Here is a 101,917-nt window from a genome sequence, read left to right on the forward strand (position 1 = left end):
CTGGAAAACCATCCTGGATGCCCGTGATCTTCTGGCCTTTAGACGGCACTGCATCACATACAAGAATGCTACTGTAATGGAAATCACAACATGGGCTCAGGAATACTTCCAGAAAACATTGTCGGTGAACACAATCCACCGTGCCATTCGCCGTTGCCATATAAAACTCTATAGGTCAAAAAAGAAGCCATATCTAAACATGATCCAGAAGTGCAGGCATTTTCTCTGGGACAAGGCTCATTTAAAATGGACTGGCAAAGTGGAAAAATTTTCAGTGGTCAGACGAATCAAAATTTTTAAGTTCTTTTTGGAAAACTGGGATGCCATGTCATCCGGACTAAAGAGGACAAGGACAACCCAAGTTATTATCAGTGCTCAGTTCAGAAGCCTGCATCTCTGATGGTATGGGGTTGCATGAGTGCATGTGGCATTGGCAGCTTACACATCTGGAAAGGCACCATCAATGCTGAAAGGTATAGCCAAGTTCTAGAACAACATATGCTCCCATCTAGACGTATCTTTCAGGGAAGACCTTGCATTTTGCAACATGACAATGCCAGACCACATACTGCATCAATTACAACGTCATGGCTGTGTAGAAGAAGGATCCGGGTACTGAGATGGCCAGCCTGCAGTCCAGATCTTTCACCCATAGAAAACTTTTGGCGTGTCATAAAGAGGAAGATGCGACAAAGAAGACCTAAGACAGTTGAGTAACTAGAAGCCTAGTTCCTATTCCTAAACTTGAGCAACTTGTCTCCTCAGTCCCCAGACGTTTGGAGACTGTTATAAAAAGAAAAGGGAATGCCACACAGTGGTAAACATGGCCTTGTCCCAACTTTTTTGAGATGTGTTGATGCCATGAATTTTAAAATCAACTTATTTTTCCCAAGATATAGCTTATCTACCAATAGCAACCTACAAATTATCATTTGTATTCAATTAATCTAAATAGTACAGTTCACTCAAAAGTCATAGATTCAAAACTTTGAAGCTTAACGGATGTATAAAAATGTTTGATAGACTGGAGAGTTTGTACTCACTTGCCTCTTTACAGTGTGTGAAATCTACCCATTTCGAAACTGTACTCCTACTTGTTAAACATAAACCTGGTTAAACTTGTTCTAATATTAACATGTTAAAGGAATATAAAAGACTAAATGTGTATATTTACTTTACTTAAACTTACCAGGAAATAAAGTAATGTATATACCCATGGACTTGTTGTGTTCCTGAATCCTGAATCTGTTTTGAACTAACTGATTTGGCAAATTATTCAATGATTCACTCATAAATACACTAATTTGTCGCCATCTATTTGTGTACTGAATGTTACCTGAAAGAAACACTGAAAGTCCCAACCATTAATGCACAGACTGTCTGGAACAAAACAGACAAGCCAAGCGATAGCATCAAAAGTCCCAGTGCTGTTGTACATCAGCATTCACTGAACAAAAAGGGACTGAAACGAACCATAGTATAACAGCAGTACAGGTGCTGGTCATATAATTAGAATATCATCAAAAAATTTCAATAATTCCATTCAAAAAGTGAAACTTGTATATTATATTCATTCATTACACACAGACTGATATATTTATAATATTTATATTTATATAAATGTTTATTTCTTTTAATTTTGATGATTATAACTGACAACCAAGGAAAATCCCAAATTCAGTATCTCAGAAAATTTGAATATTGTGAAAAGGTTCAATATTGAAGACACCTGGTGCCACACTCTTATCAGCTAATTAACTAAAAACAACTGCAAAGCCTTTAAATGGTCTCTCAGTCTAGTTCTGTAGGCTACACAATCATGGGGAAGACTGCTGACTTGACAGTTGTCCAAAAGACGACCATTGACACCTTGTACAAGAAGGGCTTGACACAAAAGGTCATTGCAAAAGAGTCTGGCTATTCACAGAGCTCTGTGTCCAAGCACATTAATAGAGGCGAAGGGAAGGAAAAGATGTGGTAGAAAAAAGTGTAAAAGCAATAGGGATAACCGCACCCTGGAGAGGATCGTGAAACAAAACTCATTCAAAAATGTGGGAGAGATTCACAAAGAGTGGACTGCAGCTGGAATCAGTGCTTTAAGAACCACTACGCACAGATGTATGCAAAACTTGGGTTTCAGCTGTCGCATTCCTTGTGTCAATCCACTCTTGAACAACAGACAGCATCAGAAGCATCTAAAGACAAAAAGGACTGGACTGGTGCTGAGTTGTCCAAAGTTATGTTCTTTGATAAAAAAAATTGTGCATTTCCTTTGGAAATCAGGGTCCCAGAGTCTGGAAGAAGAGAGAAGAGGCACACAATCCACGTTGCTTGAGGTCCAGTGTAAAATATCCACAGTCACTGATGGTTTGAGGTGCCATGTCATCTGCTGGTGTTGGTCCACTGTGTTTTCTGAGGTCCAAGGTCAACGGAGCCGTATCTCAGGAAGTTTTAGAGCACTTCATGCTTCCTGCTGCTGACCAACTTCATGGAGATGCAGATTTCATTTTCTAACAAGACTTGGCACCTGCACACAGTGTCAAAGTTTCCAGTACCTGGTTTATGGACCATGGTATCCCTGTTCTTAATTGGCCAGCAAACCCGCCTGACCTTAACCCCATAGAAAATCTATGGGGTATTGGGAAGAGGAAGATGCGATATGCCAGACCCAATAATGCAGAAGAGCTGAAGGCCATTATTAGAGCAACCTGGGCTCTCATAACACCTGAGCAGTGCCACAGACTGATCGACTCCATGCCACGCTGCATTGCTGCAGTAACTCAGGCAAAAGGAGCCCCAACTATTGAGTGCTGTACATGCTCATACTTTTCATTTTCATACTTTTTAGTTGGCCAAGATTTCTAAAAATCCTTTATTTGTATTGGTCTTAAGTAATATTCAAATTTTCTGAGATACTGAATTTGGTATTTTCCTTAGTTGTCAGTTATAATCATCATCAAAAAAAAAAAAAATTTATAAATAAACATTTAAAATATATCAGTCTGTGTGTAATTAATGAATATAATACACAAGTTTGACTTTTTGAATGGAATTAGTGAAATAAATCAACTTTTTGATGATATTCTAATTATATGACCAGCACCTGTATATTACCGGAAGGCTCGTGAGTTAATGGAAATAATGTTGTTTGCACAGACTGCCTCTGAATTACTAATCACACACAAATTAAATAACGTATTAATATTATTATGCAGATACGTTTTAAATAAGATGGCCACATATGTATCCATCATTTAATAGGTTTGTAGATAAATTATGTAGCTAAAAACAAACAAACATAAATATAAATAAATGTATGTAAAAAGACAGAAAATTGAAAAGTGGAATATAAACTATTTAAATGTTTGCATGTAGAGCCAACATTATACTGTACATATTATTTTGGAAACGCGTTTAATGCGTTAACGTCACGCGTGAAATACCCCCTCCGTATATACTTCTGATTGGAGCGTTCTGTCTTGTCGCGTCGCGTCGACTGCTCAAACTCAGTCTTTGATTGGTCCAATGGAAGCCGACGTCAAGACTCCGTCCAACCCTGAGAGACGCGTCGCTCATTCAGTGAAGATGGGTTCTGTACCTACTGCGCGTCAGTGAGGCGCTCCAGAAGTTCTGCTACGGAAACAAGGTGAGCTGAAAAGAAATTAATATCGACAAATACCTGGCATTTTGTAGGCCTATGTGAAGATTGTTTTAGCACTGTGGAATATATTCACCAGCATCTAAAGTTTTAAGAAATACTTGAATATATTCTACAAGGTTGTCACTGTTTTCGGTCTCGAGTAAACTTCATGAAAAGTAAAGTGTTGATCGATGGACTGATATAAATCATATATAGCTGTATTTACACTGTATTTATATTACGGGGTAACTAATCTCCGGTTGATTTTGATTATTTATCGAAATGATTCTGATATGAAGATAGTGACAGGTTCTTATGTTCTCTCGAGTTCACCACTGCATAGATGTTGCACTGATGAATGAATGCAATGCATTTATGACGATTAAATATAAATGCAATACGGAGGATTAATGCATTTATTAGAAAACAGCCTAATAGAAAAAGAGCACATGAATCCCGAGACAGCTGTGATTGTATCACTGAAGACAAGAATAGACCACATTATCCTGTTTTTAAAATTCAATTACATGTCTATAAGTTCAACAAATAAACTCCTAAAGCTCCAAGTGCTTCTTGAGGTTAAACTATTTTACATATCCAGAAAAAAAATATGTATGTATATATATATATATATATATATATATATTTTAAGATAAGTGGTTGCAAGCAATTTATTTTGAATAAACAAAATTAGTTGACTAACTTTCATCAAAATTTGTTTATTTAAATATATCTAAAATACATTTATTGTAACCACTCAGCTTACAAAAAATTGTAAGTTCACTGAATCATTTTTTTCAGTGTATCTTGTTTATTAAAAGTGCAATTTATCTTACATTTCATAAAATGCTGTCCAACCTAATGCAATTTGCAATGAAGAGCCTCATTTGATGAGTCAGAAACCCTTTGGACAGAAACAGGATTCAGGATGCGACATTACAGCATCCAATCCTGCAGATCAACCAGCATGTTAAGTCCATTACTCATGTGCTCTTGATGTGATTTTAATAAAAATAAAAAAATACATTCATAATTTCAGACTTGAGTCAGACTCTCATTAGAGAATATGTATTTTTGTTTAACTTCGTTATTAAGCTCCTCACCCATGTAAAGTATTTACATTTTCATGTTAGCTGGTTGTTTGTATAATGTTATGTATTAGGCTGCCTATGTAATTTCTTTGAGGCTTGTGTTGTTCCAGGTAACCCAGAGTAAATAGTGTTTCAGTCAGCTGGTTTCAAATATTTGCACTGTTAACGCGACATGCTGGTGTCTTATGCATTAAATATGGTCATATGATCACGTAAGCAAACATTTTTCTTAACAAATGGATTCAGGTGTGTTTTTATTTTTTGGTGCATAGAAATAAACCAATAATACTAATAGAACATACTGAAGCCATTATCTGACATTTTTAAATGTGATCAACATTATGCAATTCATGTTCAATGGAAAAGGTCATCATTTGGTTTAAATGTGCTCGATCTAAAGGTCTGCCCCTGCTCATAGTCAACTGACAGAGCCGTCACATGTTTTGTCCAATCTCAGAGTTCTCTAAACAGGCTCTCACTCAACTTCATTGTGCATTTATTTAGAATCAAATTTAATTCCAAATTATATCAAATTCATCATACAAATTGGCTTACATCTGTCCTTTCCATTAAATAAATGGCTAAATAATAATCAGATTATATTTTCATAGAAAAGCCACTTTATCAGAAAGAGACTAATGGAGAAACTAAGATGTCTAGGCATTCTCATTTCAGGTGCCGTGATAGAGCATAATGAAATGAAGGTGATTCAGAAAGAACAAGAGATAGCAGTGTGGACTCTGTGAGTCTCAGTACTAGAGTCCCCAACTGTGAGAAGAACAGTGGTCATCATGATAGACCTGAGCCACCTGACCGAGGAGGAACAGGAGATGATTGTGACGGTTTTAAAGAGGGACGCTGAGTTGAAGAAAGCAGAGGAGGAACGAATCAAGTAAGACTGCTTCACCAGCATAAACAAACCTTTATATGTAGGCTAAATGACCTAGCCTGGTAATACCAAACTCTGCTACTTCGCTTTGCTTCGTAGAGAGAAGCGAACTGAAATTGAGCGGAAGTACGAAGTCTGACATAGGCTATAAATGAAAGTTGTAGCTGATATCAAGCAGTTGCAGCAGTGTGATATGCTATTATTAATCAATTTTAAATAGTATTTTTTTCTGTCTTTTATAATGATTATAAATGGCATTTTATGATCTCACATCGACTGAGAGATTACACTAACTGAATATTCATATTTTTTTAAAAACACATCTTAAAAATATTTTGACTGAAAAATTAACTGCAAAAAGCTTAAAGGTGAATAAAATATTAGGAAATCTGAAATATAGTTTCCCTTATACAGTACGTTCACAAATTTGAACTTAAAATATACATTACTCTTCAAAAGTTTGGGGTTAGCAATTAATAATTTTATTCATCAACGTCACATTAAATTGATCAAAAGTAACAGCAAAGACATTTTTTAAATGCAAAAAAAAAAATACTAATTTGAAATTAAAGCAGCACAACTGTTACTTAATCATCAAATCAGAATATTAAAATAATTTCTGAAGAATCATGTGACACTGAAGACTGGAGTAATGATGCTGAAAATTTGGCATCACATGATTAAATTACATTTTAAAATATATTACAGTAGAAAAGTTTGCAATAATATTTCACAGTATTACGGTTTTAGTTTATTTTTGACCAAATAAATGCAGCCTATGTGAGCATAAGAGACTAGAACTTTTGCACATGTGGTAATTTTTACACATATCTAATGAAATACATAAAAATACAATGTGAAAAACAGGACATTAATCCACAGACAAACAGTAAGAGGTTCACCCACATGAACGCAGTTGCACTAGCAAATTATTTGTTCTCAAGTTTAATGCTTTGAATGGAGACTGGAAGTACATGAAAGGAAGAATCCAGAATCTGGTCATGTCTGGGTGATTTCCCTGTGGTTAGCCTCAACTGTACTCAACCTTATATAAAAAGATTAAGTCCACCCTTGTGGAATAATTGTCTTGGCCTTTTCACCTGACCAACATACTTTGCCCTCCTTCAAAAGTGAAGATGTGTTCCAAACACATGATTTTAATCAAACCATTTTGAATTACTGCAAACACTCACAATGTCTTTATTAAGCTTGTTTTGAAATTTTAGCTATTTGTAGCATTTCAAACAAGTCATAGAATAAATATTATTTTCGACCTTTTGAGCTGTTATTCTTAAGGAATCATTTGATAAATCTCTTAATCATTAGTGTCTGAAATACAGCTACTAGGAATATGGATAGTACCTAAGCACCCATTATGAGAGATTTCTTGAGTCAGTTCTTGAAGACAGTCTAGTGTATGAAGAATGTAATTAATTTAGTGAAGTGAAGTGAAGTGACATTCAGCCAAGTATGGTGACCCATACTCAGAATTTGTGCTCTGCATTTAACCCATCCGAAATGCACACACACAGAGCAGTGAACACACACACTGTGAACACACACCCGGAGCAGTGGGCAGCCATTTATGCTGCGGCGCCCGGGGAGCAGTTGGGGGTTCGGTGCCTTGCTCAAGGGCACCTAAGTCGTGGTATTGAAGGTGGAGAGAGAACTGTACATGCACTCCCCCCACCCACAATTCCTGCCAGCCCGAGACTCAAACCCACAACCCTTCGATTGGGAGTTCGACTCTCTAACCACCAGGCCACGACTTCCCCATTTAAGAGGGTGAGCTGTGTAACGTAAAAAAGAAATAAAGTGTAATGAGGTAACAACATTTGGAAAGCTCGGGCTGGAGCTTCCTTTTTTTTAAATGCATTTAAAACAAATAGAAAATTTTGTGAGCAAACAACCGAAGATGTGATAAGTGCAGTGCATTATGTCCTTGATTGCTGATGGAGTAAACTAATTTGCGGCCTATAGAATGCATGCTGACGTAAGACTATATTAGGTTAGATGCATGTTACTGGAAACTGTTGATGACTTTGATTTTTCTCACCCAAAGTTGAACCTCTCATTTGATTACCAGACAGCTCCAGAGAGCCATCCCAGAGGAAGACAAACGCAAATTTATGTCAGGGGAATGGTTCTACAAAATGAAGTCACAGAGACACCAGGACAGAATTCATGGCTCTGAAATCATCATGGCATCGATGAAGCAAAGCAAACCCTCAGTTGTCGGTGAGATCAAAAAGCCATTAGACAACTCTAATAGAAATCTTACTTAAATGCTTTGTTAGCAAGCATATCAAACACCAGTAAATATCTCACTATCCTCATATATGCAGAGTATTTAACCAAGTCGTGGGGTGGCAGATCTAGAAGCATCAGCCGAAAGGACAGTGATGGCATCATGACGTCACCTAAAGTAACACAAACTACTGAGTCTTCAGAGGAGCTAAAGAAGAGGTAATGCTAGATGTTTATGTAAAAAAGCACAGACATCATCATCAATGGTTAGGGTGGCCATTCGTGCCATTTTCGGAGGACACGTCCTGGCCAGGATTTCTATACATCCAGGTTATGGCTTTGGTTTCCTGTTTACATAATGACGGTAATGATCACTTGACCAAAAACCTGCAGACGTTGTACGTAAATCGACCAATCATGGTGCGTGTGAAGGTGGGATCTACAGAGAACGGTCAAAACGATGCAAATACGTGTACATTTTATTGTTGGACTGGAAAGCAGCACTGAGCAGACTGATCTGTGTATGACAAGAAGCCATTGGTCTGTGCAGTGCAAACAAAGCCAAAACGTGGATATTTTTGGCAATATAGAAATCCTGGCCAGGACATGTCCTGCGAAAATGGCACGAATGGCCACCCTATCAATGGTTCAAGTGCGGTGGGCATAATCCTACACTGTATATTTAGACACAGTCATCTCATCGAGTAGCTCTGTATTCATCAACTTATCCAGAACAACAGGAGTAATAACTTTTAACGTTTGCTTTTGGTTTGCACTATGTATGCAACCTCCACCCCTCCCTGGGGCTTTGTGTGCTTTGCAGGTGTGGATATCTTATGATTTCAAGATCTTTATGACTCGACAAGGATCAACAGAGGAGTGTGCACGCTGTCCTTTTAAAGTGCTCTAAGGTTTAATTGATCCTGGTCACTGCAGGATGTCTTGTAGAACTTAAGTCCAAATCAGTGGGATTTGTTTTCTTTTGTTTATTATGAATGCAAGCATAAAAATGCAATTGCTATTTGTTTTTTAAATTAGGGAAAATGGAGAGATGTTAGAGGTCCAGCAAGAAAAACTAAACATAGGCATGAGATCGCCATCCAAGGTATGTAAGTGGTCATACAACTTGCCATATCAGTGTCAACTGCCTTCACCATTGGTGTATATCCTTGGGAAAAACACTTAAAGGGGTCACATCATAAGGAAACAAAATTTCTAAACATCCTCTCCAGTCCAAATTGACCACTTATTAAAAATGTGTGAAAAAGATTCCTACTGAACTCTCATGACTAACTGTTGTAAAATAAATACATTAACATATGGCTGCCCACATTTAAACACTGACAACACCTTAGGGAGGATAGTTCCTAAATATAACACAGGCTTTGCAAAGAGGCTGTTACTGAAGGACGGGGCAGAGCAAACAGTTAAGTACATTGGACTCATCAGCAGACCTGCAGCTTGTGTGTAAACAGATCTGTTTCTCATGTCATATGCTACCAGGATGTTAGGTGTAGAAGGATAACAATTTGGTAATTTCTATGTATCAGAGAGAGGGTGGAAAATGGTCATGAATTTTATGTAAAATTTTATCATTAAACTTCAGTAACACTACAGGATAAGGAAATAAATTAAATTTGCTTTATAAAAATGTATGATATGATCCCTTTTAAGTTCAGGTCACTAGTGCATGAAACTGAAGTGAAAGTCAATATTAGATGACAAATAAATTAATATGGCCTCAATAATCAGTGTATTTGTGCATAGTTGACCTGTTAGCAATCCACTGTGCTGCTCGCAGCAAGTTTTACAGGAATGCTAAGCTGTTATCTTTGTCTCTTTACCTGGTTCCAGCCAAGGCACAACCCATTCAACGGTGATCCAACAGAGCTTGATTTTACATCAGGACATGAACGCAGGAATTCATTAGACGGAGGCTCTGAATCACAAGGTTTATGCAGCAACTTCTTGTATAATGTTCATTTGTGCTAATAACTTGAAGAAATTTGTAGTTTTGTGTTCTCCCATGCTTACAAGTCTCACATTTGCAGTAAAACTTCAGGAAGCAAGTCATGGTGAAGTTAAAAGTGAGGTCTTTAACATCCCACAAAACCAACCTCCTGGTCAAAAGCCTGTGCCAAAGAAAAGGACCAAAATCAACAAACCACAGAGCTCTGTCTCAGACAGCACCAGCTCTGTGTCCATCCAGAGTGTGTCCACCACAGCAGGCTCAGGTATCAGGTCTCCGCCACCAAGAAGTATCCTCAAACAAAGCTCCGATGAGCCCACTCTCAAGAGTCAACTGCGACAACCAGTAGTATCCCTAAGCTATGTTTACCAAAACAGAAGTCAAGAAAAGGATCTAGAAGAAGCTAAACTTTCTCTGGGTGGTACAGAAGAATCAAGTAGCAAAACTGAAAACATAGGGCAATTTAGCTCTCCTTCACCACTGAAGTTGCAAAAGTCACGTTTACCAGTTAGAGCTTCATCGCAACTGATAAACCCTCCACAAGTCTTACAAGAAAAGCCAAAGATAAAACCACGTCTAAGTCTGAACTCTTTCACAAGAGCAGATGATGGCAAAAAAGTGGAAGAACTTCTAAAACGAAGAGGAGACACAAATAGTTGCCTTCCTCAGACAGCAAGTATGGAATTAGAGGGCCAAAACATTTATGATGAAATTGACCTTCCTCATGAGAATGCAAAGTTCTCGTTGACAGACAACTCTAAAAAGCCACTGGATGAGATCACTGCCCCGCAACCTACACTGCACAAATCTGGGAATCTGGACAATTATATGAGTCCATATCAAAAATTGGAAAAGAAAAGAACTGAAGAAAATATGAAGAAAACTGCTGTTGGTATGAACCACATTTTTTAGGAATGTTTAAGATTTGTTAAAGGTAAAATTCACCCAAATTTGAATAATGTTATTTACCCATCCTTGTGTCATTTCAAACCTGTATGACTGGTAGTAGATCATTTAACAAGCATTCGGCATATGTTTTAGGTGAACTGAAAAATAATGGAAGTATACTGGGTCTCACTTTAGTGCGTAAAGCACCCAAGTGTGTCAGCAAAACACACATTTAGCTTGCGGTTCATTTCCCAAATGCACCAATCAGTTTTAGTGAAAAACAACCTGATATTCAAGCAACTATTCACTCATCCAGCTCTTCACACTGCAGTCCAGCAGGTGATGGAAATGTTCACCCTTCTTCTGCTTCAACAAACCATATGACATGGTACTGCCACCTTTATTGAAAATTCACACAATTGGATATTCATTTTCTCCTTTGTGCATCCACTGCTGTGTTCTGCAGAAGAAAGAAAGTCATATGGGTTTGGAATGACATTAAGGTAAGTAAATGATGACATGATTTTCATATTTTGGTTAAATAATCTTAAATTTACATTTTGTATAATTAAATTATTGCTCACAATAGTGTTGTCTAGATTCTGCTCTGGCCATTAAGTGCTACACTGTTTATCTTACAGATCAACAATTTCCCAGATCCCTCAACATAACAGATACGTTCAACAAGACAGATGCCTCTACTGACTTTGAGCCTGACCATATCCTCCATGTCTTCAATGTAAACCAAGAGACTAATCACTCAAAACAAGAAGATGCCAAACTGGAAGTCATGACAGATGAACATATTCCCACACCTACTGACGAACAAGGAGATTCAGTTGCCAAAGTTCTTGAGTGGTTTAGCAGAAGCTCAGACAGCAGTGATTGGCTTGATATAGAGAGTGATGTCCAGGACATGGAGGACGAAACCAAGATTGATGACATAGACTTTGAAGATGATGTTGATCAGAGAGCAAAACCAAGAGATAATGTGTACTTGATCATACCACGCCAAAGTGAAGAGGTTCCATCAGAAGTCAATCCAATATTTGTACAACAGACAGATTGGGGAAAGGAACAGAGTGTTGATGAGCCTCCCCAGAATTCTCCAAAAGAACGGAGAAGATCTGAATCTGCTTCTTATAAAGAACCTCCAAAACCTCCAAGAGATGGCTCCAAAGAGATGGCTCCAAAGATCCCAGAGGTGAACATTTCTGTAGGTGGGAAAGTTAGTCAAAATGAGAACAGAACAGAGGCTTTTATCAAGAGAGAGGGAGAGACCAAAGTCAAACTGGAAAACACTGACATCAAGCAGACTCAATATCAGCCACAAGAAAGAACAGTTGCTGAAGAAAACCAGCAGCCAAAGATTTCAAATTTAAGATCATTCTGGGAGAAAGAAAAGACTTGTCCAAAGATTTTGATTGGCAAATCTAGTGAACCTGCTAAATGGGAAAACTTCATCACTAGTGATATTAACAGAAAGCCAACTAAAAGTGTAGAGGACAAACATAGAAGTGAACGAAACTTGAATGTAACATATCCAGGACATCAGAAAAGAAATAAAGATGGGGAAGATTTAGACCTTGATCATGTTGGAAATGCCAATACCACTTATAAACCTCAAGTACCCATTTTTACAGATGGCTCGAAACCATCATTGATATATGGTAATCAGAAGACTGACCAAATTAGTGCAAGCTCTCCCTTGGAGAAAGATGTTACTCTTCCACATATAAAATTATCTTCGCCATGCCTTGACCGTGGATCCTTGCTAGTGGGTCAAAATGGTGTTAGCAAGGGAGGCACCATTAGCATCAACTGTGCAGATCACACCACTCGAAAGGAATTAGAGGCAAAACCAAAAACCGCACCAAGGACGAATCAAGTCCCTTTTGTTAAGCAGAATTCCCAGCAAGAGAATATGGCAGAGAGGATCAAGCAACTCAAGTCCTTCTGGGAGAAAGAATCTAGAACATCAGCAGCAGCAGCTCAAAACAGATCGACTACTACTGCTCGACTGAACCAAAGATTTACTAAATCTGAGATTGATCTCAGAAAAATAGGTACTGAGTATGGTGATTATCATGAAGATGTTGAGGACAGTACTTCAGCCAGAGGTAGACTGTCTCCCAATTTCTCTGTGCATCCGCTATGGAAGGATAAAGCAGTTGTGACAGATGTGACAGATGGTATGAGAACTTTACAGTTTAAGAACCTGCGTGACTTCTGGGGAGGATCACCTACAAAATCTGGTCAAAGGTCACCGGTTCTTGAAAGTGGAAATCAGAGATCATTAAGTCCACAAAGTCAAAATGAGAGAGCCAATGTCAAAGACTTTGTAAATGAAAGCCAGAATAACAAAACTTCCTCACCAGCCAAAACTAGAGTATTCCACTCTCCCTCGAAGAAGAGGATTATGTCAAGACAAGAATCTGGATCAAAAACCGGGCCGTCACATGTGGTCTCAGGCGAAGCAATCTCCTATGGACTTTCTCATTCTATTCAGCAACAGAAAGGCTCTCAGACCTCTTCAGAAGCCACAATGTTACCTAAACCTCAGGTTGGCCAAGAGTTACAACCAAAACACAGTAGAAGAAACAGCAAAGGCAGTCTAAATGGAAGACCACATGCCATGCGACGTGGCACCAGCATGTTTTCTGTGAACACTGAGGTTGAGGAGCAAAGCCAGGACTTAAATCTTCAGTCCAGGAAGTCCCAGGGCACCAATCTGCAACGGGTTAAAAAGGCACCAGAAGCCATCATCACACAGTCCAGGAAAACACAGGAAGCTTGTTATACCCTGCCAAAAACTTCCCCAGAAATCTCTTGGAGAGAGAGAGACAAAAACACTCAGAGAAGGCCGTCACGTACTCCAGAGGATTCTGACTCTCAACCTTTTGCTAGATCCTTTATTCCACGGGACTACCAGCATTACCTCGGCATCACAGAGGACAGAAGTATGTACACTCCACCTCCAGTTACAGAGCAGGTTGAAGATTTTATCTGCACTTCATTTACATCATCTCCAGAGACCCACCACAGCTGTAAGTGTTCCCCTGTGAAAACCAGTACTCCTGTACACGGCTCCTCCATCCTACAAGCCATGAGAGGGAGCCTGGGACACCACTCAACCACACAAACTGATAGAAATGCCACTAAGGGGAATTTAAACCGTGAGTTCCGAGCTTTTTCTTTTACTATACTCCACAGGTTTCACAAACTTTTTTTAACCAAGGACCCCCTTCATGTATACTTGGAATGCAATATTGGATGAAAGTATCTGTCGGATGCATACATATAAATCTATAAGATATTTTTCAAGCATTTTAGAGGAATGCTGTAGCTTAAACAGTTTTATCAACTGCCACGTGTGAATCGTAAATCTGTTTACTTAGAAAAGTAATAATACACCTCTCCTCATCAGATCACACAGTCTGAGGGACAAACTACATGCCAGAGTTTAATACTTAGGTTTAGTGATTAAGAAAAAGTTTTTAACCATAAGTATAAGCATGAAATGTGTGTGCAGTCATGAGAGAATTATTAACTCGATTTAAAAAGACTAAATGACCCCAATCTTAATCTACTGACAAATAAGGGATATATAATTAAATCAGCATTGTATTACAATTTCTCACGGCTTCCCTTTCAAGTGTCAAAAACTAAGTGCTCACATTACACAATAGCACAAGAAAAGGGAACAAAAGACCAGCAACATTCTTCTCGCTTCTTGAATAAATTTTTTATACTTCTATAGAACCAAACTTACACTGTTAAATCTTACAGGTGAAAATGAGAGTCCCATTCAGAAAGCCTTGAAACGTGCTTCATCTAGACCTGTGAACCATAAAAGCATGGAAGACATCAGCACTCTTCCTAGTAAGCATCAATCCTCTCTTTCATGTCAAACACTTTTAAAACTGTGTCAGACTAACATTTATATATTGTTTATCATTAGTTTTAGTACTACATCCATATTTAGCTCAGAGTATCCTTTCAGAGTTTACTTATCACGCAGTAGCAGCACAATGCTTCTTCCAGAGTACACTTTATTTTTTGGCTCTAAATGGAGAGTATAGGTGACAACAGAACCTGTTCTACCTTTTCCTGTGTTTTGTCATTGTGATCTCTTCCCTAAGGACAAGACCAACAGCAAACACATGACTACATGCAGGGCAACTATGATGGCAAGTTTTAAGCTTATCTTCTTGATATGTTTTATATGCACTCATTTTGTTGACATCATATTTACACATTCATTTGCTTTCTATGACATTGGCAATTGCTCTGAATCTCACTCACTCCTGATGTCTTGTTGAAGACTCCAGCACACTTGTCCAGACTTCCTTTGCCACATCAGACCCAGTGCACCTGAAGCAACTCAGCAAATCAGTGCCCTCATTCCTGCAAAAAGAAGTTGGTTTATTTGTCTTTTTTTTTGTCTAAGATAATAGTCCAAGTAACAAAAAATGTGTGAAGTGTCTGCTACTGTCCTGTCTTTTAAGAGTGATGGAGGCGAGAGTGACTCCGAGAGCAACAGTGTACTACAGTGGAATAACAGACAATTCACTGACCTCAGCTCTGGATCCACCTTCCTGTCATCCGTATGTTCATATTCTATATATATTATATACAAAATTATTTACCAGGTTCATGCATAATATATACGCCATACTCTTATAGAAACAGAACATGTTTTGCTTATGTATGCCAATTAATTGTTCACAATTAGACCCAAAAATTAGCTTAGAATGAAAATGGGTCCAATTTAATTTGTTAAGCACATTGGTGTACTGGGAATTATTCAGTACTGTATTTCCATCATCCTCAGGTTAGCGGCAGTGTTGTGAGCGTGTACAATAGTGTCTACAGCAGTGTTGACATTCAAGGAAGCATCCAGTTTTCACTAAACTATGTGCACAAATTGCGGGAGTTCCACATCTTTGTTGTTCAGTGCCAAAATCTGGCAGCAGTGGACATGAAGAGGAATCGATCTGACCCGTAAGACTGCGATCTCAGTACCACCCACCCTTTCTCCTCTAAATAGAGCCCCCCCCCATGGATAACTTGTTCTTTTTCTAGGTATGTTAAAAGTTGCCTCATACCTGATCCTGCCAATCTGGGAAAAAGAAAAACTGCTGTGAAGAAGAAAACACTGAATCCTACATACAATGAGATTCTTAGGGTAAGAACATCACTGATAGAATAAATCAGGGCTAGTTATTGCATTTTTCATGCATTTAAATGTTATGCATTTTTTAATATGATTTAATATATTTGCACATCATATTTCACTTTGTTGCATGAATTGCTTAATGTTTCATAATTATTTTACTGTTCATACCGAGCTGAAATGTCTATAATAGGCTGTTTAATGGCAGATTCCATTGTGACAACATGCCCCGCTACTGGGTGTGTTCAATTTAGTGTAAAGTAATTTACTTCCAGGCTATAATGGCTGAAATGCAGGCCACAGTGCCCCCTGTATGCATTAAATCAAATGCCTAATAATCTTAAACTGTTCATTTTATTATTTGATGCCTACAGTACAGAGTACGAATGGAGTACCTGATGTCCCAGGTGCTCAACCTTTCAGCATGGCACAATGACACATTTGGTCGTAACAGCTTTCTGGGTGAGATAGAGCTTGACCTCTCCTCTTGGGATTTTAATGACAAAGAGTGGAAGCTTTTACCTCTTAAACCAAGGGTATGAATGTGTTGATCATTTCTCTTATGTGGCACTTGTGATATACAGCATTTTCAAAGTTCAAATACTTCATACACCAACACATGATCTCTTACTCTAATGTTACCTGGACTTTATTATTATTTTTGGTTTACTAGTGCAGACTTTCATATTGTTCCGAACACAGAAACTTTGTCCTAAAATCAAAACAGGTCATCCTGAAGCTTAAAAAAAAACCTGTGCCAGTCATACACTACGTGATTTATTTATTTTTTATTTATTTTTGGTGAAATCTGACAGTACTAACTGAACAAAAATCTGCAGATGGGTTCTTACAGCATCTAGAAATAACTTCAAATTGGGACAAAAATACTGGAGTATGCAGTTTCTGTGCTACTAGTGTCATCTAGTGGAACTAAAAAAGTAAAGCATGTTTTCAAACATCCTTTGCAGACACCCTTTTCACTCCCCAAATTAGGACCAATGAAAATCTTTTCACACCCTGAACAATAATTGAATAATTAAAATGGTCTGAGTACATAAATCTATATAGAGAAAGAGACTTTCAACCAGTATAACAAGAAATGTGTTTGGAAAAAAATTACATTTTTAATTGAATAATGCCATTATTTTTATTTTTGGTTAAATTCCAGAATATTTTCTCTGAGACCACGAACAGCCTCCAGCCATCTGACTTCAGAGGACAGATGACACTGGCCATTCGTTTCCTGCCACAGACTTCCCACTGTAAGGCTTCACCCTTTACAATCATTTACTATTCACAATAATTCACATTAACACACTGTAAAAATTATTTTTCAAAGTTCTAAATAAATATTACTGGAGTAAGTTTTACAAGAAAAAAAAGTTTTCCTTCTTCAATTTCACTTTTAATTCAATGATTTACTTGTTATTTCTATTTTTACTAGCAATTTCTGAGTGAAAAATGTTTCCTAGACTTGGCAGCTGAACTGATATACTGAAAGACAGCACATTATGTCACAGAAAAAGTCAAATGTCAAATATTTGTCATATGGTCGTTGCTAATGTTTCTTTCTTAAAAAAATAAATAAATTAAAAAAACCCTAGCAAAGAACATTCCTGACTCTGGTGAAGTGCATATCTGGGTCAAAGACTGCAAGAATCTCCCTCTCATCAGAAGTCCAACTATTGACCCATATGTAAAATGGTAATAATAATAATAAAAACATTTTATCATATTACAACTGCATTGCATTATAGTTATTTTTCTTGAAAACATCTGAATACTTGTTTAATTGTTTGCACAGCTTTGTACTCCCCGACACCAGCAAAAAGAGCCGTCAGAAGACTCGGGTGCTGAAGAGAACCGCCAACCCTATATTTAACCACACTATGGTGTATGATGGCTTCGGGGCAGAGGACCTGAAAGAGGCTTGTGTGGAGCTTACTGTTTGGGACCGTGACCGACTAGCCAATCACCTTCTCGGAGGCCTGAGACTCTGCATGGGCACAGGTGCGGTCCAGTTTTGGATGTTTACGCGATCTATAAACATGAACACATATAAAAGACATATTAACACAAATAATTATGTGCATTTAAAAGTCAGTTTTGTGTACAGGCAAGAGTTACGGAGTACAGGTGAACTGGATGGACTCTACAGCAGAGGAAGAGGCTTTATGGAGGAGAATGATGGAGTCTCCCAGTGAATGGGTGGAGGCCATGTTACCACTGAGAAGGGTAACAGCAGCCAAAAACACATGGAAATGAGATAACAGGGACATCTTTCAAATAATATATGTCCACATAAAATACCTAGCATTTGTTATGACATATAGTATAATAGATTATAGTTTCTGCCGCCATGTTAACATGAGTTTCGTTACCATAGAGTATATAGATATCTGGTATCTGATATCTATATAGATATCTGGATGTATTTATTTATTATCACTCCTATGCATGTTCAGTAGGACAGAACAGAGATCAGATCGAACCTTCCCACGCAAAATGGAAAATGCCAATAACATTTCATATGAGATAATTTACAAATTTCAAAATGTTTTCAAAATGTGTCTAGAGGTGAATGCTGAGGTGATTTTTTTCCTAATGTAATCTATTTTTTTTAAAAGGTTGCAGATTTATGTAGCTAAGAAACATCCCAAATCGCATATCTTTTGATTAAAAAGACCTTACTGTATTTATTGTTGTACTGTATATGTTCAAGACTTCAAAATAAAGTTTTGTAGAAGGTTGTTAAATCAGTGCTGAATAATTATTTGAGAGTAAAAAGTAAAGGCCAAGGCCTTGGCAAAAGCAAAAAAGTATTAAACAAAAAAAAAGAGAAAGATGCAGAATGTGTGTAATATAACAAAATGTGTGAGAGAAAAGAATTGTTGCCAAAAATGTGCAAAAAGAGTGACTGCTTTGTTTGTCAAATATGCCTGTACTAACATCAAAGCTCGAAGGGATACTGTACTACAAGCAAAAAACACACCTAATTAAATAACTTATAAAAAAACCAAAAGCAAATAAATGATCAGAAAGCTGGTTCACCATGCTGAAAGGTTTTTTTTTTAATCTAGCTATATCAAAGGTATTTGTACAGTGGCAAATTTTACCACACTTTATCACTTTTGCATGCACAGAATACCCAAATTAACATACCCAAGAATGCAGCACAGGACTTCCAGAACAATGCAATTTTAGAACCTGCTACCTTGTTAGTGAAACAATTCTGGATACAACTGTTTTTAAGCCAATCACCTAAAGATGACTGTGATTAACCACACTGAATCAACAGTCATAACAGAGAAAACATTTTTTAGTCAGAATAAATGGTTATTTTATAGTGGCTACCCTGACCCATTGAGATGAGCACCTTTGTCTGGAACTGTATCCTGGTCACTAGCACCACTTAGAGGAAAGAGTGCTGTTTACCTTCTGCTTCTACAGTTCAGAAACACAACATAATCTTCATCCATTTAAATAAAAGGCTAAATTAAGACATTTTGAAACAAATAAACTCATTGAGGCAGTGCTGTATTGGACAATGCATTTAAATACAATGCATCACTATTGAAATCTGGTGAACGGAGGAAGTGAGACCAGGTCATGCTCACAGAACAAAAGCTCTGGTGAGACCGAAGAGAGAAGCAGAGCTGTCTGAACATGTGTACACTGTGCAAGTGGCACATAGGGCCACTCTCTCCTGTCTCAAAGGACTAGATGAACAGCTTCAAGTTCCCCACACTCTTTCAGAAAAAACAAAAAACAAAGAACATGTGCTCCTTTGGGAGAGAAAGATTTTGTACTGAGATTGACAGATTGCATAAATGGATACACAAAAGTGTGACATTAAATGTTTGCCCTCTTGACCCATATTCTGCATCAAGACATAAAGTCAAAATTAATTATTCAAATTTTAAACACAAAGTAATTTGGAAACAGACATTTGAAATATAGAAATGTTAGCTCATAAACAAGTTTGATGTAATATTTGGATGCCTTTGATAAACATCGACTGTCTGAGATCATAACAGAAGTGTGAGTGAGTGAGTGAGTGAGTGAGTGGGGTCAGGGGGCACGTAGTGGGCGGGTCATGCTTGTCATGTGACACTGCAGCCACGATAGCACTGTATAACTGATATAGGCTTATGTTTTATTTATTTATTTTTCCTTTTTATTCAAAACCATTCCAAACGTGCTAACTATATAAGGAAATATCTAGATTCTCAAATATATGTGTAAGTAAACGCGTTTTGCACCTTTATAGATTGTTATGTGTAAGTAAACGCGTTTTGCACTTTTATAGATTGTTATTTGATCAATAACTGTGGTTGGGCAAAGCAGACTAAAAGTGTAATCGATTAACTAGGCTACACATAAAAATACGACTTTTTACTGAAGTACCAGATATGGGTGTCATGCCACAAAATATTTTTGATATGACTGACTTTGTATTTAATGTGAATTATAAAACAATATTGTAAGTTATAATTATAAGACTTTCATTTTACAGAGAGCAAAGAACATGATCAAATGTAGTCAAATGTACATTATCAGTCAGTCTAGTGAGAGAGAGTTCAGGTAAAAACTCTCATTAAAATAACTGAAGCGGTTTACATTGTGAAATGAATATCTTTGTGATTGTCAAATATAAAAATTATTCGGCTATTTTTGACCGTTGCAACCTGCATTTAAAATCAATTTGGCTCAGAAATCTGAAGGTGCACTTTGAATGGCATGACTCTGAGTGGGGTTATTTAGTAGGCTACAGTCTCTTCTTGTTATTTATTTATTTTTGGTCTGGAGGTAGCAATATATAAGCAATATTATATATACTAGGGATGTAACGATGTACCCCGAGCCGGTTGAAAATCGACAAAAATAGCCCATGTGACGATTTAAGTTAGTCATTATGTTAAATACTGCACCTTTGATTGTATCATGGTTAAAATGCAGAAAGAGCACAGGCAAAGCCTTATTTTGTTTATATGAAGAGGTTTCTTTTATTTTGTATTATTTATTATTTTTATTTGAGATTTGTTTTAAATATGTAATTTAGATTTGTTATTTGACATATTTCAATTTCACAAAGAAATGTGCAGCGTTTTGTCTGGGGGGGGGGGGGGGGGGGGGCAGAAAAACAATGCATACATTTTTTGTGCTTCCGTAGACTTAAATGGTGACGTGTTTCGGGAACATTCTATTTTCTCCATTGTAGATTATTGATTTAGTAAATCCAATATATAGTTTATACATACTTTCATTGTGTTATTTAATGAATTTATACATTACAACAATACAAAAAGTGGAAAGGAAACTTATAGAGTAGCTACACTGTCAGTCAAATACATGTTTAAATTGTGATAAATACTAAAATACTTAATACTTTTTTGAGTACTATTGTGCAAAATTTTAAGCTGTTAACCTAAATCCTAACATTCAGTGATGACCTGGTTGAGCGAAAAACCCGGATGACAAAGAAAGGTTCTAATATTTTTATTCAACTTTAAACGTTAAATTGTTACATTCATAGGCCCCAAAGCAGTTTTACATGCATTATAGACTTTTTCAAAAAATATGTAAACTACATAGTGAATAGGTTTCTTTTGTCTTGTTCTCATGGAAAATCATAGAACAAAAAGAAAATAAAAATTACAAGACAACAGTCTATTTACCTCATTAAATTGGAAAATAGAAGTGCTAATAACTGACACACGATAAATGTTCTCACATTTATGTAACAGGTGAGATATGTTCTAAGAAACGTTGTTCAGTCAAGTGATAAGGAATTCCCGAATCCTGATGTAGATCACTGTGCAGGTCCTGATGTAGACAACCAGTTAAATAGAAAGAAGCTCAGCAAGCCAGAGGTTATTCCAACATACGTCAGCTGAGGGATGGATGCTGATGAGGTTACTAGATAAAACAAATCAATATTATATCACATCATAATAGAAGAACATTAATAGAACTATTTAGATAAGGTTTTACATGAGTTCATTAAAATGAGTGAATTCTTACGTCTGCTGCTGACAGGGACACCTGAGGAAGAAGCTGAAGAGAATTTGAAATCAGTACAAATCAATTACTTCAGTTATTTTTATACAACTACTATATGATTCTTCATACCACTGTCAACTTTGGTTTTGATCGGTCCTGAGGAGACAGTGGCAGCCACAGATGTAGAGTTGAACTCTGGAGATTGTACTTCTCTTTTCCTACGGCATTTCTACAAAAACACACACAGAAAAGGTCTGATGAAATCTGAAGATAACCAAAACCACGTGAGTTGAGCTGAACTAAAAAAAATCTAAAATGAAGTGAACATATTGATTATTTAAGTTCTGTCATCAGATAAGCACAATTAGTTACCGGAAGCAAGGAGGAGCAAGTGGAGTTCTCACAGAGTCGGGTAGCACAATGCAGGTAGAAAGTGGAGATGGACAGGTTTTTGTGTTCCACAAAGCGGAAGGCCTCGAAGGAGAACTGAGCTACCTGAGACATCCCATTCCAATCAATCTTTGTCTGGGCGTCACGAATACACCTATAAACAACAATAAGATGGGATTCTCACAAGAGAATTAAAGTGTCTTCTCAACTACTCTCTTTTAATCCGCTTTAATGACTCACCCAACAAAAAGATCGTAAGAGGTGCTGGTGGCTGGATATGGGCTTGTCGTGGCATAACAACGGTCCAGCAACACATTGAACCTTTCAATACACAAAAAGACAGACAATTAGATGTGATGATTTGTGTTATTGTTATATTGAAATAAACATTGCTCGAAATAAACCTGAATTAAAAAATCTAATATAAATATTGGATGAAAACCTTTACGTTTGACTAAATGGCTAACTAAAACTTATATAAAAATAAATCGAGTTCAATTGAAGTACTATAAAACAGAAACGCACACTAGCACAATAACTGAACTTAAATTGCAAACTGAAAAATTGTAAATAATACTAAAATAACACTAGAGAGAATTCTTACTTGTTTGTAAGATTTGTTGCCTTGACCTGCACATATATGCGAGTCTTTAGCTGCAGCCCAGTAACTGGTATCTGGAGTTTGGTAGAATAGTCGGGCGTCTAAAAAACGTTCAAAATAAAGACAGGATTTCATGAAAGTTGTATTCACTGATTTATTGAGCAAGTGTCATTTCATGAAAAGATCCTTACACTGAAAAGACCCATGCTTAGAGTACTGACAAATGTGCCATTGTTGTCTTTTATCGCTAGACTCACTCCTGACCTTTTGGCACAAAGAGACACTTTATCACAAAAGTTAGAGTACAGAAAGCTCAACCGAGAAACTGATTCTTGGGATTTCTACTCACACGCTGAGCTCAGTGTTGTTGACTAAATACTGCAGTGGATACAGACATGAAAACTGGTACATCAGTTGTTGCCTGTACGTGATGGTGCTGGTGCTGGGATCCCAGGAATTGATTAATCCCGACACATTTACGGACTGGATTTGGGAGAAGTCTGAGAAGACTCCTGATCCCACTTGACTTGTAATCTAACCAACAAGCATGCCAAACAAACACATTATTGAGATCTGTAGGATTAAACGTTTCAAAGTTGATTGCTTTAAAGTGAAAAGCTCTTACGTTCATATTATTGCCACAGAGGGTGAGCGCCTCCTGAGAGATTGAGAAGTTAAACAGCAAGACGGGAGGATTGACAGTCCAGTCCGCTACTCCATAGCAGGATGGGACGTTAAACTTAGCATTGAGTGCCATTAGTGATTCGTTGTATCCCCCGTAATACATTGGACAGATGAGAACTTTTAAAGACATGGTATTGGTTCCACACACCACTGTTATATCAGCGTTTTCTGAAAGATATATAAATATTCGGTTACTCAAGGTGCTCCTGATATTTTTGTATTTCTTTTCGGCAAAAACATTTGAATCTTTTTCTAGTAAAATTGTCAAAATATCCTTTAAACAAGATGCATGTATTTGAGAAGCTAAATTTTCAATGATAATTTTGTAAACAATTTTTAAAATGTTTAAGAACAATGAGAATTTGTCCCAATCTAACTTTATTTTTTAATTTACTTCACTAGCTGACTTTTTTTTTATTTCTTCTCTCTCTCTCTCTCTCTCCCCCTCTCTCTCTTTTTGCCATGTAAACATAACTATAAATTACAAATAACAAAATATATGCTCTGAAACACTTGCTTCTCAAGTAAATGTATCATTTTCTCACAATGTTTAGATCAATTTTATTGGTAAATAAGACAAATCTGATTAAGAAAATGATCTTTGCAGTGAATCGTGAATGTAACGTGCGAGCACTAACCTGCCGGTCTGTACGTGGGGTGAGTGAGGCATGTTTGGAGACCCTGACCTTCACACTGTAGAAGAAGGCCAGCAAGACACAATAGCTGGACTATTCTGATCATCCTGAGACAACTAAAGAAGACAAACCAACAAAATAAATTAATATCTTATTAATTTACTTATTAATATGAGTACACTTAAATACTTAAAAAACGGTCAAAAAAGTATTATAAAGAAGCAAACATTTGTAATGCCATCTAAATCATTTTAGAGAACAAAAGAAGCATTACCTTTTGAATCGGCAAACTCTTGATGAGTAACTTCTCCTTCCTTTCTTGCAGATTCAGTATTTATACGGACGAGATGGGTGTGAGAGAAAACATGACAAAAGACAGGGCAACACGAGCCTCTCCAGCGATCTCTCCACTGATATCTATTCAGAGTAATTAAGTTTACAAAACTGTTCTGTCATCAATATTGTTGACTGAACAGATAGGTCATAGAACCACACCTGAAACTGGTACATGGAAATAAAAGTGTGTCAGGACTCTGTCCTGATTAAGGGCTTAAGATTTCAATTCATCCTGTTCAGTCAGGTCAAGTAAATCAACGGTTCAATAATACAAGTTTACAATACCATTGTAGGATTATACATTTAGACAATGATCTCCTTAAACATGTAGAATGTATCGTTTTTACAAATTTATTTGTGTTTTAAGGTTCTAAATTAGAATACTTATTCGTAATAAAATAATTAATTATAATTTAGTTTCATTTTAATAGAAATTTATTTATATATATATATATATATATATCTTTTGTGCTCCCACAGAAAAATAAAGTCATACAGGTTTGGAATGACAATTTTTGGGTGAACGATCCCTTAAAAATTTTTAATAAGGGTATAAGATAGTTTTGGATACAAGAAGAGATTTCGATACAAAAGAAACATAACATATTTGATATAAAAGATTTTCAGATGTATAGTATAACAAATATATATCTATATGAGCTGGGTAAATTACATGAAAATTGTATTCCAATACGGATACTGATTGCAGATTACATGACAGAAATTGTAGTTAGTAACGTAATCCATTACATTACACATTTTAGGTTTTATGATCAACACTACTTTTTTATTACTTTTTGATTAAAAGTAATAAAAAAAAAAAAAAAGTTTTGACCTAAATTGTTTATCACATTGATTTAAATGGAATAATCGTGCACCGTATTGATCTAAAAATACGAAGGAAAAGAAAATATATATTTATTGTTATTATCAACATGAAGTGCATTAAACATTACGTTAGGTCAAGGTTTCCCAAACTGGGGTTCATGAGGGAACTGTAAAAGAAAAAAAAAATTATAATTAAAATATTTAAAAAATAACAACATTAAAAAAAATTATTTAGAGTGAGCATGCAAATGTGTACTTAATAATTAAAATATTTATTTTAAAATATCTGGGGTACTTCAAGTAACATATTAGGTGAAAGAGGTTCGGCTGACACAAAAAAAGATTTTTGGGAATCCCTGTGTTATTTACATTTACATTTACATCATTTAGCAGAGTTTGTGCATTTTAATGTTTCAAAAGACCAAGCTTTCCAAAGACATAGTAATAGATGTTTAAATAACCTACTGAGAGATAACTGAGTGGTCATCAGTAGCTGATGCAATGTTGACATGTTGAGAAAACACTTCTTAAAATTTAAATGATTTTTGTAAACCCAGTGGTCAAATGCTGTGGCCTTTCAATTTTCTGTGTACCTGACTAGTGACTGATCTTTGTGTGAATGTCAAAAAAAATTATTGAAGATTTTCTGAATGTATATAATTAGGCTATATTACAAAGGAAAACTTAAAAGACTGAAAAGAAGAATTAGGGAGAATCAATAAGTTATGAATAATTTATTTCTGTGAATAAAATGCAATTATGTAATCCTTGAAAAAGTAACTGTAGTCAAATTAAGAGTATTTTAAAATGTAATTTAATCTAATTACAAGCACTTATTTTTTTGGAATTTGATTACATAATCAGATCAATACATATAATCAGTTACTTCAAACTCTGACAGCATGTATAGTCAACTTAAATTGTGCTTCCCAATATGTTTTACCAGGGCTTATATGTTTGGTGGGTGTAGTTACTTTGTCATCAGGTAGGGTGTTAAAGAAAGGTTTTGGTCACTTAATAAGGGATTTTAGAGATAGAATTTCTCTTTATGAATATTGGCACTAACTCTACTACTTAATTCATAGTTAAACACTTATTTCAACAAAAAGGTACCCGCTGTTGCCTTGTGAGAACTGCAACCACAGGACATTCCCTCGATGAAACCAAGCACCATTCCAATACAGGTCAAATCAAATACACTGTACATACACAAAAGGTTTGGTGTGCTGGAAGGAGAGGATCCCTCTTGTAAGACAGAGCCGTCATGATTCTCAAAGAGTTTCTACAAAATAGTCACATGTATGCCACTTTTGGTATTCAACAATTAGCATGACATTTCTTAATAAATTCTTATTTTTAGTTAATATTTCTTAATAAACATATAGCCTAAATATTGAGTTTTTCAGCTATAGTGGAAAAGTAATTAATTATTAATTTCCATAAATTGTTTTTCCATAGTTTTGGTTAACCTGTGAGAATTCGGTGAATGTAGTTTATGGTCATTTCAAACTTTACTTTGTTATTATGACAGGTTCATGATTATATGCCTGCCCTTTAGCTTTATCCAGGTCAGGTACAAAAAGCTATTGTGAATGAAACTCTACAATTACATTCATCTGTTTTCTGAATGATCTCCCTTTTGTTGAAAATATCACATAACAGAGGATTTGAAATTATCAACCACTTTGCTTTGTCTGGTGCTCAAGGGTGTGATCAGCTTCTGCTATGCTTTCTGTTAAGGCTCAACTCATCACACCCTCCATACAATACCTGTCAACTTTTACACATTTAGTTTCTATTGTTGCTGTACTGTTGTACTGGGCTGATTGTCTAACTGAAATCTCGTACACTATTGACAATTGTAACAGTTCTCTGATGAACGGGGTTTTTCATGACTATGCCACCTTGTGGCCATTTGTTGATGTGGCAGATTTTTAGTGCAGCAATAATGCAGTGTAATGCAGACAGAGATAGACAGACAGACAGAGATAGATAGATAGATAGATAGATAGATAGATAGATAGATAGATAGATAGATAGACAGACAGACAGACAGACAGACAGACAGACAGACAGAGATAGATAGATAGATAGATAGATAGATAGATAGACAGACAGACAGACAGACAGACAGACAGACAGACAGACAGACAGACAGACAGAGATAGATAGATAGATAGATAGATAGATAGATAGATAGATAGATAGATAGATAGATAGATAGATAGATAGATAGATAGATAGATAGATAGATAGATAGATAGATATGCAGGCAGATGGATGGATGGATGGATGGATGGATGGATGGATGGACGTACGGACGGACGGACGGACAGACAGACAGACAGACAGAGATAGAGATAGAGATAGAGATAGAGATAGAGATAGAGATAGAGATAGAGAGACAGACAGACAGACAGACAGACAGACAGAGAGAGATGGATGAATGGGCGGGCGGACGGACGGACACAGACAGACAGACAGACAGACAGACACACAGATAGATAGATAGATAGATAGATAGATAGATAGATAGATAGATAGATAGATAGATAGATAGATAGATAGATAGATAGATAGATAGATAGATAGATAGATAGATAGATAGAACAGAAATTGAGCTGACTTGAGGAGGTAACCATAACAACAGCGCTATCCGTGTCAGTAACTTAAAGCTTAAAATGTAAAAAGAATTCATTATGTTAAGAAAAGTGTTTAGTTATACTTATAACGAACGATATTATCACAAGTTTATTTTTCTGGAGTTTCTAACTCCAGGGATTTTGTCGCGACCGTCGTCTTGTATGTAAAATTCCAAATGAAGATGACACTTGAGCAAAGTGGCAGCTAGACAGAACTATGTTGATTTTTCCCGGGTTTATCGACCAATCAGTTGAGTTATTTTATAATTTAAATATATATATTGTGTATACAGTATGTATATAGTTATATGTTTCAAGAAGAGGTCCAAGGTTGAGAATACGCTAGAAGTTACTAAAGTTAAATGTAAAATGTTTTACATAAATCTATTTAACAACTACCTAAAATAGTGAAAGACAACTTCCTTTATTGGTCAGTTCGTACCTCTTCACTCAAGTAGATTGCATATGTTTTCTTGCGTGGCTGGATGTAGGTCTCATGAAAAATAATCACGTTGTTTAATTTTTTTAAGTCAAAACGCGGACGGGAGATGCAACAGGTAGATAAAAACTACATCCTACCCGTCAGATTTCCTAGGGTTTACTGCGCATGCGCACATCAATATTGCGTCCTCTTTCTCATGCTGATCAACATTGAATGTATCTGTATTACTGTAAGGTTAGGTTTAAAGTTGGGTAGGTGTAGACTTTAATAAAAAACAATCTAATACGTAGAATTTATTTTTTGTTGTTGTTGGTTTCCAGTAGCTCTATCCCTTCTAGCTACAATCGCGAATCACACATAATTAACTTACTGTATTACTGTAAAGGGTAGTAGGGTTGTGGTTGGTGTGGACGTTAATAAACCATAACTCTAACGTTACAAGTCGCGTTTTTCGTTGTTGAATTGTAGGATAACGTTACTAGGCTTCTACCACTGTGTTACTGGAGGTAGCAAAATCTGACTGGGTAGCCCAAATCGACAGGACACCGGGAAAAAAGATGATGTATGGTCACCCTAACGGTGTAAATTACCAGGGAGTGTTCAAGAACTGTATAGATCTATATTTTTCTCCTTTTAGGAACATTCTGCTGTGTAACAGGCTGAATCCTGCAGGCGCTCTCCATCTGTGGGCGCTTTAGCGGCCGCGCGATGTGATTGGCTGCTGCGCCATTTCTTGTTCTGGACTGTTCTCAGGAAGAGTCTTAAGCACCACCACAGCACGGTTCTGTTGCAGACATCGCGCGAGTCTCGAGCTGCGACACCAAAGGTGACTGACAGACTTACAGTGTTTCTGGTGAGAGTTATGATGACTATTGTTATTATGTATTGAAAGTTCAAGAGTTTAGAGTTTCTTTATAGTTATAAAAAGACTGATTGCACAGTTGGTAATATTGCAATACTGAGACATATACCACGATGCGTTGAGTGTGATGCTGTTCAGGCTTGCTTGATAGTTTAGCAACTTAACGTTACAGTTTACTCAAAATTAACGTTGTTCCAAAATTATGACTTTCGTTATTCCGTAGATCATAAAGAGATGTTAGGCTATGGTGACTGACGCTGTCATACCGCTAACAACCAACGCGAGCGAGGAAATAACAATAACAACATAAATGTCATTTTAATAGCACTGGCTAAATGTTATTTGAATACCTTTTTCTGCATTCGATCTGCATTCTAAACCAGAAATGATATGGAATGTTCTAGAACGTTCACGCCACGTTTCTCGGAGTGTTGTGCGCGCGTTTGATTAAGGTTTATAGAACGTTCTAGCAGCAGATGATTCCAGAATAAGACACTCCTAATCTTTCCAATTCAGGAATTCTTACGGAAATGACAAATGTTGCATAATAGTTTCGAGCAAACGATGGGAAACCGAACCTATAACTTTCCCTCAAGAGGCAGTCAATTATCTTAAAGGTCTAGTTCACCCAAAATTAATATTATGTCGTTGTACTCAAAAGGAAATTAAAGTGACAGTTGAGTCTGTCTATCTTTGTTTTTTCCACAGAAGAAAATTAGTCATATAGGATTGAAATTGCATGAGTAAATGATGACTTTTTTTTAAGAATGGTTTAAGAGTGATTTATAAACCTATAATCACTAATGAAAGTGAAGTAATGATAAAAGCTGCTTTCCTCAGCTCTGTTTGAAGTAGCATCTTTTAACACAGTGGCAGCTAATCCGCTCTGTGGTCCATGTAGACCACAGGATCATCTGATGTCTAGTTTGCCAAAAAAGCTTTTGAGTAAATAAAGAATTGAGCTCTGGATAGGATATACAACAAATATAAAATACCTTATTTGGAAGGCCTGGGTTGAATGTTAAAAATATGTTCCATTATGAATCTTAACCATCTTAAATGATGTATTTTTTCTTCCAGCAGAAACCATGTCAAAGGGTCCAGCAGTTGGCATTGATCTGGGGACCACCTACTCCTGTGTGGGGGTCTTTCAGCATGGCAAAGTTGAAATCATTGCCAATGACCAGGGTAACAGGACCACTCCAAGTTATGTAGCATTCACAGACACCGAGAGGCTGATTGGAGATGCTGCCAAAAATCAAGTAGCAATGAACCCCACTAATACAGTCTTTGGTAAGCAGCTTTATGTATGATTTTAATCTCAAGATTGGTAAAAAAATATAAAACAGTATAAATTTGAGCCATTTACAAACAGTTGTCAGTTTATTTAATGGAAAATAATTATCAGCTTTTTGGTATTATCAAGAATTATATCTGCGTCCCAGTGCTAACATTACTGTTTTTACAAGTATTGTTAAATTTAAGTTGCATGTGTTCTGAATTTGTTGCCATATTTGTTTCTCTAGATGCAAAAAGGCTCATCGGACGGAGGTTTGACGAATCTGTTGTGCAGTCAGACATGAAGCATTGGCCATTCACTGTTATAAATGACAGCTCACGCCCCAAAGTTCAAGTAGAATACAAAGGGGAGACTAAGACATTTTACCCAGAGGAGATTTCTTCCATGGTGCTTACGAAGATGAAGGAAATTGCTGAGGCATACCTTGGAAAAGTAGGTTTCTGTCAAAAACAATGCCTGTATTTGTTTGAATGATGCTGAGAAACCTACCCATTGTTGCTGTAGGTATAAAGATGTTGACACATTCAACCTGTCAACACTGACAGTGACAGATAAGAGCATGAAAAAGGCCTGTTTGAATAACACATCTTAAAGGGGACACAGTTTCTGTGTGTGTTTCAGTAGCTATATTGCATCCTTCATATCTCCGAAGAATCTTTACTTTTATCAGATTTGTAAAAGAACGATACAGCTTTATGATTCTCACCAAAAACAGCAGAGCTCCAGGAGGCATGCCGTGGGTGGAGCTGAAGACTTGTGACCACTTTGTGATGTTTACAATATATACACTTGCGCCGATTGCCAACGAAACACAACAAAAATTTTATGCGGTTCACAAATATCAGTGTTCTATTAGTATACTTGTGAGTGTACTATTTCAATACTCCTTGGGACTAATTTGGCCCACTTTCTACTAAACAGAAGTGTACTTTTAAATATGCTTTTAGTATAATGGTAGTAAGTACACAGCTAATTTACATCTATGTTTTTAGTTTGTACTGTAACAATACTAAAAGTGAACTTATAGGTATACTTATAGTTTACGCATAAAATACAGTATTTTTAGTAAACAGTGAAATATAGTCTATGCAAACTTCTAGTTTAGTAGTTTTATACTGCAAGTATACTAATAAGTTTTCTTTACTAAAGGTATATGTTTCAATTTTTTTCATTTAAAAGTAGAACACTAATAGCACACTTGAATAAACTTCTTTTTCTAAAGGGTGGGACAAATTTGTCTCTCAGTATCAAACAATCTGAATATCCATCGTCGAAAAGGGCCTTGTTTATAAAATGACGGGTGTGCTCTCTCGCTCTATTTGCTGTGTGCACACGCTCTTCCGGCAGAAGTGCCTATACAAGGAGTTCTGCCCTTCAAGGCGTCATGAAGGGCCATACTAGAAAATAAACTTTCCCAAACTTATATGAACCGGAAAGGAGTGAATTTGCCACAGAAATACTCTGTCATAAGTCTGACTCATTTTTTTAAACTTTGGCCATTTTAAGCATGAGAATCCAGCTCTTTAACAGTATAAATAACTCCGGATGCTTGAAATAGCATTGGATCCATGCACCCCCCCCCCCCCCCCCCCCAACCCTAAACATTTGTTTGGAATGTGTCTTCTGATTCAGAGGATGATTTCAGAAAAAAAAATCAACTTCATGTTACACTTCATGAAAGATATGAATCTGTGTTTACAGACCATCACGAATGCAGTTATTACGGTTCCTGCTTACTTCAATGACTCTCAGCGCCAGGCCACAAAGGATGCTGGGACTATCTCTGGCCTCAATGTTCTACGAATTATCAATGAGCCGACTGCTGCTGCCATTGCCTATGGCCTGGACAAGAAAGTAAGATTGTTACTTTTACTATACAACAATATTAGAGCAGTAATAGTTGAACACAACTGATTTATTTGTCTGGTACCAGGTTGGTTCTGAGAGAAACGTCCTGATCTTCGATCTTGGTGGTGGCACTTTTGATGTGTCCATCCTTACCATTGAGGATGGCATTTTTGAGGTCAAGTCTACAGCTGGAGACACTCACCTTGGTGGAGAAGACTTTGACAGTCGCATGGTCAACCATTTCATATCAGAGTTCAAACGCAAGTACAAAAAGGACATCAGTGACAACAAGAGGGCCGTCCGTCGGCTGCGCACAGCGTGCGAGAGGGCGAAACGCACTTTGTCCTCCAGCACCCAGGCCAGCATTGAAATCGACTCTCTTTATGAGGGAATCGATTTCTACACTTCAATCACAAGGGCTCGTTTTGAAGAGCTCAATGCCGATCTATTCCGTGGCACATTGGATCCGGTTGAGAAATCCCTTCGTGATGCTAAACTTGACAAGACTCAGGTTCATGACATTGTCCTTGTTGGAGGATCCACCCGTATCCCAAAGATCCAAAAGCTCCTTCAGGATTTCTTCAATGGGAAGGAACTGAACAAGAGCATCAATCCGGATGAGGCTGTCGCATATGGAGCAGGTAATCAAAATGGACATCATTTTGATTGTCCTTTTCTTCCCTGAATGTCCTATTAGAGACCTATTTCCTTTATATAGCTGTCCAGGCAGCCATTTTGTCTGGAGACAAGTCTGAGAATGTCCAAGACCTGTTGCTTCTGGATGTTACTCCTCTGTCCTTGGGAATTGAGACTGCTGGCGGCGTTATGACCGTCCTGATCAAACGTAACACTACTATCCCAACCAAACAAACACAGACCTTCACCACCTACTCCGACAACCAGCCTGGTGTCCTCATTCAGGTGAGCAGATGATCTGTGTGCCGTTTTTTGGTCTTTGTCCATGGCAAAGTTTCACAGTTATTGCATTCTTCTAGGTGTATGAGGGCGAAAGAGCCATGACTAAGGACAATAACTTGCTGGGAAAGTTTGAGCTGACAGGTATCCCTCCTGCTCCGCGTGGTGTCCCCCAGATTGAAGTAACCTTTGACATCGATGCCAATGGCATCATGAATGTGTCCGCCGTAGACAAGAGCACTGGCAAGGAGAACAAGATCACCATCACCAATGACAAAGGTAACATAACTCTCGAACTCCTGATTGTCTTTTACTATTTAAACCTAAATCCTAATCAATGCTTTCCAAATTTTCCAGGACGTCTAAGCAAGGAGGACATTGAGCGCATGGTCCAGGAAGCTGAGAAGTACAAGGCTGAGGATGATGTCCAAAGAGAAAAGGTTTCTGCCAAGAACGGCCTTGAGTCGTATGCCTTCAACATGAAGTCCACAGTTGAAGATGAGAAACTCAAGGGCAAGATTAGTGATGAGGACAAGCAGAAGATCCTTGACAAGTGCAATGAGGTGATAAGCTGGCTGGACAAAAACCAGGTATGGTTCTCAATTTTTGTGTCTGAGATGTCCAGTCATGTTAATGCATCTGTTGCACTCAGTTCTACTTGTCATTTCTGTACAGACAGCTGAGAAGGATGAGTTTGAGCATCAGCAGAAGGAACTAGAGAAGTTGTGCAACCCTATCATCACCAAACTGTACCAGAGCACTGGTGGGATGCCTGGTGGCTTGCCTGGTGGCTTCCCAGGAGCTGGAGGTGCCCCTGGTGGAGGTGGATCCTCTGGACCAACCATTGAAGAAGTTGATTAAATCATTCTGAGAAAGTTTCTCACTGTTTAAAGCACCTTGCTGTGTTGTTTTGGAGCACCTTAGTACGTATAAGTATGCTTTCTCTTTTGCATGTTTCTCAAAGTTCGATTTCGGACCAATTGTGGGTTGACATGTAACTCATTTGAGCATTAATTACCAGTTCGCTTTGACGCTGTTTTGAGCAGCATGTTTTTGTTTTCATGTTAAACTTCATTCACATATACAGTAAAGCATCACATTCTGCTGTGTTGAACACTGACAATAAAGTATTTGCTGTTCACAAAGTGAATGCTTTGTGTTCTTGGTTCTTCCTTAAAAGTAAAGTTGACCTTGTACTGTTGTTGAGGTGTAAACTGATTAAATACTCGACTGTTCAAAAGTTTGGCTCAGTAAGATCTTGAAATTAAAAACAATTTTATTCAGCAAGATTAAATTGATCAATAGTGACAGTAAAGACAAAATCCTGCATTTAGTTACAAAATATCTATTTCAAAATCTTATCTTTTCAACTTTCTATTTATCAAAGAATCGTGAAAAAATTTCATAGTTATCTATATATTATAATGACATTGAAAATAGCAAGCTTTTCTAAAAGTTTTCTTTTATAAACCTCAATATATATATATATATATATATATATATATATATATATAATATTTTGGTACCAACCTGATCTGCCCATCATGTGTAAATTAGTTTGTATAAGAAATGCCCAAACTATAAATTAGTGTACGGAATTAGTTTAGTCATTTATTAGTTTGTGTTGTGTGATTTTAAAATAAACGATAACTGATAGGTCAGAAATAAAGGGATCAGGGATGACATGATGGTTCACATTCAGACTGAATGGATCAAATAGCAGATCGAAGATGAGAAGCATCAGCGTGACATGGGGCCTCTTGGTTCATACATCCGGTAAGCACACATATAGAAGATCCCTGCAAGAGAAAGGCAAGGGATGTTAACACCTCTACGTTAGCAACAACTTTATTCATTGCTGAAAGATGCTGACCATGTTGACATAATCTAACATTTACATTTGATGTATTAATGCTTAATTTTAAAAGAATATCTCAGGTTAAATGCTCTGGGGTGTTGCGGAGTACCCCAAAAACACCTACCTTAGTTTGTAAAAATGAACACTTACAATGAATGTCTATGGGCAACTGTTATAGGCTACACTTAACCCATAGACTTCCATTTTAAATGCACTTCTATACACATTTTTTTTTCTTAGTAAGCAACTACATTTGCTTTCATTGACCTTATGTTTGCAGAATATTCATGTTAACATCAAATGTACCTGAAAAGAAAGTGAGCACCACAGAAACCCAACCCATTATGTACGACCACGAGAACCGCCAGTTCCCATAACGTTTTCCATAGTAGTTGACTGTCATCCCAGTGTAGACAGCCATAGCCAGCAGCACAAAAAAGCCTGGAAGGTACAACAACAAAATCCACCTCAGGTAAGCAACAGTGACTTCACATACAGTCAGTTTAGATATAATTAAACTTAGTAATGTTATTTGATGTATAGACACCCTTACATGAAATAAAATAGAGAATTCCTGCAGCAAAGGTTTTGTCAAAACCACTAAAGGAGGAGTAATTGATGAAAGCCATGACGCCGATGATGATGCCAAAGAAACAAGCTAAGATGGCCAGGATCATGAAGGCACGGGTGGCATCCCAATATGCTGTTCAAATTGAAACAGAAATTAGTTGTGATTTTTTTTAACTTGGTACAATATTCCAGTGAATATAATTAATGTCCATGATGTGATGTCTCACCAATGCTGTCTGTGTATGTCATGCATTTTCCAGGTACACAGTAGCGCCACAGGCCCTGATGCATGTAACTGCTGGACTGGCGGTACTGCATCCAGTAATCAGTGGCAGTGGAGATCACCAGGAGTATATTTCCCACTCCTGCACAAAACAATCCACCTCCCATAAAGCTGTACATCTTGCACCTACAGACACACTGACAAAATTGAGTCAATACTAAAATTAATTCAAGGTATTTTTCAAACACAGTTAAACAGTTTAAAAACATACTTTAATTTTAGATTTACAAATGGAAGCAAGTATGAATTTATTCACTTTAATATTAATGAATTTAATTATAGTTAATCATTGTTTATTTATTTTGATCTTTTATTTTTAAAATTTAAAATTCAGATTTCATTTTAATTATAGTTTAAGTTTTTTTGTGCTTTGACATTATTATTAGTTTTTAAATTTTCATTTATTATTACTGGTATATATATTTATATAGATATTTTTTGTAGTTCTTTCAGTGTAAGTCAGTTTCTAGTTTTTCTTTTCTCATAACATTTGTATTTTATTTCAGCTTTATTTTAATTAATGTAAAAAACAACTTTTAGTTTCAGTGAACAACAACAGTGCTTCTCAATTTTACCATCAAAAAAGGCAGAGCTTAAGTTAAATTAAAATTAAATAAAATGCAAATTAAATTCAAAATAAATCTGTACAATTGTTTGTTCTTAGCTAAATCATTTCTAATGAATGATTTTAAATGTCTTATTTTCTTCTTGTATAAATAAAGTGAGTTTGTGAACACTATTTACACACAAATGGACAGCATTTAAACCCCATCACATCATGACTAATGTGATTGATGGCCTAAAATAATCTTTTGTAAAGTGTGAAGGGATTTAAAAACAACAACAAAAAAATCAACATACAATATTGATAAAAAACTTACCTCTTTTTCCCCCAAAATTTGATCAGACTGATTAGTGTGAAGATCAATTATGCCAAAGCAGGCAGATTTCCATGAGCTATTGGCTGTTATTTTTTGTGGGTGCACAGGAGCTGGATGTAGAGCGGAGATGAACAATAGAGCTGTCAAACAAGCAGCCAATCAGAGAGGACACATGAGTGCAAGAGAATCTGCTGAAAATACAAAACTATTTAGCAGTAGTTTCACTAATACTGATGACAAAGTACTTTCAGTTGACAATATAGAAACATCATATAGAAAAGTTGCCAGCAAAATGACAAGCTTTTTTTTTTTTTTCCTGGAAAATGTACAAAACATTTCTAATTTTAGTTTTTCATTATATATGTATATATATATATACATACTCTTTTTATTAATTAAAGGACATATTACCACAATTTATATACTTTTTTATTTATTTTACAGCAAGAATATATGAAATATATGATTTAAAAAATACAAAACACAGTTATAATTTATCCATTCACTCTACTACATTTCTACTGCTTGGCCTTTCTTTTAAGAGCTTCTTGTTAGTGGATTATGAAACTGTCTCCCAAAAGGTTAAGGATCCATTAAGTGAGCATTGTGTCCACTTAGACATTAGATGCCACCTAGAGTAATAGAAACTAGAAAGTGATGAACAGATAAGAATAGAGCTCATCTGCTCACAGGAACTAATAAAACATCAATCCTCTGAAGGACATTGAACATAATAGCAGCTGGAACTTAGTAAATGTGCCGTTTACACTTGAATGATTAAGACATTTTCCAGGAGAGAAGGTGAAGGTTTGGTTGTGTTTATCTTTGTGTTTGTAAGAGGATTAGAGAGCCATATGACAAAGTGGTGCTATTACTTCCAAAAGCAGCTTTTGGGGTTAAAAGGTTTCTAGTTTCTATTGGATGTGTACATTTTACAACCAGCAGAGGGTGACATTTTACCGAAAATGGGTTAAATAGGGAGACCGCAGCACTTTTGACTCTTGCTATGTAGGCTACTGTACGTCCACGGCCAAACGGTACAGGGAATAAGAGGATATCCGAGCTGTGTTGATATGTGGGGTTTCTGTCTGCTCTGGAAAGTGATAGTAGTGCTTGTAATTCTCTAAATACTCACCCACCATACCGACATTCTCCTCATAGTGTCTCTGTAAGGGACACTTCTGTATTATCTTCTGTCCTACAATATTTACATATCAGACATGTCTTGGCTCAGTCAGGTATGCAAATGTTATGGGGTAAGTTCCACCGCTGCCCACACCGTATTTATAAAGCATACTGGTTACATTATTAATAGTTCTACAGACGACATATATTTGTTGGTCAAAGCCTGGCAACTTGCCTTTTTGTTGTTTTTTTCCTTGTTATTTTTATTTTTTATTTAAATGCACGCAGTAAGGTCTGTGCCTACACTAGCTCAGTTAAGTATTCTACAACATAAAATACATCAGTAATAAAAAAAATATTTCAAGCTTTACTTGTCTTGAAAAAGGGCATTTTCACAAAACCTATTTTGCCATTCAGTTTTATTATTATAATTTTTTTTAAATATGCGCTTTATGAGAAGATGCACATGAGCACCCCAGAGTTGCTTTTCTGCATTCTGCTCTGTTTCATGAAGAATTACCATGATGTAATTTTGTCCCATGAAAGCAGATATTGCCTTCATTTCCTTTCCTTTCCTGTGCTGCATCTGGTGTTTTTAAATGCGATGCTTTGTATGTCAGCAAGCTATCATTATAATATCTCAACAAATGATTTAAAATAATTAAAGTTTAGTTAATATAATAATTAATTCATACTAATTCTAATAAATTAATAGGGGGAAATGACTTTGGGTATATAAGGTATTTTTTGTACAACTGTATATCTGACTTGAAATGGAATGGATGGTTATTAGGTCTCTTTCAAATCAATCTTAATTTGTATTGTATATGTATAAAAGGGCTTTTTAATGAACGATTTGTGGACACAAAAACCAGATTCATGGGGTACAAGAGCGAAAACTGAGCTTGTATAATTGAAGAGTTTGTGATGCAGTATTAACTCACTCCTTAATTATACAAGCTTCATTTTCTCTGATCCCGGGGTGAAACTGTACAAGACAGATGCCCTCAGCACAGCAAGTAATGCATCGTGACATCATCCTTTGAGTCTCAGGCGTTGATTTTGGAATGACGCAACGATGGCTAAATGATCACAGTCTCTGTAATCCTCCTGTGTCTGTCTGAATGGCTTCTGAGGCTGAAAGCTCATTTTGGGACACGGTTTATTTCAGAGTGCTGAGGGAAGCGTGGCAAACAACGCAGTGTGGCAGATTCATTAAGCTAAACATCACTGTGGATCTGTGCTGCTGGCTAGCTAATTGGCTAATTAAATTTGTGCTCGTCTAAATCCATTTTACAACTGAAACAATGGCTTCAAGCAGTTGAGCTTCCAATCTTCTCCCAGAGCTTTATCTAGAGTGCAAACATGAGCTCAAACACAAAATACGCAAGTAGTGCTAATAAGGAATAAAGCCTCAATTTTACAAGACTTCTGAAATATGCCTGTTGAAAAATGACTTCAACCAGCCTGGATTGATTATCTGCTCTCCCAGCCTGATCAAGATGGGATGTTTTTCCTCAACCTCTCTATTTCACGATCATGGCTATCACGGCTATTCATGAGAACAGACATTGAGGTCTGGAGTGTGACACTTGTTGCTGTGTCCATCTGGTTTGAACTCGCTCAACTCTGATCTTGACCAGTCGTGTGCATGCCATAAACCGTCAGTCTACCACTAGTTGAAGACATATTCTCATGTTTCTTATTTTTAATCGCTCCTCCACATCGTTAGGAGTTTTTGGAGCTGTTTTCAAAGTTATTTACTCTGGTTAATAGTAATAATAATGAAAAAAATTACTGTGAAAAACACTCCCGGTATATATTTGAATTAACTGAAACCATTTCTCCTCCGGTTAATACAGTACATCTACGTTTTACAGATAATATTTTAATAACTTATTTTGTTTTTAGTACAATAGATAATAGAAATAATATTATTAGCACATTTTCCCATACTTACAAATGAAATAATGTGTTCTGTCAGTCATTTCTCCTTATTAGACAATGATCCAGCACAGGCCTTGCTGTAGCTCAGTTAATCCACATTAATTGAAACGGGAAGTCGGAACAGTTAGAGCCAACCAGCCTCTCTCTGGTTCAGTTTGTCAGTGTAGATTGAAAATTACAATATAAAACCTTAATCCACTGCACTCATAAACAGTGCGGATGAAGTAAAGTACAGAGACCCTCCGATGAAAATGTAAGTACTCTTTATATATATATATATATATATATATATATATATATATTACATTTGATTAAAAGTACAAAAGTGCTTGCTTCCTACTTTTTATCACAACTTTAATTGGAAGCAAGAGCTGAAAAAAGCAGTCTAACATAACTGTATTATGAATTGTCATCGTAAAGTGAAGCGAGAACCCTGCCTTAAATTTGTTTGTCCATTTTACTTGGATGCATGTCAATTTAAAATAAAAGATGTGTTGCTACTTCCAACTTTAAGAGCTGAAACTAGTTTAACAGTGACATGCTTCTTTACTGGACTATGAAAAAAAAAATTAATCAATATTAAATCAATTTTACAACAAAGGACTCCATTTAAAGCCTCCTCCTATAATAGCTATATATAGCTATTACAGCTATATAGTACTCCATGGACTGCCTTCATCAATCCTGAGTGCTGCATTAATGGAGCTTCACTCCCTACCAGTCAATGCAGAGGTTTTAAACGTCTGCCGTCCCAAAGAACCAACTGGGATGTGCTTTGAGAAATCATCACAAAATCTGTTTTAACACGCATGACTCTATATGAAATGGGTGTGAGGACAGGATGATGCACTCACTGACCCATACTTAACTGAAGCACCCAGCACTACCCACAAATATCTCAGCAACAGCCCGTCCACACTAGCATACATTTTCAAATGTTCCTTTCTCGTTTAAATCCAGAGGGGCCCACAGTGTTTTAAACAATCCACATGTGAGTTAATTAAGCCTGTGCTTGTTTCCTTACTGTGTGTGATTTCAAATGTGTCTAGAAGGCACGAGGTGAGTGGGGTCAGCTTCAGAAGCATCTCGAGAGAAGAAGGTCTCATGTGGGACACGCTCGCATTCCCCTTTGGTTCACATGGCTTGACTTGAACCTCCGTACTTTAACTAGGCCATAGTTAATATGCTAAAACAGACTGGTGTATTCATTAAACAATTCTATTTCAGTGCTTGTTTCTAAGCGACTGAAAATTCACATTTCTGCTTTGGACAGCTGTGTTGAAGCTTTTGCGTGGATGCTGTTTACACGCATATATGTTTCATCCTTAAAGCTATATTTTGGCAACTGCACCACCAAAATAACAGTCTTTCAGGGTTTAAATTAATTCTTCGGCAGTAAAGCCATTTCAGGGAGTAAATCAAATTTATGAAGAGAGGAATTCAGTCAGTGGCTTGTAAAAATTTGCATCTAAAACAAAGATGTAGGCATTTGTAATGGTAACTTGTAATAGATGGTCAGCTGAGGCTCTCTGCATTGGGTAGATTCAGTGACTTGTTCAGAAAGATTAGCTGCATTTGGAACAGCATCTACAACGACTGAATGACTCGCTCATGAAAACAGTCACGTTTATGAATAAATCAGTGCTTTTGAAGAAAATTGGTTGAAAGAAAGATACATGACTCACTCAAAAGAGTTGCTTATCGCCACCTACTGGCGAATGGATAACTTAAAATACATCCATTGAAAAGTGAAGTGACATGACATTCAGCCAAGTATGGTGACCCATACTCAGAATTAATGCGCTGCATTTAACCCATCCAAAGTGCACACACACACTGTGAACATACAACTGGAGCAGTGCCCGGGGAGCAGTTGGGGGTTTGGTGCCTTGCTCAGGGGCACCTCAGTCAAGGTATTGCCTTCCCAAGACTCAAACCCACAACCTTAGGGTTAGAAGTCATACTCTCTAACCACTAGGCCACGACTTCCCCATTGCATGGTTACTTCACTTTTAAACCAATCAGCTTTATATTGGTAAAAGCAGCAAACTCACATGGTTAAAACTTTAACAGACCGATATGAAATGGCAAATTTTCGCTGGCAAAATAAAATAATTTCAAAATGCAATAAAATCACTGTGAGATTCACAATTACTAGGATTCCTGTTGAATTTTGGTTTCCTTGTGTTTCTCACAGAGTTTGTGCTGTGCAAACGTGGTTTGTGACCACATTTTAATACACAGACCGACAATCTTTCATGAAAACTCAAACATGGACACTAATGAGAATTATGTTACATTTTGATGAATTCTGAACCCAAGTGCACAATTATTGACAAAATAATATACAAAGAAATCCATATCAGTAACAATACTGTAAAACAAGTCTTAGAACATGAGTTTTATTGTGTTTTTTATGCAACCTGAACATGTAAAACTGCAAATAATTGATGCATTATTGGAAAACAGTCTGACATGGTGTGAATCACTCTCCAGGAAAAAAGAAAACGCTTTAGATGAGTACAGAATAGTCCTAGTTTTTACAACAACAAACATTTGGTATTCTATAGGCTTACTAGTGTATCATTGGATGGTTTGTTCACATAGACTGTGCCTGATAATATCGGTTATATTTTTCACAAAAATGTTGAAACACCTTTTTATTACATGTAGACATTGAGGCATACATGTACTGTATGCGCCATATACATTCAAATTCTTTTAACATTTGATATTCTTTTAAAACTAATAAATAAGAATAAAATAGCACGCCTTTTTCCTGACACAAAAACATTGTAAAAAATATATACATACAGAGGTAGGACAAAAATGGATCATAAAAAAAAAACCTTCTAAAAAAATGATGAACAAAAAAACAGGTGAAGGACCAGAGCGCAGAGGCATATACACTGCATGGCGTATGTTGCATGTAGAGTGGTGAACAACAGGACAACTTTCTCTCCTCATATCATGTTCTGCAAATAAACAAGACCAAAATGACATAAATCATCATTTTGTTGCCAAGCAATCTAGTTCTGGCTCATAAAAGCTGTAACATGCAGTAATATTCTACCTAGCTCTAACCAACAAACATAATTAGTTGTATTTTTAATATTCATTGGAATATTAATACCATGGAGACCACATAAGACAACACAGTTCTTTAAAAAAGTGGAAATGCAATCATTTGCCTGATTCATTTAGTGAGCTTCCAGCTCTGTACGCGGAGTATCCTGGAGCTCATCGATTGCTAATTTACTGCAGTGCTCCAAGGCCCCACACGTGGCGAGTGACTAATGAACTTATTCAGACCATGTGTGACCAGACAAGATACACAGTCCCACACAAACTCATCTAACCTCATTTCTCCTCCTTCCTGCCCTCAAGGAACGCGAGGCTGTGGAGGAGTGAGAGGCAGAGCTTCTGGAGAGGGAAGAGTGGCTGGACATCTGACCGCTGCACAGCAGGTTTGCTTTGAAATACTGGATTAAATCTTCATCTGTGCAGTGAAACAGTCAAAACGGTTAAATATAGAGTGAGAACCAAACATGCAACACAGAACTATATACTTTTACATTTTATAAAGAATATGAGATGCTGTCTGCCTGTGCGTGGTTCTGTGGGTTATCCTGTTGGTGGTTGCCAGGGAGTTTCTACACCGTTCTTTTAAGCGATTCTTACTAGGAAGTTTAGGTGCAGATTTTTTTGTTGATATCAGTCATAACAACATTTTATGAAGAAGATGTGAGTGGTGTTTGCCTGTGCAAAACTTACATTTATGATACTAGTGTGTTAGAACGGGTGATGCTGTAGATGGTTAAAGTGTTCAATATCGCCAACGTCAAGACAACCCAAAGATGTTCATTTGCACGTTCTCTAAATGTTTAGATTTGTATTTATATAAATGTCAAGATCCATATTTATATTTAACATTTATTTAAAACATTAACAATTGATTTGTATATTTAAAACTTAAAAACTGCATAAAACCGACCATATTTTTTGCAACCTGTTTAATAAAAAAAATTGCCCCCCATATTTTACCACACTGATATGTAGTTATATTTATGTATTTTATTTATATTTTATATTTACTATTAGATTTAACATCTGTTTAAATTTTATGTTCAACATTTATATTTAAGCTTTATAATGTAATATATATTTATAATATAAGATATATTTTAGGTATTGTCTTCTTGACACACAAAAACTTACACCCATAAATTGACATATTTAGCAGTTATTTAGTTACGTTTTAGATATACATGTAAACTTTCTATTTATTTTTTATATTTAGGATTTAACATTTGCATTTTGATTTAACATTTAGGTTTAAATAGTTCATTTAGATCACACATTTAGATTTAGATTTCATAATATATATACAACCACTGTTTTATACAAATACATTTTTACAATTAATATTTACATAATGCTGGCCATTTTTAGGAGTTTTACCATTTTTTATTTTAAAAATGACATGCCATATCTTATTGCATTGCTAAGTAATTGCTGATGTGTTTTGCGGCTGATTTTAGTAGCAATAGTGATACTTGCAATCACTTCTAGCTGAAGTCTGACCTTCCGTGCTCCACTGTGCAGCTGCTCTGCGGTCTGATCTTCTCTCTCTGTGCTGTGGGGGCATCCTGGTCCCTCCTTTGTCCAGTGTGTCTGTCAGGTGCTTGAGTGGGTCCTCCGATACTGGAGGGGGCTCAGGTGAAGGAGGCAGGTCTGCAGAAACACACAAATCAAAAGTGTGAATGATCATCTATACACTCCATTTTTAGCTGCTTTAATTACTCCAATCAATAATTTATTAACCATGTGGGTTCTTACTCCCTGGGTTCAACACTTCACGTCTCGCAAGGACATCCTTTTGAGATTTCTTCTTAGGCCTGGGCTTCTGAATTAAAGACGTGAACGATGCATATTCTTCTGATAGCAGTGCAGATTAAAGTAAACAAAGATTATGTACTCCATACATAATCATCAGCAATGTAATAAAAACAGTAGGTTCTTTTTGCAGCGGTGAAGGGCCTACTTGTGCCTGTGTTGTTGGAGAATAGTTCCTCCATTTCAGCCATGGCTCTCCAAGGACCGCTGTGGTTGGGTACGCTGCCATTAAGAGACGCTGTCTTGGTTGACAGCTTCGGGTTGGAAAGAGCAAACTGTGTATTCCTGTTGAATAAACACATGAACGATCAAGTTTTTCCATAGTTTTTTCTTTAATGCCATGTCAGATTCTAAAGCTACTGTCATGGCAAGAACAAAGTAAAATCAGTTTTAATAAATAAAAATTATATGAAAAGATATTATATAAATAGCAATATATACATACATACATATATATATATATATACACACACACACACACACAACATTAACTTTATGTATGTATTTATTTATGCTGAGCTGTTAAATCAAACATGGTTGGTTGACTTGAATATCAACAAAAAATTACAGTTTGTTCTGCATAAAATGCTGTCATATCACTTCAGAAGATACGTATATATAGTCCATAAGTCATCTGGGCAACATTTATGATACGTTTGGGGTGCATTTTTTTTCTGGGATGCAGTCAGGAAACTCTTCAGTTCTTCAATTCACATGATGTGTTCCACAGAAATGACATGAAGGTGACCTATTCCTTTAACACCAAGTCTTGGTGTGTGTGTGTAAGTGTTTTTACCGTGGCAGCAGGTCTGGATGGTGCAGCTCCTCGCTGGGGGATGGTGTGAGAGTTGCTGTGGACTGCAGGCTGTAGGTCGTGGCTCTGTTGGTTCCCTCTCCTCTCAAAGGCAGAGTGGCTGCATCCTCCAGACCCTCAATCAGATAAGATCGCTCGGGCAGAGGAGGACACCACTCTTCATCCTCCTCAGGGCTATAGAGACGTGAACAGACTAGATTCCAGTTAAACCTATAATCTCAATACACTACTAAAACACAAACCAGGTTTAAAACAAAGCTGGAACAACAACAACAACCAAAAAGAAAAAAAAAACTTTATACAAAGCACAGAAATTACGGTAACACATATCAGAAGACTCTGGACCGCTGACGCATCTAGCAGCATTTTCATTACACGATAAAAGACTGCGGTAAATATAACCAGACTGATGTCCTTTGAAAAAAGTAAAAAAAGAAAAAAGAATCCAATGTGGGTTCAGAAGACAGCATTATAAAAATCATGTTTCAAAGCAGTTTCATCCATGGAGGGTGATGATAAAAATATGATGTGAAAGAATGAAAGCATTGAGGACAAAGGTTGATATGTGTGGTTCCGCTTCATTCCAACCCGTGGCTATTCTTACAGGTTCATGCTGAGAAGCCACGTCTGGTGACCTGCCTCTCGGCCCTGTCTCAAACAGCCAGGATGGCTCGGCTCTAAGCTAACATCATTAGCCCCTGTCACTTTGAGCTGAAACATCAAACACGTTTAGATAAGACCTCAATTTATCGCCCAGACTACATTTTACCATGTTGCACAGGTTTCATATTGAGTCACTATTCTGTGAAGGAGAATTATATCCGGAAGTGACAGATCTAAAAAGAAAAAAAGACCGATGACAGCTTCTGAAAAGCACATTTATAAGTTTATGAAATCTTCTTGAAATAGGCTGACAGACTCTTAACAAAAAGTAACATGGCATTACCACAGTTTTTGGACTTATACCATGGTCATGTCATTGATTTTGAACATGTACCATCATATTAACATGGGTTTTTGAAAAAACACCATAGTCTTCTGACATGGTACCATGGTTATTTGACATTTACCATTGTATTAACATGATATTTTAACATGGTACCATGGTCCATGGACATTTACATTACATTAACAACATTAGGATGTTTTTTTTAATTGTATCACAATTTATGGACATTCCTGTGGTATTACAATATTTTTTAAAATAAGTACTATGTTCTTTTGACATTGTACCATGGTAATACCATGCGTTTTTTAAATTATACCACAGTTTTTAGGCATGCAGCATGGTATTACAATAGTTTTATGATCCAGCACAATGGTTTTGGACATGCACTATGGTAATACCATGATTTTTAAATACAGTATAATGTTTTTGACATTTTGACATGGTACCAAGAGCTTGGACTGTGGTATTATAATGGCTTTTTGAGCCAAGTACCATGGTGATTTGACATGGTACCATGGTTTGTGGACATTCACCATAGTATTATGACATTTTATACTCTACCACTGTTTTTGGACATGCACAATGGTTTTACAATGATTTTCTGATATGGTACCATGGTTTTGGACATGCAACATTATAATACAGTGTTTTTTTCGGATATTAACCATTTCAGTGTATTTCATTGACATGCTACCATGGCTTTTTGCACATTTACCATAAACTACCTCGCTTATCTGGACATATAACAATGTCCTGCTGTAGTATGGCGATGGTTATTACCTGTGTATTTTTTCTGTGTTTTGAAGCTCCTTGTTTTGTGCTGAATGAAGGGACAGCACGTCAGGCCAAGTGGGTGAAGAAATTTGTCCTAGAGACTTCTGTTTGGCTGTAAAACAGCAAGAAACAGTCAAAAGGCCGAACTCAAGTCCATCTGCATAACACCGATATTAGCACTTTTTGCAGCACTTGTTGATCCAAACTGTCTGCATAATTCCTGCCTAATTCCAAAAGGACAAATCCCTTAACCCTCATGATTGAAATCAATGTAACTACTACCATTTTCGCCTCTTGGATACTGAAGTTTTGCATATTCTGCTCCACTGTGGCTGGACTGAAGGCTCCACTGGTCCAGGTCCTGCTCCGTGTTGTAGAGGTCAGTTTTGGAGAGGACTGGCATGCTGGTGTACGGGTCTGGACCCTGAGAGTACAGGCTGCACACATCATGCCCATCTGCATCAGCTGGGTTAATGGTACAGTATATGGCGCCTTCGTTAGCGGCCGGGCTGTACTTTCCATTCTGGTTCAGATAATTCGATAATCCTGAAGCTGTGAAAACATATTAATGAGTTATAGGAGATATGATTTGTAAGTGTGATAGTACCATAATGTAGGGGAACAGAGATATTACTGTTGTTGTATTGATCCTTGGAATCAAGTCTGCCTGCACAGCAGTTGACCAAATCTTTTCCATTTCGAGAGAAGTTGCTAGTAGGCCACGAGTCAGCCAGCCAAGGGTAGTTACCCAAGTGTGACTCCAACAAACATGGTCTGTTAAGAAAATTAAATAATTTAAATTAAACTATTAAAAATAAAACATTTTACATTTATAAAAATGACTTATTTTTTAATAATAATAATTATGAATATTAAATATTAATTTAAATAATTTACATTTTCTTATATATATATATATATATATATATTGTGACGAGCCTCCTCGGAGGAATCAGCATCACCCTGGCAATCAACGCAGAACACCTGCACGTCCTCACCGCCGGCTGATCGGTCACAGCTGCTCCCCATCAGCCTGCGCACTTTTAAGCAGCACACGCTGCACTCACAAGACGGTCTCAAGCCGAATGAAACGCTGGTCTAATCCTTCTCTCGTTTCTCCTCAGAAAGCAGCGAGTGACCGACAGACCACTCACCTTGGAGCACGTCTGGACACCCACTTTCGCTTTGGGTTTGCACCGAAGAGCACAGGAACGCACGGGAAGCACCAGCCATCACGAAGCGTCTCACTTCACTTCACCAGGCACTTTGCACCTTGAATAAATCCACCCTCCGGGGCTTTACATTCACGAAACCTTGTCGAGTGATTCTTCACCCCGTGACAATATATATATACACATTATTATATTTATAATATAGTACAATATTATTATTATTATTTTAATAATCATTTTAATATTAGTTTTATTAACTTTTCTCTGACAGCTTTCCATGTTCTCTCTATATAAATCTGTAATGATAAAGACTCCATAATCATCGGGAAGAAGGAAGCGGGAACCGGCGGACAATCAACATGAAACTTTAATTACAAAAATAAACACAAAACAGAATGAAAATGAAACCAAAACCTAAAATAACGCCCAGGCCTGGTCCTCTCTCGTCCTTCACTGTTTTCTTGCTGATTTCCCAATCACTGCCGGCCTCACTCCTTGTTCCCACGTCCCTCGGCCCCGCCCCACTCGCCACATACCCCCATCGCCCCTCGCAGGCCGGGGGGTACCCTCGAGACTGCGCTCTACTCCCCCAGAGGGGAGAGAGGAAAAAAAAAATTCCGGTTCCCAGACGCACTGCTGCTCGGCCCTCCACCAACTGGGCGATCTCCTCCGCGGTGCCTGGCGGTGGCACTGGACGGCCCTCGGCGGACGGCTCGAGACTCCTCCGCCGCCCGGTGGACAGCGACGGTTCCTCCGGTTTTGGGCAGCCAGCAGGAGTCCCCCGTTCCCTGCTCCTCCCCGTTCAGGCGGACGGCAGCAGGCTCCGGCTCTCTGGCGAACGGCGCCGACTCCTCCGCTCCCTCACGGAAGGCAGCTGTCCCTCCAGATCGCGGGCGGTCGGAAGCGAGCTCGCCCGTCATCGGCAACTCGCTCCAGTCCACCGCCTCGAGCGTCCATGGCGGCACACTCCTCGCCAGCTCTATGGCACCGCGGATTCACCACAGCGGCGAGGGATCTTCAGCAGCGCGTCCCTCCTTCTCCCGGGCTTCGGCACCACTGTAATGATAAAGACTCCATAATCATTGGGAAGAAGGAGGCGGGAACCGGCGGACAATCAACATGAAACTTTAATTGCAAAAATAAACACAAAAAAGCGCATCAGCCCCTCACGGACGACTGATGCGCACAAAATGAAACCAAAACCTAAAATAACGCCCAGGCCTGGTCCTCTCTCGTCCTTCACTGTCGTCGCTCCAGTTTTATATCCTTCCATCTCCTACGTGGGACTCGAGACCGGCGGTGGGTCGCAGGTGTTGCTGATTTCCCAATCACTGCCGGCCTCACTCCTTGTTCCCACGTCACTCGGCCCCGCCCCACTCGCCACAAAATCCCATATAGATTTTTTTTATGCTTTTGAAATAAGTCTCACCAAAGTTGAATGTACTGTATACGATCAAAAACACAGTAAAAACAGTAATTTTTACAATTTAAAATATCTGTTTTTAAAATTTCATTTATTCTTCAGTGTTACAAGATTCTTGGGAAATCATTCTGATATGACACTTTTGAACGGTATTATATGCTGGGCAAATTTAAATTCTCCCTTGATACAGACCTTCCATTTATAAGATCCGAGCCATCACCATGAGAGAGTGAAACTACAGAAAAAATATGAGAAAGAAATTATCCCAAAAGCTCCTTTGAGAACATGATTTGGAGGCACACACTGTTAGTTTCGTGCTATTATGGTACAGAAGGTTACCTGCGGGCGTATATGCAAAGGAAGTAGTATAGTGTCCAAGTTCTTTCCTCCTTCTGTGTCTGCAGTAGATCCAGGTGCTGAAACCCATTAGAACTATCCAGGATGAGACACCAATCCCGGCGATGAAAGCTGGCTGACGGACCACCCCTGTGATCTGCTCGGATAGGCTGACAGTGTCATCCTTCACCACTGACAAGGACTGATCTATTGCTATTTCTGATAAAAGATATAAGGAGGAAATGGAAAAAGTTAATAAAAGCGATTATGTGAAAACCAAAAAGAGACAGAAGAGTAAATGCTTCTTGTCTTATACAGGAAACATTTATCAAAATGTATTTCCCCCATCATCTATCTTTAACTGACACAACAGCATGAAAATCCATAACATTTTCGATTCCTTAACATAAAATATAAGTAAAAGTTGAGAGAAGAATCTGTCAGGAGGGATAAATGTCACCATCAGAGGTGTGTGGTAAATATTTTTTTATAAACCTGCTGGAAAAAATCCAGCTTAAACTGGCAGCTGTATAAAATATGATAGCAGGATTAATAGTTGGCCTAGCTGGAACTTTAGCTGGACAAGCTGGTCGCTTGTTCAGTCTGGCCCTTAGCTGGTCAACACTAGTTAATAGCTGGATCAATCATTGAGCTTTGGATTGTTCAAGCAGGTTATTAGCTAGGCAAAAAGGTTATTAGCAGATATAAACTGTTTATTAGTTGGCCCAAGCCAGTAGGTGTGTAACGGTACATGTATTCGTACCGGACCGTTTCGGTACAGGGCTTTCGGTATGGTGCACGTGTGCACCGTATGACTGAATGCAATATTTTGTGTGCGGAATATTGGTACATTTTTGTGTTTCCACATGAACATATTAAGTGTTCGAGTGTGAACATCACTACAACTAGGAAAAAAAGCGACCGTGATTCAAATGCAGCTCCCGTCGGCATTTAAACAGACCTTTGCTCTTAAATCCGTACCAATGCAGGTTTTCAGCTTGTCCAATCTAGCCATTAGCGGGCCAAGATGGTTATTAGCTGGGAAAAAAACACCCATTAGCTGGACAGGCTGGTCCAAGAAGACTAATTTGTTGTTCAATCTGGCTATTATCTGGCCAAGATAGTTATTACAGTAGTTGGTCCAAACTACTTATTAGCTGGATCAAGTGAAAATGGTTAGTGGCTTGTCCAAGCAGGTAATAAGCTAGCCAAAATGGTTATTAGGAAGTCTAAACTGGTTAATATTTGGATTAGACCAGTCATCAGCTGGCCAAGCTGGTCAAAGGGTCATTAAATGATCCAAGCAAGTTTCTAGCTGGTCACAGCTGTTTTTAGCTAGCTTCATCTCTTCATTATCTAGTCAAGATGGTTATTAGCTGGTCCCACCTGGTTGTAAGCTGGGTCAAGCTTATAAATAGCTGGTGATGATGGCCATTAGCTTGTCCAAACAGGTTATTAGCAGTCTAAACTGGTTATAACTGGGATCCAGCTAGTCATTAGCTGGCCAAAACTGGTTACCGACTGGTCATTGCTGTTTTTAACTGGTTCTATCTGGCTGTTAGATGGCCAAGATTGTTATTAACCAGTTTAAGATGGTTATAAGTTGGATCAAGGATGTCAATTGCTGGCGAAGATGGTTATTAGCAGTTCTTAAGTGGTTATTAGTTGGATCATGGCAGTCATTAGCTGCCCAAAACAGTTATTGACCACAGCTGGTTTTAAGCTGGCTCAATCTGGCTATGGTGGTCATTAGCTGCTCGAAGCTGGATATTAGTTAAACCAAGCCACTCGTTAGCTGGCCAAGCTGGTCATTAGATAGCCAGCTATCTTAAGCTATTATGACCACCTGGTAACTGGTTTGTTGACCAGCTTAGACCAGTGTTAATTAAGTAAACAAAGACAAAAAATATTTGTAAAAATGTTTTTCTGTGACGAAGATGAGACGTTGATGAGCTAAAACTAATATCTGATGAAAAAAACTATGACGAAATACAAGACGGGACTATAACGTTATTTCAGGACTACCGGACATTCAAAATACATCCTATATGCTACTGTCTTGTCCTTTAAAATGTGCGTCCCTGTTATTGGATTACAATCGGATAAGGGGCGTTGACATATCTAGTCTCAGTATGCCAGCCGCAGTGGATGGATAGACTACCAAAACACGAGCTAGTGATCTGAAACAATGGCCTCTGCACCTGAAGGGGTAGGGATAAGGTGACCAGATGTCCCACTTTTTCCCGGGAGTCACAATTTGCTGTCGATTAAGTTAAAGTTAGTGAAAGCGGGATTGGTGGAATCGCACTGATAGAAGTCCACTCTCTCTCTCGCGCACGCTCCACTTCTTCACATATACAGCATGTGATCAGTTCTCAGTCTTTTGACCACATGTCACATGTCTCAGACCACATGTCTTTTGTATAGAATATCTCACGTAAATACAGTTTATGGATAAAATGAACGTGAACAGGAGGGTGAAAACTGAACGTGTGTCAGTATTTCATGCCTTCTGTCTTAAAGGGACAGCATTCCTACCTATCCGTGTTATTATAATGTTAACCAACAAAAGATGTTAAATAAATATTTTAAGTAAACCTAATGTATGCGAAAAAATTATTTAATTTGTATCTCTTTCGTATTTGCTTTATTCTGCTTTTTCAAAAAAATTATGAATTTTATTTATTAAATATATTATACATGAACAACTATAATGTTTATGAGTTGCTCCCTTTTCACTACTGTTATGGGGATAGTTCACCCAAAAATGAAAATTGTCATTGTTTATTTAAGTTTTTCCAAATTCAATCCTCAATTAAATTTTATCATAAGCTTAATTGATTAGGTCTAAAGAGAGAAGAATTAATGACTATTTTTGTTTGAAAACAGAAAAATAACTACCAAAATAAATGTTGGTAACTTCAGCATGACTAAAAGTAATGACTAAAAAGCAATGACTTTCCGTCAACTAAAACTATATAAGACTCATATGACTAAAATGTGATTTAAGACTATAATGCATTTTCGTCTCAAGATAAAGACTAAGACTAAATAAAAAATCCCTTTTAAAATGAACACTGGCTTAGTCCAGCTAGAAACCAGCTACCATATTACAAAAAACAGCTACTAGTTTAAGATGTTCCTGGGTGGAAATGATGGCAGTACTCACTCAGGGAGATGAACACAGGTTGGCTATGAGCGCCCACTCCTGCACTTGTGACAGCTGCAACCTGCACGCTATACATTGACTCGGGCAACAGCCCGCCCAACATCACCCACAGCATATCCCCATCCACGCTCCTGTTGATCATCTGCTGAGACTCGTTTCCTACACACCACACCTGAACGACACACACACAGACTTCAGCCATTACCATTTTACCTAGCCGTCACTGAGAGGCTCTCTACATTAATAAATTCCCTGGCCTCACCCTGTATTCTAGTATGAGCTCCTCTGGCACATCAGGGGGAGGAGGCTGCCAGGACACTCGCACGATTGAACTGTTACTTAACTGCACCACGCTGACTCCCTGAGGAGGGCCACTCAGCACTAAAAGCAGAAATATGATGGGCAAATGTCAAAACATTAACATTCCAGCAAAAGTTTGAGGGTAAAATGAAAGTCATGTGAACTAAAAGCTAAAGACTCGAGTTGAATATCAAAACAAGTCTTGCCTTCATCAGGAATGCGAACCACAGCTATTTCACTGTCAATCCCCTGAAACTCATTGTAATACGGTCTCATTTTGAACTCGTATTCTTTTCCTCTGTGTAGCTCTGTTAGAACAGCAGTGTGTAGGGGACCTGCTTTTACGTCCTGGATCATCCACGTGCCCCCCACAGGCCTGTAGGACAGCCTGTAGCCTTCAATAAACCGAGGGTGCTGGTCAAGCTGTATTAATATCAACACATACATAAGGTATTATGAGTTTCAGATTTTGTGAATGGCCATTCTTATGTAATTTGTTACTGATGGTTGAAATTATAAATTTATTCTATTAATGACTTTTAATATGATGTAATTTATTTCTGTGATGGCAAAGCTTTTCAGCAGTCCAGTCTTCAGTGTCACATAGTCCTTCAGAAATCCTTCTAATATGCTGATTTGATAATTATATGTGACCCTGGACCACAAAACCAGTCTTAAGTCGCTGGGGTATATTTGTAGCAATAGCCAAAAATACATTGTATGGGTCAAAATGTTTGATTTTTCTTTTATGCCAAAAATCATTTGGATATTACATAAAATCATTTGGATATAAAGTAAAGATCATGTTCCATGAAGGTATTTTGTAAATCTCCCACTGTAAATAAATCTAAATAAAATTTTTGATTAGTGATAAGAACTTCATTTGGACAATTTTAAAGGCGATTTTCTACAAATTCTTTGCACCCTCAGATTCCAGATTTTCAAATAGTTGTATCTCTGCCAAACATTGTCATATCCTAACAAATTATGCATAATATTATGCATAATACCTAATGGTTTTGTGGTCCAGAGTCACATGTATAATTATTTACTTATTTCTCATCATTTATGGACCGTTTCATTCAAAATGCATGTCTACACATATACAGTACATCAAATCATATACTCACAGTCCATGTGATTTGAACGCTTGTAGGGTTCAAGACTTTGGGTGTCTGCAGACGAACCTTGAACCCTCCTAATTCCATCTGCACATGTGCTTGGTCTTTTCCCTGACCTTCTGGACCATCTGAAAATGTACACACACATTATGCAGATGTGTACAAACCATAAAAACAGCCATCACACATGCTACACCAGAAACTACACTCACCTTGTGTTCGGACTGGCTCTGAGATGGGGCTGGGGTCACTCAGGCCAAAGGAGTTGACTGCTCGGATGATGAACAGGTAAACGGTGTTGGGGTAAAGTCCAGACACTGTATGCTTCTCCAGCCTCACGAGATCAGCTACAGTCTGCCATGTGCTTCCCACTGATTGACTAGAATAAGACACAGGAAATTAACTCTAAACTTATTCACAAAACACAAAATAAATGATGTTTAAAGCCAATGACTGTACATCAATTGAATTCTATATTAATGTCAGGTTGCTGCTTAGGCTGTTGAGCTATACAACTGTATTACATTATTAATAAATGTAAATATTTAACATTTATCTTTGCTACTGATGCCTTTTTATTAAAGAACTAAATCACCAGAAGCTGTGAATTGCAGTGCTTTGCGCCATGCCTAATTACATCCCTTAACCATCAGAAAAAATCAGTGTGATGCTCATCCATACACATGAAAAGACATTATTTGAATTATAACACGGTTCAATTATACAACAGAGGATACGCATTTGGAAAATCAAATAATTCTGGGAAGCTACTTTGAAACTGTTACTTAGCAATTCACAGTAAATGCTGGTCTTTTGATTTTTTTTTTTTTTTTTATCAAAGAATTGTGAAAAAAAGTTTCCATAACAAATATGAACTGTTTGCATCGAGTAATGATGCTGAAAATTCAGCTTTGCTGTCACTGGAATACATTACATGTAAAAATATACTGAAATACATTATTTTAAATTGTACAAATATTTAACAGTCTTACTGTTTAAATGCATTTTTGATTAAATAAATGCAGCCTTCCTGAGCATAAGAGGCTTATTTCATACACATTAAAACCTCATACAGACCCCTAACTTTATATATGATACACAAATCTGTTTTCAATGTTAGAACATTAACACATAGATACATACATTTATACTACACACTAAATATTAAAACTAAACAACACCCATATAGCATACTGAATAAGATTGATAAACAGCAGTAATTAACCAAGTAATAATTAATATATTAAAATAAATCATCTGACTCTCTAAATGAATCTGACTTCCCAACTCTATTTGAGCCTGTTTGTTTATTCGCTTTGCTTGCTCAGTTGTAAGGCTGTGCACATAATATAAACACCTGTTATTTTGCCATACTGCTACCTGAGAAAAAAACACCATGTTACTAGAAAACCTGCAGTTTTTCAAAAACAGCTGCACTATTGTCATGCAAATGAAAAATGTAGTTAACTTTGTAACAAGTTTGTTACTCCCCAACATACTCTAATTTCTTATGTGAAGCTTCACTAGCATGCTGAATTGGACACATTGACCTTTGTTAATGAGAAAAATAAGGAAGGAGCAGTGTGTGAAGGACAATAGAGAGGATCTGGCCTCGTCTTCATGCACCGTGAGCACATAAGGTCTGCCCAGTTGACTTCTCGGACTGTGCACACGACCGTGACCTCTCAACAGAGCGAGATGCACTATAAATCCAAGCGTCTTCTTAACAAGGTGTCAGAGCAGAGCTAAATAACGACTTGGCCTCTACTCTCGGCCTCCCTGCATCACCCTCCCTGCTGCTCTGCTGGCGGGACAATAATATAGCCTTCTGTTCATCTGACCTCCACAGAGCCCAGACGGACAAGTTCTGCTCAATTCCAACTCCAGCCCCAGGGAACATCCAGCCTGCAAGAGAGCAATGCTTCACTCTCACTTTACCATAAACTTCAATCCACTCTGGCACTTTAAATGACATCTCCAACAAAACTGGCACTATAATGAGAACTTCTGCCACTCGCTCTACCCATCAGGCCACTGGAGAGAGTGTAGAACCCCTTCCTTATATATTTCTTTTTAATATGGAGCAGTGTGGCAGACTTTAAATCCATGCAGGAACTGACTGAATGCATTTTCCAATATGAGATAAAGTGCAAACTTTGCAGTAGAGGAACATTCCAGGCTCAATACAAGTTAAGCTGTATCGACAGCATCTGTGACACGCTTTTGATTACCATAAAACTCGGCCTTCAGTTTGTAAACACAAGCACAAATCATATGTAATGCATACAGGGTTAGAAATTAAAAGTGGCTCAGGGAAAAATCCAACTGAATCTTAAAAGGTAGGAGATATATTCCATAACACGTTCCTCTGTTTTTCTTGTTTGTGACATCTGATATAGTTCTTAATATTTTATTCAAGGCCTAGTTATACACAATATGACAGAAAATATGAGTAAATATTAATTTTGTTTTATTGGTGACACCTTAATATTCAATTATAAAAGATATAAAAAGATGTCAGTGTGATTTTATATGGTTAGAAATAAACACAACCACATAAAGGTAAAAAAGAAATTGCCCCCGAAAATCAAATCCAGAAGGCCAATATTGCCTCTTAATGGAAAATTGGATTTCTGACACTGAAAGTGTGTATAGTAATGCATTACAAAAGAAGTATACAGGGCAATGCCCTGCACTGGAGTAAACCTTATAACTTTCTCATGATGTGCATAAAGATTCCAGAAAATGTTGTCTACACTGAGGAAAAACACACAGGAATTACATGTAAATTGTAAAAAAGTAGTGATACACATATTGTAATTTGTATGTTATATGTATTGTTTGTCTGTCTTCAGACAAAGAGAAGTGTGTAGAAAAAACTAAAATGCAACATAATACAACATAAACTAAACCTATAAAAAAGGTGTATGGTACCACATTTATGGATTTACACAGACAAATGACATGAGGGTGAAATATAAAAATTCCAATAAAAATACAAATTTTTGGCTAGATTTATGCTGTCTGCATTAACAGCCAAAATTATATAAAATGTTCCTAAGGATGCACAAGGGTTAATGATATATACACTTTACAATAAGGTCCATTAATTAAAATTAGTTAATGCATTAACTAACAATAAGAAAGACATTTGTTACAGTATCTGTTAATCTTTAATACAACTAGTGAATGAAAATACAACTGGTCATTGTTAGTTCATTTTACCTTAGGTCCATTAAATAATATTAACAAATACAACTTTTAATTTTATTTAGAGCTGGGCAGCGATTCAATTTTTTAAATATCACGATTAATCACATTATTGTCTGCGATTAATCAAAATTAATTGCATTGTTATGCACAAAACTAATAATGCATTCAAAAGTAGTGTATTGTGCACTTTTTTTTCATTTAAAAGTAGGCCTACTGCTATATGAACAAAAGTGTAATAACATTTGGTTTGCAAACACTTTAAACAAATAAAGTGATTTTTACAGCAGTGTTCCTTTTACATAGTACCAGTTAAAATTTATTGTAGCCTAAATCTCAACTTATGACATTAATGAAATTAAATTAAATATAAAACAAGCCATTTGTCACTGCCAGGACATTAACCTTTTTTATAGAAAAGATTATATAGTTTTTTATAGAAAAAACAATTTATAACAGGCAGCTTCCTATTAGAGACCTGCACGATCATGGGACCCATCGCAGCAGAATGCGGCACGGGACAACACTTGATAGGCGGGTAGAGACTCATTTGTGCAGGATGTGGGAGAATAATTAGTGTGTGCTCACACTAGGCAATCTTAACCCCCACAGCCTGGTTCGTTTGACTAATGTGATCGCTCCATTTATCAGTCCCTTGCTCGGTAGGAAGAGGTGGTCAAGAGCGCAGTTCAGTTATATATAGATCAGTGAGTGTGAGCGATAACCGTGCCAGTGTGCAGATCTTCTGATACATGCTGCATGATTACATTAATATTTCTAAGCTGCAAAAGCAATAGATCTGTAAAGCAATATATTGTGAGAGGGCTGTGTGTTACTGTGTGTTACTACTCCACTGTGTTGAGCGAGATAGCTTCACATGCTATCGGAAAATTCCTATTTCCAACTTTTAAAGTCATGATTAAGAGCTTTTTGCATTTTTTTCTTTTAAAAACAACAGTGGACCGTGGTTTGTGAATGCTGATGCTTAGCCTAAATAACTTGATCGGGAGCATCCCCTCCTGTGACCCATGATTTGTCTGTATGTGTATTCAGAGCCAGTGAGCAACGGACTTTCATAATAATAAAAAAACTGCGTTAACGCGCGATAAAATAATTCTCAAAATTAATCAATGCGATAATAACGCGTTAACTTGCCCAGCCTTAATTTTAATAATACATTAGTAAATGTTGAACTTAACATTAGATTAACTAAGATTAAAATATGCTTTAAATGAAAGTATTTTTCATTGTTAGTTCAAGTTAACTAAAGTAGTTAACTAATGTTAACAGATGGAAACTTGTTGTAAAGTGTTCCGAAGTATTTAATTGAAAGTTATTCAAACAATTGTAATTTGGAGTTAATGGAGTCATACAAACCTGAAAGCCTCGATGATGTAGGAAGTGACAGCAGCTCCGCCCTCATGTGGGTTGGGCTGCCAAGTGAGAGTGACACTGTTTGAGGTCAAATCTGTCACCACGGGCTTCTGAGGAGGACCAGGCAGCTGCAGGGACTGCGAGACCCGCGGGACGGAGGACGATCCAGTCGCTAAACACAAGAAACAGAGTCAAATGTGACTGCGTCAGGGGTGCATTCTTGTTCAAGGACATCTGACTGCAGATTGAGATCATCAGTACAATGTGTTTCTTGAAGTGTCAGCCTTTTCAAAGTCTTATACAGAGCTGTGTTACAGAGAAGAATGCTTGTATGTTACCTTTCACTGTCAGGGTCCCACTCCAACTCATCTCACCAGTGGAACTGGAGGCGACACAGGTGTATGTCCCTGAGTCTGTCTCCTAGCAACAGAGAAGACAAAATCATTTCCGAAAGATGACAAAGATAATTGCTTGCATGCAATGTTTCTGAAGTAGTTGTGTGCTTTTCTCTATCTCTCCAAATGATGCGGATCAAATGTATCGTTTCAGCCAGTCAGTCATTTCAATTTGTTTTCAGTTAGTTAGAGGTCGTGACTGTTAGAACTCCTCTAAGATCACTTTTGACATTCTCAACGGCTGTTTTATATTCTGCATACCGCAGTGCAATCTGTCAAATGTCTCAATTAAGATATACAGATCTTGTACCACAGATGGCATTGATAATGGAATGTTCTTGATATCTGAAGCAAATAAGCAATACAATATACACAGCTGCTTCTCTCAAGATACTTAAACTAATTCTTTTGAAAGTTATATCAGGGTCAAAATTCTGCATTTAAAAAACTGGTTCCCTTTGGGTATGAATTTAAATGGAACTGACCAGATGCTACTGGAATTTGGATTGTAATGGCAAAAAAAGAAATGTACAGAACTGCAGTTAACACATTCATATAACAGATTAATTGTAATAGTTCAACACAAGAATGTGTATGATAAAATATAACTATATTATTAATTTGAAGAAATTATTCTTATATACCATGATATACCATATTTCTGTACACTATACTGTAAGAACACATTCTTCATTTTTATTAATTAATAAAAATACATTGCAATGAATACAAAATAATTAGACATTTTTTTTATTATTATTATTATTATTTTTTTTTAATTTGGACTAAATTTGGACCATATTCTTGGAAATTAAGCACTGCTCCATTACAGTCCATAAAAATGTATCAAATAAAATGATTAACTAATACTGATAATATCAGAAAATGAGTATGTGTGTAAAAAAAAAATTAAAATAACATATAACGTAACATAACGTAATGTAATGTAACAATAATTGTTACTACATTTCAGGAATTGATTTCTGGCACATAACCTTGATTCGGATATGTTATGTTATGATATAAGATGTATGATAGGCTGCTTTAAGAGCTCCCTTGATTTATATTAGCAAATTAAATATTTCCGTCCTATATCTTTATTTGATAGGCTAATATATCTACTATGTCAAACACTATATCATGAAGTGACAGATTTGGCTGGTTGTTCAGATGCATTGCCCCTTTAATTCTTGAGCTATTTTTCCATTGAACCTTCTTGATGAATGAATGCCAAAATCAATTAAAACAAATCTTTCTCTTTTCTCCAAACTGGGAAGGCAACTGCAGATTAGTGTCACTTCCACTTTATCAGTGTAATTTTGTGTGCGTAATTACATTTGAGCTAAATGTACGCACAGCTTCTCTGAGTGATCAGATCTGTCGGTAATTGATTTATGAACATTACGTGGCTAAATGTGTTTTGCATGCGTTGATGAAAACCCTGCCTTGAGTAAGAAACGCTAAAGTGGACACCATTATTTCAGGTGTGTTTGAACATCTCAGTTAGTTTGAAATGTTTTCTCAGAGGCTCTCTATCCAGGGAGCTTTCGCTTTTCACAGCCCTAATCAAAGCAAACAGTTCACATCTTTGTCTGAAGCGTCTGTCAAATACCTTCAAGCTGCTGATGTGTAAAGTGCCGTTTTCCATTAGGCTTATGTGAATGTCATCACTCAGAATGCTTTCCCCGTCCTTCTCCCACCTGATGCTGGGGATTGGCCTGCCCATCACATGGCACTGCAGTAGGGCACTGGAGTCTAAAGTGAGCGTCTGGTTGGCTGGGCCCTGTCGGATAATTGGTGGGATGAGATCTGATGGGCCTGGAGGATAAACAGCAGAGTGTGTTTGTGAGCAGTGTGTTTGCATCTGTCTAACAGTGCTTCTGGCATCCAAAGATCAGCCCGACTTGCTTGTACGACTACAGAAGTGCAACTGGCAGTCAGATCTAATCACACTTTAGAACACAATGGCACAAATGATGACGATATTCTGGATTTGGGGTGATGGGTCAGGATGGTTGACTAGAAGACTGGTTATTTCTGGGTATCTGCAGAATTTGAAGACTTTTTGAGACTTTTTTTAAGACTTTTAAGTTTTCCAAAAAGAACTTCAAATTTTGATTCGTCTGACCACAGAAGAGTTTTCCACTTTGCCACAGTCCATTTTAAATGAGCCATGGCCCGGAGAAAACGCCTGTGCTTCTCGATCATGTTTCTTTTTTGACCTATAGAGTTTTATCTGGCAACGGCGAATGGCACGGTGGATTGAGTTCACCGTAAATGTTTTCTGGAAGTATTCGTTAGCCTATGTTGTGATTTACATCACAGTAGCATTCCTGTATGTGATGCAGTGCCGTCTAAGGGCCGAAGATCACGGGCATCCAGTATGGTTTTCCTGCCTTGATCCTTACGCACAGAGATTGTTCCAGATTCTCTGAATTTTTGGATGATATTATGCACTGTAGATGATGATAACGTCAAAGTCTTTGCAATTTTTCTCTGAAAAACTCCTTTCTGATATTGCTCCACTATTTTTCGCCGCAGCATTGGGGGAATTGGTGATCCTCTGCCCATCTTGACTTCTGAGAGACACTGCCACTCTGAGAGGCTCTTTTTATACCCAATCATGTTGCCAATTGACCTAAAAAGTTGCAAATTGGTCCTCCAGATGTTCCTTAAATGTACATTTAACTTTTCCGGGTTCTTATTGCTACCTGTCCCAACTTTTTTGGAATATGTAGCTCTCATGAAATCAAAAATGAGCCAATATTTGGCATGACATTTCAAAATGTCTCACTTTCAACATTTGATATGTTATCTATATTCTATTGTGAACAAAATATAAGTTTATGAGATTTGTCAATTATTCCATAAATTTTTTACTCACAATTTGTACAGTGTCCCAACTTTTTTGGAATCGGGTTTGTACGCTGTTAGTGCTCTCACTCAGCACTCGCTCAGGCTGTTTGTTAATACTAGGGGTTTTCTTCACAATTATCTCCAGAGATGCCATTTGCTGGGTGGGATGAACTGTCATCACAGATACTCACCAGTTTTCACTTCCAGGAGAGCCTTGGCGAGGACACTTCCTGCCACACTGATCGCCTGGCAGATATAGTAGCCTGAGTCCTCAGAGTGAACATCAGAGATGGACAGCTCTCCGCTCATGGACACAGAATAACGGCCTGTCTGGGAAGGCGGTTGGCCAGGGAAAAGCAGTATCTATAACAGAGGACAGACTCTTGAGTTCACACCACACTGTGGGCAAATTATCCAGTGTTCAGAGAGACTGAAAGTCTGTTTTACAAGGTCCAAACATGGAAAATAGGATTGTCCTTGTTGAAGGGTTTGATTAAAAATAGGTGTACGCTAATATTTACAAAGAAATGCTTTCGAATGTCTTTAGGTACAATAAAAAAAGCAGCCTGTTTAATTGAATTTTACAGATAGGCTGAAAAATGGTTACGTACAGTGATGTACAATATATCCATACTATAACAATAATTTAATGATACAATTCAATAACATTAGTTCATGCATCAGGTATCATGGTCTAACAAGTAAAATACTTCTAAGCATTAATTAATCTATGTTAATGTTAATTATTAAATAAATAAATGTCCATTGTTAATTTGTGTTCACTCATAATGCATTTGCATAATACAATAATTTATACAGTACTGCTTAAAAGTCTGGGGTCAGTAAGAATTTTTTATATTTTAAAAAAGGCCTCTTATGCTCACCAAGTCTGAATTTATTTAAACAAATGTACAGTAAAACAGTACTGGGGAAGTTGTGGCCTAGTGGTAAGAGAGTTTGACTTCTAACCCTAGGGTTGTGGGTTTGAATCTCGGGCCGGGAATACCACGACTTAAGTGCCCTTGAGCAAGGCATCGAACCCCCAACTGCTCCCCGGGCGCCGCAGCATAAATACGGAGAGACACAGAAAAGACGAACTGTTGAATAAAGTCATTATTTTAGTTTTCTTCTCGTACAAAAAGTATTCTCGTCACTTCATAACGTTACAGTTGAACCACTGATAGCAGATGGACTATTTTGACGATGTCTTTCATACTTTTATGGACCTTGACACTGTTATTTACTTTGAAGTCAATGGGACAGTCACAAGCCTCCCGGTTTTCATCCAAAATATCTTAAATTGTGTTCCGAAGATGAACAAAGCTTTTACGGGTTTGGAACGACATTGGGGTAAGTGATTAAAGACATAATTTTCATTTTGGGTTGCAGTATCCCTTTAATGTCTTCACTGTCACTTTTGATCAATTTAATACATCCTTGCTGAATACAAGTATTTAAGTATCTAAAAAATAAATTTCTTGAATATGGTGCCTCCAAAATATCACTGAAAAACAGTAAGCTGATTAAAAGATCTAATTTCCATCAAAACTGCACATCAACTGATTTGAGCACTTGGTTGTGTTTTTCTGGCAGTTTAATTCGCTTAATTAGAGTGAAGCTGTTTGCTCCTTTGTGGGACTTTGGTTGGGTTAACTGGGGGTACGTACAGTAAGTGAAGGGGAATCCAGGATTAAAATGGGCAAGTAATGGATGAAGGTAAAAAAAAGCCACACCATAATCTCGAACACAGCTGCTAATGGCTTACAAGCATGAACACAGGAGATGTGTTATAAAATTCATTGCACAGACCACACCCCAAATGACTCCAAAATGATGTGAGCCATCAAGGCTGAGTGGTCTTTAGCTCTCCCCTGCACTGACGGAGGTCTATTTTTAGCCTGGAAACACACTCCTGACTTCCATTACACTGAACGCTGTGCTTTTGCTGGCCTATGGGAGCTGATCTGACACCTGATGTTCCTCTGTGTCAAATTTTGTCATCCCACTCCTTCAGGAGTGTCTTTCTTGCCTCTTAGGAGGCCCAACTCTCATCTGTGGTTTCCCATAATGGCTCTAAAAACATGCTGCTTTGTCAAAGGGCCCGGCTCCAGCAATCCAATGCTCTGAATCATCTCTTCAATGCAATCAGCAATACACGAATAATCAGCATCAACAAGGGTAAATATATTCATCAAGAGGCTCTAGGCTTGTTTTCAAGCTCTGGCTAAGTTAACGAGTCACTGATAAACATCCTCTGAGATGCATATAAATCATCTTTATATAAAAAGATCTGCCTTTGATCTCCTATCAGGCTCTTTAAACCCACGCATGGCATACAGTGAAGTATTGGATTACTGATGGACAATGCTCAGCCATCTCATAAGCTGCATCTCGAATCATGTACAATGCACTGTTTACTAAAACTATACAGTATGTACTTGACTATATACTGCATGAATTTCAAAGGGTAATATAGTATATTCATATACTACTGTTCAAATGTTTGGGGCTGGGGCTTCAGTGTCACATGATCCTTCAGATTTCATACGCTGATTATTTTGAATGTTGAAAACAGTTCTACTGTATTTTTTATATTATATTCTTAAATAATGGCTTTATTAGATACTGTAGAAAACAGTTGCTCTCACCTGACTCCCTTCTTTCTGCCAGAAAACTGCAGGAAGAGGGTTTCCCTGGGTGCCACACTGAAAAGTGACGGTTCGTCCTTGGGCAGCGACTTGATCCTGCGGAGGTACATCAATCTGTGGTGGCACTGAGGCCAGAGAGAGCAGAATGTGGCTGATTAGAGAATTTGAAATTAGTCATGATTTTACTCAGTTAGTCCTTTTTTGCTACCTTTGTTTATAACGATGGAGGTAAGGAGGAAAAAATGCAAAAAGTGTTGGCAAAATGACACAAGCTGGATCAAATAGATATTCATTATATCTCTTTGATTTATAAAAAAAAACATAAACATTCAAAAGTTAGAGATTAATAATACTTTCATCCAGCAAGGATGCTTTGAAGACATGTAAAGACATTCAAGAACTTTATAATGTCACAATAGATTTCTATTTTCAAATAAATGCTGTTCTTCGAAGAAATTTACAGTATCACAGTTTCTATAAAATATTAAAAAGCACAACTGTTTTTTAACAATGATAATAAGATGTTCCCTGTCAAGGGAACTTCGAACTGCGTCCTCTAGGGGTCGCTTTGGGGAACACCTCGTCGTGACCCGTGTCTGAAGAATACTTTGAAAAACGCCAACGTGTTGGCCGGCGATAGCCTCTGACGTCACTACCGGCACGACTATAAATACGCGCCCGTAGGACCCGTCACTTATCTTCTTTGTCTTCATTGTCTGTTTGAAGCGTGCATCTGAGAAACGACCAAAACAGTAAGAGCGATCTATCATTGTTATCATGGCATCCACTAGCAAGGCGTTTAAACAGTGTGTGCATCCATGTCAGCGTTATTTGACACCTGATGACACACACAGTCTTTGCGTCTCTTGTTTGGGCGAAGAGCACGCGCGCGATGTCCTTGAGGGGGCAATCTGCGTGCACTGTAAACGTTTTTCTGTGAAAAAGCTCCGCTCTCGTTTGTCTCCCCTTTCAAGTAAAGAGGGACAGCCATCTGGTTCCCGCGGCCCACGACCCGCCGTTGCCGAGGCACAGAGGAGAATGAGCTTGTGGGGATCACAGGTGGATCTCGCTGAGGAGTGTAGAGGGGGACTTTTTCTTTCACACTCTTTGGCAGCAGACGAGAGTGAACTTCAGGAGGAAGATGCGTTATCATGAACCCATTCTGATACTGAAGTTAGTGCTCTGCTGGGTTCTACCCAGAAAGAGCAGGAGATATCTGAGAGTGGCGAAGAAGCTGAAGCTGAGCCTTCTCAATCCTCCTGCCCTGAGTATGGGGAGCTGTTAGAGGTTGTGGATTGCGCCACGGCAAAATTAGACTTGCCATGGAAGCGTGCCAGAAAAGTGATGCCGCGAGGTTGCCTCGATGAGTGTTATTTGTCTGACCATAGCCCTCCAGCCCAGGTTAGCCTTCCATTCTTGCCTGACTTACATGCAGAAGTCGAAAAGGAATGGGAGAGACCGTTTTCCTCTCGCATCCATCGGTTTCAGCATACTAGTTATGATAATATTGAGGGCATGCACGAAAACGGCTATGAGAGGATGCTCCCTGTAGAAGAGACGCTGGCTAGCTATCTCTCTATGGGGGAAACATCCTCTCTTAAATCTCCCTCTTTGCCAGAAGGCTAGTGTCGCAGCTCGCGCTCCTCCCCCGCCTAAGGGCAGGGGCAAGAGGAATAGTGGGTCACGAAGAGGTAAGCAGGACCTGAGGGATGTGATGCAGACGAGGCAGCGTTCTCGTCCGGATCGGAGCGATACCTAAGTAGTTACTCACTTCCTTTGGATGTTTTTAACTTCTGCCTAATTCCCCTGCAACCACCAGCTCTCCACCTGATCGAGGTTAGGTGGAAAATTTCTCACATAACAATCTCCTATGCTGGACCTATGATGTTTTTGGTTGGTCCTATATTCATAGTAACCACCTTACTGATGGTCCGGACCAAAAGGAGGCGCCCCGTAAGCGGGACTCCGGTACAGGAGTGTGGGTGAGTATGTAACCCATTTTTTATCTGCTTATGGGTGTTATATTGCTGATCGTTATATGTCTACTAACAAACTCTGTGAGTTTCCTTGCAGCACTGCAGGGAATTTCATGGATGTCCGGCCAGGTCAACCTGAGGGGCCGCTTGGCGCATCCGGCAGGATGTCCGGCCAGGTCACCCTGAGGGGCCTCCTGGCCGCTTAGCGACGTCCAATGGGAAGGTGGAGGTGGTAGTTACGGAAGTCTTTCTGTATGTACTGCCTCAGGTGATGCTCCCCTCGCTTGAGGTTTGGAAAATTGGAGCTGGCCTCTCCCGTGCGATCCAGTGCCTCTGCGATGCTTAGGAACCTTTCAGTACACACGCTAAGCCTGTGTACTTTCTCAAAACCACATGGTGGTCAGTGTGCATGTGAACACTTTGCGCACTGTCTGAAATCCACGTAAGTGGTAAGTGTGCATGCAAGACTCTGCGCACTTGCTGAAATCCGCGTAAGTGGTAAGTGTGCATGCAAGACACTGCGCACTTTCTGAAATCCTGTACGGTAGGGGTTATGCGCTCCGCTTCATTCCCTTTCTTAAGATGATTAGCCCTGGGTTCCTTGGGCTTCATTCAGCCAGAGTGTATTTGTTATACACCTCAAGCATCGCTTCCCTCAACATGAGGGGCTGTTTGGGCAATTCTCGTGGTAGTTTAGAAAAGAAAAAGGGTCGCCTATGAGCGTGCTACTCTGAGCTCGGAGTCCTCCTCTCATATGAGACTGAATTCTCATTTTTTTCCCCAGAGCGCTCCAGTACTACATACTGTTTTTGAGATGCACTGTGAGAGCAGACATCCTGTTGAGGCAGGGGCTGAGGCTCGGGGAATGGCGCCTTCGCACCAAGGTGATGAAGCAGAGTTGGAGAGTTTGGCCAGACTTGGGTGGATTGGTTTGCGACTCGAGAGAGCATCGCACTATCTCCTCTGGCTTCCTCTGACTCATCCAGCTCCACTTGGGCTGGACGCCATGGTACAGGCGTGGCCGAGGCTTCATCTGTACATTTCTTCCTCCAATTGCTCTGCTCCCGGGCCATTCTATCTATGAGCTGCTCTATCAGAGTGCCACGAGAGTGTATTTGTAAATCCATGCTATGGTAAGTGTGCACGTGAAGTCTTTGCACACTTTCTGAAATCCACACTGTGGTAAGTTCGCACGCTAGTACTCTGCGTTCTTTCTAAAATCCTATATGGTGAGGGCTTCGCGCGGTTGCTTCGTGCCCTTTCTTGAGTCGGTTAAAGCCCCGTTCATCTTGGGTGCCACTCCACCCAGGTATCCTCTGATACCTATCTAGAACAGGTCATTGCTACTAGAGAACTGTTGAGACAGCTCTTTCGGCAAGTTTTTGCGAAAGTAGCGGTAGCCCCTGTGTGACAGGCAAGACTTGGTAAAGAACATGCTAGGTTCTTAGCCCTATCCCTTTAAAGGAATTTTTTGTGATTCCAAGCCTTCAGCTCTACCCCGGGCCGAGGCCCTACAGGTAAGTTGGGTATGTAGCTTAGGCCTTTGGCCGTAAGGGATAATGTCATGGACAGCCGTCTAACCATCCCAGGGGCGACTCGCAGTGAAATGGTAGAGTTGGTACTTAGTGTTTGCCATGATTCTGGCCTGCACTCCCCTCAGCATGGCGGCGTGGGTATACTGTTCCCCAAAGCGACCCCTAGAGGACGCAGTTCGAAGTTCCCTTGACAGGGAACGTCTCAGGTTACGAATGTAACCATGGTTCCCCGAGAGGGAAAGAGACACTGCGTCCTCTAGCTCCCTGCCATGCTTCGGACGCAAGCTTCACGAAGAAGATAAGTGACGGGTCCTACGGGCGCGTATTTATAGTCACGCCGGTAGTGATGTCAGAGGCTGTCGCCGGCCAACACGTTGGCGTTTTTGCAAAGAATGCTTCAGACATGGCTCATGACGAGGTGTTACCCAAAGCGACCCCTAGAGGACGCAGTGTCTCATTCCCTCTCAGGGAACCATGGTTACATTCGTAACCTGAGACGTTTCTTGAGCACCAAATCATCATATCAGCATAATTTCTGAAGGATCATGTGACACTGAAAACTGGAGTAATGATGCTGAAAATTCTGCTTTGCATCACAGGATTAAATTACATTTGAAAATACATGAAAATAGAAAATATTTATTTTAAATTGTAATTATATTTCACAGCATTACTGTTTCAACATACTGTATTTTTCATCAAATAAATGCAGTATTGTGAGAATAAGCTATGTCTTTAATAAGCTATTAAATTACTGACCCAAGCTGGAAATTAAAATACATTTCAACAAATGAGCCAACTGCTGACATCAGGTAAAGGTTCAAAGTTATCCACTTTTATCTGGATAGCATAGTCCAGCTAATTTGATACTGGAAGAAATGTTCTGAAATCAAATGATAGACTTTGGCATCTCTGCAAATTCGAGTTTGTGGCATTGAAGAGAAATATTCTGAAAACTCTAGAAGAGTATTCTTCTAATAGAAACAACTGAAAAGAAGTACACTTGAGCAAACATCTCAGTGGGAGTTAGTCTCTTTTCTTTCAGCACCTGATTCACTAAAGAAACTATGCTAATCAGCCAAAAACACCCAACACCCAAAAAAAAATTTTCAATCCAAAATTGAAACTTACTTTACTGAGATGACTGTTTGCGGCTGTTTTGTGTCGAAAAAAAACTTTAAATTTGTTCTCTAAAAATCTAGCTTTCTAGTAGAAACAATTGAGATGCTGAAGAGACATCATTTGCAATTCATCTTTGCTATGGGTGGCTCTGAAAACAACTACTACTTGAACTCGATTTGACTGAATTTAACCCTCACCAAAACACCATCTACGCTCGCCCACTCTATTAAAACATGAAGTGGATTTCTCAGTATTTTAAATCACTTATCAGTTAAGTGCTGTCCTCTGATGCTCATCAGCTCTGTGATTTGCACATTAGTGTGAGAGGCGTTGGATTTAAAACACTCCACTCAGCCCAGATTAAAGCAAGTAGTTAGTTGTGACTGCAAAGCAGATTCCGATGCTGGAGTCCGTGGCTCATGCTGGGATAGCGGTGGATGCACGGTATCTAAAAAACATGTTTTCAGCAGCGATGTTTAAGGTGGTTACTGCTTAGTTTATCACATTGAAATCTAAACGGAACCACCAACGTTATCCAACAGCTATTTCCCACCCACTTTCTAGTATGGCACTGGGCTCAAGGCTGTGTCTTTGTTTAGATAACCAGACTGCTACCCTGCTGTTCAGAAACTTCACAGTAGGTTTGTACACCAGACTCATGTGAGAGAAGGCGAATGAGAGCGTGAAAGGCAGACAGAAAGCGCAAGATCTGACTCATCTGTGTTGTTTCTCCATTTTCACATTTTTCTGACGGAGCTACAAGCTCCCACACAAATAACAACTCATGACGAGAAGATGACAAAGATCACTTAAACCAGAGGAGAATAATAGTGTGGAGAGAAGTGGTTCATGGCTGAAGGAGTCACTGCTCACGTCTGCAGGTGACAACTTCCAAGCAACAGATTGACCTGTATGTGTGTATGTATGTCAGCTTTAGGGATTGAAATAATGAGTTAAACATTTCAGAGTAGAATGAAATTCTGGAGCCTTAAAGGGACAGAATATATTTGTATAATATGTCACAGATTTTTTTTTTTTTTGGCCTTAAAAATCAAGGCCTTAAATATATATATATATATATATATATATATATATATTTTTTTTTGCCATTTATTAAATTAAAATTAAATTTATGCATTTAGCAGACATTTTTATACAAAGCGACTTACAGAGCATTCAGGCTATCAATTTTTACCTATCATGTGTTCCCAGGGAATCGAACCCCCAACCTTGCACTTGATAGCGCAATGCTCTACCAATTGAGCTACAGGAACACTACATTTATGGCTTGACGAAGCAACTTTAGATTCCACAGAAACTTTCTATTCCACAAAACATTCTTTATTGTGGAAAAAAGTTTGTTTAGATTATTAAAATGTTCTACACAATAAGGTTCTTTTAAGAACTGTTTACTGAATGGTTCTTCCATGGCGTCATTGTGAAAACACCCTTTAGGTACCTTTGCTTTTTATTTTGATAGGACAGTTGAATAATTACAGTAAGCGAAGTGGGAGAGAGTATAAGGTCCACTAGCCGGGACTCAAACTCGGGATGCAAATAGCACAACAGCGCTATAAGTATGTTGTGCACTGCCCACAAGGCTATTGGTGCCGAAAACAAACCGTCAAAAAAAAAAAACGTCTTGTTTTTTGCTCCAAAGAAGAAAGTCAGTCAGGTTTGGAACGTCATAAGGGTATGGAAGCCCATTTACTCCACAGAATAAAAATAAATGAATTAGGTAACTGCAACTTTATCTCACAATTCAGATTTTTTTTGTTTTTTTTTTGCAGTTCAAAAAAGAAAGTCAAAATTTCAAGATATAAATTTGTAAGTCAGAGAAATTAATTCTGACTTGCAAGATATAAACTCAAAATTCTGACTTTGTTTCATCCAATTCCAATTACATCTTGCAATTTGTATCTTTTTTCTTGCAATCGCAAAACTTTTACCTCACACTGACTTTTCTTCTTAGAATTGAGTTTCTATCTTGCAATCTGTTTATCTCTCACAATTCTGCATTTATATCTTGCAATTATGAATTATGATGATAACAATTTTTTGCATTAAATATCTTTTTAATAGCCACAGAATTTGCACCATTTCCCATTTTTAATACAGGGAACATTTGAGATGTTCCAGTGAACAAGGATGAATTTGACTCATGACTCATCCTGCATTTTGTTGGAATTGGTAAAAGCTCTTGTGCACATGGCCGCTCATCGTGTGTGCTTGTCTGATGAGTGTAAAAACAGCAGATGTATGTGGTCAGTCATAATCTTCAGCGTGTTAAGTCACTGATGCAGTGGCTTTGCTCGCTGGTTTGTTTGGAAAATGTTAAGCTAGAAGGCAGCACACATCTGCTGAGAGGATCAGCGAAGACTGCATTCCCCTGACAGACACAGGCCCTGTCAATTTCACATGAGCACAGGTGTTCTTATTATATCGCAAAGGAAGTAAAAGTTAACAAACTGCATACATAACTATTTTACTTTAACTTCTGTTACTGTGCATTGACATGTATTTTTTTTTTTTTTTTTTTACATATATATACAAACCTCACCCAGTGCCAGTGTGAGTAGAAACCACTTTGGAGAGTAAATGAAACTAGTTACTTGCCAGTGGCTGGAAATGTTTGCGTAATACTGCTGCATAATACAGAAGTAAATCTGTAAGAATTACAGTCACATATGTGGAATATTTCCCATGTTAATCCACCAAAACGAAAATGTGAGGAGTGAAATCCTGATTTTTGTGACAGGTACAGTTCCACTGAGAGATGGAAACTGGCTCATGTCATATGTGATGCTGAGTGACATAAAAAACAACACTTTGGGATTTTGTTGGTCATATTTTAGTTTTGGTGGATTAATATGAGAATAATTCCACATATGTGAATATAATTCCTACAGATGTATTACAGCAGTATTATGCAAACATTTTCAGCCACTGGCAAGTAACTAATCTCATTTACTCTCTAAATTATTGCAAATACTGTTTGTCACTAATATCCAAAGAAACATTTTTTGAATATATGTATATACTACTGTATATATACATACATGTAATGTAATTTACTCACCATTGGCAGGTTTGACAAAACCAAATTTTGTCATTCAACGGCTTCTATTCTAATTTTCTATTTTACATATTTTTTTCATAATCTGAATTCAGCAACTGAATTCAGTCTCAAAATCCTTGTAGTTGGTGTAAAGCGAGGTCATGGTTTCGATCTTTAGGTAATGCTAGCACTGATAAAATGTTTTGATTAAATGCATTGTTTTGTAAGCAGTTGTTTTGGATAAAAATGTCTGTCAAATGTATGTACGGAAGATGTTGCACTCACTGTTTTTTAAACCGTTTTTAAAATCTTTGAATGCTCATGTTTCAGTATTATTAATGTTAATCAGCTGCATTAAATGTCTTATTTCACGAGCTCTGAAATCTATATTAATCTAATGGCAGTATCAGGGTAATGACTTGAAATGTCTTTTTGATGCATTCACAACATTTTTATTATACCCACAATGCAAAACAGCAGACATAAAACTGACAAAAAAGTCTGCCTGTGCCACCTTCTGAGATACGGCTGCATGCAGTCAAGGGGAAGGAAAGGTTGGTAAGGATGAAATGATGAAGGGCAACAAAACATCAAGGCAAATGAGACAGAAAATTCACAAATGAAACATCAAGAAAATGGCCCTGAGTCAGAAAGTGGAGAGAGAGAGAGAGAGAGAGAGAAAGAGGCAGTAAAATGAGGGAGTAGGAAGGAGATGAAGGCAGAGCTGCTTGGTCTCATCTTAATTCAGACTGGCAAAATAACTGGAGGATGAATTGAATCAGGTTTGCTACAGCTGCTTCCCCGGTTTGTGCCAGTTAGATTCCCACCCCGTTCTCTCTCTCTCATTTCTACACACATGCAAACACAGATTTTGCACGTTCTATTAACACTGCCTCTGCACTCCGGCAGTTTGCTGAAGCACACGTCTCTCTATAACAGCTGTCAAATACAGTAATCCACACGCTTTAACATAAACTCCACATAGTTGCTCTGTTGCAAAACATAGTAAGCTGCCTAAGTTGAACATTTTACAAGAATTAAATGTTGGCAACCTCTCCCAGATGCTTGAAGAAACCTCCCTACAAAGCTATAGTACTGTAAAAAGTTTTAGGCACTTGTGTAAAAATGCTGTAAAGTGAAAATGCTTTCAAAAAATAATGTCATAAATAGATTTTATTTATCAGTTAACTTCTATTAACTAAATCAAATCAATATTTGGTGTGACCACCTTTTGCGTTTTAAGCAGTATGTTTTACACATGTAATTTTAAACGGACTGGATGATGGTGTTAAGTTAAGCATTAGGCATTAAATTAAGATCTGCACATGTTGCATTTCATATTTCATTTTAGGCGTTTTTACAGTGTTGCACATTTTTTTAACCAATCACACAGAATTCTGTTGAGCTTAGCAATGCATGGGCCAATCAAAAGCATAACGTTAAATACAAATTCAGCTCCATTTATCATGTATGGTTCTTGCCTAAAAAGACGGGTTTATGATGTTTAATACATTTGGCTGCTTTTAGCCTTACCCTGGAGTTGGTTCACACTCCGTCAATGTTCTTGCTATTTGTGTTGTGCTTTGTGTTGCTGCCTATGTAAAAGATTCTAAATCAGTCACTTCCATGGAAGACAGTATGCCAACCTAAAGCAAAATTATACTTCGGTTTTATGTGTATGCTGTATGTACAGTGAGCATTGCATAAATGTCATTATAAGTATATGTGTTCATCTGAATGCATATGCTAAGTGTTGGTGTCAAAACTAAGTAAACTTTTGGGCGTTAGAAGTCAGCTGGCTATCTAGGCAATGAGGCAGCACACTAGAACAGAGCTACCATTTGAGCAGCAACAGAGGAGCTGATCATTTCTTCCTGGTGCCTGACAAATTCAAATGGCTGAGGTGAGGTCTGTTTAATAGAGATGAGTGGCAACATATGCATGAAGCTAAGAATATCAGCTTGCTTTTTTGTGATTCATATTTCAGGTGAAGTGTGATGTGTGTCAACACATGTGTAAAAGGATGCATGGCTGTGCATCTTACCGTGGACCTGCAGCACAGCGGATGCTTCAGTTTTGCCTACACTGTTTTCTGTGACACACGTGTAAGTGCCCTCATCCTCTGCTCTGACTCTTATCAGACGCAAGCTGTTGTCACCACGGATCTCAAATCTACTCGGACGAGATGGTGAAAAGAGACAGTGGTTGCAGTGATGAGAGCAGATTGAACAGTCATCACACATTCCTTTAACAGCCCGTCTACATCTTTTTGAGACTCATCAAAAATGCCACTGTACTCCACTGTATTGTGCCCCAAACTCTAGGAAGCACTAATATTTTATTCTTGGGGCTTTTGCCACTTTTTTATTTGACATTAGAAAGGAGACAGAAAACTATGTGGGGGAAGAATGGAAATGGGATCAAGTTTCAAGTCAGTTCACTTAGCGGTCGTTTTTCTAGTCAAACGGCTACAGAAATTCATTTGAATGGGAAAAGACTGAAACCTCTAAAACTGTTGGCCAAGAAAGCTTTCTTTTAAATAATACTGCTAATAAAATCTAACAACATTTTGCTTCATTAAATCAAATCACTCTACAATGTGATTTCCTTTTCCATTGCTATATTGAGAATTGCAGTTAATTTAGCAGAAAATAAACTAGCCTGATTAATTATAAGATGTCTGTCATTAAGCGGTCATGATGACTAGTAAACTAGTCTGAAAAGATGAGTCACTCGCAGCTGCTGCCAACAATTTAGTGCCAAAATTTTTTGTTATATATATATTTTTAAAGTTTAAATATAATTTAATTGACACATTTAAAGCATTATCATATTGCAAATATGTAAGTTATCGCATATGATACTTTTCATCAGTATTGTGCAGCCCTACTTTATATGTGAATAAAAGCATAAATTAAATCAGTTTATCTTATAAACAATGATCACCATACATAACACACAGTAGAGCTTATCAATTACTTTAAATGGAAGCACGTTTCTTCATGAAAATCTTTTCAATTGTCAAAGATTAGGTGTAACAGACTTTAGGTGGAGGGACAGAAATCTCTCTAGTTTTGTTGTATGATGCTGTATTATGCAATAAATATTATTCCTCAGTTTGAGGTTTATTGGTTTTATGAGCTTTCTGCTTCTTTAACTCAACAGAAAGAGGAAACTGATTTTCTAATCTGTCACTACATAAATTTCATTAAACTGCCATTTGAGCTCCATAAAGCTGCTGTAACAGCATCACAAATGTTTGTAAGCAGTCTTGCCTCCCCCGCGGTAGTTCTCCTTCATCTCTGTTCCAGCGGACAGTCGGAGCCGGGTCTCCATGAACCTCACATAAAAAGTCAACAGTCTCCTCACCCAAAACGATCTGATTCACAGGTCTGCGGATGAACACTGGCCTCTCTGCTCACACAGTCACATACATATCACACAGTGATTATTTTCACTCCTTTGTGAAACCAAAAAACTGAGTCAGGAAATTGGACTTACCAAACACAACGAGTTCAGCTGGATCACTGTCTCTCTCGCCCACCATATTGGTGCCTACGCACACATACATGCCTGCATCACTTTTCCGGGTGTGAGAAATCATCAGCTTACCACCACGCATCTGAAGAAAAAAAAGAATAAAATCACAAACATCATTTTATTATAGTACAACTTATTTTGATTCTTTAAAAAAAATTTTTTTGAGTCAGTATCTTCTTCAGATCAAGGTTCACTCAGAAATGTGTTCCTCTTAAAAAAAAAAGTTTCCAAGCTAACAAAAATGTTCTAAAAATGTTTTGCTAACTCTTATCAAGGTTTAAAATTTTTATTTCTGAACATTCAGACAGTCCATAACAATGGTTATTCAAATGTTAAGGGAACATACAAACATTTTGTGAATGTAATTTTTGAACATCCTCTGAACATTCTGAAATTCAGATTAAAATGTTTCAGAAATTAAACGTTCCATGAATGTTTTTGTGCGAAAGACTCAATAACTCTGAATGATCGTTTGTTCATGAATTTGAGAGAACCTTGCCAGAACGTTAGACAACATTCTGAGAATGTTCCTCGTTATCTGGGTTAACACAAAGGAATGAATAATATATATTTTTAAATATGTACTTTTGAAAAATATACATGGACATACATGACAAGGAGACTGTACTTATATCAGAAGCCTAATAAAAGCAGTTTTATTTTAAATGGTCCAGGCTGACTCCATAGGGAGGTCACATGACCAAACTTTTTTTTTCAGAAACCAGTGTAATTTGTTACTTTGTATTTATATACTATTATAGTATTTATAGCTGTTATTTTCATAATAAAGTGATTTTTGTATTCATTTTTTTTATATTTCTTTTAACTTAAGCAACATTTTTAATTTACATTTAAATTTTTTCATCTATTCATTTATATTTTATTATTATTATTTTTTTCCAAAGAACAAAAACTGTTTTTTAGATTTAGCTTTAACAACACTAGTAACCAGCACAACATAATGTCAATGCTGGGGGAGAACGGGACGTGACCAAGTGCACTTATTTATGTTTCAATCGATGCTGGCTGCAGAGGGGTAGAGTGATGTCACTGCTGCACTACAACCTAATCATCACTTCTGTGCCAACATTGCACTTTCTGCTATTGACTCACAGAGATCCTGCCATCCTTGTCATTGACACGAACATTGTTCCTCTTCCAGGAAATGGTGGGCTCAGGGTGACCCCTGGGAGGGACACACTCCAGCACAGCAGGTTCTCCTGCTGCCACCACCACATCATTGGGAGGCTGGCGGAAATCATCCCTGAGAACTATGGGAGATTAAGACAAGTGTTAGCTGTATGCTGTGTTGTTTTTGTTGGGTATGTTTTCATCTTCTCCCATGTGCGAGGTGTTTATTTATGGCTCTTCATTGAGGAACTTGGGAATTGTGAGTCAGAGATGGATGAGGCGTTTTATCTTCTCTTTCTCTCAGCTTGTGTCCTCAAATCTCCTGTGCTCCTTTCTGGATGTTATGCCTTGGCTTTCTCATCTTATCAATTATAAAGTGTTTTTATGACAACACATTCACATTTAAATACAGATGAATAATTGACAAAACAGAAAAGAGACATGACATAACTAGGGGTATGTTCCAAAATCTACTGAGCTGCTTTCTATTTACACTATTGTTCAAAAGTTTGGGTAAAACAAATAATAATAATACTTTTATTTAGCATGGATGCAGTGACAGTAAAGACAGTTACAAGGATCTTGTGAGACTGTAGACTGGAGGAGTAATGGCTAATCTGCTTTCACGGGAATAAATTACATTTTAGAATATATAAAAATAGTTATTTTAAATTATCCTAACATTTCACATTATTCAATTTTTTTCTGTATTTTGATCAAATAAATGCAGCCTTTGTGAAAATAAGAGACTTTTTTCAAAAACTTAAAAAAAAAAATTATTTACAGAGCCTGCTCAATAGCATTCTGGGATTGCCACTCCACAAAAAACTGTGATTTGAATGCACCTGCCATCATAATTACAACTTCACAACTCGTAAATACGACCTTCCCTGGAGGACCTGAACACAACATAAATAGGCAGCTCAAAGTTGAGTTTGAAGCACGACAAAAAAACTAAATTCAACAGGGAAGCCAATTCTTTAACTTTGCAAACAGCCAAATTCAACAATGCTGACCTTACTAAGCATCAATGTTAATTGTAAACACTGTGAACTCTGCCCTCTTCTCTTTTCTGTGCCTACCCTTCACATTGAGAATGAACGGCAGAATGCTACATTCCCCGCTGTCTGACTTGGCAGGAAAAGTTACCCATAAATCCCCAGTGGTGATTGACAGATTAAAAATGCGACCCCTTCTCTATGGCAGCTGCCTCCGGGGGCCCCTTTGAGTTTCCTACATCAAAGAGTGAGCTCCTACGGGCTGTAGATTCTCACCAGCGGCTGGTACAGACCCTCACACACACATACAAGCATAAATGCCACTCATATTCTAATCTCTGTAAAATATAAATGCATTTCGTTAATAACGTACTGCACACACCGTTGTCCACAAATTAATCATCAATCTGACAGGTGCGATATATTCTCGACTTATCTCTTAAACACTCTGTGGATGAATTTTTTCGATTAACACCTCAATTATAAGGTGTAATCTCACCTGTCGTGGGCTGCACATGAAACCGTAGAATGTAAAGCATGAAAATGATTCCAAATAAATGAATTCAGCCATCAATTTATATTTATGATATGACCTCAGATGTATTACTGAGTCCTGGCTACACCATCCCTTGGCGGACCTTTATAAATGCAGTGACTTGTGATAATTACTTATAAATATTCATTGAAATGTCATGTTATTGGTGAGATCCAGAGTGCAGAGTGCTCCATTTTCTTTGTTAGTTAAACTCATGCTCATCTCCTGCCTATGAATATTCATATCTTTCAGGCTGGAACAAATGGTGTGGGTCTGTCTATGGGCAGTAAGTGATTCACTTCACGATTTTAAGTGCTCATCTGTCAGTCTGGGCATCCAACCTGACCATAACCAACTTCACCACTCCACCATCCAACACAATCTGCCACATTCCTGTCCACTCAAACCTTCTTCACATTTTAGATTTTTAGAGGCAAATCATTACCGTTGTTGTGCCATGGTGTTCACTAACTACTCACAATCCAGAGGGCAAAAATTTATTTAGCTCACTGCCATTCTTTTTTAGCACAAACATGCATCCTTTCTATGCAAATTAAGCTCATTGGTTAGCCTTAGTCTCAAAACTTAGTGCTAATTGTATACTGGAATTAACTTTACACAACTATTGGTCTAACGGCTACAGTAAATATTGGTTGACCATAATTACTGATAATTGCTGAACATTTCAGTAAAATACTCTTATCTCTTAGCATGTTGCTAAGCTACCAATCAGACTTACTTGATATTTTTTGGTACTGAATGAAGTATACATTTTAAAGTGGCACTTTCAAAGTGAAATATCCAGTGAGTGGGGCCAAAAGTACATTTAGTTTTATCTGAAACCGATAAATGTGACTCTACAAACGTATGAAAATAATGTACCAACCCTAAACCTTACCTATAATGTTAACAAAAGCAAACGTAAAAATGTATTTGCTGAAGCAAACATGCTTCTACAGGACTTTATGCTGTTTTATTCTGTACCAGGTGAGCTACCGAGCAAGTCTATAATGCCAGAAAAGTCATACTTATGGACCTGATTATGTGATGTGAATGTAAAAATAAATAAGGTTCACAAATCACACACTATAGTATATATATATATATTGTAAGGTATAACGATGTCAACTCAACATCGTGATGTCTATCAGGCATCGTCTATCAGCCCAACCCTAGCGTAGGAAGAGGCATGTTTTTTTCAATTATAATTTCATTATAATTCATAAATGGATGTTACTAGACAAAATATAGTAACAAAGAAATAAGTGCCTGAAACCAAAAGGCAATTAAACAACAGATTTGACATTTACTTGAAAATGCTATCAACCAAACAGATAAATTCATCCCCCAAAGGCTAATTAGTTTTTTTTTTTTTTTGAACGGACTATAAAATGATTCACTTGTCCTTTTCTCCCGTTGTCCGGTAAGATCTGTTGTCTCCATCCACCATTGTCTGTCACTCACTTCCTTGGGTCACTCTAACAAACAAAGCACAGGCCTTTTCTAGCATATAAAAGTATGTTTTTTACCAGAGAAAGAGTGAAGATGTTGCAGAAAAGTACCCAACCAATGGCACACCCAACACAGACATCTGCCCCCTTTCACCCAAGCCATCTCACCTGGTGGACACACTACAATCTCCAATCAAAGCTGATGCTGAGGGTGACTGATGGCCCCAAAAAGAAACATAACAACAGTGGTGTAATGCATATATGCATGCATGAGCTTGCAAAATGGCAGTGTGGAATTCTCCATCCCCTGTAGTCCACTGTGGTTGCCCGTCACCTCCTGAACAGGATTTAACTTGCATGAGGCATATGCACGAGCAAGGACAAGGACAGGCTGTTCCTAAACAGCCCACAGCATGTTGCATTTTTCAGGAGACGAAGCCATGAGTTATTCATGAGCTCTGGTTAAGAAAAGAGAGGGTAAAATAGTGTTACCATTTACCTAGAGCCGGCCAGCCTGCACAAAAAGATTGTATGTGCCCTCGGCAATACCACATGCCTAGTTATGGCAAAGAACGATACACGCTTGGCTCTGGCAGGGTTCGTCCCTCTTGGCAGTGTGTTCAGGAAACCATTCTTTCCCACTCTCACCCTCTACACTTTATTATAATGCACGAAAAAGGTAAAGCAATGTGATTTTTATCATCTGTGAGGCGAGTGACATAAGCAGAGAGACTCATTAGCTACAGCTAAAAGCCTGAGTGGGCCACATGACCGGCACAAAACATTACGGTCATTCTCTTAATTCTGTTTGGCTTCCTTCCACTGAGCAGAACATGCACAGCAAAATCATCATCATCCCTTACATATGCTGTATAAGCCATTTACTTCAGATGCTAAAATTAAATATGGAAATAAATCAACATTAATTAGCAATAACTTATTCCTTATGTGTTGTCTGTGTCTCAAAAACCAGCAAAATGCTTTCTAAGAGCACATTCTATGTGCACAATACTATTATTGTCTAATAAAACTATTAAAAACAGTTTTTGTTAATTCAAAAAAATCTGAAAAGAAATTAAATACAACATAAATATTAGCTTTTTTTTAAATAATTAAATTAAATTAAATTTGAATAAATAAAAACTATAATAGTAAATAAATATTATAAAAACAGCACTGCAGCACATGTAATTTATCGAAATACAGGCTGATGCTGGGCATTGCTGCCTGACGCACCTCCACCGGTGCCTTGTGCTGGTTTACTCCACTTCTTGGGCATAAAACGGGTCGTCAGCTGGGGACCACCAATCATGGATGTTTCGCTCCTTTAACCCCAGTACATCTCCTGGTGGTGACAGGACACATGGCTTTCAAACCAGCCTCTCTGCAGTCTTCTACTAGGTCTGCATACTCGGCACACTTCCGCTCATTGGCGGCCTCCATACCCTCCTCCCATGGGACAGTGAACTCCACTAACAAGATGGTCTTAGTTGGTTCTGACCACATGATCAAATCTGGCCGGAGCAAAGTTTCTACAATCTCTCTGGGGAATTGGAGATGCCTTCCCAGGTCAACCCTCATGTTCCACTTCCTGACAGATGAGAGGGCTCTAGATGTCACTCTCTGGTGATGGTGGTTAACTTTCTCCCCGGCCCTTGCAAACAAGATGGGATTTCTCGTTGGCGCAGAAGGTCTACTATTAGCTTCCTGTCTGCATGACTCTGCCACCTCTGCTAGTTTCCTAAATACCAGATTGTGTCGCCACCTATAGCGGCCTTAAGACAATGCTGTCTTACATCCCGAAAGGCTGTGCTGAAGGCTTGCATTGCTAGTACCGCAAAGGGGGTAAGCCGAACCACTAGTGGAGGTTTCTGGGACAAGGTAGGGTGTCATAGGTGGATCTAATCAGGAAGCTGAGCCTGGCTTGGGGGATCTTGCACAGATCAGACCATGACAAATGCCTATCTGTGACACCTTCCCATGACATCCAGTGTGCCTGCCGGCTCTGAAACACCACCTTGATGTTGAGGCGCTCCTGCTCGGTCCTTTTCACTTCTGCCACCATCATGGCTCTCCCAAGGCCTGCTCGTCCCTCCTGGACTCTGCCGACTACTTCACAATGTTTCAGCCTGCTAATTGCCCTGTCGACCTTTTCCTAGGATTTCCACTTCCTCCCTGTCTGTATAGTAGGGCCAGCTGCCCTTACTAGTTGGTCAGTGGATTCCCTCAGCTCCAGCACCATCCAAGCCTTTTCCTGCTTATATCCCATGCCAATGGATCGCAGTGGCAGCTGTAGTGTGTTCCTGCCAAAGAGGCATAGGTCTGATAGGCACCTCGGCAGACCCAACCACTTCCTGATGAATGAATTTGCTAGCCCATCCATCTTGTCTGCCACCGAGGAGGGAACTTCGTTCATCTTCAGAGGCCACATCACTCTCGGGTACAATATGAACTGGTAACTCCATACTTTACACTTGCCGGGGAGCTGGCTCTGATTGATCTTAGCAAGGCCATCTACGAGCTGCTTCCTCACTGTTTCCCCCATCTGCCTATCAGAGAGGTCTACTGTATAGATGCGACCCAGGCTATGGACGGGCTGATTTGCCAGCAAAGGGATTCCTTCCCCACCTACGACAAAGATGGTATGGTCACTTCTAGCCCCTTTTCTGAGGGACAGGCTGCGTGATTTGTCGGGTTTGATCTTCATCCTCGCCCACCTCACAAGCTCGTCAATCCTCTTCAACAGTCTTTTTGTGCACGCTGTTGTCTGGAGAATGGTGGTGATGTCATCCATATAGCCTCTCACTGCTGGTAGTCTTTGGCCTGAAGGTAGCTTCATGCCTTCAGCCACCGCCCTTGCTCCACTCAGCATAACCTCGAACATTCAACATCCAGGAGTGTAATGCTCCTAAACTGGCTAATGGTGGTAGAGTTTGTTTCCTTCGGGATGAACACTGTGACAGCTCGTTGCCACTCTGAAGGGATTACTTTGTTCTTCTACGTCACTCTCAGGAGGTTCCACAGATATTTCTGGACCCCTGGGCAGTACTTGTACAGCTTATAAGATACCCCGTTGGGGCCTGGAGCTGAGGCTGAAAAGAGAGGGTAAAATAGTGTTACCATTTACCTAGAGCCGGCCAGCCTGCACAAAAAGATTGTATGTGCCCTCGGCAATACCACATGCCTAGTTATGGCAAAGAACGATACACGTTTGGCTCTGGCAGGGTTCGTCCCTCTTGGCAGTGTGTTCAGGAAACCATTCTTTCCCACTCTCACCCTCTACACTTTATTATAATGCACGAAAAAGGTAAAGCAATGTGATTTTTATCATCTGTGAGGCGAGTGACATAAGCAGAGAGACTCATTAGCTACAGCTAAAAGCCTGAGTGGGCCACATGACCGGCACAAAACATTACGGTCATTCTCTTAATTCTGTTTGGCTTCCTTCCACTGAGCAGAACATGCACAGCAAAATCATCATCATCCCTTACATATGCTGTATAAGCCATTTACTTCAGATGCTAAAATTAAATATGGAAATAAATCAACATTAATTAGCAATAACTTATTCCTTATGTGTTGTCTGTGTCTCAAAAACCAGCAAAATGCTTTCTAAGAGCACATTCTATGTGCACAATACTATTATTGTCTAATAAAACTATTAAAAACAGTTTTTGTTAATTCAAAAAAATCTGAAAAGAAATTAAATACAACATAAATATTAGATTTTTTTTAAATAATTAAATTAAATTAAATTTGAATAAATAAAAACTATAATAGTAAATAAATATTATAAAAACAGCACTGCAGCACATGTAATTTATCGAAATACAGGCTGATGCTGGGCATTGCTGCCTGACGCACCTCCACCGGTGCCTTGTGCTGGTTTACTCCACTTCTTGGGCATAAAACGGGTCGTCAGCTGGGGACCACCAATCATGGATGTTTCGCTCCTTTAAACCCAGTACATCTCCTGGTGGTGACAGGACACATGGCTTTCAAACCAGCCTCTCTGCAGTCTTCTACTAGGTCTGCATACTCGGCACACTTCCGCTCATTGGCGGCCTCCATACCCTCCTCCCATGGGACAGTGAACTCCACTAACAAGATGGTCTTAGTTGGTTCTGACCACATGATCAAATCTGGCCGGAGCAAAGTTTCTACAATCTCTCTGGGGAATTGGAGATGCCTTCCCAGGTCAACCCTCATGTTCCACTTCCTGACAGATGAGAGGGCTCTAGATGTCACTCTCTGGTGATGGTGGTTAACTTTCTCCCCGGCCCTTGCAAACAAGATGGGATTTCTCGTTGGCGCAGAAGGTCTACTATTAGCTTCCTGTCTGCATGACTCTGCCACCTCTGCTAGTTTCCTAAATACCAGATTGTGTCGCCACCTATAGCGGCCTTAAGACAATGCTGTCTTACATCCCGAAAGGCTGTGCTGAAGGCTTGCATTGCTAGTACCGCAAAGGGGGTAAGCCGAACCACTAGTGGAGGTTTCTGGGACAAGGTAGGGTGTCATAGGTGGATCTAATCAGGAAGCTGAGCCTGGCTTGGGGGATCTTGCACAGATCAGACCATGACAAATGCCTATCTGTGACACCTTCCCATGACATCCAGTGTGCCTGCCGGCTCTGAAACACCACCTTGATGTTGAGGCGCTCCTGCTCGGTCCTTTTCACTTCTGCCACCATCATGGCTCTCCCAAGGCCTGCTCGTCCCTCCTGGACTCTGCCGACTACTTCACAATGTTTCAGCCTGCTAATTGCCCTGTCGACCTTTTCCTAGGATTTCCACTTCCTCCCTGTCTGTATAGTAGGGCCAGCTGCCCTTACTAGTTGGTCAGTGGATTCCCTCAGCTCCAGCACCATCCAAGCCTTTTCCTGCTTATATCCCATGCCAATGGATCGCAGTGGCAGCTGTAGTGTGTTCCTGCCAAAGAGGCATAGGTCTGATAGGCACCTCGGCAGACCCAACCACTTCCTGATGAATGAATTTGCTAGCCCATCCATCTTGTCTGCCACCGAGGAGGGAACTTCGTTCATCTTCAGAGGCCACATCACTCTCGGGTACAATATGAACTGGTAACTCCATACTTTACACTTGCCGGGGAGCTGGCTCTGATTGATCTTAGCAAGGCCATCTACGAGCTGCTTCCTCACTGTTTCCCCCATCTGCCTATCAGAGAGGTCTACTGTATAGATGCGACCCAGGCTATGGACGGGCTGATTTGCCAGCAAAGGGATTCCTTCCCCACCTACGACAAAGATGGTATGGTCACTTCTAGCCCCTTTTCTGAGGGACAGGCTGCGTGATTTGTCGGGTTTGATCTTCATCCTCGCCCACCTCACAAGCTCGTCAATCCTCTTCAACAGTCTTTTTGTGCACGCTGTTGTCTGGAGAATGGTGGTGATGTCATCCATATAGCCTCTCACTGCTGGTAGTCTTTGGCCTGAAGGTAGCTTCATGCCTTCAGCCACCGCCCTTGCTCCACTCAGCATAACCTCGAACATTCAACATCCAGGAGTGTAATGCTCCTAAACTGGCTAATGGTGGTAGAGTTTGTTTCCTTCGGGATGAACACTGTGACAGCTCGTTGCCACTCTGAAGGGATTACTTTGTTCTTCTACGTCACTCTCAGGAGGTTCCACAGATATTTCTGGACCCCTGGGCAGTACTTGTACAGCTTATAAGATACCCCGTTGGGGCCTGGAGCTGAGGCTGCTTTCGCTTTCCGTATAACTTCTGCTACCTCACTAAGTTTGGGGAGATCAACATTGAACAGGAAAGATGGATGGGCTGGACGAGGAACATAACCTGGTGATCCCAGCGGCATTGACTTCGCTGGGTCACTGTACTGCTCCCTGATGAAACTCTCCAGCTGTAACTGTGTTACCTCCAGTTTCCTGTTTCTCTTATCCTCCAGTAGCTGTCTCGCATGCTTGAAGGGGTTTACCAGTTTGCCTCTTCACCAGTTGCTCAATCTCTCTCTCCCTCCTCCCCTTTTGCTCTATGCCCTTTTGCTTCCCAGTCACTAATCCTACTCCGAACCTGCTTCTACACTCCTCGTACAGGATGTCTCCGATGCGTTTCAGCTTGGTTTCCACCTGGCCACGCAATGACTGCTCCAGAATGTTGCTGAGGTCGTCATCGAGCTGCCGCCACACTGCAACCTTATTAGCCTCCACCCAGGTTCTTTTCTCTCTGTCCTCTGGTCTAGCTCCTGGTTGCTAGGGTGTGATGATGATAGATTCCTAATGGTGTCTTCTCCTGTGCCACCCTCAGAGGAATACGTTTCAACCAACGACTCTCCTGTGTCCTCTACCTGCCTTCCCTCAGCAATGCTGGAACCCTTGGCGCTGTGGTTAGCCACCTGGCTTTGGGATCCACTTGTCTGACCTGTAGTTGAAGAGCAATGTTGCTGCTGGCCCCCTACTTGACACTTCTTCTTTCCCTGGTGAATCCTTAAACCTCTGATGGTGGTAGCTTTCTCCCATCCACACCTGCATCTTCTCAAATTCTTTAAATCATTGCCTATGTTCGTTCCGGTCATTACCATGAAGTCTTTCTGGTTTGGCCCTTCTTCCATCCTGCCTCTCGTAGAGCCACCAGGTTGGCTTTTCGACACCCTGCTCCTGTATATCCCATTTCGCGGAGAAGGCGAAGCGTTGAGGACCCAACAAAGCCCCTGCATCCCACTTCGACAGGACACATGGTGGCTTTCTAACTAGCCTCTCTGCAGTCTTCTACTAGGTCTGCATACTTGGCACGCTTACACTCATTGGCGGCCTCCATACCCTCCTCCCATGGGACAGTGAGCTCGACTAACAAGTTGATAAACCCATGTATATAAAGATTTTTATCACCCTAGACCTAAACCTACCCCTCACAGGAAAAAAGGCTGGCATTAAATATCATTTAGTATGTTTTTTAAGCCTTTTGGTTTATGGGGACACAGGAAGCCATAAACCATGTTTACATTTTAGTACCCATGTCATTACACACATTTGTGTCCTCAAAAACCATATATACCAAAACACACTCATACACAAAGCATGAAATGGACCAAACTGTCTGCTCTCTTTTACAATATAGCTCAGGATAGTCATTATTAATTTTCCCTTATTAGTAACATTAGTCACAACACATGTTGCTGGAAACTTGGTACCTGTCAACTCATGATTTTGAATCATGGGAGTAAAAGGACATTTCCCAAGCTGAATGTCACACAGGTCAGGCTCATTTCAAAAGGCCGGAAGTCTTTGTTCCCCGCCCCCCTGTAGAGATCATGCAATGATGGTAAATGACAAGCCTGTTGGGATGTACATTATTAATAGCCCACCACTGACTCACCACGCACTCTTTCTCCTTCTTTACACACACGGGCGCTCATTTGCATCCCCCACTATAGAGACCCACAAAACATTCGCCCATTTGTGACTCAGACATTGGTCTTAAAAGGACAATCATTCTAACCTGAAGAATCTGTGTCGGGTTTGACAAGCAGCCATCTGTCGGTGTGTCGGTGTGTGTGTGGAGTGGGAGGAGAATTGTGAAATGTTTTAGGCTAAATGAAGCACTCCTGCACTTAAAGCCTGACAATTACATGCAAAATTATGCCTGCCTCTAACATGTAATTATATGGCGGGTGCATGAGCGTGGATGTCACTGTGAAAGGTTATGGCTGGCCAGATTCTGACACACAGCTGGAAGTGTGTGTGGAATAGACAGGATGCTGTTATTTTTCATTTCAGAGCCACATAAATAATTCCATCCCAAAGGTGGGCTAGTCTAATGCTATGTACGTTATTCCCAGTGTCGAGACTCAGTTAATCAACCCACCCAGAGAGACGGTGACTGGGTTAATCCACACGTTTTTGTTTTTAATTCATTTTGGACCGATAAAATCCCATTCAGCATCTCTGGACAATAAATATATGGATAGAACTTGGTCGAAATCGTCTTCTGTAAATTAAATGTAATGTAATTACAAAATGTAAATTTAAAAAATTTACACGAAACAGACAAAGAGTATGGAAGATATGCGATATAGAAAATGCATTGGTTATGTTCAGCAACACTGTGCATGCAAGACATCCCATAACAGCCCTTCAGAGGGTTTAGATAAGAACACATGGGGAAAGATGTATTAGGAAAAGCTGCTACAGAGCATCATTACTGTATAATCCCACACTGGGTGAAAGAGGGACAGCTGGGTCTAGAGCCTTTTAAGCAAGTTTTATTTTTCATTTGTCCTACTTTATCTTAATCCAGGCTCAGGAAACATGGCAGTTTGCTCCCCCAGACAGTCTGCCACATTTAATGCTTTGAAATAGATACAGCTTTTCTCTTGCATAAAAGCTTCAACACAAAGCTGCTATTTTGAAAGAATACGTGAATGGATTTGCATTCAAGCCAAGAGCTAAATATCTACTTCTGCCAAAAATAAAATAAATAAATTTAAAAAAAGACAGAAATAACAGGCTTCCCCAGTCGCAGTTGCCATTTTTCATCCTGCCCTTATGACAAGCGTCAGATTAAGCATTGGTCCTGTGGCATACATATGTTAGGTAGATAATACTGTATTCCCCAATATACTGTCTAGCATTGCATGGATTAATATGTTAGTGTAAGACCCAGATTCAGTCTTCTCTTCCTGATGAACCCATTGATATTACAGAACAACACTGGCACTTTTCACAAATGCACAAATCTTTTTGTTTGTTAAAGAACTTGAAAGGCAAGAGCAACAAAAGCGTTGAATTTAAAGAGCGATTTATACTTGTGATGGCTGTTTAAACTTTGATGAATAAAGTGAAACTTAAATTTTAATTGCTAATAATTTAATTGAAATAAAGCTGAAATAAAATAAAAAAAGAAAAAACTTTTTTTTACATAAATGAAAGAAAGATATATAGAAATAAAAACTACTATACATTGTAAAATTACTAACACTTAAACTAAAATTAAAAACTATGAACATTTAAAATAAAAGTACAATTAAAACATGCTATATATTTACTAAACATATTCAAACACACTATAACATTATATAACTAATACTAAAATAATACTTTCCCAAACCTATGATTTTCTTTGATTTTTCACATTGTTTTGATCATTATTATTCATTCTTGGTGAAAATTGTTGGCACTGATCAAGACAAAACTAATGTGTTTCCAAAAATTCTCTCTCACAGGATGTTCCCGACTCGACTAGAACAATTAATCACAATTAAACAGCCTAATACTAAAAAACATGAGTGATTCACCAATAAACAAGCACAGAGTGAACATTTCATAGCTCAACAACTCTTCGTGTTCATGAGTCCCATAAGCTGAAATATCTAACAGATGGCCATGGCCACATCATACTTGTCGTGGCAAAAACTGCTCACTTATCACAAACATGCTGATCCCATGTATACAGTCAATTTCTTTCCCACCTCAGTCCGCTTGTTGCTATAATCTGAGCTGCAGGACTAGACGACGTCTCAGAGATGTGTGAAGGATTGCTCGCCCTCGCCCCTGCCTTCACCTGTTGTATCCCTCAGGATCCTCCGTCTTCATAAACCACCTGCTCTGCTCTCGTGCCGTGATCACGCTGGCAACTGTCCAGCTCTAATTAGCACATTAATCCCTGCTGAGGAGAAGATATGGCTGCTGGTGAGCTGGGTCTCCTGGTGTATGACCCGAGTCTCATCTTCAACAAGGACAACCCCTTAATTCAGGAGTATTGTGCAGCATGATCTAATATCCAACCTGATTTGAGGCTGGTAGGGGTGCTGAGTCTATACGGACTCTAGAGAGCTAAAAACTATACTCTTTCTGGTTTTAATCATACATAATAAATTATCTTCTATGTCTTGCTTATGACATATTTTTCGATGCAGTAATTATGACTTGGATTCAGCAAATCTTGTGCCTGAAAAAAATCCACATTGTAAAAACTGATTTTTAAATTTTTTTTTAGTGAGATAATGAGATTTTGGTCTTAAAATACTGTGCAACAATTGGCTAGTATTCTCCTTCCTGCTGAATATAAAGAGTTATTTGGGAGAGGAGGTATGCAGACTTCAGGATAAGATCTACCGCAGAGTGCATGATTGCAAATCATTTTCACCCAGCATGCTCTGTTACTCAGCTTCCTCTGGGATAGTAAGCAAAAGTCTGTAATGGCTCTAAGGGCTCAACTCTCCCTCTGTGGTTAAGGATGCCTATTTTTAAGAACTCATTTCGTTTTGAATGGGGAAACACTTTAAAGGGGTCATATGATGCAATTTCAAGTTTTCCTTTCTCATTGGAGCGTTTCAAGCTGTCCGTGAATAAACAAGATCCCAAAAGTCTCAAACCCAAAGAGATATTCGTTATAAAAACTTGTCCATGCATTCCTAAAATGCTTTGTTTAAACATGCCCCCACAATGTAGACATGTAATGTCTATGTCACTGTGTGGGAAGATTTGCTTGACATCAGGCATAACTTTGATTCTCGTGTAGTATTGTTGCCGCCACCGCCATGTTTTGGAGACGATTTGTGTTTTGTTGTGAAAGCGAAACCACTTAATTTGGCCTTCCAAAACAAAAGAGGACACAACTAGAAATCAGTGGTTAAGTTGTTTTTACAACACTGTTCAAGAACAGTTCAAACCAAATATTCAGTTGTGTGCTGCGCATTTTACGGAGGACTGTTTCCTGAACCTGTTTCAATAAAGTGGGGTAATTCCAACTTTGCAAGGACAGTCTGGTGCTTCTGACTCGCAGCCTGTAAGTATGTTTTCATATTTAAAGGATTTGTCACTGATGATTCATACGCGAGTTTTGAGCTTGTTGTTTGTCATTTCTCAGATTACAAATGCAGACATGGTTTTATGTTTATGCAGCGTGATACGTAACGCAGCGCGTAAAAGGACAGTATAAGTAATTATAATCAATAATTATGTCCCCACTGGATGCAACAAATGCCTCATTTGTAATGGGTTTTATTGGTTTTGTATCATTGCGCCGGGAGACAGCATCACAGTATGTTAAGGGGCATAACATTTCCGTCACACGCTGTCATTATTTGGCCAATTACAACACACTGGATAACTGGCCAATCGGAGCACACCTCACTTTTCAGAATGATGAGCTTTGTAAAAATAAAAAATTGTCCATCTTCCCCAGATCCACCTATATAAAACTGCTACAGGTTATTATATATGCTATTTGTGCAGCTGTAGTATGTCTTAAATACTCACAGCACCATATCGATTTATGTATTGGCAGTAGAAAGTTCCTGTATTTTGAACCAACAGCAGCAGTGTAGCAGATCTGTTCCGCCAAGACCAAATACATTAACATTCTCACATCCATTACCATGTTAAAATCTTCAGAGTTATCGTGATAGAAATTATAACATCAGATAACTTTTTATATTTAATTTTAATATCAAAAGGTAATATTAAATATATTAGTAAATGTTGAAATTAACATTAAGATTAATAAATATTCTAGAAGTACGTTTCATTGTTAAAGTTAACTAAACAAACAACAAAAAACGTGAAAAATAAAATATAATTAAATAAAAGATAAGAGTTAACTAAAATAGTTAACTAATGTTAACAAATGGAACCTCATTATAAACTGTGTATTGCAAAAGATGCAGATTGTATAAAAAGAAAAGTTTCTTCTGGCAGTGGAGCCAGGTATGGTTATGTTCCTGTGCCAGAGAGCTGGATGATGGCTGAGCCAAAGGCCCAGAGTGCAATCACACAGCAGGAGGACACACTGTCACAACAGGCAAAACCTCACCAGCAGACTGCAACATAGAACTCAATAAAGAAAACCTCAGGCCATGTCTGAGAGGGATAGATTACTTTTATTTCAGCATAGCTACGCTCCATCCAGAATCACTAAACAAGGTGGAATTCATCAGAAAGTACTTACTGGCTACTTCCAGCGAGGCGTTTCGGCTAATGGCCTCTCCAAGGTAATTGCGGGCAACACATGTGTAAACCCCCTCATCAGGTTTGCTGCGGCGTCCATGAACGATGCGCAGGAAAAAAAGGGAGCCGCTGGGCAGCAGCATGCGGTGGGAGCGATGGTCGTCCTTATCAGTTTCAACATGCTCGCCATCTTTATACCACTCCACCGTGGGCATGGGCTGACCCTCTGCCTTGCAGTTCAGGGTGGCTGGCTCACCCTTTGACACAATCAGGTCAGAGGGATCCTCAACTATCCTGGGGGGAATGTCATCCAAACGTGGACGGGACCCTGTGAAGAACCAACAGTAAAAGTCAAAAGCAACTGGTTAAAATCATCTGGCAGATGTAATGTAACATAGATACATTTGATAAGATACGTGTGCGTGATTGGTTATGATGCTCAATGCTGCAAAAGCAATGCATAAAAAGAAATATTTGATGCAGCGTGAGACAATCTAAATGTAATGTGCAATCAAACCTTTTAATTAAATTTCATGTTGCACTTTAATTAACAGATTTGGTTTAATTGTACTGGGGCATTTTTTGCTGAATTTGGTGAGCTATTCTTCATTTTGGCGGCACTTTGCCGCAAATCCATGTTAATTTCTGACCCTGATTTTATATATTAAAAATACTGGATAAAAAACAACAACAGATTCCATTAAATGTCTTTAATATACTAGGCAAGGCAAGGCAAGTTTTTTCATATAGCATATTTGCACAATTGTAATTCAAAGTGCTTTACATAAAAGAAAGTAAAATATAATTAAAATAAAATAAAATAAAATAATCACAAAAATAAGGAATTTAACTTTGAACGTTTTACTAAAACTAAGTAAAGTTTAAGAAAAAACTTTGAAGTTGGCTTGAGAAAGCCTAGCCTGAAGGTTGAAGTTGCTGTAAAAGTTTGAAGTTTGAAAGTGTAGACAGATATATTAGATGTTGATAGTTTATTGCTAGCATGATTTAGCACATTGCTAACATGATTTTGCTGGGTTGATTAGCATGTTTCTAGCATGATTAGCATGTTGCTTGTATGTTTTTTAGCATGATTAACACATTGTTAGCATGATTAGCACATTGGTAAAATGTTGTTGTTTTTTGCTGGCAAGACAGCATGTTGTCCTTTTATAATCATCAAGGTTTGAGAGTGATAGGCAGCTTAGACTTTCTATAAGTCTTAATGTGCAAAAGTTTTGACCCCTCAATTAAAGTCTATGGCACTTTTCATAGTTTTGATTGTCCGTTTAACAAAAATCATAAGTCTATTCAGAAAAGCCCAATTTATGCTTCTGCGTCGAACCTATACTGTAGCTACGCTCTAGGCTATGTGTAGTATGGCATAACCTGACATGCACCTCTCCAAAAATCTAACAGCGCATCAATTCTACGTGGACTGCAAGCACTGTGATTGGTCGGCTAGAACCCCTCCCTCTGTATGTATTATATTTTGTGTCTGTCTATGTGCACTTTAATATATTTTAATGTTACAACTTCTTATATAAGGTAAAACAAAGCAAAGAACCAGTGTCTTATTATTTATTATACTACACAACATTATACATCACTAGTTGTCCACGCCCAACAATGTTGATCTGCTATGATACAAGTCCTTGTGGAGATGGAAATAATACCATCTTCTCCTGTTCCGTTGATGTCTCCTTTTGTAGTTTTAAATAATGATTTAACGACTTGATATTTATTTGCCGCCATCACGGCTATAATGCTTCTCTGACGAGCCACTTCTTCTTTAGCTTTTGTCGTGGTCTGTGGGTTACACAATCAACGTGCATGTGGACACTGCAGACTAGAGATTTGCATGTGTGCTGCAAGTCTAAGCGGACAACGACGCAGAAGTATAAATGAAAACTGACGCATAGCCTACGGCGTAAAGGCTACAGTGTAGGTCCAATGAAGAAGTATAAATCAGCCTTTAGAATGGAAATAGCAACCCGAGTCAGACTAGTCTGAAGGTCTGATCCGAGTTTGGTGGTTGCAGCTTGAAAGCTCTAGGAGGAGATACATTTTCTAATACTAAGTCATGCACATAACCTTCATTACTTAGATCTATTGTCATATCAGCTTTCTTTACTCAAACATAATGAGGTAGCTAAATGTATGTTTGTTTAATATATCTGAAGCAGTTTTAGTTATGTTTTAGTTATCTAAATATTATCCCCCTGCACAGGTGTTGCAACCATTGTATGTGTGCCCACCCACTTCTTAAGACCAATGATATTGGACCCACTCGCATTTATCATCTCTAATTCAGCATATATACAATATTTGTTCACTTTTCAGAGAAACGCCACTCAAGTCCATTCCACTTGAGGAATGCCCTAATAAATTCAACTCTATTTGGCATTTAAGCTACAGCCTTGACTTTCACACTGCTGCTTCCTCAAATCCATTCCGCTTGGCTCATTCATAGTCCATAAAAATAAACCTTCTAAGGTGCTCTGAACCTGATTTAATTGTCTCTGATCACAAACAAAGAAAAGCTAGAAACTGCTTAACACTTGTGTGGAACCATTTTTTACTTACATTTCTAACAACAACTATAAAAAAGTTAAATAAAAACTTTTGTAACAGAGTGCCTGGGGTGCACCATTCAAACACACAACTATAGTCTTCACCAGCATCAAAGGATGGAACAAGGGGCAAGAGGGTTCTAATGGCCAGTGGGAAACGGAGCCGGGGATGGACGTCTCACAGGCTGATGACTCAGCACCTATTAAGCTTTCAGCCCAGAGAGCAAGACAAAATCAGTGCAAAGTTAAAAGAAGCTGACGTTAAGGCTAATTCTAGCATGACTGCGTCTTCTTTGTACACGGGGCCTTTAAGAGGTGGAATACTTACAGTATAAGGCACTGCAGTGGCCATGTGTTAGGTTTTACTTGATGTTAAAAGGGTGTCAATTTTCAACAGTTGCCGTGTGTGAGCTGCAATTAAATAACAGCATCTACAGAATAAAGGAGAAAACTTAATTTGTCTAAAAGCACTCCAGTGGAAGAAAACAGCCCTTAGAAAGCATAAGGTGTTTTTCTTGGTGAAACCAAATTCAATGAAGTTACTAATGACTTTCATAAAAACTCGGTCATGAACACCTAAATAGTTCATCAGCCTCCTGCTGCACATTACACTCAGTATAAGTATGTTTCCATCCATTTACAGAGATTATAACTCCCCACTACTCAGAAGCATTATCATTTTTAAAGTTATGGCAAGATAATTGGTCCTTGTGAGAGAATGAAAGGAACAAATAAAAGCCTGTGCTTTTCAATCCCATTACACATGAAAAGCTATGCCTGATTTGAAAGGATAATTATCTGTCAGTGATTTCATGGTGTACACATTCGACACTTCCTTTGGAAAATGCGAATGAGACGTATAAAACCACATAAACTGGTTCATGTCTTATGGGAAAGAAGGTTACATATGGGTAAAAGTGAGCCAAATTACAGCTTAATCAAGTGATAAAAAAGCACTGAAAGAAGGTCCTGACATGCAGTCACACATAGCGCTGTTAAATATTTACGCACAAAACTCACATGAGAAATATGTGGGAGATTTTAATTCTTGCCATATCTCTCAGTAGACAACCCCCAAAGTAGTGGATATAAATGAGTTTTGCTGGGTTTCCGGATACATATTATCAACATGTTCTTGAATCTAAAAATGTGGCAAGTTTGATACGTCAGAGTAGGACAGAGCTGGGAGAAAAGCAGTGTAGTATTATGGTGAAGGAATATTCAGCATGGACTGACTTTAATGGAATCATATAAGCAGGGGTGTCACATAAGGGGTCCGCAGGTGGGACCAATATAAGAAATGTACTGTGTAAATTAGTTCAGAGCACGTGTTTGTGTACCGACATGAATGACAGCTGTTAATAAACACTTTACCTTTTTGAATCGACAAACTGTACTGTATAAGATTCCTATTCAAACTGAAAGCATAAATCTATCAGCCTCATGCCAACCGCTAATGTTTTCAAAGTACAATGCAAAACTGTGACATTTGATTGATGCTCTACAATCAGCAGCACATAGACTTACTTGATCTCCAATTTATATAGACTGATTGACATTGAATGATAGAATGATAGATAAAATGAAGATAAATACAAAGTTTGATATAAAGATGGATGGATGGATGATAGAACAATATATACATTAAACAAAATTATAAATGCAACACTTTTGTTTTTGCCCCCATTTCTCATGATCTGAAGTTAAAGACTTTTTTTTATGTACACAAAAGGCCTGTAGCAAAAAGCATGATTATTGCATAGGCCACAATAAAAGGCCACTCTAAAATGTCCAGTTTTACTGTATTGGGGGGTCCGAAAACCAGTCTGTATCTGGTGTGACTGCCATTTGCCTCACGCAGTGCAACACATCTCCTTCGCATAGAGTTGATCAGGTTGTTGATTGTAGCCTGTGGAATGTTGGTCCACTCCTCTTCAATGGACGTGCAAAGTTGCTGGATATTGGCAGGAACTGGAACACACTGTTGTATACGCCGATCCAGAGCAATAATCATACTGTCTAATCAGCATCTTGATATGACACACCTGTGAGGTGGATGGCTTATCTCGGCAAAGGAGAAGTGCTCACTAACACAGATTTAGACAGATTTGTGAACAATATTTGAGAGAAACAGGCCTTTTGTGTACATAGAAAAAGTCTTAGATCTTTGAGTTCAGCTCATGAAAAATGGGGGCAAAAACAAAAGTGTTGCATTTATAATTTTGTTCAGTGTAGAATGATCAATATAATTTTTTTCATGGAACAGCAGATAGAACCATAGACAGAGCAATAGATAGATGACAGAAATATACAGAACAATAGATAAAATGTTAGAAATTGAATGTTTGATAAAAAGATGATGGATGGATGGATGGACAGATAGAATGTTTGATAGAAAAATAGATAGAACATTAGAACGTTTGAATAGATGAATACAGGAGCATCAAGTGTCTTCCCACTGAAATACTGTTAACATAAGTTCTATCTAGTTTATGTCCACGAGCTATTACCTTATGTGATTTATTACAGTAATTGATACATATTATATATGTATATTGATACATAATATTATTACAAATATTAGACATGCATTCTTAACCCTCTCGCTTCACCCTAATGCTAATACGTTTTGAAAACAGTGACCAAGGACCTTGTGCCCAGTCGAATTTTCAAAACTGTTTGCTTCAAACATATTCAAATAACATGAGCATCAAGCTGGCTCTCTGGGATCAGTGATGATCTAGTGTTTTTTTTCCCTCAACAGACGTTACTAATAAAACAACATTACTAATGGGTGCACACTGACCAAAGAACAAAACAAAATAGTCGTTCATGAAAGAGATCTGCTGGTGTGAATCCTAGACCCATTATTACACAAGGCACAACGCTTTTCACAGCGCCGCAAAAACTGTTCTTATCGTCTAACTGTGACAGCTTACATCTCTGCTGGGTGATCCATCACAGGCCATTTGTCATCGTTTCAGAAACACCATTATCTCTGTCAACCCCATTCAACTTCTCGTAGTTGGCCACTTGCCCTAACGTGACTGCAACTGCCAAGTAACACAAACTGAACAGCTTTTTTCAGTCAATTCTAAGCTACAGACCTTTTACATTACAGTAATGACAGCTGCAGGAGATTTTCAATCTGCAGTTTTCTGGTAATAATATAAACACAAACACATCCACATCCCCCCTATTTATGGAACAAGGCATTTACTTATAACAAAAATTATTCCGGAACACCTATTTGCTAAGTGAAAAGCAATAAGCCAATTAAATCATTGATCTATAAAGAAATTAAGCAAAGCTGTTGTGATGTTGTTACTGTAAATGGTGTCAACATGACTTTATAGATAAAATAGATAAAATTATAGATAAAATAATTACTAGAATGATAGATAGATAGATAGATAGATAGATAGACAGACAGACAGACAGACAGACAGACAGACAGACAGACAGATAGATAGATAGATAGATAGATAGATAGATAGATAGATAGATAGATAGATAGATAGATAGACAGACAGACAGACAGACAGACAGACAGACAGACAGACAGATAGATAGATAGATAGATAGATAGATAGATAGATAGATGTAGATAGAAGAGCTGTAGATAATCCATGTATATAGACAAAATAAATGACCAGTGTATTAGATTATTTAAGAAATATATTATTACTATTTCGTATTTGATCTAATTTGGACTAAGAATACCTTCAAAAACAATTTGTGAATTCAGAACTGCCTGTGGTACACACGTCTCTTAGCAACCGGGGTATGAAGTCTGCTATTATCTGGCATTAGCTATCATCTTTCATATTATACGGTATGTTTAAACTCTGAACTTTCTCAAAGCACACAGCACATAATGCTTTTCACATTCACAGCTGACAGTCAAATCGATAAACCCACTGCATATCAATACACAAATAGGCCTATTTTAAGCATCCTTTCGGCTCAGGCACCCCCACAATGGGAAGACTGATGCATAACTTATACAGGCTCTTTCTAAAGCTCGACGTGTACAGCAGCCACTGTCTCCTGTAATGCAGAAGGCCATTAAGCTGGCCTCAGCAGGGGGACACATCATGCTGCCCTGGAGACTAATGATACAGCAGTGGCATCCTGCTTTGCACCTGCCAAACGTATTCGGTCAGTCTCTTGTAGGTCATTTCACTGCAATGTAACCATACCGGTAAACTTACGAAGGATGTGGAGATCATGGAAACGGATCTTGTAAATAAATATTTACTTATAAACACAGTTGCTGTCATGTCCAGATTTAAGACTTCTGTGAATACTGTAATAACGCACAAACTGTCAAAACAAATGAAAATAAATGGCATTTCTAATAGCTAGAAATGCCTTTCTAAACTGCTCTGCTCGTTTTGCATCATTAGTAGCCGAATGAAGAAATCAAACACAATAGTCTTTCTTGTAATACGCTTTGAGAAGAGCCTGAACATGAATATTTTATAACACAGCTGTCTTGTGTTGTATCCAGTGTGATTATGATCTTTTTCTGGTTATTGTCTCTCGCTTCACTATAAAAATTATCAATATGTTATAAAAAACATTACTGTTTTCATTTAACTTTTCACAAAAAGTCTATCTTTTCTATTTGATTTTATGAGTTTCAACACAATTTCCTTTAACTTTAATTGCATTTAAAGTAGTTGAAAAGGTGAATGAACTTATTACTTATAAAACACAGTTGCTACTTATTACTTATAAAACACATGTTTTTTAAAAGTAACGTCTTGCAAATAAATTTATGTTCTGAATTCTTTACATTGTAGCCTATTGTTACTGTTGTTGTCACTGTAAAATGATCTGTCAAAGTTGTAAATAAAGCTGGGCACATGGAGTACATTTAACTAGAAAATAAATGTATTACTTGCCATTTCTTTGTAAATATTTGTGAAATTTACCAGCTATTTCTGAAACCGTTTATACCATTTTCTCCTCCCAGTGTAGATGTGACCTGATGTAACTCAACATTGATAGTAAATGCAAGATTTTCTGCACTAAAAACATTTTTTTTCTTTCATCCAATAAAATTCAAATCTGTATTGTTTAAAATACTGCATCAAATAATTAACATCCTATAAGTTAAATATCCAAAAATGTAAAGCCATCTTGCTGTATTTACAGTGGTACGAACATATATTCTGAGAGACAAACTTAAAGATTAATCTTGCTTTCAAATCGCAAATTCATTGCAGTATTGAACCAGAAATCCGATCAATAAACGAGTGTTTGAACTCACCTGAAGCACTATAGACGCAAGAGAGCATCAGTAACAGGGCTTCTATGACAACAAAAGCCATTTTCCGCTTTTCTTTAAGGCATAAGTATACAGTTTCTAAACAAAAGACATTCTCGTTGGAATCTGAACTCATGAAATAAAAATGAGAGCGGAAAAGCACTTTAGCTGCTCTCTTTGAGAAATCCACAGCGGCGCATTACGATAAAGTCTCAGTGATGTCTGACCCGAAACGCGCGGTTCTTTGTGTTAGGAACTGCATGACGACTCTGAGGTCCAACTAGTTTGTCCACTCCCTCCGTCACTCATTTGGCTGTAATGTCCGTCCGCTGAGGCGCAGAATTAGGTACACAGAGTTCACAAGCGGTGCATCCATTCAGCTGACTACACGGAGATGCTCGAGTGTGACAGCGCTCCGCAGAATGAGTGCGCGTGGTCCGTGCGCGAGAGCAGAGCGCGCTTCCCAAACAAATCTTAAAGCGACAGCTTTGCATCGCTGTCCCAGATCTTAAACCTTTCTAACTAATACTTTTATAATAATTATCATATAATAATTATATATGATAATATAATTAATTAATTAATTAATACATATGTGTTTGTGTGTCTATGTGTATGTATCTACTTAACCACATTTTGGGGGACAAATTTGTACCCAAAAGTGAGCTAAACCTGACAAAATCTACAAAAACCTTCCTTTGGGAATGTCCTCATTTATAAAACTGGTATAAAAATAAAGTAAAAAGGCTTAGGTGTTGGGCTGGTGTAGGCCAATAGAATATACAGTTTGTACAGAATACTGTAAAAACCATTAAATGTCCACATTTAGATAACTAGGTAAACGTGTGTGTGTGTGTTAAATAATTTTACAACGTTTATATATATATATATATATATATAAATTGTAGCCTGTGCACTTTTGTTTCACCTCACATCAGCAGGGACTCACTTTAACAAATGCCAGTGTATATTGAAGCAAAAATTATCTTTCTTAAAACTGTTTTGCTATCCTTTTCAGTGATGCATTTCTGATTAATAGATATGCAGCTATATTTTACAGCAACCCATTAAGCAGATGTTATTTTCAATGCAATCAGGCCCCTCATTGATCTGCCTTCTCAGGAATTACTGGTGCTCTTCTCCAGGGCTTTCCTTATATGTTGTGTCATTTTTCTTTACTGCAATGACTTTGTGTCTGTTTTGAAAGACCACCATTATTGAAGTGAGAAGCGAACATTTGTCTTTCTTTGATGCTCAGAATGGGCCAGGAATCTAAGGACAGACAACAGTTGCAAGCTTTAAGGAAACCAACTGTG

At 38.3% G+C, this 101,917-nt stretch overlaps 6 protein-coding genes and 1 pseudogene across 8 annotated transcripts; 3 read left to right on the forward strand and 4 right to left on the reverse strand.

The window, feature by feature from the left end:
* The first annotated feature begins 3,584 nt into the window (after positions 1–3,584).
* LOC132123098 (synaptotagmin-like protein 2) lies at positions 3,585–12,307 on the forward strand. Its single transcript, XM_059533638.1, has 9 exons — positions 3,585–3,646; positions 5,407–5,623; positions 7,707–7,858; positions 7,966–8,086; positions 8,906–8,972; positions 9,722–9,818; positions 9,919–10,728; positions 11,366–11,952; positions 12,272–12,307. Exons 2-9 carry the CDS (start codon positions 5,523–5,525, stop codon positions 12,305–12,307), a joined length of 1,971 nt encoding a protein of 656 aa, XP_059389621.1. The 5' UTR covers positions 3,585–3,646; positions 5,407–5,522.
* sytl2b (synaptotagmin-like 2b) lies at positions 11,915–18,303 on the forward strand. The gene is made up of 12 exons (XM_059533235.1): positions 11,915–13,900; positions 14,514–14,606; positions 14,867–14,914; positions 15,049–15,143; positions 15,233–15,331; positions 15,559–15,728; positions 15,810–15,912; positions 16,275–16,436; positions 17,069–17,162; positions 17,505–17,604; positions 17,705–17,910; positions 18,017–18,303. The coding sequence occupies exons 1-12, from the start codon at positions 12,649–12,651 to the stop codon at positions 18,163–18,165; spliced, it is 2,571 nt and encodes an 856-aa protein (XP_059389218.1). The 5' UTR covers positions 11,915–12,648; the 3' UTR covers positions 18,166–18,303.
* A 3,082-nt stretch (positions 18,304–21,385) lies between these two features.
* On the reverse strand, positions 21,386–24,933 carry si:dkey-4p15.5 (zona pellucida-like domain-containing protein 1). Its single transcript, XM_059533237.1, has 11 exons — positions 24,488–24,933; positions 24,217–24,329; positions 23,520–23,746; positions 23,244–23,428; positions 23,086–23,158; positions 22,898–22,995; positions 22,534–22,614; positions 22,276–22,447; positions 22,033–22,132; positions 21,925–21,945; positions 21,386–21,819 (listed from the first exon to the last, which is right to left on the reverse strand). The coding sequence occupies exons 2-11, from the start codon at positions 24,317–24,319 to the stop codon at positions 21,713–21,715; spliced, it is 1,167 nt and encodes a 388-aa protein (XP_059389220.1). The 5' UTR covers positions 24,320–24,329; positions 24,488–24,933; the 3' UTR covers positions 21,386–21,712.
* Positions 24,934–29,185: 4,252 nt separating this feature from the next.
* LOC132122811 (heat shock cognate 71 kDa protein-like) lies at positions 29,186–34,532 on the forward strand (annotated as a pseudogene).
* Positions 34,533–34,884: 352 nt separating this feature from the next.
* On the reverse strand, positions 34,885–38,331 carry lim2.3 (lens intrinsic membrane protein 2.3). Of its 3 annotated transcripts, none has more exons than XM_059533239.1 (6): positions 38,114–38,331; positions 36,975–37,088; positions 36,042–36,176; positions 35,798–35,947; positions 35,551–35,685; positions 34,885–35,185 (listed from the first exon to the last, which is right to left on the reverse strand). In XM_059533239.1, the coding sequence occupies exons 1-6, from the start codon at positions 38,118–38,120 to the stop codon at positions 35,127–35,129; spliced, it is 600 nt and encodes a 199-aa protein (XP_059389222.1). In that variant the 5' UTR covers positions 38,121–38,331; the 3' UTR covers positions 34,885–35,126. The 3 variants fall into 3 exon arrangements, with proteins under 3 accessions (XP_059389222.1, XP_059389221.1, XP_059389223.1); XM_059533238.1 differs by having other exon boundaries at positions 36,975–37,118; XM_059533240.1 differs by lacking the exons at positions 36,975–37,088; positions 38,114–38,331 and having other exon boundaries at positions 36,042–36,230.
* Positions 38,332–42,431: 4,100 nt separating this feature from the next.
* LOC132122814 (roundabout homolog 3-like) lies at positions 42,432–45,974 on the reverse strand. Its single transcript, XM_059533241.1, has 6 exons — positions 45,743–45,974; positions 45,095–45,231; positions 44,875–44,988; positions 44,635–44,784; positions 43,410–43,549; positions 42,432–43,025 (listed from the first exon to the last, which is right to left on the reverse strand). The coding sequence occupies exons 2-6, from the start codon at positions 45,135–45,137 to the stop codon at positions 43,014–43,016; spliced, it is 459 nt and encodes a 152-aa protein (XP_059389224.1). The 5' UTR covers positions 45,138–45,231; positions 45,743–45,974; the 3' UTR covers positions 42,432–43,013.
* Positions 45,975–47,026: 1,052 nt separating this feature from the next.
* On the reverse strand, positions 47,027–101,021 carry LOC132122815 (roundabout homolog 2-like). The gene is made up of 21 exons (XM_059533242.1): positions 100,605–101,021; positions 92,758–93,084; positions 77,832–77,989; positions 76,680–76,800; positions 76,454–76,592; positions 75,223–75,350; positions 65,488–65,612; positions 63,031–63,202; positions 61,596–61,801; positions 59,927–60,008; positions 59,592–59,760; positions 55,217–55,383; positions 55,014–55,132; positions 54,090–54,306; positions 53,846–53,964; positions 53,584–53,755; positions 50,418–50,633; positions 50,271–50,313; positions 48,118–48,257; positions 47,766–48,035; positions 47,027–47,595 (listed from the first exon to the last, which is right to left on the reverse strand). Exons 1-21 carry the CDS (start codon positions 100,735–100,737, stop codon positions 47,486–47,488), a joined length of 3,333 nt encoding a protein of 1,110 aa, XP_059389225.1. The 5' UTR covers positions 100,738–101,021; the 3' UTR covers positions 47,027–47,485.
* Positions 101,022–101,917: the final 896 nt, after the last annotated feature.

This window comes from Carassius carassius, chromosome 41 (genome assembly GCF_963082965.1).
Source record: "Carassius carassius chromosome 41, fCarCar2.1, whole genome shotgun sequence".
Classification (NCBI taxonomy): Eukaryota; Metazoa; Chordata; class Actinopteri; order Cypriniformes; family Cyprinidae; genus Carassius; species Carassius carassius.

Coding starts and splice junctions, on each gene's coding strand:
- LOC132123098 (XM_059533638.1), top strand. CDS start 5,523: ATGATAGACCTGAGCCACCTGACCGAGGAGGAACAGGAGATGATTGTG. Junction 8,973..9,721: donor GCATGAGATCGCCATCCAAG/GTATGTAAGTGG, acceptor ACCTGGTTCCAG/CCAAGGCACAACCCATTCAA. Junction 11,953..12,271: donor ACATTTCTGTAGGTGGGAAA/GTTAGTCAAAAT, acceptor TAACATATCCAG/GACATCAGAAAAGAAATAAA.
- sytl2b (XM_059533235.1), top strand. CDS start 12,649: ATGGCAGAGAGGATCAAGCAACTCAAGTCCTTCTGGGAGAAAGAATCT. Junction 15,332..15,558: donor GATCCACCTTCCTGTCATCC/GTATGTTCATAT, acceptor CATCATCCTCAG/GTTAGCGGCAGTGTTGTGAG. Junction 15,913..16,274: donor CATACAATGAGATTCTTAGG/GTAAGAACATCA, acceptor TGATGCCTACAG/TACAGAGTACGAATGGAGTA.
- si:dkey-4p15.5 (XM_059533237.1), bottom strand. CDS start 24,319: ATGATCAGAATAGTCCAGCTATTGTGTCTTGCTGGCCTTCTTCTACAG. Junction 22,996..23,085: donor TAAGCATGGGTCTTTTCAGT/GTAAGGATCTTT, acceptor AACGTTTTTTAG/ACGCCCGACTATTCTACCAA. Junction 21,946..22,032: donor CAAAACCAAAGTTGACAGTG/GTATGAAGAATC, acceptor CTTCTTCCTCAG/GTGTCCCTGTCAGCAGCAGA.
- lim2.3 (XM_059533238.1), bottom strand. Junction 35,948..36,041: donor GACATACACAGACAGCATTG/GTGAGACATCAC, acceptor CAATTTGAACAG/CATATTGGGATGCCACCCGT. Junction 35,686..35,797: donor AATTCTCTATTTTATTTCAT/GTAAGGGTGTCT, acceptor TGTACCTTCCAG/GCTTTTTTGTGCTGCTGGCT.
- LOC132122814 (XM_059533241.1), bottom strand. CDS start 45,137: ATGGCTGAAATGGAGGAACTATTCTCCAACAACACAGGCACAA. Junction 44,989..45,094: donor CTCCAACAACACAGGCACAA/GTAGGCCCTTCA, acceptor CACTGCTATCAG/AAGAATATGCATCGTTCACG. Junction 43,550..44,634: donor TGCACAGTGGAGCACGGAAG/GTCAGACTTCAG, acceptor TTCACTGCACAG/ATGAAGATTTAATCCAGTAT.
- LOC132122815 (XM_059533242.1), bottom strand. CDS start 100,737: ATGAGTTCAGATTCCAACGAGAATGTCTTTTGTTTAGAAACTGTATAC. Junction 65,613..75,222: donor CGCTGTGCTGCAGGTCCACG/GTAAGATGCACA, acceptor CTCTGGCCTCAG/TGCCACCACAGATTGATGTA. Junction 61,802..63,030: donor TCTCCTGGAAGTGAAAACTG/GTGAGTATCTGT, acceptor TTTATCCTCCAG/GCCCATCAGATCTCATCCCA.